Here is a 123,646-nt window from a genome sequence, read left to right as displayed (position 1 = left end):
CCATCCGGTGTAGATTATGAAAAAGCAAGTCTTACCAGATCTAAGCACTTAAAATCAGCTCCAGGAAGAAAATAATATCAGAGGAGAGAAATGTATTGTTTTACTAAAAGATTTCGTAGACTGCATGTCTACAAATACATTATCTTTACCCTTCAAAATTTAAACATGTACAAACAACTGTGCATTTCAGTCCCTCATGGTGACTTGGGTTAGAATAGATCCCTTGTCCCCTGTGCTGGTCCTAAAAGGCGAATTAATTCTATCGGAGAGTCAGCCTGTGTGTCTGGTAACATCGCATCGATCCGGCGGCCCCGGACGTTGGAGGTAATATCAACCACTGGTTTGATCAGACCCGATTATTTACAGACCGCCATGATAAAACCGGAATATTGTTGACTGCGGCGTAAAACAACAAGCACTTATAGTTGCATGCATCAGGTGTAAATATAACATAACGTGCGTGTGAAGTGATATGATATGTATGTTGGATGTACGCGAGTTTGAGATAGTCCTGTCCCATCATATGGTCTCCTCGGCAAGTATATACCACCCATTTTTTGTCCCCCGACGTGTAGAGGCCGGAATATTGCTTAAAGCTGCGTAAAACCTTAATCACCCAGTCACTCATATATACCAAGCATCGGCTTGTACATTGAGGTTGCTGATGTTGTTAGTAATGTATTGGGGTCCAAAACACTGGCTACATTTGTATCTGATTCTTATTCAATATCTAATGGGTTCGAATCCCGGTTCGCCCCGATTATGTTTCTAGGTTTGTCAGCACCATACCCGTGCTCGTGGGTTTCACCGAAGTGATAAACGTCTGAGACCTGCATCACTTCGGGCTTTCCTCCCACATCAAGCTGACACGCCGCGATATAACTGGAATACTGTTAAAAGCGGCGTTAAACCCAACTCACTCACTCACTCACTCAATATCTAAGGAAGAAAACGTCACAGGAAACATTCGCTGGTACATATATGGATGGTTTCCCATGTTTTCATTTATATAAATATATATATATATGACATCACATCACATCACATCACATCACATGAAGTTTTGAAACGTCCATTCCAATGATTTATACAATGTTATGGACGTCATTATGTTTGCATCGTTATGATAGTGCGGCACAGTCGGGAAGGCGGGACTGCTGGCTTCTGTGCAATAACTGAATAAATATGTATCTTTACACATATAGGTGGTTGGCTACCGGTTGTCGTTTAAGGCGCCGCAAGTCGCTATTGTGAGTTGCTTCCGTTCGGCGTCACAGAAACTTATGATCATGGGTTCGAATCCCGGTTCTCCCTGTATTTTATTTCAAGGTTTGTCATCACCATACCTGTGCTCGTTGGTTTCACCAAAGTGGTAAATTTCAAACATCTGCATCACTTCGGGCTCCCCCCCCCCCCAACACACACACACACACATAAAGCTGACACGCCGTGACATATACTGCTCAAGGATGCGTCAAACCTACCACACTCTCATATGAGTAAGACCGCCTCCGTTGTCTAGTGGTAGATCGTCCGCCCGGAGAGCGGAAGGTCAGGGGTTCGATCCCCGGCCGCGTCATACCAAAAGACGTTAAAAGGTGGTACTTGTTGTTACCCTGTCTGGCGCTCGGCGTTAAGGGGCTAAATCAAGGACTGGTCGGCTCGGAGTCAGTATACTGTGTCTGAGTTGGGTATTCATGTTTAACTGCGGCATGGTATCTCAGTGGGCTAGCACTATAAATCGGCATCAGTCCGGACTAGTACAAGCACACACACACACACACACACACACACACACGTGCATGCACGTCGCTATATAAGTGCAATAATCTTGAACGCGACGTAAACCCCATTTCACCTCACCTCATATGAGTGATAAGAATGATCACAATATCAGTTATCCTCCGTTTATTCCAGTTTCAAAATAAAGCCAGGGGAATAATAAATTGATTATACAGAAACACTCTGTTCAACCCAGACATTTTTTTGTTTTTTATTATGTATTTATGTTATTATCTCCACACATTGTGTTACTGTGTTACATGTGATTGATGCTTGTGTAATAACACAACACGTGTTTTGTTGAAGTTAAATGGCGTATTTGGTGCAGAGGATGCAGCGTGTGTGTTGAAGATGTGTACGTAAATGGGTTTCACGAATCGTTTGACGAGGTGTCTCTTTTATGAATTGCCCATTCTCCGCTCTTAGAATGTGCGTTGGGTAGATTAAGGGTGTGCGAAGGGTGGATATTTTCTGCTTATTTATTGTGTACATAAAAAAAACCATGTTTATATTGGACCTATTTTCTTCGCCATGACTTACACAGAGTTGAATAAAACCTATTCAGAATAAAAGTTTCTTTTGTTTTTTTGTTATTACCAGTCAAAGATTTTGAGTATATCCGAATATGCAACCCCGATTATGTTGCTTATGTTTGTCAGCACCATTGGGTTTCACCAAAGTGGTAAACCCGTAAGGATCCGGGTGAGATTTGCTCTTCAGCAACCCATGCTTGTCATAAGAGGCGGCTAACGGGATCGGGTGGCCAGGCTCGCTGACTTGGTTGATTGGTTGATGCATGTCATAGTATCCTTATTGCGTGGATCGATGCCCATGATGTCAATCACTGGATTGTCTGGTCAGGACTCGATTATTTACAGACCGCTGTCATATAGCTGGAATATTGCCGAGTGCGGCGTTAAACAACAAACCAACCAAATCAAACCTACACGTCTGAAACCTGCATCACTGCGGTCTTTCCTCCAGTATCAAGCTGACTAGATGAGGTGAGGTGAAATTGGGTTTAACGTCGCGTCCAAGATTATTACACTTATATAGCGACGTGCATGCATGTGTGTGTGTGTGTGTGTGTCGCTGCTTGTACTAGTCCGGACTGATGCCGATTTATAGTGCTAGCTCACTGAGATACCATGCCGCAGTTTAACATGAATACCCCACTCAGACACAGTATGCTGACTCCGAGCCGACCAGACCTTGTTTTAGCCCCTTATTGCCGAGCGCCAGACAGGGTAACAACAAGTACCATCTTTTAACGTCTTTTGGTATGACGAGGCCGGGGATCGAACCCCGGACCGATATAACTAGAATACTATTAAAAGCGTCGTTAAACCCAACTCACTCAGAATATGCAAGAATAGTGGTTGAGTGAGTATTATTTTACGCCGCTTTGAGCAATATTCCAGCAATAAATCCCCGCGGGGGACACCAGAAATGGGCTTCATACATTGTACTCATGTCGGGAATCGAACCCGTGTCTTCGGCATGACGAGCGAACGCTTGACCACAAGGCTACAAGATCGGCATTGCATTTAACGCTAACTGAACAGTAGTCCGGTTTTAGCAAGGCCTGTCAACTTAGTGTTGGAGGAAAGAGCTCAGTTACGATATTGGTTAAACCCATGTGCCTACTTACTTCGACTAAGCTTGTCCTAAGAAGCGACTAACGGGATCGGGTGGTCAGGAGCGCAACCCTAGAGACCATTCTTCCGAAAGTCATCTCCTTGCTTCTGTCCTGGCAAAGGGCTTGGCTATCAAACAAAGCCAACCTTCTTCTTCGAACCCACAATCATAAGTTTCTGGCGTGCCCAAGGGACGCACCTCTGCACAGCGAATCGCGGCGCCTTAGACGGCTTGGCCACACGTGCCTCCTCAATTTTGGATACGATGACATGCATCAACGACCCGTGAAGATCCGGGGTAGAATAGGTCTTCAGCAACCAATGCTTGCCGTAAAAGGCGACTATGCTTGTCGTAAGAGGCGACTAACGGGATCGGATGGTCAGGCTCGCTGACTTGGTTGATGCATGTCATCGATCCCAATTGCGTGGATCGATGCTCATGATGTCAATTACTGGATTGTCTGGTCCAGACTCGATTATTTACAGACCGCCGTCATATAGCTGGAATATTGCTGAGTCATTGTATATTCGGTCTGAAAATATTATCTATATGAAAATTTATAATTATTAGTCTTATAGGCAAATGACATGTTATGCAGAGTAAAATACCACTTTCATTTATAACTGCGTTACTTTCAACCGGACATACTCTTATAGTTTCCCAGCTCATTACATCAGTGGAAAAATGCGTAAATAACACAGAAGAACACGGTTATAAAACAAGGTTTACCTCATCTCGTTGACCTGATCCAGTTGGCACTTTCACTCGTCAGCCAATAACACAATCCACGTGTGATTTCACAAAATTAGCCAAGTATCCTCTAGGCCTAATATATTCGATGTTCTCACGTTGTATTTTTGCTGTTTCGCGCAGTTACATCCATTTTTAAACACATGCAATTCGAACATAATGGAACCTCACCTCACATAGTTAAATTTGTCTAAGCATTATTGTGACACCAGCAGTTTTGATGATGATGATGATGATGATGATGATGTTGGAGATTTAACGAGCGCTCCCGGTGTTGCCGGTTTCGCACTAGGCAGCTTTGTTTGTTTGTTTGTTTAGGAGATAAACATACTGTGTTTTCAATGTGGAGCTAGGTTACCTGTAGATTTAACACCGCTAAATTGAATTTGGAACCGAACGCGCAGCGTGAGGTTTCAAATGTTACAGGGGCGGTCGGGTAGCCTAGTGGTTAAAGCGTTCGCTCGTCACGCCGAAGACCCGGGTTCGATTCCCGACATGGGTACAATGTGTGAAGCCCATTTCTGGTGTCCCCCGCCGTGATATTGCTGGAATATTGCTAAAAGCGGCGTAAAACCGTATTCACTCACTCACTCAAATGTTACATTTAGCGCGGTTAAATCTACAGGTAACCAAGCTCTACACAGTATGTTTATCTCCATTCTATCATGACCAAATAAAACTTCACTCGAACATATGACAGGCTGCATTTACGTGGTCGGACTGTCACGACCGAACACAGTGCTGCCAACGTACCAGGACTACGAACGATATCCACCCAGACTGTACGGAGTCGGCTTCGCCAGGTTGGATTAAGAGCCAGGAGACCTTACTTTGGCTGCGTCCTACGACGTGATCATCACCTTCAACGCGTTCGTTGGTGTACACACGTTCATATCTGGAATCTGCGACATTGGAGGCGATTACGGTGATGAATCACGGTTTTTATTACAAAGGCGTGATGGCAATATCCTCCACACAACGTACGAGTCTTGTTGTCGTTATGTCTTGCAGGGTAATCTGACAACTTTACGTGACATATGTATCGTGAAATGCGTTCAATCTATAGAAGACTTTTAGATCCACCCAAACAGCACATCACAATGTCATAGTTCATTGTACCTAGAGCAAACAGTTTGGCTGAAGTGAATCCCTATTCCCTCCATAATCTGTTAAAGTATTTGGTCCGCCTTGGCTTCCCAAGACACCTTCAACCTAATAATATTCTTCGTTCAGTCCACTTTGTTAGAAGTACCTTAATTGGATGTGTGTACTAGCTGACACAGTAACGTGTAGTTGTAAGGAATCCATAGCTTCTATGTAAGCTTCATTTCCACTCTCTCCTAAGTAGGGGCTTTCGGGTAGCCTAGTGTTTAAATCGTTCGTTTGTCACGCCGAAGACCCGGGTTCGATTCCCGACATGCGTACAATGTGTGAAGTCCATTTCTGGTGTCCCCCGCCGTGATATTGCTGGAATATTGCTAAAAGCGGCGTAAAACCATACTCACTCACGTATGGCCTCTAACAGAAATACCCGAATTTTCTTGTTGGATTGTTCAAATTAATGAACGACAAATTAAGCAGTTCATCAAGATAGTCTATTATGATAAAGTTATTTACTTTACAGATGTAGTATTGGGTAAATACATAGCAAAATGTTAATTGTTCGTTATATATGTTGGCTGTGGGTCATGTTCACATGAAATAAACTAAAATATCATTGCTACATGGCCCCATATCTGAAAATATTGCCTAGTTTCGTGATTTTATCACGAAATGCACAATTGGTCAATGGCCAAACGGCTGCACTATAATGTGGAAGGAAAGCCCGGAGTGGTGCAGATCTCAGACGTTGACCACTTCAGTGAAACCCACGGGCATGGTGCTCATTGACCTTAAAACATAATCGGAGTGAACCTGAATTCGAACCCACGATCATAGATTTCTAGCGTGCCCAGGAGACGCAATTCTGCACAGCGAATGGACGACTGGACCACCCGTGTATATCACAGTATATCAAAGTGTGTATGTGGCTGTCTCGTTTGCCTCAATTCAATGTCATTCAGAGTGAGTGAGGTGAGTATGGTTTTACTCCGCTTTTGGCAATATTCCAGCAATATCACGACGGGGGACACCAGAAATGGGATTCACACATGTACATTATACCGATGTAGTGAATCGAACCCAGGACTTCGCGTGACGAGGGAACGCTTTCACCACAAGTCTATCCCACTGCCCTGTCAGTCAGGGCACCCGTGAAGATTCCGGGGTAGAACAGGTCTTCAGCAACCCATGCTTGTCGTAAAAGGCGACTAACGGGATCGGGTGGTCAGGCTCGCTGACTTGGTTGAAGCATGTCATCGATCCCAATTGCGTGGATCGATGCTCATGATATCAATCACTGCATTGTCTGGCCCAGACTCGATTATTTACAGACCGCCGCCATATAGCTGGAATATTGTTGAGTGCGGCGTTAAACAACAAACCAACCAACCAACCAATAGGGTTGCGGCGGGTACTCGAGTACCCGATAACGGGTCGGGTAGCTTAGGACTAGAGTCCAATTTTCAGGACTCGAGTACCCGTTCAGGGGAGATAACTCTAATCGCCTTTCGTAACTCGTAAGTCACTTCAAAATGGACGACAAAGCGGACAAACGTTCAAATGTTTTAGGTAAGCCATACAGGCATTTAATAAAAAACATAATACCTTAGAATAGATCAATAGATGTTTGATGACCTTTTATTCGCAAAAGCATTACAAACAAGTGGGACAACATTGAACTACGGGTACTCGAGTCCGGTTCGGGTATTGTCTGCCGGGTACTCGAGTTGTTTTCGTACCCGGTCGCAACCCTACCAACCAACCAATGTCAGTCAGGGTAGAATGATATCCCGGAAAGATGCAAAAAGAAATACCTTCAAAGCTACTGCTCGTAAAACCTCAAGTAAAATGTAAAATTTATAAGTAAGAACTTACAAGTTGTTTCCAATGCATCGATACCATATTCAGAAAAATAAGTTTCACGTTTCAACACATCATGTATTAGTATTAACCGCTGGCCCGACACGACTTTTGGACAATTCGCTGACTGATTGTGTGGGTTCGTGCCCTGATGGCGTGGATCGTTGCTTCTGTCAGCAACTAGTTTGCCTGGCCCTTTTTCGAATATTTACAGGTCGGCATGATGAAGCTGAAATATATCGAATGCGATAAAAAAAACCAGCATTATTCGCTCACTCAGTCAAATTAAACTAAGCGACTGCTGCATATCCTTGTAGAATCTTCATGCTTTTACGGCGCTTCAAATCATATACTCTCTGATCGGATAAACGAGGCTAAGCGGTTACAGGAAGTGGCTAAATGGCTCGTACGCATGAGTACCGGAAGCTAAACAAGCATGGCTACCAGCGCGGGAGACTGGTGTCTTATTGAAAGTGATCCAGGGGTTTTCACAGAATTAATACGAGGATTTGGTATATTGAGTTTTCTTTATCATATATTTATGCATTAGTTTTCGTAAATTTGGGACCCGTTCGAGTTAATATGTCGCACACGCTCACCCGTTTTTCTTCACATTTCTCAGTGACAAGTAATTTTTATGGCACATATTTTTCTATGGTTCTAGCCTTTTAACGCTTGTCAGTTTTCATCAGTGTCAATTGACGGCTAAATTTACGTTTACAATGTATTTGGTTGGTGTTGTGCACTTGACCTGAATCTGGAAACAATGCGTCAGCTCTATGGAAAAATCTAGGTTACAACTATTTCATTTTCTAATGATTTTACACACATTAGTCTGGGCACGGACGTACATACATACATTGTATATACGTCTTTGGTCTGGGCAATTACAAGCAGCCACACAGAAGCTTGCACGTTGTTATGTATGTGCAATAATCTTGAACAACGCAGAGCTACAGATAAGCTTTTGGTGTTGTGGGTATTTTAGCTATGCATTTTAAAATCATTGGGTATCAGTAATTCTATCTGGGTATTCAAATTTCTGTTACCCACTACGGCACGTTTTTTAACACATGTGGGTATTTAAGTTAAATATTTAAAAACACTATTCATCTAGTCCCTGCAAACTGGTGTCGTGTGGGTTCGAGAGCTTTGTCATGGTAGGACTCAAAAATACCACGATACTTCCACAAGAAAGTGTGATGGCAAATGATCGTGATGTAGCTGTCATCGTGGAGTTTGACAGAATGCCCGTTTATAATTTCAAAATAAGTTGCTGATTTGCTAATCGAATACGCAGGGTTACTTCACAATATTTTGATGATACACACAAGTTTTATTTTTGTAGCTTATCTGTAATGTTCGTTGAGTATTTGATTCACTTGGATTTTATTTTACTCTGTATTTCTGCATTTCTGATGCGTATTTTACGCAGATACGCAGCTTATCTGGAGCTCTGACAACATGCAGTAAATGTGGTGTCTCCTTGAAGTGACTTCGAAATATGCCTCTGCTCACCTCATGCACCTGGCAATGAATGGGTACTAGGAAGGATGAGCTGAGTTTTATACTCCCAAGGGTGATGAGAATGAATCTTGAGTGCACACTGATCCACTGAATCAGTAGTGCTTTGAGCATGCTTTGGGGTGTGGATTTGGGGCATTATTAATATGCACATAATTATGCAATTATAGACTTTTTCAGGTGGTCAATAACTGTTTCTGTAGACCCGAGATATAAAATATGCAGTGTTAGAAGTTGGCACTGGTTCTTTAGTCCTTGCCAAACTGCCCAATAGTTAAGGTATCCTAAGGACTAGTAGACATTTGCCATTTTAAGGGTTTTTTAAGGTGTTATCATTATAAGGACTAGCGGAGTAAAACTGTTATTTTCTACCGCTGATATGGACAGAGGACACCAATGTTTTTAGTTGTTAGGATCATCATGACTGAGCTGTGGTCTCCGCCAAAGGAGACATCTGATTGGCTGAAATCAAGGGATAACCTAGTCCTTGGGTTTTTCTGCTATTTTTAGTAACTCAAGTAAATATTGTTAATTATCGGACCTGGAATGGAGTCAGTATGCATTTCTATAGACAGTCATGTGATCACTTCTTGGTTTGGCCAGACCCCTGTAGATCTGGGGTAGAATAGGTCTTAAGCAACCCATGCTTGCCGTAAAAGGCCTCTAATGGGATCAGGTAGTCAGGCTCGCTGACTTAGTTAATGCATGTCATCGATCCCAATTGCGTGGTTCGATGCTCGTGATATCAATCACTGGATTGTCTGGTCCAGACTCGATTATTTACAGACCGCCGTCATATAGCTGGAATATTGCTTAGTGCGGCGTTCAACAAACAAACAACAATTTGTTCACCCTGCTAAATTTAAGGATTTTGATTTAACCTGCACCAGGTGCATGTTGACATGGAAAGCTTGTTGCTCCAGACTAAACCAGGTTGCACCCTAGTCCCATAAATTTATTCTGGCTTTGTTTATGTCCTCATATTAATTTGGGCTTGTGGGGACATAGGTAGTGAGAGTTGTCCCTTTGGCATGCCAGAAAACTATCATTGTGGGTTTGAATCCTAGTTTACCCTGATTATTTTTCTAGGTTTACTCAGTGCCATACCCATGCTTGTGGGTTTCACCAAAGTGGTTACTGTCTAAAGTCAACAATGAACCGAAATATATAAATATTAATGTAATTAGTGTTTTATTTAAGTTGATAGTTTATTGGATAAGCAAGAATATACTTATATAATCTATTAACATAAATTGCATCATTGTTTGAGTCACAAATAAGAAAACTCAAGTACAGTTTCCACCATTATACAATTCCAAGACTAGTGCTATAACTTGTACATATTATAATAGTTACTTGATAAAAGATAATTTCAAATGCTTTTGGCTACCTACAATATTGGCTTGACTTCTTGATTTTACCACTGGCTACCTGGAAAAAAAAAATAACGGTAGCCACATGGCTACTTGGTAAAAATTTAAACTTTGAGGCCTGGGTCTTTGAACACCCTTAATCATGCTAAACGAGCCTCCTGGTGGTAATGAAGGCCGGGAATCAACCAAGCGCTAACCATTGCTAACGGTGAAGTGACACCAATACACAGGATATTCAAAGTCCTTTTACACACGCTTCAGTGACTTTGCCCACGCACGCGAAAAACTGGGTCCTGCAGTAGGAATTGAAAATCCACATCCCAAAGAGGCCACCCTGACTGTTAATACATCTGAGCTTTATTTACAATACTACATCACTAATCACTGTGTTATGTGCAATTCACAGTCATAAGCAGGGAAAAACTAGACTTAAAAAAGTGGGGCTCCATTGTGCATACTGGACGCATATTTGTGAGACACATAAAACCCTCCATAAGAGATCTGAAGTTGTACTTGTTTCTACTAGTTAGTGCATCTGTTTCAACTTTGACAAAATTATTGGACATGATGCAACCTGATTTTGTCTGGTGCAACAAGCTTTACATGTCATCATGCACCTGGTGCAAGGTTAAGTTCCTTAGATCGAGCCCTGCCATGGGAGAACCGCCTCACTCAGCGTGTACGTCTGTTTCAGGTTGTAAGGGAGTGCAGGTGGAGGAGATATGGAGTCTGGACAGTGACAGCTTCAAGAACCTAAAGTAAGTTTAGTCCTGCAGCAGACCCTGTGTTTGTTCTTCATGCCGCCAATAATGTGTATGCATCACTCACTCTCTGCTTTACAGAGTTGCATCCCTTTGCCATGCCAGGAACTGATGATCCTTGGTTTCAGTTTCCCAGTCATGATCCAGAGTGGTCAATATAGCCTGCAACCTCGGGGTATCGCAGTACTTGTCATGTATGCTAAACGGAACAAAATGCACTCACTAACCTTTATGATTATTCATGTTCTCCATATCAGATATCATTAATTTTATCTAACAATGCATATTTTACTGACAAAAGTTCATTATTTACATTAGTAGCTCCAAGTAAAAGCCGGGCCTCGCGCTCAGTTTGACAAGGGAGAGAACTCCATCATATCGCGGTACAGAGAAAAGTTGTGTATGGAGGTCCGAATTGGACAAAAAGAGGACATAATTCTACCAACCACTTGGTATGATCATGCCAGACATCAGTGATTTGTCCAGACAAGTGCAAAGACAGCACAAGTAAAATTCTAAATGTGTTATCAGTAATAGGTATTCAATGCATATTTACCGAAAAGTAAGAGAAGAATATTTTAAAAATCAACAACAAAATATAAGAAATGATATTCTAAGATTGTTTTTAAAAAAAATTGGATGACAATAATTTATCACATAATGGAAAAATGTTGAAAGTCAACAATAAATATATAAAAAGCACTGCTAGTATGCCCAAAGTATGTATTTATCTTTTGGCTACTAGTGAAGAACGTATTTCTAAGTTTGGCATTATGGCCCTTATGATCTCCCAATAGATTCTCGGCACAGAGCGGGAAAAAATGTGCGGACTACGTAACTTCCGTTACCTTATTAGTCGCCATGAATATGCAGATGATCTAGTTCAGGTCGATAGAGAAAGTTTACTTGGGGAACTGCGGGTTATATCGTTGGCCATTAATAGATGGGGTTAAGGCAATATTGAAAAATATGCCAGAAGTAAGTATCAACGCATTAATAACTCCTTACTTACAGCAGACGGAATATTCCGAAGAAATTGAAACTGTTTACGGAGTGAGCATTTCCTGGTTACTGATTTGCATTAATAGACAGCCGCTAAGAGGCGTGTCCCGCATGAACTACCGGAAATCACAAATGCCGATACGATGAATGCCGCGGTACCACGGGGTCCGAGTATATATATATTAAACTGAACTGTTCAAAAAAGTGATAAGACAAACTCATTCCCAGTGCATGGGAAAGTGAGAGAGGAAAAATGCAATGTTTACCAGATGTTTCCATAGTCTTGTTTTTGATGGGACCAAAATTTAAAAATGTCTTCTTTGAAGCTGCGTATGTTTGGTGATACTTTGAGTCAAGCTAGTTAACATGGCCAGCAGAACCTTTGTCTACTAGACTAGAACTGAGAAAATCAAATGAAACTACACTTGATTCCACATATTATTTGGCTCATATTTTTATTGAACTGTTGTGAGGGGATTTCAAAAATATAATGCATATGGTTAAGGTAGAAGTCGCTACATACAGAACTAAAATTGTGAAATCGGTAAATAACAACTTGAGGTCAATGAATTATCAATAAAAGTTACATTGAAACTTTTGTTTTTGATATAGTCAATGGCTCGAACTTTTGTTGCCACTGACAATTGTTACAAACTTAACACATAACACTGTGTATTCTACTGTTTATATTCTGACTTGACATGTTTGAAGCATTCTTTTTAAATAGGAAAAGATTATTCATCAATGTTACTGTTTAAGTGATCTGGAAATTCACATAGTGTCCACAAAGTAAAGGCAACAAATGGCCAAGTCGTCTAAGGCACCTCAATTAGCTGTGCAGAGTTGCATCCCTTGAGTATGCCAGAATCCTATGATTGTTGGTTTGTCCTGATTAAGGTTCTAAGTTTGTCAGCACCATACTCGTGCTCGTGGGTTTCACCAAAGTGGTAAATGTCTGAGACCTGCTTCACTTGACAGCCTCTATGGTCTAATGGTAGAGCGTCCGCCCGGAGAGCGGAAGGTCTGGGGTTCGATCCCCAGCCGCGTCATACCAAAAGACGTTAAAAGATGGTACCCTGTCTGGCACTCGACATTAAGGGGCTAAAACAAGGACTGGTCGGCTCTGAGTCAGTATAGTGTGTCTGAGTTGGTTATTCATGTTTAACTGCGGCATGGTATCTCAGTGTGCTAGCACTATAAATCGGCATCAGTCCGGACTAGTACAAGCAGCCACACACATACACGTGCATGCACGTCGCTATATAAGTGCAATAATCTTGGACGCGACATTAAACCCCATTTCACCTCACCTCAACTGCTTCACTTAGGGCTTTCCTCCCACATTAAGCTGACACGCTGTGATATTACTGGAATACTGTTAAAAGCAGCGTAAAACCCAACTCACTCAATCCACAAAATATATTTTTCATTTTGGTAAAAGTTAACACAATCATAGAAAGTGCATTTTTATATACTCACTGTGACGGATCTGGGGGGGTTCACTTATTTGGACATGTCACAGTTCGCCTTTTCCAAATAATCACAGAACAGGATATCTTTGTTCAACAATAATACTGTAATTTATTTACATGAATCAAACACTCAAATTATATTAATAAAGATATATATATATATATATGTATACTTTATTACTTAATAAGTATACAATGTATTATCTCAAACAGTACCAAATATGAATTTGTGGCAGCGTGTTAATACATTCTTACAATATCATGCGACTGACTGCATTGACTCCTCATCTCAATCTAACTGATCTAACCGTAAAAGAAAGCAATGATGTCACAACCAGCCATGTTCCCGAGGCAAGTGTGTTAACTGACTATAAAAGTCCAGTTTCCACCCTTGCTGAACTAGGCTGGGATTATGGGGTTACATTTTGGCTGGACTAACGAGTCTATGCATAGTCCAAACAAAATTGCCAGCGAAATCCGGTTCGTAAAGTGTCATGCAGATTTCGGTTGACTGCAGGATTTGCAAAGCATGTGCACCGCTAACTTGTTGTCAACAGATATTTTCTAAATCTTTTCATGTTTTTAATCAAGGTGCTCAGATTATTTGATGCACTTCGTGATGTAAGACTCGTTTTATCACAATATAGATCTTGATTATCGATCATATCTTGACTGGGCGCCACCGTTTTGTTTGAAGCAAATGCAAGTGATACGAGAGGTTGAATCTGATTGGTCAATAGGAGAGGCATAGAAAGAACATAACTCGTAATAGCCACTGGTGGCGCTACGATCGAGCCCAGGAATTCCAGCCTAGTTCGGCAAGGATGGAAACTGGACTTTTAAAGTCAGTTAACACTCTTGCCTTGGGAAGATGCAACCAGCTGATTGACTCTTAACGGTAAACAAAACGTGACGTCACAGCTGGTCATTGAACGAATATAAACTTTGATATTATATTATAACAAAAAGTATACGACTAATATAAAATATTAAGAAACTGACTGAAGTAAAGGAAATTAAAATACGGCACTTTATGCAATAATTGTAATGTAACCGAGGGAACACAAATATCGATGACGTCATGATCACAAACTTGTGAGGACCAGTAGACTGGCATGACGCTCTGCACAGTCCGTCATCGAAATACAAACTTAAGGTAATTTACGGCAAATAAACATAATCCCTACGTCTATTAAGTTGTTACTCACGTAAACACAAATGTTATACACAAATTAACTTGGAATAGTGCCTATAACTGAAGATAAAAAAATGAATGAAAACAGGACAATGCTACGCGCAATATATGAGAACTCTTGCACCTAAGTTCACCATAGTAATTTTCCTAATATTTGCAGATAATTTTGTTTTGAAAAAGACAACTACATGTATATTAGGTATCATGTGTATATCAAAAGTTGTGTTTTAATTTTTTATGTTTCAGTTCAGTCATAAATGATTAAACTTTAACAGTGTGTTTAAGCATGTTAACATGGTTAACAGAGAGTCGCAATAACATCTAGACTTTTCGGACAAGCTAATTACTTGCAGGTTTCTGTTAATTGTCAACACTACTTGAAACATAAAGTATTGACTCCAATGGTCGCATCCCACTAGTCCACAGCTCATTTCTCACTAGTGGTTGATGGATATGGAGAAAACATCTGCTATTTAACCCTGGTAGACCTCCGGTGCTGAGTGTTGTATTTGTCTCCCCCAGACCGGTGCATGGCCTCATCTTCCTGTTCAAGTGGGGGCCAGACAAGGACCCTGAGGGCAGTGTTGTGCAGGACAGCAGGCTGGACAAGATCTTCTTTGCCAAACAGGTGCTTGTAGCTAGAAATATCAGCCTTGTATCCGAATTACACTCAGTGCCACTCTGTGCTTGCAGAATGTACATTGTCACAGAATAGGTCTTCAGCAACCCATGCTTGCCGTAAAAGGCGACTATGCTTGTCGTAAAAGGCAACTAACGGGATCGGGTGGTCAGGCTCGCTGACTTGGTTGATGCATGTCATCGATCCGAATTGCGTGGATCGATGCTCGTGATATCAATCACTGGATTGTCTGGTCCAGACTTGATTATTTACAGACCGCCATCATATAGCTGGAATATTGCTGAGTGCGGCGTTAAACAACAAACCAACCAACCAGCCACATGATTACAGTTCATCTTGGGGCGGGGCGGTCGGGTAGCCTAGTGGTTAAAGCCTTCACTCGTCATGCTGAAGACCCGACATGGGTACAATGTGTGAAGCCCATTTCTGGTGTACCCTGCCGTGATATTGCTGGAATATTGCTAAAAGCGGCGTAAAACCAAACTCACTCACTCACTCATCTTGGGGCGTTATCATTTGACAGTCTGCTCTTTAAGAGGGCTTAAATTTTTATAAATAGCCTTGAATTCAGCTAGACCTTGATTTGGGCTAGTCGACACTCTTGCCTCAGGAAAGTGAGAGGCATAGGACTTTCTGTTTCACAGTTTACTTGCATTGGGCATGTGTTTTTCCAAACCAGAAATGTGTGAAGTCAGTTGTCGCCTGAAGTGGTGAAGTTTCAGTGTGGTGAATAAGAGTTTAATCACAAATCGTGTTGGATCAAAACATGATAAATGTAGAGCATATCCCACATCACAAATTATGTTCACCTCGGGAGAATTGCACACCTTCGTGGCCAATAGTTTTGAAATGTTAACTGACATTTGCAGCAGACTTGGCCCTGATTATCGGTTTCTGAGTTGGTCTGGAGTATATGAAACCCCATTCACTCAATCACTGTATTGCTTCCTTAATGATAAGACCCGTGAAGATCCGGGGTAGAATAGGTCTTCAGCAACCCTTGCTGGTCGTAACAGGATCGGGTGGTCAAGCTTGCTGTCTTGGTTGATGCATGTTATCGTATCCCAATTGCATGGATTGATGCTCATGATGTCAATTACTGGATTCTCTGGTCCAGGCTATTTACAGACCGCCGCAATATGGCTGGAATATTGCTGTGTGTGGCGTTAAACAACAAACAAACAAATCCTTAATGATAATATGAAAGTCGTGCATGACATTGACACACTTTATTATATTGTTTCAGGTTATCAACAATGCATGTGCTACCCAAGCTATTCTGAGCATCCTACTCAACACCCATCACGCAGATGTCGAACTCGGGGACACCTTGGGATCATTTAAGGAATTTGCCCAGTCATTTGATCCTGCAGTGAGTGTCAGCTACTTCAGTATCGCCTGTTGTGTTTGGGAGCCAGAACAAGTCCCCAGCACTCCTTGCTGGTCAAAACAACTGACTAATTGGAATAGTTACAATGTTTGAAGATCCGGGTTAGAATTGGTCTTCAGCAACCCATGCTTGTCTTAAGAGGCGACTAACGTAAACAGGTCGGGTGGCTCACTGACTTCGTATCCCTATTGAGGTAGATCTGTCATTGGATTGTGTGGTCCAGACTTGATTATTAACAGACCACTGTCATATAACTGCAGTATTGCTGAGTGCAGTGCTAAACAACAAACAAACATGTGTTAACTGGCTGGTGGCACGTTTTCATACCCAAACAGTACATATTGATTGTATACCCAAACAGTACATATAGATTGTATACCCAAACAGTACATATAGATTGTATACCCAAACAGGGGCGGTTGGGTAGCCTAGTGGTTAAAGCGTTCGCTCGTCACGCCGAAGACCCGGGTTCGATTCCCGACATGGGTACAATGTGTGAAGCCCATTTCTGGTGTCCCCCGCCGTGATATTGCTGGAATATTGCTAAAAGCGGCGTAAAACCATACTCACTCACTATACCCAAACAGTACATATAGATTGTATACCCAAACAGTACATATTGATTGTATACCCAAACAGTACATATAGATTGTATACCCAAACAGTACATATAGATTGTATACCCAAACAGTACATATAGATTGTATACCCAAACAGTACATATAGATTGTTTGTACTATTAATTGCTCCTATTACAGAAAAAAAAAGTTGCTTGATTTAAAGAATAAACTCAAATGAAAATCCCATGTCTTTCCCCCCGCTAACATTATATGATTGGTTACTGATGTTCTGCTTATGACAGGGTTTTACGTGACACTTACTGTGTATTTCACACAATAATTTCCAGAAATACTCCCAAATGTTTTGATATGAGATGAGTCATAACTGACGCAATAAATTCACCAAGAAAATCTAAATTCAGACTGAGTATTTCCGATATTTTGTTTTAAATACTGACCACTACTCCGCTAGGTGTTTTAAGTGATACAAATTGACAAACTTGCAGAATCAAATTAGACTGATGTAACTTTCATAAAATAGAAACTGGGAATTTGATTCTCAGATTTAGAAAATGACACTCACCCACCCACAAAAAATATATATATATGTTTACAAGGCTATGTGAAACCCTGTTTTGATTGTCCCTTTTATATCAGTACATTATATGTGTACCATTTATTGCACAAATATTACCGATATAATTATGACTTCTTATTTCAATTGTTTCTTTTCCAGCTACGAGGTTTAAGTCTCAGTAACTCCGATGTTATACGAGCTGTACACAATAGTTTTGCAAGGTAAATACAAGATGGATAACTATGATAACAGGTGCTCAACTCAGCTGAGTCCCGAACTGAACCAGCAGCCTTGTGTAGCGTTCTTCAACAGTGAATGGAAAATGAAAGGATTTGAGATTTGTCGTATGTTGAAATAACAGTTCTGTGTATTTAACCAGAATTATAGCTAAAATGGATAGAATTATCATCAAACCGCCCGTACGTTATCAGAAATGAGCGGGCCACTGTAACTAGATAATGCCCTCATATTGCTTGACGACGGGCCATTATCAAGCCTGTTGTTAGGTGACATCATAGGGTAGAGAAAGTAACATGTATTATAGTGACGTCATCTGGTTTGTTCTATGATGTTTCCATATTTGTAAAAGTGGGTCAGTGACATTCGTGTTGACTGCAGTAAATGTTTCAAAACCGATATTGTTGTTTCTTTTTATTTGATAACAAATTCTATCCATTTTAGCTATAATAACGGTAACGCTCTTTTTCAGGGCATTATCATTTGCAGAAGCCCTTGGTCTATTCAACTGCCCTCCTTCGTTGGGCAGTTAATGGAAGACCTCGGGCTTCTGCAAATGATAATGCCCTGAAAAATAACTTTACCCTTATATCGTAAGTGCTAAGAGGCCAGCTCCTTGTTCATCCCTATGATTTTGGTCTGAAAAACTTGGCCTATACTTGGTAATATCTGGTAGCATCAAGTTAAGAACATTGTTGGTTTGTATTAATGGCTCACTTGTGAAGAACATTTTTGTTTTCTTCCAGACAACAGATGTTTGAATTTGACGAGAAGCAATCAAAGCACGACGATGATGTTTACCATTTTGTAGGTTATATGCCTGTTGATGGGCGTCTGTATGAACTGGATGGTTTGCGAGAGGGACCAGTAGACCTAGGTAGGTTGTTTGTAAAGATTTAGGGGGACCCTAAATTCAAACACTATAGGTGTAAAGAACAATTAACCCCAAACCCCCATTATCATTCCTCTGGCATATAATGCGGGGGATATATATTTGACGCCTTGTCTGTCTATCCGTCCGTAATCATTTCATTTCCGGAGTGTAACTCGAAAATCATTCAATATTTTTCAACAAATTGGCAGATATATCAAACAGATCCGCCAATTTGTTGAAAAATATTGAATGATTTTCGAGTAACACTCCGGAAATATCAAACAGATCCACCCTGTGAAGTTTCTGGGGTAGAATAGGTCTTCAGCAACCCATGCTTGCCGTGAAAAGGTGACTTTGCTTGTCGTAAAAGTCGACTAACGGGATCGGGTGGTCAGTCTCGCTGACTTGGTTGATGCATGTCATCGATCCAAATTGCGTGGATCAATGCTCATGATATTCATCACTGGATTGTCTGGTCCAGACTCGATTATTTTACAGTCCGCCGTCATATAGCTGGAAAATTGCTGAGTGCGGCGTTAAACAACAAACAAACCAACCAACCAATGAAACCGATGCTGAAGTGGTGCCTTTTGCCATTTACAGATTTTTGGCATTTTTATTGTTCTCGATAACCATGGAAACAATTTGTACTTTTGTACAATTTGTCTCAAAAGTGGGGAGTTGGGGTGTAGGTGTCAATCTTGAAAACTATGAAAGACTTTTTATCCAAACCTGGTACATGTATTAACCAAAGATGAAAGTGGTGCCATTTGCTATTTAGGATTTATTCAAAATGTGAATTTTCCTGGTTTACATGGAAACAAGTCAGACTTAGCTGAAACAGATGTTGGTGTTTCTGAAGTGGAACTAAAAAAAACATTCATCATTTTTCATCCAAGCTTGGTACATTAATCAAGGGCTGAAGTGGTGTGTTTTGCTATTTAGGAAACTCATATTTTCCTCTTGCCATGGCAACAAGTTTGACGTTGTTCAGTGTTCATTGAGCTTCCTTCTGCTCACTCCATCTGCTGCTGACCTTGTCTGTTGATCCATCCCACTGACTGTTCATCTTTCCCCCCCTACAGGTGCTGTACCAGCTGACTCCGACTGGCTGGACCTTGTGAGACCAGTCATAGAGAAGCGGATGCAGAAGTAGGTTGCTAGCACACTACTGTGGAGCACATGGTTGTAGATGGTTATCAACTCGCAATTTGTTAATAAACTTGTTGATTCCCATATGTAGAAGATTTCATGAGTCTAGATACTTTTGAATGGATTCCTGCTGTCCATGAAAATATTGACTGGGCAATGTAGTAATGATGTTAGCCTGCTGTTCCTGAAGCTTGGTGAGCGCTAAGATGATCATAACTCCCATACTTTAACCTAGGCTTACAATAGTCTCAGCGCTAAGATGATCATTACTCCCATACTTTAACCTAGGCTTACAATAGTCTCAGCGCTAAGATGATCATAACTCCCATACTTTAACCTAGGCTTACAATCAATCTCATTAAAATCAGATCTTAGTTCTCGCTACCACTCAACAAATATCTGAAGACACGTCAGACCGACCTTGCCCGAACTTTGACCGACCAATGGAATGACCAATCAGAAGGCAGCTTTCTCGTGCTTTACGGCACTAATTTCAAATTGGCGACTAGGCTTCAAAACATATTTTGACAAATTCTCGATTACAAATTTGAAACCTGAACAAAAGAACATTCTGGAATGGCTAATAGATGGGCTAGATTGTTTGGATTCAGTCGTTAAACCCGTAACTATCGTTCAGAATAAAGTTTCGAGGTTGCATGCTAAGAAATCTCATTCCGACTGTCACTTTCATAATCTGGTAAGCGACGCTCTGATTGGTTGGATGAAAGGTCGTTCTACTGTGACCCCTAATAGGATGTCTTCAGATCTTTGTTGAGTGGTAGCGAGAACTAAGGTCTGATTTTAATGAGATTGGGCTTACAATAGTCTCTGCGCTAAGATGATCATAATTCCCATACTTTAACATAGGCTTACAATAGTCTCTGCGCTAAGATGATCATAATTCCCATACTTTAACATAGGCTTACAATAGTCTCTGCGCTAAGATGATCATAATTCCCATACTTTAACATAGGCTTACAATAGTCTCTGCGCTAAGATGATCGTAACTCCCATACTTTAACATAGACTTACAATAGTCGTAGTGCTAGGATGATCACAATTCCCATACTTTAACATAGACTTACAATAGTCGTAGTGCTAGGATGATCATAATTCCCATACTTTAACATAGGCTTACAATAGTCGTAGTGCTAGGATGATCACAATTCCCATACTTTAACATAGGCTTACAATAGTCGTAGTGCTAGGATGATCACAATTCCCATACTTTAACATAGACTTACAATAGTCGTAGTGCTAGGATGATCATAATTCCCATACTTTAACATAGGCTTACACTAGATGGATTGACAAACACAGCAGGTTGTTTTGAAACATAGGCATCTGTCACACAGTCAGATATGCTGGTAGGAATTTTGTTTAAAGGCAAGACCAGTTTTGGTCTTTTGATTTTTTTAAGTTTGACTTTTCTTAAAAAATTAAGAGTGTTTAGCCTCAAATCAATCCTTACAACCTTGAATATTTAGCTCACCTGACCAAGTGTCCAGTCATATGCCTCTCTCTCTCTCTCTCTCTCTCTCTCTCTCTCTCTCTCTCTCTCTCTCTCTCTCTCTCTCTCTCTCTTCCTTAACTTTGTTGTATAAGTGCGTTGAATCCCATTCACCTCACTCACTCACTCACTCCAAAACAAGAAATTAAGTTAGTGGTGGCCTGATGTGCTTCTGGTACATTATTATCTCCACGAAGTGAAAGGGGGTGAATATAGGAATGGGTGCTGTCCGTCACATCTTGTTTCCAGAGCACAACTAAAAAACCAGGAGAGATATCTTAACCAAGCTTGGCACATAGATAGGTCTAGTGGTGAACTGGTGCCTTTTGATAGTTTAGGATTTTGACTTAGACTGAAAATTGCACTTCTGGAGCAGATCTTGAAAACTGTACAATATTTCTTGCCTTGCACACAGCCAGACAAGTAATTTTGGTGGGGGGTATGAGCATTTCATCCTTGTTAAATTATAGGTACAGGTGTGTGGTTTGATGTGTGTTTCTTTTATCAGATACAGCACAGATGAAATCCACTTCAACCTGATGGCAGTTGTGTCCGACAAGAAGATGATGTATGAGAAGAAGCTGAAGGAACTCTCAAATAAGATGGAGGTGATCATCTTGAAGTGTATAGAAGCAGAAATTTGTGCTGAATAGGTCCCCGGTATTTGTCTTTCACCCCAGTGACACTCAGTGTCTTCCCACACACATCTCATGTTGTTGAGTTGTCTCCCTTTGCATGGGTTCCTCAAAGCTCCTCACAGCGATAGTACGTTCCCGGAGCTCTCTATACTTAGTACTATGTGCTGCCACCAGTCAAAACTCCCCACTGTGAATAGGTGGCCACAACCATGCTTGGAGTTGAACTCGCAACCGAATGACTGTTATTTTTACAAACAAGTGACGACTGTCGTGACGCCGAATACACTTATCGCTGCTAAATTACTTTCTTCGTTTGTCAATTTGAATTTCTGTTTCATTAAAACTATTGTGTTATTGATATAGTAAGAATGTAAGGGAGAAGTTGGTTTATTTTCCGTTAGTCTGCAATCTCGAACCATTCTAATTATCAAAACAACAAAGTAAATTCATCTGGAAAACATGGTCAGTCGTAAACCTTTTCAAATTGAAATATGTTGGCATTCCCAAAGACATAAACAAAAGTATAAACGTTACTACATATGGGGTTGGAGGGCAAATTTCAAGATTCTTGAAATGGCCGCGCCCACACTGGTGGCAGCGATGTTACCGAGAGTGTAACGAAGGTGTCACACGCTGGGAAGGAGCTTGGGGTTCCTCCAAGCTCCTTCCCTTCGTTACTCTTGTTTACTCTTGGTTACTCTCGGTAACATCACTGTCACCATTACAAAAGCTTGTGATTTGCCCACTAACCCCAAATGTAGTAATGTTTATGCTTTTGTTTATGTCCTTGGGAAGGACATCATAGTGAATTTTGAAAAGGTTTATGACTGACCATCTAAAAGTAAACTAACTGGCGACAATATTTGTTTAAGATATGAATTGATAGTTGTAATTGCTAATCTCGTTCACAAAGTCGTATTTGTAAGGCCCATGTCATATACATAATTAATTATAAATGTTGCACATCATGACGTTTGTTTATTTACAGTTATATATTTTCATGAACATAAGTGATATTGTACCAAAAGGAAATATTAACATTATAACTTAGTGTAGCTGTCTATTACAATTGAATACCCATCCGTAGACTTCACACAATGAATCCCCTGTGAACATGTGTCCTACCTCACTTGAAACTTGGCCAAACATATGTCCTATCTCACATGAAACCTGGCCAAACACATGTCCTATCTCACATGAAACCTGGCCAAACACATGTCCTATCTCACATGAAACCTGGCCAAACACATGTCCTATCTCACATGAAACCTGGCCAAACACATGTCCTATCTCACATGAAACCTGGCCAAACACATGTCCTATCTCACATGAAACCTGGCCAAACACATGTCCTACCTCACATGAAACCTGGCCAAACACATGTCCTATCTCACATGAAACCTGGCCAAACACATGTCCTACCTCACATGAAACCTGGCCAAACACATGTCCTATCTCACATGAAACCTGGCCAAACACATGTCCTACCTCACATGAAACCTGGCCAAACACATGTCCTATCTCACATGAAACCTGGCCAAACACATGTCCTACCTCACATGAAACCTGGCCAAACACATGTCCTACCTCGCATGAAACCTGGCCAAACACATGTCCTACCTCACATGAAACCTGGCCAAACACATGTCCTACCTCACATGAAACCTGGCCAAACACATGTCCTACCTCGCATGAAACCTGGCCAAACACATGTCCTATCTCACATGAAACCTGGCCAAACACATGTCCTACCTCGCATGAAACCTGGCCAAACACATGTCCTATCTCACATGAAACCTGGCCAAACACATGTCCTACCTCACATGAAACCTGGCCAAACACATGTCCTATCTCACATGAAACCTGGCCAAACACATGTCCTACCTCACATGAAACCTGGCCAAACACATGTCCTACCTCGCATGAAACCTGGCCAAACACATGTCCTACCTCACATGAAACCTGGCCAAACACATGTCCTACCTCACATGAAACCTGGCCAAACACATGTCCTACCTCGCATGAAACCTGGCCAAACACATGTCCTACCTCGCATGAAACCTGGCCAAACACATGTCCTACCTCACATGAAACCTGGCCAAACACATGTCCTACCTCGCATGAAACCTGGCCAAACACATGTCCTACCTCGCATGAAACCTGGCCAAACACATGTTCTATCTCACATGAAACCTGGCCAAACACATGTCCTACCTCGCATGAAACCTGGCCAAACACATGTCCTACCTCACATGAAACCTGGCCAAACATGTCCTACCTAACATGAAACCTGGCCAAACACGTGTCCTATCTCACATGAAACCTGGCCAAACATGTCCTACCTAACATGAAACCTGGCCAAACATATGTTCTACCTCACATGAAACCTGGGTGAACATGTCCCATCTCAGACTCTCAGTCTGGCTCCTGGGAAGAAAAGGTTGGCTCCTAAAATAGTCATGTCAAAGTTGCTTGGCCCTCTAACTAAAAAAACAAACTTAAGAGTGCTGTGATAGGCGGCCACAACCATACTTGGTGTTGAACTCTCAGTCGACTGACTTTTACTTTTTCAAACAAGTCTTTGTCAATTTGAATTTCTCTTTCATTTTAACTATCATGTAATTGGTATCATAAGGGAAGGGGAAGTTGGGTACCTTTTCGTTGAACAAAAATATAAATTCATCAAGGAAATAGCAAGTTGGTCGTAAACCTTTCCAAATTCACTGACATACACACAAAAAATAAGTCACTACATTTGGAGTTAGAGGCAAATTTTGAGATTCTTGTAAGAGCCACCTGCACACATGGTAGCAGTGATGATACCAAGGTCCCGTTCCACAAAGTGATCTTGGCGCTACGATGATCGTAACCCTATGTTAAAGTATGGGAGTTATGATCACCTTAGCGCCAAGTTCGCTTTGTGGAACGGGGCCCAGAAGGGGCGCTGCGATTCGCTGTGCAGAGTTGCGTCCCTTGGGCACGCCAGAAACCTATAATTGTGGGTTCGAAATTCGGTTTGCCCCAATTATGTTTCAAGGTTTGTCAGCACCATACCCGTGCCCGTGCCCGTGGGTTTCACCGAAATGGTAAACGTCTGAGACCTGCGTCACTTTGGGCTTTCCTCCCACATTAAGCTGACACGCCGTGATATAACTGGAATACTGTTAAAAGCGGCGTTAAACACAACTCACTCACTCACATTCATGGACTTTACTTTGTATGAACCTTAGTAGCATGATCACCGAGCAGTAGGATGTAAAGCTGATACTATTAAGAGAGCTGTTAAACACCGCTGAAAAATATGTTGACATTTGGTGTAATCGGTTGTCATGAAATTATAGGATACGTTGGTGAGGTGCTGAAGCTTTATAACAGCTTTCCTTTGTTTTGTGTTTAATTTGAAAGTATCAGAAATGAGTAAGCAACTGCTAGAATGTTCATGTAACAATGTTGTAGAGTGGTGGCATGGTCACTGATGATATTCAGTCGGAGCTGACCAAGCTCACGGTCCTCATCCAGGAGGAAGAGATGAAGATGAAGAGATACAAGGTGGGTCACACGCGGGGCTTCAGTGAGGGTCAACAGGGCCCCGTTCCACAAAGCGATCTTAGCGCTACGATCATCGTAAACCTATGTTAAGATATGGGAGTTACGATCATCTTAACTCTAATGTTGCTGGAGTAAAATGTTCAGGCTGCCAAGATGCCGCTGTAAACTGTGGGACCTAATTCCTAGGCCTTGTTTCACAAAGCACCCTGATCTCAACCTGAACTTGGTGTACTAGCCTAGGCCTGGTTGCACTAGTAAGGCCATATGACAGTATTTGTGGATGGCACTATTTTAGGCTGATTTGCATAATCCTCTTCACTTTCACCACATTGTGACCTGGGGCCGTCGGGTAGCCTTGTGGTTAAAGCGTTCGCTTGTCATGCCGAAGACCCGGGTTCGTTTCCCAACATAGGTACAATGTGTGAAGCCCATTTCTGGTGTCCCCCGCCGTGATATTGCTAAAAGCGGCGTAAAACCAAACTCACTCACATTGTGACCTAACTTAATTCCATACCTCTGTGTCGTTGTTTGATTAAGAGCTGTATTTAAGTAAAAATATACAGCACCACACATTCTGGATAAACTACGTAGACAAGTACAGTAGAACACGGATATAACGAACTACAAGGGACCAGAGAAATCAGTTCGTATATCCGTTGTTCGTTATACACGTTTTTGCTCGGGAAATGTCCGCAATCTTGGATAAGACATATGACTCATCAGTTTATCTGTAGGACCATCATGCATTTCTTGAAAGTGGCGACTTTCTTTGTAGCAGACGAGGAGGTGATAATCCTAAAATATGCCGGCTGTAGTCCTGTACTTGTTAAAATCATATGTTGATAAAATTTCATTAACAATTTACTACCGGTATCAACACAACCCTCTCTTCCTTCGGTACACCCTTACTTTATACTTCAAGTCAATACTGTATCCAATTTGGAAGTGTTCATGTCATCCCCCTGAAACAAGGAATATCACAGGGACGTTCATAAATTATTATGTGTCTAGGTTTGTCAGCACCATACTCGTGCTTGTGGGTTTCACCAAAGTGGTATCGATGCTCATGATGTCAATCACTGGATTGTCTGGTCCAGACTTGATTATTTACAGACCACCGTCATATAGCTGGAATATTGCTGAGTGCAGCATTAAACACCAAACAAACAATGAAACAAACAACACCAAAGTTGTAAACGCTGTAATATAACTGGAATACTGTTCAAAGCAGCATTCAACAAAACTCACACACAAGTGCTTACCGGTACATCACTAAGGTTTCGCTTCCAATTGTGACTGTCGATTATACAACTCAATCATGTGTTTGTTTTTATTAAACTCTGACCTGAAAGGGCAGGGGTATATAGTTATACCAAGGAATTCCATCCTTCCAAAGGAAAAATTTTGTGTTACCTTTTTCATGTTTTAACTTAGAAATATTTTTGAGTCTAGGGTGGGGGTGTTAGTGAGCCCTGCTCACTTTTTGCCTTGTTTATTACATATATTTTTTGATTGAATTCCAATAGTTCATGAAACTGGTGTACATTAGAAATATATACTTGAAGTGTATTGTGAAAGAGGATGTCAACATTAAGGTTTCTTGAAACAGGGTCCTGGGTTAGACAGCACTAAATTGCTTGTTGTAAGAGGCAGCTGAATTGGATTGGGTGGTTAGTCTCCTAACATGTTTGCATGCTCATTATGTCAATCAGTGTGTTTTTTTGCCAACATAATGGCATTTGTCCACAGTGTGATCTCCACTTTTCAGGTTGAAAACATTCGAAGAAGGCATAACTACCTACCATTCATCATGGAATTGTTGAAAATTCTGGCAAAAGAAGAAAAACTTCTTCCTCTAGTAGAACAGGTTAGTTACAGGGTCTGTAGTGTAGTATATCATGCTAAAGGGTTCGATTCTCCACATAGGTGTTAATGCGTGAAGCCAGCCTTAGCTGAAAACATCGTCACTGTTCCTTCTAATCATGGAACCTTAATGTCTTTTGTCACAGGATCAGTCTGAACAAGAAAACAGTGTTATCACTATTCCTGCCATGAGGCACATTATAAGTTTGTTTGTCACTTGGGCCCCTCTATGTCATCAGAAGAAATGATTTCATGTGAAATTAATATACACTTAAGGTCCCTTCCTTGATAAGTATCTCTTAGATAGCTAACCTCAGTAGTATCTGAGAAAACTATGCACAGAGTAAAATAACATTGATTATAAAGGGCCGAAACTCTGTAAAACATTTTTACGGAATCAAGCTTGCCTATCCAAGGGATACTTGTCAAGACTAACTTTCATTCAAGTAACTTCAGTTGTTTTTGAAAAACAAGGGCCATAACTCATTTCAGATCATGACCAGTAATATCAGTATGTAAAGTTTCATTCTCTGACTTTAATAGTTTTTGAGAAAATTAGTCCCCTTTTAGAACCGAACTCCGGTCCAATATTAATCATACTTAGGATTAGGGGTCCTTCGAATAAAAGATTTGCCTCACTGTTTGGTCTCCTTAATTCAATTATGTTGTGTTTTCCAGGCGAAGGCAACTGCCGCCAAGAAACGTGAGGAGAAAGAGAAGAAATAATGTGAGTAGCTTCACTTCATGTCTGGTTGTCCATTATAAAGATGCTGCTATACCACATGTTCACATGACTCTGACCTGGTGATGATTTAGCTTCTCGTTTCAGGTGGTACCGTCGCCCTGGCCTACTAGTGATGTACTGTTATCGTCATGTCTGGTCATTATTGTTATTTATTGTACAGTCATTAAACTGCTTACATGTACATCGATGTCCTTTTTTGATATTTTTGCACCCCAACAGTTGAAATCACAGCAAATTAGACTGTACCCAGAGATGTGAACATTACGAGTTTTACCTTACCTGATGCTACAGTGCCAATAGGTGTAGCGTCAGGTAAGTATAAAAACATTGCATTTAATCTGAAAGAAATGCTAATTTTGTCACTTTTCTTTTAACAAATTATTTACTTGCATAAATATCCCTGAAAGTGAATTGTTGATGCAGGGTAATGCCTGATGAGAGCCATGAATTCACATTGTGTTTAAAACATCCTTTACTCCGTGATATGAGGTCTCTGCTTGTTATATTAAGACACACCCAAGTCAATTTTTGCAGGTGCTAACCGAGTAGAGTTTGCAGTACCAGTCCTTCCCTTGTTCATACACCGACACAATTAGAAATGGATAAGTAGTTTATTTTTGTGTGTATCTATGTACATATCATCGGCTGACTTGCCAGAAAGCCTGTTTACATAGCAGCCTTTGAAATTGATATGTGTTCTTTTTTTAATGAAACCCAGAAAGCAGTTACATCAATCAAATTGAAAGAAGTTTGTTTGCCCTATTTCATAGTTCAGAAGGAGATGCTTCTACCTCTTGCTGAATTGAGTAAAAGCTGATGCAAACCTTCTCCGGGCTGCTATAGCATCAGGACTGTTTTGGTCGTCTGAGCTACCACCATCACTTTCAGACTCTTTGAAAAATGACAGAAGACTTGCAAATTTCTGCCTAGATGTGTCAATCTCTGGAGATCTGCTATCCGACATATTGTCCGAGGCAAAAGATAGGTTGAGATTGTCCTGGTTTATACTGTTGTCCTGGCTACTGCTGGAGCTCTCCGAATCAGAACTGTCTTCCCCAACTAACCTTTTGCTGTCGGTATTGTCATCACTGCAGTCCTCAACTGTAATCTTAGGAATAGCTTTTGTTACGCTCCTTTTGGAGCTCAAATTGTTCCGAGAATTAGACAGTTTCACATTGTCTTCAGATCTGGACTGCCTCACATTAGTCTGAGATGAGGACTTTTTCACATTGCTCGGAGGACACACATTGACCTCTGCCTGCACCGTTTCATTGACGATCTCAACAGAGGTGTTCTTGCTTTTCCTTGCACGGCCTTCCTTGCTGGAGCTTCTGGAACGTCTTTCCTGGGGCTGAGCCAAGACGTTCTTGCTGCGTTTCCTATTTGGAACTAGTTTCTCGGCAGATTTTGTCCTACTTTCTTGAGATGATCTCAGAGTAACCTCTGGATCGTCTGATGATTCTTCCACTTCTATGTTTTGTTGCACTGTGTTTGTGTGCGATCTCCTTCCATGGGGCCGTTTCATCTTTGATTTAGTGACGAGCATCTTTAGCAGCCCGTTGGTCAGATCATCCTGTGCTAGTTGGGTCCCTTCATCGTCACCTGCTGGGTCATAGCCTTGATTGTACTTGGCTAGTTGGTGCTCCTGCCTGTGGACTGCATCCCTGTAGTAGCAAAAGGAACATTTATTCACTGTAGCTATAGATCTGAGCAGTCTTTGATAACACAGTAGGTGTGTTACTGCATTTGGATATGTTTCTGACAATGCAATATCCACATTTACGGTTCGAATAACTTTAAACCCATTTCAGTTTATACAGAGGCATATGTTGGAAAGGATTGATCTCCTTCTTATACCCTACTTTTGGCTCATTGCCATTGGATAACTAAAGTTCAGTTAAGAAAAAAGAATGCGGTTGAGTATTTTTTAAAATCCCAAATCATCAATAGGCATCAGTTTCACCACTACACTGATCTGTACAAGAAGTTTCATAAACAAAATATTCAATGGACCCTTATTTACTGCTCATAAAAAGTTAAGGACCACCCAATTCTTTCATATTAAAAATAGTTCATCTGTCATGACATACCATAGTAATATGAAAGAATTAGGTGGTCATTAACTTTTTTTTGAGTACTTAGCCACAAGCAGGAAGACAGATCTACCTGAGAAGTATTTCTTTGCTGGCCCTCTCCTTCACTGACTTCTTCCCATGCACTACTGCAACAGGGATTTTGTGTTGATCTGGTGATGGAGATGCAGTGATCACCTTTGGGGGATCGGCACCTCCTGACATCATCTTTGCCAACCGAGCTGCTGTCAGGACTGATGATACTGAAAGAGAGCAACACATGTGTTTGTGAAGTTGATAGATTGTCTAAGATGCATGCCCCTGTGGCAGGTTATTTATTTTGGAAGTCTGGACCTAGCATTTTGGTTTGGAAAATGATAAGCAGTTTATAAACTACTCCCATCAGATACAGCTTGTCAAGCTCTTTTCAAAATTGAATAAGAGAAATTATTTGATGTGGCATACCTGCATTAGTCATGTCTTTCTTCTTGGCCCTAGGTTTTGGGGCCACAGCTGGTCCTTTCCTCTGAATAACTCCGTCACCCTCAGTGTCATGTTTAGCTGGAACAAACATGCAAACCTGACTGATTTATCGCCACATGCTCAGTTGTAAGAAGAGGGTTGTGTGTGAGGATGCAAGCCATAATGAGGTTCAAGCTTCATAATAACCGTCTTCATTAGGTAAGATTATAATTGCTTACCAAAACATACATGTGTTTTCATTTTGATTGTTATACTTTATACCGCGTCTTACCGTCTGCCATAGCGTAGACTTTTCTTCTGCCGTCTGTCCTTTCCTGAAATAACATACATCATTTTGGAAACTGTTCACAACGGAAATTCAAGCGCTCAAATAGTATTAAATATATTGTCACGTCTGCAGTATTTTCAATATATTGTAGGGGGCATGGGTGGCCCAGTTGTGCAAAGTTGGTTCCCAGAAACATGATTGTGGGTTCCAATCCCGGTTGGTTGGTTGGTTTGTTGTTTAACGCCGCACTCAGCAATATTCCAGCTATATGACAGCGGTCTGTCAATAATCGAGTCTGGACCAGACAATCCAGGGATTAATATCATGAGCATCGATCCACGCAATTGAGAACGATGACATGCATCAACGACCACCCGATCCTGTTAGTCGCCTTTTACGACAAGCATAGTCACTTTTTACGGCAAGCATGGGTTGCTGGAGACCTATTCTACCCCGGAATCTTCACGGGTCTCGGTTCGCCCCGATTAAGTTTCTTGGTTTGTCAGCAACATACCCGTGCTCATGGGTTGCCACAAAGTGTTAAACGTCTGATACCTGCATCACTTCGTGCTTTCCTTCCATATTAAGCTGATGCGCCACGAATTAACTGGAAAACTGTAGGTGGCGTTAAAACCAACTCACTCACTCACTCAATTGTATCAGATCAATAATTTGCTGCCACTTCAACCATATTTGAGTTTACAGACCCAAATGTCTTGATTATTTGGAAATAAATATTTTGCATTAAACTGGTCCAAGATAAACATCTATGCCGTTGTTACTCACATATTCCAACTGATTGCGCAGGTCGTTATTGGACTCTCTTAGGGACCGTCCCACAGACACTAGGTAGTATATCGTCATCCTACAAAGGGGGATAACTATCACAACATATGGAATGTTTACTGCCTTGGCGACATGCATGGCATGTATAACAAATTATGGTCACATCAGCAATCCTGAACCCATATAACTAGAAATATGTTATCGGTCACCAACTAGCGTTTTCAACTAGAAGTGTCATAGACAAAAATATAAAAATATCACAATTAATTAACATATTTTTCGCATTAAAACAATTTATATTTTTCACATTTACACAACAAAAGTACCATGGCTTATGCCCCTTGCAATATGACGTCATTGGTGCCAATTGATAAACATTATGACGTCTTCATGCTTTGTTAGAGCCGCTTCACGTGGTGTAGGTCTAGGTGTGTGATTCTAGCGTCTCTGATGCCAGCCAGCATAGTCACCACTGCGCCGGAGTGTGTCGTAGGCCATGTTGTTTTACCGCAAACTGGTACTTGATATCTTTTGCGTTGAGAATAGACAGGGACCCAGTTGAATTGGCACCAATTACGTCATAATCTAAGGGTGATAACTCAGGCCTGTTTAGCTCGAAAAACGAAGGCCTCATAACGGCATATCATTTTCACACTATTGTGAGCTTCCTACTTTCACTGTGAAAAAAATTAGTGTATATTTTCAAACACAGATACTAATTAATTCTAAAATTGCGTTTTGTTTAGAAAAAGAAAGAAAGTGATTTTTGCGTGTACACTTCCCCTTTAAGTTCTGAAAAGCGAGGCCCTTCCACTTTCAAATAGCTGCTCAAGCCTGCTTATATTTTGAACCAAATTTGTGCTCAGATGATTGGGAATAATCCGGTTTTGTGGCATGGATACCCAAATGTGAAAGAGGTTTAACGCCTCTTTTCCCATTAATGGTGTCCAAATAAAAACCCATGTAATTTGGAGTGACGAGCTAATGCTATAACCATAGTTTATCACACCGCCCAGAGACGAAATAAACCCATCATTGTGGGAGGTCTATGTATTCAATATGATATGCTCATCCATTAATGAACGAGAGTAATGGGGCCTTAACACAGGATGGCGTTCTTTGTGCCTCCCGTGTGCGACCATAAAATTTGCAAGATCGTCGTTGGAGGCTCAAAGGAGGCAGAATGGTTGCCTCGGTCGTGCCAATGTGACACACAGGAAGTTCAGACATCGCCATGGACGCAATGAATTTTTGAACATGTTCAAAACAGTCGCACAAAGGTCGCCGAGGAGGTTGGTTGCTCAGAGGTGGCTCAAGGGAGGCACAAACATTGCCGTTGTTGCAGAATGAAGGCACAGTGATCGCCCAATGGTCGCCAGGTAATAGATGCGTTCTGCTGAAATATTTTCCCGTCATTCTGGGCGAAGCTTCTGCTTCCCTTGTGCCTCCTTTGGGCGACCGACAGCGTGCATTGAACGACTGTGGCGACCGCCGTGTCTCCATTCGGCGATCAGAGTAACCCTGAGACACCATGGCAATGCTTCTGCCTCTTTTCTGCATCCTTTCAGCTACCTGCAGTGCCTCCTCAGCCTGCCTATAAATAGAGGGCTAGTACCTGCAGTTCAGACTTGTTTGTTTTGATTGTTCAACGTCGCACTAAGCAGTATTCCAACGATATGACGGCGGAATGTAAATAATGGAGTCTGAACCAGACAATCCAGTGATTGACATCACGAGCATCGATCCACGCAATTGGGACACGATGACATGCATCAACCAAGTCCACGAGCCTGACCACCCGATCCCGTATGTCGCCTCTTACGACAAGCATGGATTATTGAAGACCAATTCTAAACGGGATCTCCACGGGTTCAAGCCACTTCTAAGGGTGAGTAACAATACTTATATAAACGGTTCTCACAGCAGCAGGAGGAAGACTGGGATGATGATTGCAGGGGAGGCGGCGTATTTCAGAATGGAGTTGACCCATGACGGTAGCCCGCTCTGCATCGCGTCTGTCAGGACCTCGTACATCGCTCCCATGCCACTGAAACAACATGCTAATATATGAACAAGGGCACATACAAGTTCAATTTTGAACCAATTTCATATTATGTGAAGACTGTATTATATATATAAAGTTTACAGTTTGTTTCTGCTTATTAATAATCGGCAATAAACATTTATCCAATCATCCCCGAGACAAATGACATCTTCGTTTACATCATCTATCCTGTTTTCATATATAAAAAAAAGGTTATATAATGTATGTGGTTGTGAGTATTAACTTGTTTTATATTTTTAATAAACTTAGCACCTTATCTGATCAGTGTGCATGGTCCTTTGTAAATGTTGTACGAGGGTTGTCAGTCAAGGATTATATGTAACAATGAATGCTAAATGTATTTTCGTAACCATGTTCTTCATACTTTTGTTTGATGAACTAGTACAGCCGACAACGCACACACGCGAAGGGAAATTACAAGTAATAAGATTGGAAAAGAAAAAACACTCCAAAACTTACTGAGTACTTGTATTTAACAAATACAGAATGGTCAATATATCACTGAATTAGTACATTCGACAGTTGTGTACCATTTACCACAAACGTAATTTGAGACAAAAGTATGAATTAGGCTAGCTAAATTAACAACTAGTCGACACAATAATTATTATGTGCAGCTTTTAAAAAGGTACTTCATTGACACTCTTGGGTCGCCACACACAATGATATTCTGATCAAATTTGGAAAACTCGGAACTTGACACAAAATTACAATTTGACGAGGCCAATTTAATCCCTATTGTAACATCGCCATAGTGAATCGGCGCATTGGCTTCCCATTGTTTGTTCGATGACCATACAAACGTATGTCAAACCCTAGTGAAACTCACCATTGCTGTTTTCATTAGATCTAATTCAAAGGAAAACAAATGATTTTATCATAATACCGAAATTGAAAAGAATAGGTATGACTTTTCAGAAAATTTCCTTCAAAATACGTATATTGGGTTCCAAATGTCTTCTAATTAAGTTAATTGTATTACAAAACAAAAGTCATGCGTCCTGCACCGCTGAGAGCTATTTCTTCCTTCATTTGGGGAATTTACATGTTTTGCATAAATTAAATAGTGACAAGAGTTTCCCGGTCCTACACGTAACAGTTATGTGAAGAAATTCTCACCTTGGCTGACTGAATTGCGCCTGATAGAGGTGTTTTTGTACATCCAGCTCTACCCATTCAGGAGAGAAGCCATCAATGTTACCACCTGTTACAATTTCCGCCAGGTTAAAAATAACCGATTCTCTAAACAGTGTTGCTGACGTCACTTACTATGACGTCATTCGCCATGATGACGTAAACATTCGAACGTCTTTGCTGGCGAGTGTACGTATCGGTTAACTTTGACCCTCGCACATTTCCGATATTTCAATATACAATTCGTGGAAAGAGAATTGATACGTATAGGTATATTTGTATTTAACCAAATGGGACAAGGTTATTTTAAGTCGGGGGGCACGGGTGGCCCAGTCGTCTAAGGCGCCGCGATTTGCTGTGCAGAGTTGCGTCCCTTGGGCACGCAAGAAACGTGTCCAAATCCCGGTTCGCCCTGATTATGTTTCTAGGTTTGTCTGCACCATACCCGTACTCGTGGGTTTCACCGAAGTGGTAAACGTCTGAGACCTGCATCACTTCGGACTTTCCTCCCAACATTAAGCGGACACGCCGTGATAAAATTGGAATACTGTTAAAGCGGAGTTATCCCCAACTCATTCCCTCACTCACTATTTTAAATCGGCCTAACAAGAGAGTGAGAAAATGTTATTTTACGCAACGGCAATATTCCAGCAAACGCATAGCGGCCTGCAAATTTTGAAATAATGAAGCCCCGGACAGCAATAAAGTGGTTTATCGCATGAATGAGCGAGTTGTATTTCACGCCGCTTTTTGAACAGAAGTCCAGTAAAATATGGCGTTTCAGATTAAATGAGTAAGGAAAGCCCGATGTGACGCAAGTCTCAGACGTTTACCACTGTGGTTACCCACGAGCACGAGCATGTACTGACAATTCAATTATAATATTCAGGGTAAATCTGGGATTTGAAACCACGAGCCTAGGATGTTGGAAGGCCTAAGGGAAGCAACTCTGTACAGACGGCTGGCCTATCCGTGACATCCGTTTGTAGCATGAACAAATCTTTTCAAGTTTTTAATGAAAGTGCATACGTGATTTGATGCACTTCGCGATGTAAGACCCGTTTTCTCACAATATAGACCCTGATTGTCGATCAGATCGTTTTGACTGGGCGCCGCCATTTTGTTTGAAGCAAATGCAAGCAAAACGAGAGGTGGAATGTGATTGGTCCATAGGAGAGGCATAGAAGGGACATATATAACTCGTAACAGCCACTGGTGGCGCTACGATCGAGCCCAGGAATTCCAGCAAAGTTCGACAAGGGTGGAAACTGGACTTTTAAAGTCAGTTAAATCTCTTGCCTCGGGAAGATGCTTACAACAAGCACGGGTTGCTGGGGATCTAGTCTAACCTGGAATCAGCACGGGTCCCACGGGGTTGTCTGAACGACATATGAAAAAATGAAAACGTCTTACCTGAACGGCCCACATCTAGGCGATGGTTCCACGCCCACGATAGCAAACAACGGCGGGAGCATACACAGAAACAACATGACGAGAAGTAGTGCGTAGTAAAAGTTGTTAGAACGCGAGGCTCGGAATATCCTTTCCTGGGGGACATTGCACACCATGACTGACCAACATCGGACATACACCAAGATCATCAGTTTGAACATATTGAGAACCGGAAGTCCGGGAGCAAAGAAAGTGCCAAGCCTGGAAAGAGCAAATTAAAAATAAAATGATATTCATACAAACTCTATACAAACAACTAAAAAGCAAGATTGTGCAAATACAACCCGACTTGTTATTTCAGAGTGTATATCACGATGTATGTATGTACTTGGTGAAAGTTATTGTTGTATGCCGATTCATCTGTTCATAAATGATTTTGAAAAATAATGCAATCATATTTACTCTCAAGCCCGGAAACCCAATAGGTTTTTTAAACAAAATAGTTACCAAGTGTAGTTTTAGGCATCTTGTGACAATAGTCAACGATGCCATTGCTGGGGACACGAGTGAGTGAGTGAGTATGGATTTACGCCGCTTTTAGCAATATGCCAGCAATATCACGGCGGGGGACACGCATTGCACCCATGTCGGGGAATCGAACCCGGGTCTTCGGCGTGACGAGTGAACGCTTTAACCACTAGGGCTGGGGACGCGAAGAATATGTACATCGCCTTTTACCCATTTTTTTTTATAGAATCTAACCCGAGTAACCAGCGAACTCTTCTTCGCTCATTGCGCCACAAGACAATAATTGTTGTAGACGTACCATATGACGCCCTGGTTGTTGATCAAATGGAGGAGATTCTCTGCGGTCTTAAAGTCCGGATATTCGGGCTGAAATAAAGACAACAACAATACAGTGTATAAGCCCCAGGTGTCTTTAGACATGTATGTTTGTTGTTTAACGCCGCACTCAGCAATTCCAGCTATATGACGGCGGTCTGTAAAATAATCATGTCTGGACCAGACAATCCAGTGATTGACCTAATGAGGATCCATGCAATTGGGATACGATGACAAGCATCAACCAAGTCACCGAGCCTGACCAATTGAAGACCAATTCTACCCCGTGTATTTATTATGTAACTTGTGTAACTTAATGCTTACATATGTTTTTAACTTGAACCTTCGAACAAGGATTTCAGAGCGGATGTTTGGAGTTAATCAATTATTTTGATTGTGCGATTTACCCCTTGATAATGATAAGTAAAAGAAATATAATGTCAGACCATCCTCGGTTATCCAGCGTATCAAAATAGAACGGAGATATAATACGCTGGATTTTCGAGGATGGTCTGACAGTACATCAAACAGAAAACTGCTAGATTAAATTAAAAGCCTTTCGTAAAATATGAAATAAATACCTCGTATTCATGTAAAATATATTTATATCAACAATGAGACTGAATCATTACAAGAAATGAGCGAGTGATAAATTGTAATGGCTTATGTACGCTCCTAGAAATCTAACAGTTCAGAAGGTCGACAAAACGCCCTCAACGGGACGATTCGTTTACATTCTCAAATCTACCAAGAGGTTTTTTAAATTTTTATTTTATTTTTAATGCGAAATGTTCGTTCTTTAAAGCAATAGAAAAGACGGCCCAACTTATTATTAAAAGAGCCTTTTTATACTTCCTAAAATAAGTTAACAAACACCCATGATATGACAGATTGACCATTGTAATATGAAAGAATTGGGTGTTCTTGAACTTCCTTAAATTAAGAACTTCCTTCCTGTAGTATATATCAACACTTACAAACTTCTTCTCCATGTCCCAGCAGCAGATGTTGTTGCAGTAGCGGATGAAGACGCCACGGATGAAGTCGATAATGACGATCTGCCCCATGGTGAAGATGAGATCCATGACAGTCAGCTTGAACACCTCCTGGGACACAGAATCACAACCCCACATGGGAAAACTACGATTACGCCAAAATCTAGGCCACAATAATTTGATATTGTTTTTCGTCGGATAATGTTTGGTCCTTTATGGGAAGTCGACATTTGAAAACATATACATTGATGACAAATACTCATCAAAATAAAAAGAAGAAGATTTTTTTACTTCAAGTTGGTGTATGTATGTTAAAAGTTAAGCCACAGAACATTGAAATACAAAACAATAACAAAACAAAACACCAAACACTTTGGGATAAAACATTTTTGCTATTTCTTCTTCAATTTAAATACATTTTGTAATGAGTCTTTTTTGTCAGAAAACAAAACATTTTCCATTCTATTCACCGCTTTTACCTCGCAATGCTCATATAGTTGTTTACGTTTTCCCCCTCGAAACCAGAGAAACCTAAAAATATTATTCTTATGGATGTTTGGCTGAATAATATTTTTAATATAGAAAATGAATTATATGTGCTGCTTGCTTGAAAAAAAGTACATCCCTTCCCATATCGATCTACATTGGAATGGTTTTGTCTGTTATTTTATTAATTAGGATTTGATAACTTTTTGGGCACAGATCCGTAAATCAGGTAAGTAGTAAACACAGGAATGATTTACGAGCGTCCCCTGACGGCGCTATGGTGAGATCGTTATTTACCTGGCCAATCATTGTTTCCCAGCAGAGGTGGGAGGTTTCTTCTAAGACAGTACAATTCTGGCGTCCCACTGGGGACTCGGAGACTGTAGGTACTGTTGTGCTGATGTCGGAACAAAGGATGGTGTCGTTCCCGAGGCTGGCAAGAAGTGCGACCCTCTCAGACTGGATCTCTTTTTTCTGTGAACCATTCAACGTTAGAGTATTAAGAACATTACATCCAGATATTGAAACGCATGTAGTCAACAAAGGACGCACGCGTCACTCTTATATAAGCAACATTAAAAAGTGAGGTGTTGGTTGGTTTGTTGTTTTACGCCGAAATCGGCAACATTCCAGCAATATTCCAGCAACATTCCAGATGTCTGTAAATAATCAAGTCTGGACCAAGCAATCCAGTGATTGACATGAGCACCGGTCTACTGGGATACGATGACATGCATCAACCAAGTCAGCGAGGCTGAAAATACGAATCCGTCAATCGCCTCTTTCAGCTAGTAAGTGAGGTAGTGAGTAGGTGAGGTGAGGTGAAATGGGGTTAACGTTGCGTCCAAGATTATTGCACATATATAGCGACGTGCATGCACTTTTTGTGTGAGGCTGCTTGTCCTAGTCCGGACTGATGTCGATTTATAGTGCTAGTCGACTGAGATACCATGCCGCAGTTTAACATAAAATACCCAACTCAGACACAGTATACTGACTCCGAGCCGACCAGTCCTTGTTTTAGCCCTTAAATGCCGAGCGCCAGACAGGGTAACAAGTACCACCTTTTTACGTATTTTGGTAAGACGCGGCCGGGGATCGAACCCTGGCCCTTTCACACTCCGGGCGGACGCTCTACTACTAGACCGTGGAGGCGGTCTCCGGTCATTTCATGAACACATCATTTGGCTTCACACATTGCACGTATTACGAACCCGGGTCTTCGACGAGCCACCGTTTTAACAACTAGACTACCCTACCGCCTCCTCAGTCACGGCGGAGAACATAAGAGACTGCAACCATGTGAGGATCGAACCCCGATATTCAGCTTGTAATTTTAAGCCAGCGTTTCAGTTATATCACAGCCTGTCATCTTCATGTGGGAGGAAAGCCAAAAGTGATGCAGATCCCAGACGTTTACCATCTTAGTGAAATCCACGAGCACGGGGATGGTGCCGACAAACCTGGACCCCGGGATTCGAACCCACAATCATAGGTTTCTCGCATGCCTAAGGGAAACAACTCTGCAAATATAGAGGCGACACCCCAGACGACTGGAGACTAGATCAGCCTCACTCAGCCTCGATCAGCCAGGTGAGGACCGATCACTTGGCAGTCGTCAATTATACGGTACAAGCATGGATAAAAGGTCCCACTTGAATATCCGCGATGAGACGGTTGTGTCAAGGGTGTAAAAGACAATAATTCTATCCCTGAAACACCACAAAGTTTAAAGGTTGTGGCTCATAGGCTTTTCCAAGGTGAAGGTCAGTGCTGCGGAGGTCATTCAGAAGTAAACGACCCCTGAAACAAACACGAGGTGAAGGTCGTTGCTTTAGAGGTAATTGTGAAGTATCCTCCCTGGACCGCGAGAGGTGAAGATCGTGGCTCTTTGGTACATGTAACTGAGACTATCCTGCCCTGAAACACTGTTGGGCAGCTGCTACCTACCAGGTCAGCCTGCTTGTTGTAGAGGGCGATGAAGAGGGTGTAAAGATTGAGGAGGTTGAGGGCGAAGATCCTGGCGAGCTGGAGTCGCAGGTTGATCCGGGGATGGTACTTTTCCATCATGGAAATCAGGTCGGAGATGTTGGGGAACAGGGTGGATATCAGGGTCATTATCACCGTCAGCTGGAAAAAACATACAGATAGCAGAGATGCTTGGGTGAGGTGAGGTGAAATGGAGTTTAACGTCGCGTCATAGATTATTGCACTTATATAGCGACGTGCATGTGTGTGTGTGTGTGTGTGTGTGCGTGTGCGTGTGCTAGTCCGGACTGATGCCGATTTATAGTGCTAACACACAGAGATAACATGCCGACCAGTCCTTGTTTTAGCCCCTTAATGCCGAGCGCCCAACAGGGTAACAACAAGTACCATCTTCTAACGGCCGGGCCGGGGATAGAACCCCGGACCTTCCGCTCTCCGGGTGGACGCTCTACCACTAGACCACGGAGGCGGTCGGATCTTTAGGATCTCCTTGTGTCACGAAATATAACTGATAGTGACTACCCGTTTGTTTGTTTAACGCCATACTCTGAAATATTCCAGCTATATGACGGCGGTCTGTAAACATTCGAATATGTACCAGACAGTCCAGTGATTGACATCATAAACATCGACCTACTCACTTTGGACACGATGATAAGCATGAACAAAGTCAGCGAGCCTGACCATCGATCCCGTTAGACGCCTCTTACACGGGTCGCTTTGCAAATAGTGGCGTAAAGTTCCCTGCACTTTCTTGTATTACCGGTCAGTCAGCAATATTCCAGCTCTGCGACGGTGGCCTGTGACTACTCTGGACAAATCCAACCAGTGGTTGACAGCATGATCAACGACCCACGGGTATGATGCCACACAATCAGTCAAGTCACTGATCGTGAGTGAGTGAGTAGGGTTTTACGCCGCTTTTAGCAATATTCCAACAATATCACGGCGGGGGACACCAGAAATGGGCTTCACACATTGTACCCATGTCGGGAATTGAACCCGGGTCTTCGGCGTGACGAGCGAATGCTTTAACCACTAGGCTACCCGACCGCCCCCACTGATCGTGAATAACTGTAGATCGGGGTACGATACAATCGAAGTATTATTAAACCTTATTCGGAATATAACTCATACACCACTCGGTATTTATCAAGTTACTAATTAGCGATATTTAATGCAATTAGTTGAGTTGTGTCATGCTCATTTGACCCTGTCATTGTTTAAAATCGCGATCGATTCGGTGAGGTGAAAACGGGTAAAACGTCGCTCTTATGATTATTGCACTTACATAGACAGTTTTATGGTGCTAGCCCACCGAGATGCCATGCAGCAGATTAACAAGGATACCCCACCCAGATGCAGTACACCCCGAGCCCACTAGTCCTTGTTTATATTTGTTTGTTTGTTGTTTATATGAGGGCGGTCTGTAAATAATCGAGTCTGGACCTGACAATCTAGTGATTGACATCATGAGCATCGATCCAATCAATTGGGATACGGTGACATGCATGAACCAAGTCAGCGAGTCTGAACACTCGATCCCGATGGTCGCCACTTACGAGAAGCATAGTCGCCTTTTACGACAAGCATAGGTTGCTGGAGATCCATTGTAACCCGGGTCTCAATGTATTATAAACTTATGTACATATGTAGAATATGCATGTAAACATTGATTCTCTGTCAATCCTCAAAAGTAATGTAAATCGGAAAATTGTAAGATCCCCTAATGCAGGGCGCCAGGCAGGGTAACAACATGTACCATATTTTGACGTCCAATAGGCCGTACGCCTATGTTTGTTTGTTGTTATATTCCAGATATATGTCTGTAAATAATAGAGTCTGGACTAGGCAATCAAGTGATTGACCTCACGACCATCGATCTTCGCTATTGGGATACGATGACATGCATCAACTTCGTCAGCGAGCATGACCACCCGATCTCGTTAGTCGTCTCCTACGACAAGCATATCGTGCGTCTAGGTGTGCCACGTAATTAGTATATATGTCGATTGACGTATTATACGCATGTCCCTGGTGTGGTTATCCCCGACCTGCTGACATCCTCATCCTAATTTATGTTGTTCGTACGACTAGTTGCATGGTTCGTACGGCTTGTTGGCGGTGCCTGCTTCCAAACTGAACTCAGTGGGTTGTTAACCTTACGAATATCATGCCATGCACTTTAAACTGAAGTGAGTGAGTATGGTTTTACGCCGCTTTGGTAATATTGCAGCAATATCACGACAGGGGACACCAGAAATGGATTTCACACACTGTACCAATGTTGAGAATCGAACCCAGGTTTTCGGCGTGACGAGCGAATGATTTAACCACTAGGTTGCCCCACCGCCCCCTTTAACAGGATGATAAGGAAATATTGGAAATGACACATTAACAAAATTGAAAACAAATATTTTTTTACTCTAATTTGCCCCAAATATTATTCATAACGTTTAAAATTCATTCCTAAATACTACTGGCAAAAACCTAGCATGTGTATATTGATGGTCAATGTATTATATTTGTTTGTTTGTTTGTTGTTTATATGACGGCGGTCTGTAAATAATCGAGTCTGGACCAGACAATCTAGTGATTGACATCATGAGCATCGATCCACACAATTGGGATACCATGACATGCATCAGCCAAGGCAGCGAGCCTGACCACCCAATCCCGTTAGGCGCTCTTACGATAAGCATAGTCGCCTTTTACGACAAGTACAGGTTGCTGATGTGCTATTGTACATGTAACCCGGATCTCAATGTACTTATGTAAATATGTAGAATATGCATGTAAACATTGATTCTCTGTCCATCCTCAAATATAATGAAAATCGCAAGAAATGTTATAAGCCATATTCCGACGAGGGGCTTATAATCCAAGTCAAATTTATAATTTAGGTTACCTCATTCTCTGCCCAGAAACCGGCCACGAAGTTCTTGTCCTGTCGCTTACTGAGCTCCATCCTCCGCGACCTGTCCACGAACAGCTGGATGATGTAGGCGCTGAGAGCCAAGGACATCAGCACCAGGACATTGGCCAGCACCCTCAGGAACAGCAGCAGGTGCCTGTAGCAGCCACGGGAGGGTTGGTTGGTTTGTTGGTTGTTTAACGCCGCACTCAGCAATATTCCAGCTATATGACGGCGGTCTGTAAATAATCGAGCCTGGACCAGACAATCCAGTGATTAATATCATGAGCATCGATCCACGCAATTAGGATCGATGACATGCATCAACCAAGTCAGCGAGCCTGACCACCCGATCCCGTTAGTCACCTTTTAACGACAAGCATAGTCACCTTTTACGGCAAGCATGCCACGGGAGGGTTACCAGTCAGGATATATACATACGATGTGCTACTGCGTTACTAAACAATCGTATTGACAGAAATATTGATTTATCATATAATGGGCAGGTTTCTCGGCAGGATAAAGCCAACGGATAAAAACGATATCCGTTGGGGTCATATGCGGATAGAGATGCAAATATCAAAGGTCAAGTAGGACTTCTTTCACTGTTTATAAACAAACATGGCGTCGTCCTCGTCATTCGGCGATCGAGTCAAAATTAACCATCGGGAATCTGGATAAACAACAGGAATAATTGCTATCATTATCAAAAGAACAGTCTAATATACTGAAAATCAGTGTCTAACTGTGACGTAGCTACGGCATTTTATAAGTTTTGGCTACTTTGGAGGTATAAATTTCGAAACAATTTTGCGAGGGCGCGAGGCCTAGCCAAGCGGGATCAGTAGCAATATCTGTGCTTGTAGACCTCTGCGACTTGAAACCTTCTCCACAAATTAAAATAGTTGGATTTGGCCGAAATATGTTTGAATTGTTACCTTGTTTGGTTTTGTCGCTGTGTGTACATCTGACTACACTTCTTAACGTTATGACAGGACAGACCGACTGTCAACAACGTCTGACCGTGCCCGTGACGTCTCATAGACTAGGGTTAGAGTAGCTTCCCTTTGACAAAGGGCAGTTACTCTAGCGGACAGACCGATGGATTGCCGCGAAAGGCAATTAAAAACAACTGTTGTTTTGCGTATATGTTGCTTCGCCACTGTATAAGAAACAGATTTCAGTTGAAACTATATTGGCTACTGTCACTGTCCGACTGACACATCACTTACCATGTGACGTAATAAATATTAATGCGCGCATTCCAGGAAAACTCGCAATGTTTCGGTAATGTTTGTGAGAGAGGGATAGCGATATTAAAGCACAGAATTAAAGCATGACATTATATGATAAAGAGGTTATCACGCTTGTGTGTTTGGGGATGGTAAATATCCTGTATTAGGAATAAACACTATGTATTTAGCTCTCCAAGGCTCGCTAAATAAATTTTTTTTAGTCCTAATGCAGGATATTTACCATCCCCAAACACACTCGCGTGATAACCTCTATATATGTCGCGTTTTATTGATATTTTGTTGCTCATTTCCTCAGCACTTTATTTCAAGAAATCAAAACTTGTATCGTTGATTTCAGGACGGGCATAACAGGAGATAGGGCTACCATACCAAAGTATTAAACCTCAATCGCCGTATATAACAACTAATTTGCAATATTTCAGGAAGGAATTTGGATTATCAGTGCAGTTTCTTTTACCGTCATTCATCGATAAAATCTTCGCTTTGAAACTGGTATATTTTCAAGAAAACTTTAACTTCAAAATACACACAAACACCTTCGAATGGACGTGCAACTGTACCAGTGAGTGAGTGAGTATGGTTTTACGCCGCCTTTAGCAATATTCCAGCAATATCACGGCGGGGGACACCAGAAATGGGCTTCACACAATGGCCCCCAGTGGGGAATCGAACCCGAGTCTTCGGCGTGACGAGCGAATGCTTTAACCACTAGGCTACCCGACCGCCCCGCAACTGTACCATTTGCCGTATCTCGGAAATCGTCTTTGGAACTGAAGGACGTGTATCACAATTTTCATGTTCTAATAACGGGAACAAATCCATTACATCATTTAACACAGTATTTCTCTAGCTCATCAGTATTTGATCGGATAACTAGTTTTAGCGGTGTCTTTCAATGGTTCAGTGAGTGAGTGAGTTGGGTTACGCCGCTTTTAACAGTATTCCAGTTATATCGCGGCGTGTCAGCTCAATGTGGGACTAAAGCCCTAAGTGATGTAGGTCTTAGACGCTTACCACTTTGGTGAAACCCACGAGCACGGGTATGGTGCTGACAAACCTAGAAACATAATCGGGATTCAAACCCACAATGGTTTTTGGCGTGCCCAAGGGACGCAACTCTGCACAGCGAATCGCGACGCCTGAGACGACTGGGCCACTCGTGCCCCCTTCAATGGTTCAGTAGGACGCTGTGGACACAACGGGAGTGAGTGAGTGAGTATGGGTTTACGCCGCTTTTAGCAATATTCCAACAATATCACGGCGGGGGACACCAGAAAAGGGCTTCACACATTGTACCCATATCGGGAATCGAACCCGGGTCTTCGGCGTGACGAGCGAACGCTTTAACCACTAGGCTACCCGACCACCCCTGGACACAACGGGTCCACGGTATTCACCCCAATAGAATGGGGATATTATGTCGTGGATACTCAAGGATGAAAGGAAATATAAACCTGTAATGACCGTCGCCTGGCTCCCTCTGTAGGCTGCGCAGCATACCTAGGGAACCAGGCTGTTATGACCCGAGATACCCAGGGAGTTAGCATTTGTTAGTGGGCGATTTCAACATACTTGTTTCCCTCTTTCGTCTTCTCCTCTTCCTCCAATATGGCTTCCTGTAATGAACAAGCATATTATGTTGTTGGGGTGGTTATGTTACGTAGTGTCACCATAGGTTAGGGCCCTGTCACACTACAACGTATAGCAGTAACGTATGGCGATGTATGAAAATGATTGCCAAAACGCCGGCAACGCCGAAACACGCTATGGCTAAGTTAGGTGTAAGTTGTATACGTTAAAAGTACGCTGGTATACGTTCTAGTACGCCGAGGCTTAAAAACATTTTTGTGCATGCTCAAAATATTCGGCGTATGGGAACGTATGAACCTTTTACATATCTGTACTGCTCTCGCTTTTCGTGGTACTTTGATAAATTGGTGTAAGTACTAGATTTACTACGGGCCCGTGTTAGGCACCTTTCCACTACGCTGAGCGCGCTAGTCATACGTTACTCATACGCTGGGCATACGCTCGCCATACGTTGAACACGCCAGACACACTCTGGCAATACGCTATTATACGCTGTCATAAGTTATGTGTAAGTAAGTGATACGCTACTAATACGTTAGACATGCGTTACTTATACGATGAACCCGTTATGTATACGTTATGTATACGCTATGAATACGCCAAAATCATGGTTTTTCGATGAAAGCTCGACGTATGTCAGCGTACTAACTGTCTTTTACACGCTAGGTGCAAGTTACTCTAAAACGTTGGAGTGTGACAGGGCCATTAACATGAATAACTCATTTCTTTATCACAACTTTAAGTAGGTCATTAGACCTGCTGGAAACATTCCGTCAAGACCTCTCTCACATTAAAAGCCATAACTGATATATTCCCTCCATCCTAAATACTGTTTGAATCATTGTCCCTTTCTGCATAGTGTGTCAACGACGGGGATACATAAGAATCAAAGGTCGTAGCTAGTAAACATGAACATGTGCAAAAGTAACCCCATATTTCACTTTATTATTACGAATACCACATATTTGCCTACTATCAATTTTAATCATGATACAAGCAGAAATGGCCGAGTCATGAGCAAAACGTCATTTTCAATATGGCTGCCGAGGCGGCCATGTATAAAATCGAATCTGATTTATCTGAGTATTATACAGACAGTGTATCTGGAATCATCCATGCACAATTTCAGCTTCTCAGATTATAGGGAAGGAACAATTAAATGTTAACAATGGACAAACAACCGGACGGACAAACGTACGACGAGCCACATTATCTCAGTCGACTTTTAGTCAGGTGAGCTAAAAACTGCCTATATTCTCCCCAGCATGCTAAACCTTTGACCCCACGATATTCACACTTTGTGAAATGATAACATGGTTACACTCGCACCTCAGCTATTCCTTGTAAGTGTACATCCAAACTGTCAAAGAATTCATCTATCATGTTGTACACACACGCTTCCGACGCCATGACGTGTTTATAGTCACGTGCACCTGCCCGGGTTAGGGTGTGTTTCCGAGACTGTCCTGTTCACATTTAAAAGGAAAGCATGCTGAATCATGCTTTTGTAGAAAATCTTGCTGGGAACGTTTTGTTTGTTGTTTAACGACGCATTCAGCAATATTCTAGCTTTATGACGGCGGTCTGTAAATAATCGAGTCTGGACCAGACAATCTACTGGTTGATATTATGAGCATCGATCCACGCAATTGGAAAACGATGACTGAGAGAGCCTGGTAACCCGATCTCGTTAGTCGCCTCTTACAACAAGCATAAAAGTGGACGTACTGTATGTAATTATTGAATTAAATTATCTCAGTTTGAACTTCTTTGATATCAAATTTAATCATGATACAAGCAGAAATGGCACGTCAGAACGCAGCATCTATCGTGAGCATGATTTCTACGTGCAGATGAGCACATTTTGGCATCCAGGTGAGCACATTTCAAACAATAGCTCGACAGGCGAATAACCCATGAAGTAATCAGCCACCAGATGGCGCTTTACAATGAACAAGATCCTTGCCATCTCGTTACAAATATATGTCAGTCGTTTCGAGTACACCTACCCTCATTGTGGTGACAAGAGATGCGTGTTTCGTATTGGCTGTCTCCTTGTTTCCGATCATGTAGTCCCACTCAGTAAACAGTTTCCACGAGAAGGTGAAATGTTCGTCTTTGGTCGACATTCGACTTTGGCGAGAGTTGGATGCCATCCTACAACACACATGATATACAACTCGTACAGTCAACGATGACTACAATTGGTTGTCAATATTGGCTCTTCCATCCTTGAAATTAGCCAGCGTAAACACTACATGTAGGTGCTGGTCAAGCTTTTATACAAGACTTAAAAATTTCTGAATCTACGCTAGATACATCATCTATTCTTTTGAAACCAGGGGGCAAGGTCGTCTAAGGCTTAGCAACTCGTTGTGCAGAGTTGGGCACGCCGGAAACCTATGATTGTTGGTTCGAATCCCGGTTCAACCCGATTACTGAGTGAGTGAGTGAGTTGGGTTTAACGCCGCTTTTAACAGTATTCCAGTTATATCACGGCGTGTCAGCTTAATGTGGGAGGAGAGCCCGAAGTGATGCGGGTCTCAGACGTTTACCACTTCGGTGAAACCCACGAGCATGGGTATGATGCTGACAAACCTAGAAACATAATCGGGGCGAACCGGGATTCGAACCCACAATCATAGATTTCTGGCGTGTCCACGGGACGCAACTCTGCACAGCGAATCGTGGCGCCTTAGACGACTGGGCCACCCGTGCCCCCTAATACACTTATGAACAATATGGTTACGATTATAAAAACTCACGTTTTGAGCACAAAGATGAAACTGAGGGCAAACGACATGAAACATGTCAGAAGATAAGCCAGCGGCAGACGATATCCGCTTCCAATTGCGCCGGTGTTACCATAGTAACCATAAAAGACTACTGAATACTTGAGTATACCCTGAAATAAACAAAACAGCATTGATAGAGGAAATAAATAGCACCCAACTCATTAAGGAAATTTTTTTACTTCAAAATAATTTAAAAAATGACAAGAGCTATCGTTTGCTATCGACTAGTTCCTGAGTATATATTGTATTACAACACAGTCAGTAACACTTCGGCAGTGTCGCTGCGGCATGGACACAATCGAGGCTGGGTCAGAAAACCGGTGGTTGATGGCATGAACATCGCTCCCCGCTGAGTAATACCCGATCCCCTATACTAGACTTTTACTCAGAGCTCCAGATAAGCTTTTGGTGTTGTGGGTATTTTACCCATCCATTTTAAAATCATTGGGTATCAGTAATTCTATCTGCGTATTCAAATTTCTGTTACCCACTAGTTTTTACACATGTGGGTATTTAAGTTAAATATTTAAAAACACTATTCATCTTGTCCCTACAAACTGGTGTCGTGTGGGTTCGAGAGCTTTATAGGACTAAAAAATACCACGATACTTCCACAAGAAAGTGTGATGGCAAATGATCATGATGTAACTGTCATCGTGGAGTTTGGCAAGGTTGACGGAACCCGTTATAATTTCAAAATAAGTTGCTGATTTGCTAATCGAATACGCAGGGTTACTTCACAATATTTTGATGAAACGCACAAGTTTGTTTTTGTAGCGTATCTGTAATGTTCGTTGCGTATTTGATACGCTTAGATTATATTTTACTGTGTATTTCTGCATTTCTGATGCGTATTTCACGCAGATACGCAGCTTATCTGGAGCTCTGTTTACTTCATATATGTTGTACTGGAGACCTATAACGCCCCGGAATATCCGCACGGGTATTATTATGAAATGTATTACATCTCCGTTCTGTTATAATAATAACTGCCCCGGACCCATTCGCCACCAAAGCTTCGTTTCCAAAATGACATCATTATTTACCTCGCTTTTCATTAACTAAGAGAATTTCTCTCGCGACATTAACAGCCAATCAAAGGGACTCTTCTGATCGAGCGTTCGGCATGGATCAACATTCCAATCTTCAGCTTCGTACAAAAGAGTTCTAGATATATTTAGTCGAATAAAAACTAAACTTGTATAAATGAACTTTTAGCTGGATAATATGTTTTCCTGAGTGTCAAGCAAGGAGGAGCAAGGTGGTATTGAAGCGTTGGGCGAGTAGAGCACCTGGTGATATCACCCGTGAAGAACCGGGGTAGAATAGGTCTTCAGCAACCCATGCTTCCTGTAAAAGGCGACTATGCTTGTCGTAAGAGGCGACTGACTGGATCGGGTGGTCAGACTCGCTGACTTGGTTGATGCTTGTCATCGATCCCAATTGCGTTCATCGATGCTCATGATGTCAATTACTGGATTGTCTGGTCCAGATTATGTACAGACCGCTGTCATAGAGCTGGAATATTGCTGAGCGCGGCGTTACTACAAACCTGGTGATATCACCGGTTGTTTCCATCATGTAAGATGATTGGACGGCAATAGCGTCGCGTTATTCGAACAGGGCTCAAAAAGAAGCTATGGTGACCCCGGGTTCAGGGAATTCATCAAATGGAATGGTGATAAAATACACTGGATAATCGAGTTTGCGTTACGATCACAAAATCACATCACAAATAAGGATCCGAAATCAACAATCGCCGAGGACAACTCTTCAGGGAATGTACATTCTCCCCAAGAAACTACCTTGCAAAAGTTAACTTACCTCGGCGTCCCAGATTGTTTTGAGATCGGCTGAATTGGCCTCCTCATCTGCCGGCACAGTCTTTCTCGTCATGTTGCCGTGGGGGGCGCCCACGATTAGCTGAGAACGTACAATGCACGAGGAAAATGAGTGAGGGAATTTAACGCCGCTTTGAATAATATTTAAGTTTTATTGTCTAATACTGGATAATACAGTTTCCAGTTAGACCAAACGGTAACAATAATCAATACATTTTTTTACGAAAAAGTCACAATTTGATAAGGGCTCTTCTTGGCTCACGAGATCTTTCCCAATTTAATATATTTAAGCAATAGTTTTCAGAATCATTAATGAAATTATCACATAATGAATAAGAACAAGTATTTGTCACAAAGTGACGAAATGTCCCCCGCCTGTATATACACCATAGTACCAAATATGAAGACAATCCAGCGATTAGTTCTGGAGATATCGCGGCAACACCGTTTTCCAACTCCAAAAGCAGATTTGCCTGCTGTGACCTTGAAAATGGGGTCAAGGTCACCAAAACCGACTGGTGTCTGCGGAGTCTGTATATACACCATAGTTCCAAATATGAAAACAATCCAGTGTTTAGTTCTTGAGATATCGCGGCAACACCGTTTTCCAACTCCAAAAGCAGATTTGCCTAAGGTGACCTTGAAAATGGGGTCAAGGTCTCCAAAGCCGACTGGTGTCTGCGGAGTCTGTATATACACCATAGTTCCAAATATGAAAACAATCCAGTGTTTAGTTTTTGAGATATCGCGGCAACACCGTTTTACAACTACAAAAGCAGATTTGCCTGCTGTGACCTTGAAAATGGGGTCAAAGTCACCAAAACCGACTGGTGTCTGCGGAGTCTGTATATACACCATAGTTCCAAATATGAAAACAATCCAGTATTTAATTCTTGAGATATCGCGGCAACACCGTTTTCCAACTCCAAAAGCAGATTTGCCTGCTGTGACCTTGAAAATGGGGTCAAGGTCACCAAAACCGACTGGTGTCTGCGGAGTCTGTATATACACCATAGTTCCAAATATGAAAACAATCCAGTGTTTAGTTTTTGAGATATCGCGGCAACACCGTTTTCCAACTCCAAAAGCAGATTTGCCTGTTGTGACCTTGAAAATGGGGTCAAGGTCACCAAAACCGACTGGTGTCTGCGGAGTCTGTATATACACCATAGTTCCAAATATGAATACAATCCAGTGTTTAGTCTTTGAGATATCGCGGCAACAAACAGGTGGGACGTACGGACGGTCGTGAATACTATATCCCCCGCTTCGTGCTTTCGCGCGGCGGGGGACAATTAGGCTTAAATAATCGAGTCTGGACCAGAAAACCCAGTGATTGACATCATGAGCATCGATCTGAGCAATTAGAATACGATGACATGCATCAACCAAGTCACTAAGCCTGACCACCCGATCCCGTTAGTCACCTCTTATGACAAGCATGGGGTTGCTCAAGGTCAATTCTAACTCAGATCTTCATGGGTTCCATGGTTTGACCTGTTACAACACGAAGTCTTAATTTTTAGGTAATGCTAAAATGTGTCCAAGTGGATGATTTGAGATATTTTCTAATTTTTTTAAATTTTGAATATAAGCAAATCATTTGACTTGGATCATATATAACTTTTCTCTCAAAAGAAGAAAGGTTGTCCATTTTCAGTAATTGTATCCATACCATCTTTGATCAGGCAGAAATAATGAAATTGCAAATGTAAGAAGGGAAAGGGGTTGCTGCCAGACCATTGCACATGTCTGATAGTTTTCATAGTTACTTAACAATAAAAGTGAACATTTTCAGTCTTTTTGTCGACGTCGCCTCAGACTTCATCGCGAGGTATAATATTCTTGAATACACTTGACCTATGTATATTGTGTTTTAATTTATAGTAACGCGATTATAGGGATCCTCTGTCTTCGTTGAAAACGCGTTGATGAGGTTGATCTCTCATAAAGAGCTTAATTAAGTAATTTTAGTAATTTAGTGGTTACACTATGTTAAACAGGATCACTTCTCATGTGCTGTGATATCACGAGGGGTTCGGAATGCAGGATTGTAATAAAAGATTATTACCGGACTCCCAGATACAATGCCTATGTTATGGTGCTATCTTGGCTTTACACAAAACTCCGACAGACGAGGGATCATAACGGATCAATTTCTGACGAGCTGCCAAGGGAAGCAATTCTGTACCGTTGGTTATGGCGCCTAATATCCCCCATAAAAAACATTGCGTGCACGATCATAATTGACCGTGTGTACCAACTACGTTAGAGAACACATAAAGTGATGACGTGTACCTCGGGAATGATGACGAAGCAGAGCGGCAAGAAGGTGAGCCATATATTGATCCAGATGAGCCACCGTAGGAAGACAAAGTAGGAGGCCACCACTGACCCGAAGTGACCTGGAACAAAGCACTCGTCGTTATGTCGTTACTTTACCCATCTCTGGATATGTCGTTAATCTACCCATCTCTGGATATGTCCTTACTTTACCCATCTCTGGATATGTCGTTAATCTACCCATCTCTGGATATGTCCCTACTTAACCCATATCTGGATATGTCGTTAATCTACCCATCTCTGGATATGTTCCTACTTTACCCATCTCTGGATATGTCCCTACTTTACCCATCTCTGGATATGTCGTTAATCTACCCATCTCTGGATATGTCCTTACTTTACCCATCTCTGGATATGTCGTTAATCTACCCATCTCTGGATATGTCCCTACTTAACCCATCTCTGGATATGTCCCTACTTAACCCATATCTGGATATGTCGTTAATCTATCCATCTCTGGATATGTCGTTAATCTACCCATCTCTGGATATGTCGTTAATCTATCCATCTCTGGATATGTCGTTAATCTACCCATCTCTGGATATGTCCTTACTTTACCCATCTATCCATCTCTGGATATGTCGTTAATCTACCCATCTCTTGAAATGTCGTTAATCTACCCATCTCTGGATATGTCGTTAATCTACCTATCTCAAGATATGTCGTTAATCTACCCATCTCCGGATATGTCGTGAATCTACCCATATCTGGATATATCGTTTATCTACCCATCTCTGGATATGTCCGTACTTGACCTATCTCTGGATATGTCGTTAATCTACCCATATCTGGATATATCGTTAATCTACCCATCTCTGGATATATCGTTAATCTACCCATCTCTGGATATGTCGTAAATCTACCTATCTCAAGATATGTCGTTAATCTACCCATCTCTGGATATGTCGTTTATCTACCCATCTCTGGATATGTCGTTTATCTACCCATCTCTGGATATGTCCCTACTTTACCTATCTCAAGATATGTCGTTAATCTACCCATCTCTTGATATGTCGTTAATCTACCCATCTCTGGATATGTCGTTAATCTACCTATCTCTGGATATGTCGTTAATCTACCCATCTCTGGATATGTCATTAATCTACCCATCTCTGGATATGCCGTTAATCTACCCATATCTGGATATGTCGTTAATCTATCCATATCTGGATATGTCGTTAATCTACCCATCTCTGGATATGTCGTTAATCTACCTATCTCTGGATATGTTGTTAATCTACCTATCTCTGGATATGTCGTTAATCTACCAATATCTGGATATATCGTTATTCTCCCCGTCTCGACACCTGTCAATGTTCTACACATACGTCTGTCATTATACTGCCCATCTCTAGATGTGACGTTAATCTACCTATCTCTAGAACTGTCTATATTCTACCCATCTCTAGACATGTCTTTATTCTACCCATCTCTGGATGTCGTTAATCTACCCATCTCTGGATATGTCGTTAATCTACCCATATCTGGATATATCGTTATTCTCCCCGTCTCGACACCTGTCAATGTTCTACACATACGTCTGTCATTATACTGCCCATCTCTAGATGTGACGTTAATCTACCTATCTCTAGAACTGTCTATATTCTACCCATCTCTAGACATGTCTTTATTCTACCCATCTCTGGATGTCGTTAATCTACCCATCTCTGGATATGTCGTTAATCTACCCATATCTGGAAATGTCGTTAATCTACACATCTCTACACCTGTCAATGTTCTACACATACGTCTGTCATTATTCTACCCATCTCTAGATGTGACGTTAATCTACCCATCTCTAGACATGTCTATATTCTACCCATCTCTGGATATGTCGTTAATCTACCCACTCTCTATCCGCTTGATCCGCATCTCCCAGGGCACCAACATAGCGACAAGGTTGTTCCAGTTTCTATTGAGCTGACGGAAAAACTGAAACAGAAAATATGTATGTTATAGGTAAGGTGAACTGAACGCCGCACACGAGTTAATCCAGTCATATCAATGCAGAGGTAGGATGACAACATCGTTTTCATCAAATCACTAATTAACATCGGCTTTGTAGGTTGGTTGGTTGTTTAACGCCGCACTCAGCAATATTCCAGCTATGTGACGGCGGTCTGTAAATAATCGAGTCCGGACCAGACAATCCAGTGATTAATATCAGGAGCATCGATCCACGCAATTGGGATCGATGACATGCATCAACCAAGTCAGCAAGCCTGACCACACGATCCCGTTAGTCGCTTTTTACGACAAGCATAGTCACCTTTTACGGCAAGCATGGGTTGCTGAAGACCTATTCTACCCCGGATCTTCACGGGTCTCGTCTTTGTTTATATATCCAATACGGTGTCTCTTGTGGGATAAACATTAAACGTGGTAAGAAACAAAAGCAAAAGCCCTTTATCTTGACAAATGTACACCGCTTTAGAATAAGCGAATGTGTTTTAATCCTGCACCACCCACCGTCCTCCACTTCTGTTGATAGCCCTGGCTCCTAGAGAGTTTCCCCTCAAACTTCTCCACGTAGGCTTGAGCAAGTCTGGAAATAGACATACATGTATATTAAAGGCAAACGTAAGTTCGCGACGACAGGCACCGGCGAGGAAGGAGAGGTTCACCTTTTAGCGAACACCTGGTATCATCACTATTTGATAGTGATTCATTAACACTTTTGATATGGCCGGGAATCCTAAATGGAAGATATTTCTTGCGATAATGGAAGGTTTTGTTACTTTAATGTTGATCATGTTCTTATTCACGATGCTGTGATCTATATTGAAGAAAAAACATTATTTTATTTGTGAAGATCACTGGTGTTTAGTTGGACTGACGATGGAACTCATAGGCTTTGAAATATTTTTTTGATCTTTTAAAAAATTCAAAGTTTCAAATTAAAATTCTCTCAAGCAATTTTGTATTCTTTACACAAATTCTCACAAGGGCGTTTTGTGCCGGTATTTTGAAGTGTATTATAAACATGACAATACGGTGTCTTTGAGGTTTTTAGATAAAACAGCTCTACATTCAAAGTCCCTAAAAGGTGGGCAAATCAACTCCAAAAGATGGATCTCAATATTCTGAGAGGTCTTTGAGATCGATACCTAGAACTTAGCATCATGACATGGCATATTAACTATAGTAATATGAAATATTCGAGTGGTCCTTGACATCTTTTGAGTAGTATATATACAGATGTAGTGAAAATGTATCCATTGCACATTAACCGAAAGGTTTTGCAATGTTGTTTATGGATTTACCAACTTGCTAACATATTTCTCTTCATAATTGTCCGATATTTTTACTCTATTGTACATACCCCAGCATTTTCATCTTCTTTGACATCCCCCATGGCTGTAACTTGACGTTATCTATTATGTCTTTTTGTGTCTGTAGGTTTTCTAATAACTCCTCCTCTGTCACAGCCTTCTTGCTGTCTGTGTACACCTGCATCAACTCCTCCTCATTCCTGGAACATCAAGGATCAACATGAGACACTGGATCTCCTTGTAGAGCAAGGATCAATGTGAGACACTGGGTCTCCTTGTCGTAGAGCAAGGATCAATGTGATACACTGGGTCTCCTTGTCGTAGAGCAAGGATCAACATGATACACTGGGTCTCCTTGTCGTGGAGCAAGGATCAACATGATACACTGGGTCTGCTTGTCGTAGAGCAAGGATCAACATGAGACACTGGGTCTCCTTGTAGAGCAAGGATCAATGTGAGACACTGGGATTCCTTGTCGTAGAGCAAGGATCAACATGAGACACTGGATCTCCTTGTCGTAGAGCAAGGATCAACATAAGACACTGGGTCTCCTTGTAGAGCAAGGATCAACATGAGACACCGGGTCTCCTTGTCGTAGAGCAAGGATCAACATGATACACTGGGTCTCCTTGTCGTGGAGCAAGGATCAACATGATACACTGGGTCTCCTTGTTGTAGAGCAAGGATCAACATGAGACACTGGGTCTCCTTGTAGAGCAAGGATCAATGTGAGACACTGGGATTCCTTGTCGTAGAGCAAGGATCAACGTGAGACACTGGGTCTCCTTGTCGTAGAGCAAGGATCAACATGAGACACCGGGTCTCCTTGTCGTAGAGCAAGGATCAACATAAGACACTGGGTCTCCTTGTCGTAGAGTAAGGATCAATGTGAGACACTGGGTCTCCTTGTCGTAGAGCAAGGATCAATGTGAGACACTGGGTCTCCTTGTCGTAGAGCAAGGATCAATGTGAGACACGTGGTCTCCTTGTCGTAGAGCAAGGTTCAATGTTACACAATGACACAATATTACATTAAACATATTACTGCAAGAATGATGAATAAGCTTCGGACATTTATACGGTCTACAGCAATAACATGGAATGTAAACCCGAGAACGGAAACACAAACAGGCTGCAAACACCAAATACCATGACATTATAACATGACAATTACTGCATCAGAGTAAGATCAAGGTCAACGAAGCAGTAACCTGTTGTTTGCTTGATTGTTTGTTAGTTTGTTTTGTTTTTTAACATCGACCACAAACATTACTCAAAGAAAACGAGCCTGGACCAGAGAACATGACCATTGATCCACCTGGGATAGGATGACATGCATCAACGAAGTCAGCGAGCCCGACCACCCGATCCTGTTAGTGGTGTCCGCCCTAGGTTGCTGGGGACCACTTTTAACCCAGGAACCCCAGGGGACCCTTGTGATCTACGACAATGTCGAACAGCAAAGTTGACAGTTGATGAGATTATAAAAGGCCAACGGCCAACGGCCAAAAGCGGATGTCAAGATAAACTGATCCCCCACGTCAACTCTAAGATCCCGATAATAGTACAATGAAGACCCATCAATTCCATCCGGCTTGTCAGGGCACCTCGCCTATCGGACCATTACAATTGTAACAATAATTGACGGGGCACCATGCAATTAATTTATTTTTGTATTTATTATTAATTGCAGATAAATATGTATATACAGAAAATAATACTGTGTGAGGTGAAGTGAAATCAGGTTTATCGTCGCGTTCAAGAATATTGCGTATATAAAGCGACGGGCATGCACGTCATGTGTGGCTGCTTGTACTCGTCCCGACTAATGCCGATTAATACCAGGCCGCAGTTAAACATGAATACCCTACTCAGACACAGTATACGGACTCCTTACCGACTAGTCCTTGTTTTATCCCCTTAGTGCCGAGCGCCAGATAGAAGGTTGTACTTGCTGATACCCTAACTTGTTTTGTTACGACGCAGCCGGGGATCGAACCACCGACTTTCCTCTCTCCGGGCAGACGCTCTGTCCTCCAGATCACGGAGGCGGTCGGAACAATGTAAGCATCATGTTACATGGATATAGTATTCTTCGACGCTAACGATACGCTGTATGTTACCATCCATCGGCCTTATGAAGCAGGAGTGAGCGACTTTGTACTACGATGCAACAGCAATATTGCAACCATATGGCAGTGGCCTGTAAATAACCGAATCTGGACCAGCCAGTACGACCTATGAACTACGATATAAGCAAAATAAACGAATCTGACCAAAGCATCCACTTACTCGCCTCTTACAACAAGCATAGACTACTGGGGACCTATTCTAATCCGGATGTCAGGCTCGCTAACTTGGTTGAAGCTTGTCCCAATTGCGCGGATCGATGCTCATGATGTCAATCACTGGATTGTCTGGTCCAGACTCGATTATTTACAGACTGCCGTCATATAGCTGGAATATTTCTGAGTGCGGCGTAAAACAACAACCAACCAACTAATCCGGATGTTATAAATGAATGAGTGAGTGAGTATGGTTTAACGCCGCTTATAGCAATATTCCAGCAATTTCACGGCAGGGGACACCATAAATGGACTTCACACATTGTACCAATAGGGGGAATTGAACCGGGTCTTCGGCGTTTCGAACGAACGCTTTACCCACAAGGCTATCCCACTGCCCCTATAGATATATGAAGGAAGATCTACTCTCATGTGGGGATTCCGGGTTAGAACTGGTCGCTACAGTAACCTATGCTTGTCGCCTAAGGCATTTTATTTCTTTTATTTGGTTGACTTTTTTCTCAAAAACATTGGGTCAGTGGTCGAAATGAAAATAGTCGGTTGGGTAAAAAATATATACATTACATGATCAATTTTAAGGCAAAACATTCTGGTGCCAAGATAGCCTGCTGTGCCAATCAGTAAACAACGGTAACACGTATAACACACTTACTCTCTTTTAAATTACATTACGGAGTTCAGTTTATTTGGTGATATTTGAATATCACGGCGGGGAACACCAGAAATGGGCTTCACACATTGTACCCATGTGGAAAATCGAACCTGTTAGCGTGACGAGAGAACGCTTAAACACCCGACTACCCGACCGCCCCCACATCATCAAGATCTAAGCGTACCAAGAAAAACACTCTAATTCTAATTGCTCAATGAACTTTGTTTAGATTCCGAATTTCCTGTCGTATTTGGGAAAATTGGTTGTTTCCTTTCTGTTCTTTTGATTTCCAAGACGGCTTCAGTCACTACCTAATCGTCACCTGACAGAAATCATCACCGTGACTCGTTTATTCCTTCGTACATGCTCCCCTAGTCATTAACTACTTTATAGAAACCAACCATGACGGCCCACAGATGCTAACAGTAAGACCATCTAAGACCCAAAACTGTCGATACTACATTATACAACTAACAACTATAACGATAGGGAGTGATACCTTTCCTGAATGCCATTCGTTCGGCTAGCCTTAAAAATCGAAATTATATTATCCGTGACAAAATAACAGGCACTGGACTCTCAAAGCTACAGTAAAGAGTAGATGGGTTAAAATCCAAACAGGTAAAGTCCCGTGTGCGCTAAGTGGCGGATATCGATTCCTGGGGATAATGTCAGCTAGTCACGATAGTGACGTCACACAAGGGAGAATGGTTTTGGCACCATCATGGAATGGTAAAGTGCATCTGTCATGTGTTGTTGTGTGAAGCTTGTGATTGGTGACAGGTTGTGTGAGGAACTGAACTTATTTCCATGTTAATGTTATATTCTGTATCTATGCAATTATATCTCGCGGAGTAAATAAAGTTAGAGTTCCCGATGCTATTTATGAGGTGACCGATGTTTGAACGTGTTTAATGAACGATTTAGTAGACATTAAACAGGTCCCCGGGTAGAGTATGGTAGAACCGCTGCCCGGGTATTTACTCTGTTCTGATACTGGGGTAGAATTATCACCTGTTTATTGCACATCGGAGAGGAATATTGAGTTATTGTTAGACTAACGATAGTTAAACTGAATTGGTGAATGCTGTTTTATACCGTGTTCATACTTTAAAGTAAACCAAAGTGCAAGGACTGGTATATCCACGCAAGGCAGACAGGAGTTATTGTTAGACTAACGATAGTTAAACTGAACTGGCGAATGCTGTTTTATACCGTGTTCATGCTTTGAAATAAACCTAAGTGCAAGGACTGGTATATCGACGCAAGGCAGACAGGAGCGATACCTCATGCTGTACCCCCGAGTACCGTTACATGAAGTGTAATGTAGAATCACTACCTTTTTATCATTATCTTTAGAATTTCACATTATTCGTCAAAACATATTTATCTCTACACCAGTATTATTGCACATGCATCCGAAACAAATTCAATAAAAACATACATGATCAGCTATCAACTCTTCAGAACAGTTTATCCCGCGTTCAATAATACGTCACAAGAATGGACTGCGCACAATGTACAATGGACAATGTTGAGAATCGACCCGTGTCTTCGGCGTGACGAGCAAACGCCTGAACTACTAGGCTACCCTCGTTGTGATACACTCTACCCCAGTACTTATTCCATATAGAGAGACCTTCGAATGACACCTGCCCGGTAATTATATATAAATAATGACGCACTCATTTCATGCGACCTTGGCCTCCAACCCACCTTTCACCAAGGGAAGGAACTCCATATGATGACCGCCTGCGGGAATTCCGACGCTTGCTCTTGCGTCGATTGGCTTGGCGCCGGTTTCCCCCGTGGCCCCGTCCTGATTCCTCCAGAAACTGACCCATTGGGATGTAAGTACTTCAGAACGGTCAATCCAGGAAATAATGGCCTGTCACAAAGTGGCCACTGAGATGCTGTCTTAATTTACACAGCAATCAAATTCTCATTTGAAGTCTCATTCTAAGAATGTCTTTTCCGAGTCAAGTATCCTTCCTGGAGAATTGTATGAAGGCTCAAATATTCACGTCTCGATATCCTTATTATAATATCTCCATATATCACAGAACATCAAGGTTTTTTTTTTATCTCGATTCGGTCATTGCTACAAGAAACATAATTTAAAGTTGTGATTCTATGTAATACATTATCAAAGACCTCACCAAGATAGCAAGAAAAACGATAACACGAACGTTAACCTCTAAAGATCGGTGTCAAGCCTCTTCGTTCCACAAGAGTACTGTTTCCAATTATTTCAGAAATGTAAAACCAATAAAGAGTTGCCTTTGCCTTTACATGTTTCATCAGCCGTCACAGCAAGACATGAACGCGGCTCGTCCATCAACCAGTGTTCCTTATGACAAAGTAAACCTTCCCCCACAAAGAAGCAACAAAGGTACTCGCTCCGTTCGTCATCATCAACCAGCACACGTCTTTGTTCGATGACCCAACTCTCGTGACCTACCCATACTTCAGTGTCGTTTATCATGCAAAATCGTCATTTCAATCCATAAATTTGGCATCAGCATTCAATACAGTCCTGGATGATGTGGGGAATCTTTCCCTCGAGGAATCTCAAACCAGGCGACAAGGGTACTTTTACGTTTCATCTAGAAAACTCAAACCAATTACAACACCACCTTCGAGAGTTTCTCAAAGTAAAGTACCTGTCAACCAATGACTGGACACTTTTCCCTAGGTTCTTGACACCTTGTGGATATTAATAGATTGTTGGTATGTTGAGGATGTACCTCGGAGAGCCTCTGTAATATATGAATCATAGTTTATCGTGCACCAAAGCCATGATTTGCGACATGGGTCCTGTCCGCCTCTTCCAACCTGGTTAAAATTGTCAAAACCCTTTGAAAATTTGTTCCAAGAACGAGTCAGTTCGGATAAATCTTTCAACTCAAAACCTCTTCAGTAAGGGTTCGCTTTCGAAGGCATTCTCTCGTAGACTTGTATGCGACTACATCGTATTGCGCTGTCCAGTTGCCTTTCTAACAGTAGGCGTATCCAATGAAGAGTTCCCCGGAACAAACCAACACCACACGCCAGTCCATAACAGGTTTCCTTGTCAATGTGTTTACTCTGTGAATACATATTACAACAGCGCAGGGTATTCAGATTAAATGAAAATGCATAAAGTCTATTAAGTATGATTCTAATGGTCGTACATAATTAAGGGAATCATAAAAGTGGGGATTCAACCCACGCAATATGATTGTGATGTTTGTAGAAAACTATATAAACACATTTGGTGTCAATACACTGTTATGCAACCAGTCCTTGTATTTGTGACAATACTCTCCTCTCAAAGCACTCGTGAAGGGGCATTATCCATTGTCCTTATCCTTCAACAGATCCAGTTAATGACATTCACGTTAATTTGTAGGATGGTCTTTCCCTGGGATACGTAGATGTATTGAATAACAAACAAGGTATTCACTGATGCACACTGACACTGTTCTTCAAGAACAAATCCTGACGAATCATATAAAATTAGTCATTCATCATCTGATTATGCTACTGACGATGTCAAGCATTTACCTTGAGATATGTCACTTTAGTGACGGGAACAGACAGAGGAACACCTTTAGTCTTATCGTCATCCACACCATTCTAAATCCACAGTCAATACCTCTAACGTTCAGATCCTGCGTCAAGCCAGTCGTCTACTCACAAATGCCATAACTCCCACACTCAAGAAGGCGTAATTAATCCGTTTCACAATTTTCACACCCGAGTCCAAAAATCCATGAATGTCCATATACTCCAAATATTACGTCTGTCGGGCGTTGAAATCGTTGATGAAAATCGCTTCTGGCACTAAATGAAATCGCTAATCTTTTAGACACCTTGTCAGAAGAACCCATACTATCAACTTGAACAGATGGCTCCGAGACACTGTGGACTGACTACCTGGCGTCTTCCAAGTAATTGCAGGTAAACGCAGGTGAATACAGAATACAGGTGGATGCAGGTACAGTTGCTTTGACCCGGGGCTCAGTAAGTGTCTGTTTGATCTTTAAAGCGTACAGTAATTGTGTTGATGTTTATTCGGTAGACGACACAGGCGCATACTCCCGATCAATGCAGTAATGGACGATGCTTGTCCACATTTGCATCTCGTGTGAAATTTCTAGAGCCGCCATTGTGAAAGTCAAGAAACCTTTTCAACCCAGGTTTCCTCAGCAGAGAGCCCCAGCTCGATATCTCGGATGACGGGTGGTTAACTCTTCTAACCGTGGATCATTTCAATGAGGGTGGGGAGATTTAATAGACTTTGGTGGGATATTTTTCATTAATGGAGAATTCATTGGCATCAATCAGTAGATGTGAGTGATTATTGATAGCGGGAATTATTAAACGTTCTCATTTTTGTATTTATCATTCTTTACCTCAAAGCCCTGTCTGTCGGTATGCCGGAAAGTACTTCATCGAGGACATTTCCCTGTTGGTAATAAACCCTGTGAGATTTCCATGAGTGAAATCTGTATTCATTTTTTGTGTGTATTTTTCAGAAATCTGCATTAATGGGATCACTATGGAGGTAAACCCCTATTTTAGCAAAATATATTTTATATATATACTGAACCAAATTAAAAACTTCACAATCCTAAAATTTTAACATTTTGACCAGTTAACATTGTGGGCCCTTATTGTGTATTTAAACAGTAATGGCCACGTATTGTCTTCAGATAACACCCGTTTTTGTGCAGGTGAATCGATCAAAATCATGTGCACAGCACTATAGTGGCAAAAGTGTTTTTTTCACGTGCAACTGGTCACGTGGCCATAATACCGCACGTGTTTTCAGCCATACTTGTTAGCAGTCATTAACAAAAAAAAGAAAAAGACAAGAAAACAAAAGTCTTTACGGCCATTTGTCATGCCACGCCTTTCAAATGTGCAACGTGAACGTGCCATCGGCATGTTGCAGACGGGAGCGTCCGTAGCTGAAGTCGCAAGGACGATGGGTTGTAGTCGACGGACTGTTTATGATTTACAGACGCGTCTACAGCATACGGGTACCACCGCTGATCGCCCTCGGCCAGGTCGACCACGTGTGACGTCACATGCAGAATATCGTCAGATTGTCTTACGTCACCTCCGTAACCGATTTTTGACGGCTACATCAACCAGGAATGAACTGTTTAGGGGTAGACTGAGTGCGCAAACTGTTCGAAACCGTCTGAGAACTGATGACCTTCAAGCGAGACGGCCATACTGCGGGCCGATTCTGACTCAATTGCACAGACGTCAACGTCAATTATGGGCACAGCGACACTTACGATGGACTCAGAGGAATTGGAATCAAGTCGTCTTCAGTGATGAATCCCGATTTAATCTTCGATTTGCTGATGGTAGGGCGAGGGTGTGGAGGCGCCGTCATGAACGTTACGCCCAGTGTTGTGTACAGGAAGTTGACAGATTTCGAGGCGGAAGTGTCATGGTGTGGGGTGCTTTCTGTGGCAATGCATGTTCCAGGCTTCTTGTCATCCGTGGCAACCTCAACGCTGCTGCTTACCGCGACCAGGTACTGGCACCAGAACTTCTGCCTTTTATGGCAGCACATGGACCCGCTTTGATCTTCCAACACGACAATGCCAGACCCCACACAACAATTTTGACAAGGAATTTCCTTCAGAATGCGGGAGTCAACGTCATGGACTGGCTCCCGACCTCAATCCCATCGAACACGTCTGGGATGATCTTGGCAGAAGTCTGCGCACTCTCCAGAACCAACCACAGAATTTGCAAGATCTTGGCACCATTTTGCAGCAACAATGGCGTCGTCTTCCCAATCATGTGTTCACAAGCATCACAAGGTCCATGCGGAGGCGTTGTGTGGCAGTTGTCAACGCACATGGTGGCCATACACGCTACTGAACTTGTGTGCCATCAGATTCTCGTGCTTGGGACTTATGATTTAAACTGTTGATGTTATTACCGAATACTGTAGGTGCTTGGAACAAATTATGGTTACCACCGTTAATTAAAATCCTTCTTTGGACATTAATGATTAAAAATTACCTTCCCTGATACATTTGTCCATTGTATATCATATATTGGATTACTTTTAAAAATGTGAAGTTTTTAATTTGAGTATATATTGTACAGAACTTGCGTTCCCTTTTCTTGGGATTTCATACACGACATTCCTCAGCGTGATAATGGCATATGGAGGGTTAATGGCCTCCATACAACACGTGATTGACAGTCATCATTCATTGACAGCGATATGTTTGTATTTATGATATCATCTTTTAGAGACAAAAACAACCTCCCACTAAAATAATCGGTGTTTTTAGTTCTGTCCACATTAAGATCAATTTTCTGCAGAAAACCATCAATATTGCTTTACGAAACGTAATATTTTACTGATAAGGTATTTTGCTTATGAAGTTTGGAATTTTGCTAGTTTCGGAGACACACATGTAACTATAAAACATGTGCAGGGTTTCGGAGTGTGTGGTGGTTTGGGGTGAGGATGGAGGTTTCAGATTGTGGGTTGTGATTTTTTGTTTTTGTTTTTGAAAGTACAAGTTCCATAATCATTGCTAAAAGCAGAGTGCATTGTAAAATTGACTACATGACGAGCATGTGGTTATGAATCACTATCAACTGGTACAAGTCAAAACAGCGAATACAATCAGACATCATTTCTGTCACTCGTGCGTCAAATTGGGAATTGTTCTCCACATGTCTACCTCAACACCTTTTGAAAGTTTTATCGAGGCCTTGAATGTTGCAACCCTCGTATGACTCGCTTTGAAATCTTCGTGGAAAGGGCGTGCTCGATTGTACCTCAACAGTTATTAAATGTAGACACCAAAGGCTTACGCTGCTGGAACATTGCTCGACATGACGGGAAAGTTGACTGTTGCAAAGTTCAAATCACCCATTCCAGTCTTGTGGATAGTCTTTGTCACTCTGAATCTTTATGCATAGATCCTGTACCCTAAACGTTATGAAATGTAGACACCAAAGGCTGGAGCTACTGGAACATAAAGGAATATTTGACTACAAGAAGTCACCATCATAGAAGAAAAAGAAGTTATCGTACAGTGTTGTGGATAGTCTATTGTCACTCTGAATGAATATTCATATACAAAGGAGGTTTCACGTGCCTCTTCTATGTTTTGTTCAAAAGGATAAATTTGTAAATGGGAATGGTCTATTTGACCATGACATCAGATCATCGATATACCTGGCGCTAAAGTTCAACTTCTTGGCCAAATTCCCTTGTTCTGATTTTGTCAATCCGAGCTGAAATTCCGACTCATATACTGAAGAAAACAGATCAGCAAGAAGGGGAGCACGATAGATGCCCATGGGGATGCCTACTTCTTACCTAAATGCCCTGTCCCCATATTCCACATTATACTGAGACACTTTGAAATCAGATATTCGAACTTTTGTAATATTTTGGCAAAAGGTCCACAAAACTCAAATTAAGTTGTTCTGTGTGTTTAGGCATGAGATAATCAAACGCAACAATGTCGTCGTTCGGGATCAAATCTCCTTTGATGTGTTTCGAGATGAACTTGAGCACTAAACACACCATGTCTGATGCTAGTAACTATTATTAAGCCTCTTCAATGTGTGTCACTATATGTACCCACACTGAAAGGCAAAAGAAACGTCATGTAGATGTATCATATAAATATCTTTATTTTCAAATGCTTATATATGTAAGTAAAGACATCGGAGAAAGTCAGTGTTTGGCCCACATGAAATTAACAGTCTGGGGATGTTTTTGCGAATTGTGAATTTGGGGAGGCTGTATTTTATCAGTATTTTCAGAAGTGACGTTTCTTTTGCCTGTCAGTGTATGATGAAGTTTAGCATCCATATTGTTTTCTCAGTAACCTTCATGTGGATAACATTTTGACAAATGTTTGAAGATTGACGCATATTTATGCGACGTTTTGTGACAAGTTTGTCGTGTCGGATAGAGGTGTATAGCTAGGACAATTCACATACTCTGACAGAATTGAACTTGGTTCTTTTCTGAGATTACAAAATTGCTTTTTTTTTTACTGATCCCACTTGTCTCAGATACGTTCTGTGAATACAAACATAGTCCTTCCTTGGCTGTCTGAAGGGTTATCGTTAATGTTAGGTATGTTGATTGGATGGTGCATGTGCTGAATCCTGCGATACAACTCGGATTGTCATGGTGATGCTCACATGTCATGGTTATGTTATTTGAGGCCAACTCTTATTCACTTGTTACTTATACCAAGTGCCAACATTTGCTATGTTCATCTCATACATTACATCTGAAAGGTATTGAAATTTACCTACTACAGTCGGACCACGGTATCTCAAACCTAGCGGGACCCTGTTGTAACTTCGAGTTATCAAGACATTCGAGATAGTGAGGCATGGACATCCGTACAGACCATGTAACAGTATTACAGATCCATAGCAATACGATAGCGGGATTCTCGAACCTAGCGGGACCCTGTTGTAACTTCGAGTTATCAAGACATTCGAGATAGCGAGGCATGGACATCCGTACAGACCAAGTAACAGTATTACAGATCCATAGCAATACGGTAGCGGGATTCTCGAACCTAGCGGGACCCTGTTGTAACTTCGAGTTATCAAGACATTCGAGATAGCGAGGCATGGACATCCGTACAGACCAAGTAACAGTATTACAGATCCATAGCAATACGATAGCGGGATTCTCGAACCTAGCGGGACCCTGTTGTAACTTCGAGTTATCAAGACATTCGAGATAGCGAGGAATGGACAGCCGTACAGACCAAGTAACAGTATTACAGATCCATAGCAATACGATTGAATATGTGAGAAACTAAGAGCACTATACGCGTATGCGATGACATGTTGACATTATTTCGCAGTCACTAATCAATAATAGCTGTGACAAATTAATTACAATGTACATGTGTTACATGTAGGACTAGCAAAACATCCAGTACTCAGTGTTGTAAACACTGAACCATACATCATTCCCCACCTCGTCAGGTGCAAATGAAATGTGGTGCTTAATATACAACGACACAAGAGGCATTCCAGAAACTCACTGTTTGAATACATGACCAAATTAGAGTGTGCGAACATGTATATACATCCACATTATCTGAATATTGATATTGGTGAAACAATTGCTTCAAATTGTACTATATATTACAGCGATGTTAGCTGTTTGTGTGAGGAAAGGTACAAGATGTTTCTACTACACCAAATCAGAACCAGTTTGGACAGTGCGGTGCAGATCGAGAGATATCTGCAGGCTGTGATTGGAGGATATTCTGTCAGATTTTTATGTCTTTCAAATGTACATCCATCCAGTTATTAAAACTGACCATGTTTTTCTATATTTAGTACTGTCTTTTTCAACATGATGACTTATTCTGAATGTGACCACAGCTATTTTCAAGTAGGTGATATTTGGTGCGAAACTGGGGGTGGTGTGTTTAGCTTCCTGTACTCGGAAAGGAGCTGGCTATTTCTTTATTGCTGCTCTAAGGCCAAACTGTGCACACACGTACAGGTAATAGCTGTTGAATGCTTAGTTATTTAAAAAAAAATTATAACGTTACTATAGAAGTCTATGGGAAAACATTTGGTTGTGAGTAACCTGGAGAATTGCTCACTGCTATGTGAAATGCGTAATCATTTACGCTTCTTAAAAACTGTTAATATTAAGAAGGGCGGCCGGGATATCGGTACATTCGAGATATCGGAATTCGAGATAACGGAGTTCGATTGTGGTTGAAGAAGCCGAATGTGTAATTTCCTATAAGATGCTTGCCACAGCAGGTAAATAATGGCGTTAGGTTTGGATTTTAGAAACGTGTAAGATATCCCCTTTGGCGAATACATATGGATAAGTGAGGTTCCACTGTAGAAAGATCAAGTTATAGAGCAGTACCAATATGCTAATATTGTTCATTAAGGCAAGAGAATTCAATACAGGAATCACCAACTGACAATCATCAATAGTTTGCCTTATTAAAACATGAAACAGATGTACAGCTGTTCTGGGCCGCAATTAATTTCGTACAAATGTGGAAACGTGGTCAAATTTGATGTATCGATTCAATTAAGAGACTACTAGCGATTGGACGAGAGGCAAACTTTAGTTGTTTATCAACTAGCCGTTTCTCTCGAACGCTGGTCATGGACGCGGGACGCCAGTCGCCATTTCCAGTCTCACAGACTTTTCATATGGGGCGACAAATTATCATATAAAGGTTATATAAGTGTCGACAACTGCAGAGGCTGCAAGTTCATGCTTTTGTAGCTGGGCGTGGAGTCATCCCACAGATGACATCCTTTCCTTGTCAGTGTAGCAGGGCGTGGAGTCATCCCACAGATGACATCCTTTCCTTGTCAGCTTACTGACCTGGTCAACCTCTTTGGTCATGTGGACAAGGCGTCCAACTTCGGATCAGAAGTCCGTGGTTGAATCCTTTCACGAGACTCGGAAGTTTTATGTCCTCTACATAGGCGGCTGAGCACGTTCTTAAAAATATACCTCAGTTCTTTAGTTACTATACGGCCTGGGACGTGCCTGTTGACGGTGGGTTATTTAGCAGGGCATGGAGTCATCCTTACCTAGTCAGCTTACTGACGGGGCTAACCTGTTAGTCATCTGGACAAGGCGTCCGACCTCTGAACAGAAGGTCCGTGGTTCGAATCCCATCTAAGGACTTTGGAAATTTGATGCCCCCTACATCTTGACTAAATTGGAATAGCCAAGATTCTTGCACTATTTGCAGCTTGGGAGACTGCATTAAGTCAATGGGCATTCGCATAATGTGTCATTATTGATAGCTGTAAAGAGGAAATCGTTGAATTACTGAAACCCACTGGGACAAAGTACAAAGTATGGTGCTGAGAGACCAAAGATCATGGGCGAAGCAAATCTGAGATTCGAACCCATGATCATATTATTTCTGGCGCGCCTAACAGACGCACTTCTGTACAGCTAATTGCGGTGCCTCAAACTATTGGACTATCCGTGCCCCTTTAGTCCCAAGTAAGGTATGGCTGTCGTACGAGGCGACTAAATGGTAGTCAGGTTCGGTGCCTTGGGTGATTGCGTTTCATTGTGACGGGCGGATTTGAACGGTGCTCTTAATATCAACCACTCGTTTGTCTGATCAGACTTGATTACTTACAGAGCACCGTGTTATAACTAGGATATTGCTGACTGAGGCATTAAACAACACCCACTTACTCATTGCAATGGTCATAATGCATCCTGAACAACAGCAGATCGCAATCGCCTCCGTGGTGTAGTGGACAGAGCATAGCCCCAAGAGCGGGTGGTTGGTGGTTCGATCCCTTGGCCGCGTCATGACAAAAGACACGAAAAATGGTACTTGTTGTTACCCTGCCTGGCGCTCGACATTGGGGGGAATAAAACAAGGACTGGTCCGCGCGGCATGCACGTCTCTAATAAGTGAAATAATATTGAAAGCGAAGTTAAACCCCATTTCACCGCAACATTTTACTCGACATTTATATGGAGGCTTAATTTTGACGTCGGATGTCAACACGTGTTCTGAATGTAATTACTAGACGGAACCTAGTTCTGTGGCTCCTGACTATTTATAATGGAACTGATATCCTTGTGCACCAAGCGCCTCCGCCTCTCTGGTGACATGCGAGTAAAGGGCATGAAAATGTCCCTCAAATATGTATGACGATCGATCTGGCTTAATTCAGTAATCAATACCAGACAATTGTTCAATTATATTAAGTCAGAAATCAATCGACAATTACAATACTATAACTGAGTGGCTTGTTTAGGTGATCGATCACCGGTATCGATCCATTGGTTATAGCCGGTTTAGATGACAGAATAGCGAAACGCTACTGCACTGTAAGAGTAAACACTGAAACAAGGTCACGACAGAGATTTGTGCGACGTACACTCCAGAACATTTTACCTTGATTACAACTAGAATCCAAATGTCAAATCCGCGGCCAAAGTGTGAAGTTCTTTAGTGATTCAGACACATAAGTTCAACAAAATATATGAATTTTCAAAATGTTATATCACCTCAACTTGGTTATACTCAAGCCAGTATTATTCTCCCAAATAGGGTCACTATTCGTGCATGTACATGTACCTAGATGTTAACGCTGATGTACATATGAGCAATACAGTGAATACAAGCAATAAAACCCTTTTCAAATTCATAGCAAATCTCTCAAAGTCAGACTCCATCGAACGCTTTTCGAATATATCATGAGCTTGTGTTTATGAACCACCATCAAATTCTATTGATACCAAGTGTTCGCCAAATAAAATCAGCGTAGCCTGCCACACCCGCTGCACCCGTCACAAACACATGCAAAGGCAAGTCAATCAATCAACTGACAAAAACACCAAGAACAAATGGTACAAGTCAAAATATGTAATTGTGTCTGACATAATGTTTGTCACTGATGCGTCCAGATGTTGTAACCTTGGTCAAACAGCTTCTGAGCAAGAGTCGCTCTTTTAAAACTTGGAAGAAAGAGCATGCGTGATTGTACCTAAGACGTTGTGAAAAGTGGACGCCAAAGAGCTGGAGCTTCTCGAATATTGCTCGACATGAAGGGAAAGTTGACTTTGGGAAAGTTGAAATCATTCCATCCAGTCTTGTGGACAGTGTTTCTCACTCTGAATCTTTATGCATAGATCTAAATATGGAATAGATCTAAATATGGAATAGATCTAAATATGGAACAGACGAGGCGGTCTCATTGATTGTGCTTTATTTCTAGTTTAGGTGGGTAAATCAGTGGACCGTTATTGAACGATATCAGATCATCGATATACCTGTAGCTTAAGTTAAACTTCTGGTCCAAATTGCTTTGTACTCCGGAGACCCCACCATCCTAATGAATTGTTTGTTTGTTTGAATGCTGTTTAAAGCCGCACTAACCAATATTCCACATACATGCACATGAATGCTGCTCGTACATAATAATGAGTGAGTGAGTGAGTTGGGTTTAACGCCGCTTTCAACAGTATTCCAGTCACATCGTGGCGTGGCGGCTTAATGTGGGAGGAAAGCCCGAGGTGATGCAGGTCTCAGACGTTTACCACTTCGGTGAAACCCACGAGCAGGGGTATGGTGCTGACAAACCTAGAAACATAATCGGGGCGAACTGGGATTCGAACCCACAATCATAGGTTTCTGGCGATGGGATGGGATGGCGAAAAATGTCGACAATATGATGATCGTTTGTTAAACAATTTTTTTTATCGGGTGTCCAAAACTGTAAGACAAACCATCAGGGTGGTCTGTCCAATTCATGTCGCTGTGCACATTTTGGTTTTGTTGCAATTATTAGATTCTGAGTTAGTGAGCAATTCATCGGTCTGAGATGGAATCAAACGGACTGTAACTGTGATCTACCCGTGTACCTATGGCTCCCCACACCATGACATTCCCTTCACCAAATCGGTCCACCAGTCGAACGCAGTTCGGCGCAAAAAGTTTATGTCGACGTCGGTATACACGTTGTCTTCCATCCCGTCGTTGAAGAAGAAAAAACGTGACTCATCGCTGAACCAAACGCGTCGCCAGTTCCTGAGATCCCATGCCTGTACTCTGTTGCACCACCGGACACGTCGTTGACGGTGTAGACGTTGCAAGACAGGTCCAACTTTTGGTCGTCTCGCTCGAATTCCCACTTCCCTCAGACGATTTCTGATGGTTTGGTCGGAAATTCTTCGCATACCAGGCACTTGTCCTGCAGTGTCCCTTGCTGTAGCAAATCGATTCCGAGGGTGATGCAACCGGATGTACCGATCCTGAGCAGGGGTGGTCACTCTGGGTCTTCCACTTCTGGGATGATCTTGAGTCGAATTAGTGCGGGTATATCGATCCCATATTCGAGATATGGTGCTTTGGTGAACGTTGAAGTGTCTTGCAACGGCAGACTGGGACTCCCCTGCTTCCAAACGTCCAATGGCGATAATTCGGGCAGCTGCAGTTAATCTTGGCATTTTTCGATCTCCGTTCACGTCAGAAAATTCGTAATGAACTGATGAATTTTGTACGGTCTTTTATAGTCAGCGTCTCTACTCTTGTTTCCAACACTTTGCACGTGCATTGTGCTAAAAACTTTTTCTGAAAGCAATTTCCGTGCATCCTCTGCATTTTTGCTGATAAACGTTTACAAAAAAAACATTTTGAGATGTGTTTGCGCGCAATGCACAACAAACATGACATGATTAACGGGAAACAAACATAAGAATTGTCTTTATGACGATTGCTGGGGGGAAAAATCTAATTGGAATTCTCAAAACACCTATGCATCTCTTTTTTTGAAGAGTGTATGTTAACGGAGTCTTACAACGTATCCGGGATTCGTTAGCTGATCCTGACGATTTAAAAAGGTGTCCCTGTACACGCCATTTCGCTGTCTAACTGCTGGGAAGAAAGTATACACTCATGTTTGATGGTGGCTTACAACGAAACAAACAAGAAATGGCTATTCTATGGCGATGTATTTTGTACGGGAAACAGTTGTTTTGGACCTTTCTTTTGCAGTGTTCTGGCAACTGTTTTCAACCTTTTAACATTTTGATAACGTTTGAAAAGAATTAATGAAATCCAATTTTCAAATGTATACTTTCTTTTCCCCGGCAGTTTAAGTGCGATACACTGAAAAAACCCAGCATTGGTTGAAAGCATGAACATTGACCCACCGTCTAAATACGCAGGCACTCCGAAGCAGGTAGTTAACAGTTAAGAGTTGTTTTCCGCAATCGTGACCAACCAATACCCAATGAGGGAGTAAGCCGGTTACGCCCCTTTCCGTATTCTTCCGCAATGTCCAATGGGTGACACAATATGTATAATAAATTATCCCATACGGCAAATTGAACGTGTGACGAGTCAAATCTTTGGCTGGACGACCCAAACACTTCAACCACAAGACTACCAAACCTCTTCCGCAGAGGGACCCTTCACCCTTGGGTATCCTCTCGCCCCTCTCAACAACGTACTGGGCCCTATGTCATCAAAGATAGACGAGAATCAATCGAATGGGCAAGAATTGAAAAAAAATGTCTACATTCACGAATGACACCCGGTGTTGGTGTAAATACCCGCCATAAGGTAGAACACGGTGTTCAGTTGACGTCAAAATCCAAGACATAGATTTTTCTCGAGTCAATCGTAGATGACAATACTCTTAAACAATTTGACACGTATCAATGGTATATTTTATGGAAAATGGAAACAAAAGTAGTTAAGAGCCTGACAATAAATATACGTCAACATTAGAGACTAACCAGTCTGGATAATCCGGTGATGTGAGGTGAAATGGGGTTTAACGTCGCGTCCTAGATTATCGTGTGTGTGTGTGGCTGCTTGTACTAATCCGGACTGATGCCGATTTATAGTGCTAGCTCACTGAGAGACCATGCCGCAGTTTAACATGAAAACCCAACTCAGACATAGTATACTGACTCCGAGCCGACCAGTCCTTGTTTTAGCCCCTTAATACCGAGCGCCAGGCAGGGTAACAACAAGTACCATCTTTTAACGTCTTTTGGTATGACGCGGTCGGGGATCGAACCCCGGACCTTTCGCTCTCCGGGCGGACGCTCTACCACTAGACCACGGAGGCGGTCTCTTGATAATCCGAGGAAACAGATACCACTGGACGTAAAAGGCAATCTTATATGAATAGATCACTGAAAATCAGTGATGACATCAGGCGTTCGCGAAAACAATAATCAAAACGATGTCTTTTACTCCTTCAGGAAGGTGCCAGTTACTGAGATAATTCTGTCCTACTGGGAGAATCTACAGGGGAGCTGCGAGATCCTGACGTGAGGAGCTCCAACTTGATAGATGAGATCAATGCATTTAATTACGAACACAAACTCAAAATAACATGCAGCTGAGTAGGGAAGCAAATAAAATAAACCCCACAATTACTTCAACATCTAAATTATTCTATCAGACATCAGCATGCAGCTCAAAATAAAGGTATAGACACTAAACATCACAATTACCAAATCAGTCTACCAGAAACCGTTTTCGATGACAACTGTATGACTGGCAGATCAATGGGAAACAAACAACCATTAATATCATATTGTTCCATAGATCGAACCATCACACAATCAATCTGCAGCTTAGCACTATGTACATGAGCACGGCTGGACTCAACTAGCAAGAGAGCGATTTCGGTTTAATTTGGCGTTGTCTGTGTGCATCCGTCCTTCATCAGATGAGAGTATTGAAAAATGAAGCCCTTTCACAATCGATGAAGCTATTTTTTTCGAACAATGCGTATGAATTATCTCAACGATCCATGAACAACATTGAACAACACCGGCCAGTAAAACTACTCTACGCAGACACACCGGTGTCCTTTGACGCCGTATTGTATCATAAGAAAGAGGTACTAATCCTTTTAATATTGTGAGATGTTGGTAAGCCGTGTATGGAATTACAATACATTTCATTACCTTTTTCAGACAAGTGCGTGAAGGAACAGCATTAACCTCTAAATAATTGCAGTTAAGCTTCAACCATGAATAAACACTGACATAAATTAGATTTGTAAATGCAAGAACTGCCATCAACAGTTGAGGGAGACGCAGTTCGCACATCCAGAACTTGTGACAATTATGAATATTTAATTGTAAACACATTCCTTGATTGAATTTCAATGTCGATTGTGTTTCCTTTTCTTCATCGTACAAATGTTTTTGAGAAGATTGAAAAGAAAGAAAATAGCATTGGTGTGAACGAATCATATGAATGACTTTCTGTGTAAATGTAAATCGTCAACGCCAGAAAATAACCAGGCTCGATTATAATTATCCGACGAAGTGTGAAAATCATCTATACCGTAAAACCGTACTCGTTTACAACATTCTAAAAGGACTTATGTGTTTTCAATTGTTACTGCCTCTTGGAAAAAGTGGGGCGGTCGGGTAGCCTATTGGTTAAAGTGTTCGCTCGGCTCGCCGAAGACTCTCGGTTCGATTCCCAACATGGGTACAATGTGTGAAGCCCATTTCTGGTGTCCCCCGCCGTGATATTGCTGGAATATTGCTAAAAGCGGCGTAAAACCATACTCAGTCACTTGGAATAAGCATATGTTATGAAACACTTCTCCCAATGCGTGCGTAAGACTTCCTTTCACCACCTCAGTGGAGTTTTGCCAAATGCGGTAATGTGGTTCTTAGTGTAATGACATTTCATCACAATGACAAGCATCCCTTGTTGCATACATGTATGTCTAGAAACCTTCAAGCGTATAGTGATTGAAGAGGTAGCTGGTTACAAGCATTTAAGACAGACGAAGTTTTGATAAAATGATAAAGTTTGTACAATTTATGCAGAGTTCAATGCATGTGTGCGTTGTCATAAATTTAATGCAAATTACACGAATACGCACGGAAATGTGCGATGGTGGATGACATATGTAGCCATTTATGAAAACAAACATTTTGGTTTATCTTGGCTGTGAGTTAATTATTACCCGTGCTCAATCCTGTCACATGACACTTGATATTATCTGGGGATTTTGCAAATGAATAAATTTATCGAACTGCTTATTTAATGCCATGCACATGTCTTCTTGCCTTGTAATGTTTTGGTCGTAAATGCAACCCATTTACAGAAGTAAACTCTTAAAAATCTAAATTCTGCCTTAAAGTATTCCGTGACATGTTTATACTAAAGTTTTATAAACTTACAGTTGAAACGCACTGCTCTTCCTTCGTCTTTTCCTTGCAATGGAGCGTCGTCTGGCGTTGCTACTTCTTTGATAATTTGATGTGCTGTCAAAGAAATCCTCCTCCTCATCGCCGATTTCATTGTCTTCATACACTGCTAAATGGCGAGACTTATTTTGATTTGTTTTCAAATTTTGATTATGCATATGAGTATTCACCTTTTCCGCAGTCCCTATAAATGAGGTAGGACTTAAACCATCTCCTTGCAGCTCCCCGTTTAACAGTTTGTTATTTTCAGCAATGTCGCGTTGTTGGGCCCGTTGGTGTAGAACCTGTCTCTTTAATGGTTTCAGCACACATTCTTTATAGCCACTAAAGATTGAGGACTTGTATTTGACACGTATCCCTGTCGTTTGGGGATGCTGATGCTGATGCTGTAACACCCTGTAGTCAGGGACGTCGCCGACAAAGAACGGATCCCTTCCTCGTCGAGGATGTTGTCTAGCACCATGTCCGAGGTACGGTTCAGGTTGAATGTTATTCATTTTAGCCTGGTGTCATGGCCTCTTGATACAGACACCAGAAGTATCAAGCATAACCTGAAAATAAATATTTTAATAACACACAAATCTACAATGAACATACCTGTATTTCTATTATTTGCTGCAGTTATTATTGTTCCAGAATTTCATTTCACCATAACTAAGTAATATATCTGCAATGCTATTTCTGTTCATATATGTACATTCACCGTTTCGAAGAAATATATATGAAATAATATCTGTGTATAATTAGAATGCAGGTTTCTAATCAGACAAATTGTACCAATACATTTAGGCAGACCCTAACACTCTAAATTACCTGTGATAGCTATGATTAACACTTGTCGAAGTAGGTAGCCAAATATACTGACTCTGTCATATAGTTTCAATAATTTACCCTCTCAAGATCCTCAGTCTGAGCCTATCTTGATAAACACTGATTTCGGAACAACCACAATCACATTGTTTGATAGGCATTATTTAGAAGTTGACGGATGACAAGGTAGACACAATTTTATGGATAACAACTTCTTTAATACTGTAAAAAGCAACGTTTCGGTATAGATCATCATAACGTCGCTTTTTACAGTATTAAAGAAGTCGTTATCCATACAATTGTATCTAATAAGCACAATCAACGTTTGTCTATTTCTACGTACCTTCCCAACAACACAACGCGTTTCTTACCGAGAGCCTTCCAGCAAGGTAGTGTGGATATATGCACATACACACATGGATATCCTTCTCATTCCCACACACGAACCAATCTGTTTTGACAACGCCGAACATCCGATGACATTATTTTTAAATGTTGTAAAAAATAACGAAAGTTAATTAATCCCCATCTATCTCCAACGAAGACTGTTCAAAACGTATTCGTTGTACTTAAGCCTTGATGTTCGCAAACCCTTCTATGTAAATAGCATGACCTGCATGTATACACGCATGTGAACAAAACAGTTAAAGAGCTCATTGTAGTCAGAGCGTGTTATCGAACACATGTCATTATACCAAATCACATGCCCAAGGACAACCTCAAAAGCATGATAAAAAACTTACCCCTGGAGTTTTTTTCCCTACGAAATGTTTGTGCGAGTAAAACACGTGTGCAACCGCAACAATGGAAGTGTCGTTGGTAGTGGAGTCTGTACACACAGTCCGCTGTCAAACGTCATGGGGATAATAACACAGCGGACTATCGTGAAATGTTTAATTATTACTCACACTAACAATGCTCTTTCCCTTGCGGACATGACGATACGATGCACATCAGTAACTCTAACAGAAATCGCTATGTGATTCATCGAACGTTTGAAAGCGACCCTGTACACCTTTAAGAGCCTCTGACGCACAATACGATCTTTGTATAATAATTATTCATATCAAATCACTGAACAAATACAGTTCAGCTTTTGTATTCTCGCAGCGTATTGTCGTTATGATGGGCCTGTATCATGTATGTCCCATACGACAAGACATACAGAGATACACACTCGGGATGATTGTATCTACACCTACTCTGAATCACGGACGTGTCTACAGAAACTAAATGCCAAAGATCCCGTGTGGTTTTCAGATATTTGGTTCATTCATGCAGAAATACAATCCGCATGCACTAAATCAACCGTGCTAGAGTATTGTCATTATACGAATATGAATAATGTATGTGATGGTTCGTATTAAGCTCTAAGTCTATTGGTCTAATTGTCGCACATTGTGTACATATCTCATCTGAAGTAGTAAGGGTGAGTGATAGTGGATAGGAGCATTATATCGACCACAGAGAGTATTAATGTAGATGCGTCAATAATTCCTTTTATCGGTTTGAAGATATGTCTTTAAAGGTTCCTAGGTTTGGTACATTTGAAGTTCTTGAGACTTGGATTCAAGTCCCTCTAAAAGACCTCAGTTATTCGACTGATACAATGTCTTGGTTCACACAGGTTACTTATTACATCTTCAGGTTTGTTTGGTATGTTTGTTGTTTAACGCCGCACTCAGCAATATTCCATCTGTATATATGACGGCGGCCTGCAAATAATCGAGTCTGGACCAGACAATCCAGTGATTGATATCCAAGCCGTCGGCGTTCGATGACACGCCATCAACCAGGTCATCGAGCCTCCACTACCAGAGCCTTTTAGTCGCCTCTTACGGTGAGTGAGTAAGTTGGGTTTAACGCCGCTTTTAACAGTATTCCAGTTATATCGCGGCGTGTCAGCTTAATGTGGGAGGAAAGCCCGAAGTGATGCAGGTGTCAGACGTTTACCACTTCGGTGAACCCCACGAGCACGGGTATGGTGCTGACAAACCTAGAAACATAATCGGGGCGAACCGGGATTCGAACCCACAATCATAGGTTTCTGGCGTGCCCAAGGGACGCAACTCTGCACAGCGAATCGCGGCGCCTTAGACGACTGGGCCACCCGTGCCCCCATCCCCCCGTGCCCCCCCCCCTATTCCAGCTACATCACGGCGGGCTGTAAATAAACGTGTCCGGGCCAGGCAGACTGGTGGTTGATAGCATGAGCAATGATTACTCATCGATCCCTATATGTCGTTCGGAACGACAAGTACGAGGCACTGACTCGCGTGTTCTATTCCAACAAAGGGACTTAACATAGTGATGTATGCAGTGCGGAAGGACATGTTTATTTGGTTGTTAAAGTAAAATTAATAATGGCTTACATATAGAGTTTGTGATTTTCGGGGGTAGGCTTTCGGTGGACTTTACCACTTCGATTCCAAAATAGGATTAACAGCCAAAGAAAACCGCCACAGAACAAAAATACGCCATGATGTCATGACGCTCAGAAACGACAAGATGTATAAAACACCCACAACAAAATACAGTAGCGCCACTCTGTTATTTTGCATTCGGAATTCCTCGAATAAACAGAAATTCGAGGCGCAAAAAATCGAATATGCTGTCTGAATACTTCGCTCACTCGTACCATGAATTCAAAAGCCTCGACGTTGATTGGCTGGACAGAAAGTTCACCTGATACGACCTCCTGTGAAGGAACTCGATGGAGGTGTTCTCAGCCCTTCACGCAACGAGGTATCGAGTCGGTGTAATATGTCTCATTTTAAATAGATTGATTTATTGCTCCCGTTGACTTCTCTATTACGGCCTCTACTGATTAACACCGTAGAAGACCCGTGAAGATCCGGGGTAGAATAGGTCTTCAGCAACCTATGCTTGCCGTGAAAGGCGACTATGCTTGTCGTAAGAGGAACGGGATCGTGAGTCATCTTATCCCAGTTGCGTGGACCGATGCTCATGATATCAATCACTGGATTGTCACGTCCAGACTCGATTATTTACAGACCGCCGTCATATAGCTGGAATATTGCGTTAGTGTGGCGGGAGTGTGGCGTTAGACAACCACTCAGACAAACAGTGTAGAACTTTTTCAATTATGTACGTTCTTCATTGATACAGCCCTTAAAGCTGCCCCGTTCCATTACCTTGCGACTCGTCGCGCTAGAGTCTGTAATGAATGTAACCTCGATCAGTTGTATCATTGTAATGATTAGTATTTGTAATTTAACACTGGATTTGTAGCTTGAGCCACTGACGCCATGTTCCTTTGAGATATTCGTTCTAAAACATTAAGTAACATTAGCCATTTCTACATTAAAATGTAATTGATGACCTGATAAGTATCATAAAACCAATTAACTTGTTTCCTGTTACTGTGTATGAATCTACTGTAGTTCTTCATATGTTTTTTAAATAACATTATTGTAGTTTGTAGTTTGTTGATCAGTATTGGTTATTGGGATTGTCCATTGCAATTATAAGTTTTAACCTTGTAAAAGTAAACCCGAAACAGTGCTGTGATGTTTATTAAAGGTAATCAAGCAAGCACCAAGTAAACCCGCATCACCCCGCATGGTACAAGCATAATGACGTAGTAGTTCAGGTGTACTTGCGTCACACATGGTTCTACACGCATGTATAGTGAAATGAATTGTAGTGAGTGAGTGAGTGAGTAGGCTGTAACACCGCTTTTATCAATATTCCAGCAGTATCACAGCGGGGGACACCAGAAATGGGCTTCACTCATTGTACCCATGTCGGGTATATATTGTGATAAAACGGGTCTTACATCACGATATGCATCAAATCACGTGAGCACCATGATTAAAAACATGAAAAGGTAAGGAAAATATTTGTTGACAACGAGTTGGCGGTGCAGATGCTTTGCAAATCCTGCAATCGACCGAAATCTGTATGACTGTTTCCGAACCGGATTTCGTTTTCGTTGCGCGATTTTGATTGGACTATGCATAGACTCGTTACTCCAGCCAAATTGTAACTCCATAATACCAGCCTAGTTCGGCAAGGGTGGAAACTGGACTTTTATAGTCAGTTAACACACTTGCCTCGGGAAGATGATATAAGAGTGGTTTAAATGGAATGTGAAAAGTCAAATATATAATTCAACATTCACGAATTATGATATTTCTATGACACCCAGTGTTTACGAACCGATTGGTCATGGCTTGTTTAATACGTAATCTATCAGGGTCACAATAATGCTTAGTCCCACTGTGGCAAAGTATCTCAGCTAAATTTACCAAAACAACTATCGCTCTTTGTTGAAGTTATTTGAAGTGATTGTATCTAGTGACACTGAGTGAGTGAGTGAGTGAGTGAGTGAGTGAGTTTGGTTTTACGCCGCTTTTAGCAATATTCCAGCAATATCACGGCGGGGGACACAAGAAATGGGCTTCACACATTGTACCATGTCGGGAATCGAACTCTAGTGACACTAGTGGAGCAGGGGGCGGTCGGGTAGCCTAGTGGTTAAAGCGTTCGCTCGTCAAGCCGAAGACCCGGGTTCGATTCCCGACATGGGTACAATGTGTGAAGCCCATTTCTGGTGTCCCCCGCCGTGATATTGCTGGAATATTGCTAAAAGCGGCGTAAAACCAAACTCACTCACTCACTAGTGGAGCAGAGGACGCTCACCTTTTTGCGAACACTTGGTGTCATCACTTTTTTGTTGTGATTCATAAACACACGCTTATATAGTCGAAATGGTACAATGGACTCTGCTTTTAAAAGACATAGTTAATATATATATAATAAAATAATAAAGTCCACGTTAGTCCATCATCTTCTTTATATCAGTTTCAGACATAGTACTTTCGCTGTATTACATGTACACCGAGTGACCATTTAACTCACATACATACATACATACATACATACATACATACATACATACATACATACATACATACATACATACATACATACACACACACACACACACACACACACACACACACACACACACACACACACACACACACACACACACACACACACACACACACACACACACACACACACACATACACACACACATACATACACACACACACACATACATACACACACACACACACACACACACACATACATACACACACACACATACATACATACACACACACACACATACACACATACAATACATACAATACATACATACATACATACATACATACATACATACATACATACATACATACAATCATGGAAAGAGTGACGTGCCTTATAGTGTGTATTGTCACCCAGAACTCATTGGAGATTTGATTTCAATCATTATGTATTGTCCGATACAACTGACCATTCAACTGTGCGTTAACAATTAACCTGTCAATATGTCCCAAGGCAAACAAATACCATCTTTGACCAGACTGTGTGACCATTGACCCAGTTCAGACTGACGGGTGACGCTTGCTACAGACAATGGTATGTTTTCTTTGTAGAGGTTTTTGTTCGACACATTGTTATTTGCTTTGAATATTTTCGGAGAAGCTTAACTAGTTAAATTTTGAATAAAACCTTCAATGAATCCACCTTCAGCGTCAATACAAGATAGATACAAAACCATCCAAAATATAAATATTGCAAAAATAGCATAAAACTGCGTAACATGTACCAATTGTTAATTACATGTTGACCGAAACTGGCTGAGTAATAGCTGATGTGGCGGCCATATTGAAAACAGGATTCGAACCTCTTCGAACTCATTTAGGTGTCATCGTTGGTGAGAACAAGAATGTGAAGTATACCGAGACGTCAGTTATATCTCCAGTCATTACATATCCTTCAGATTGGATGAGTGAGTGAGTTTGATTTTTACGCCGCTTTTAGCAATATTCCAGCAACATCACGGCGGTGAACACCAGAAATGGGCTTTACACATTGTAGCCATGGCGGGAATCGAACCCGGGTCTATGGCGTGACGAGCGGACGTTTTAACCACTAGGCTACAGTGGCAAGTTATTTCTGTGTGGACAGCCTCCGTGGTCTAGTGGATAGAGCGTCTGCGCACGCGCGCACGCACGCACGCACGCACGCACGCACACGCACACACACACACACACACACACACACACACGTTAAACAACTAATCTGTACAAAACACGGTTAAGCACGTTTGTACTCAAGAGTCATTTCATTGTCATTTACATAATCGATCTATCATCTTACAAGCGTTGTTTTCATCACAAAAGCCATATTTGAACGTGAATACATTTCCTTAACATATGTTTATTTGTGGCAGTACCGCTATACCTCTGAGAAATCACACCCCGGCCCGGGATGGGAGTTAAAAGGATTTGCACCGCGCATTACTCCGTCCCTGACATATCATGTTTATGTTGATGTGGTTTTTATGCAAAACGGGAAAAATGTTTAAATTAATAATCAGTACCTTCGATGACTCTTTGGACATTCACCAGCATAACGTCCTGCATTTGGTGCAGCAGATTATTGCCTTTGTTGCAGATACGCACTGAATCCCACTGCATCTCCATATTATAACTATCAGCGTGATACACTGCCTCGTATCTAACGTCGCTGAGACCATGCCGGGGGAGTGTGAGGACGTCCCTGAAGTGGACGTGAGCAACAGCTCCACCTCAGTGTTGTTGTTTAACGCCGCACTCAGCAATATTCCAGCTACATGACGGTGGTCTGTAAATAATCGAGTGTTAACAAGACAATCCAGTGATTGACATCGTGAGCATCGATCTACGAAGTTGGGATATTAAGTTGACGACACAATTGCCTAAGGCACCGCAATTTGATGTGTGTCTCTTGGCCGTACCAGAAACCTAGGATCATGCTGGACAATGTGTCTAGATTTGTCAGCACCATACCCGTGCTCGTGGTTTCACCAAAATGGTATATGCCTGAGACTTGCATCACTTCGGGCTTTCCTCCCACATAACGCTGACACGCCGTGATATATCCCCGTGTTATTGATTTTCGGAAGCATAAGAAACATTCGTGGGTTTTCTCTCTATTCACATGGACAACTGTAAACCCATCTCATTCACTTATAAAAGACGACCTTCTTTTAAAAAGAAGCCAGCATCGAAATATTTACAATGTCTGTGTGATGCTACACTCCCCGTTATAGCGCGAATACTTCCGAAAATGTGTGATGTCCGAAAGCCTATGAAAGGGAGATAACTGGAATACTGTTCAAGGCGGCGTAAAACCAAACTCACTCTTTCCAAATGTAGATGACCAATAACTACGCAATAGTACCAGGTGGATACCAGTTCAGTATCAGTCGACCATAATTCTCCAAGTGCATGTATCCCCGTAGAATTACACCAGTTCACAGTTAACGCATTAGCACAACGTCTTGAAGATTTTATTCCTTCTCACCAACTGTACCCCCGTCGATACAATCAGTGTTCAAGCTGTCGTGGCGCGTTTTATAAGGTAAGAATTGCTCACAATGGGCCACGATAAGTGCAAGCTGTGGACTACGATCAATGGAGCTGCATTCGTAGCCCACGATGAAACGCCATGGTCACGTCTCCCAACTGACTTTCCAGTCGGACCCCACACGCCAGACACACAGTTGACCACAACATCAGGTGAGACGGGTAGCTGGTTTGTAGTGATATATGTTACCAAACATTTGATGGGGTTATTTGGACATGGAACTGACGCATGTTAAGCTTCGTGTCAAGTAATGATAACAAAGGTAAACATAAGAATGAGAATATATGGATGTTAACAATGTGCTCTCTGCCGCATGGCATTCATTCACCTGATGAAGGAGTAAGCATATACTCCGAAACGTTGAGGTGAAATGGGGTTTAACGTCGCGTCCAAGATTATTGCACTTATATAGCGTGACTGCTTGTACTAGCGCTGACTGATGCCGATTTATAGTGCTAGCCCACTGAGATACCATGCCGCAGTTTAACATGAATACCCCACTCAGACACAGTTTACTGATTCCGAACCGACCAGTCCTTGTTTTAGCCCTTTAATGCCGAGCGCCAGACAGGATAACAACAAGTACCATCTTTTAACGTCTTTTGGTATGACGCGGTCGGGGATCGAACCCCGGACCTTCCGCTCTCCGGGCTCTACCACTAGACCACGAAGGCAGTCTCTTCATAATAAGAAGTTGACATCCATATATTCTCTTCCTTATGTGAATCACTTCTAAATGCCTTTGAAAGACCTGAAAAGTAAACACGTGAGCGTGCGTGGGAAGTTTTACAGGATTTCCGTAATATCGGAATATGTATTGCATAGTTACCAGCGGGTGTTTGTGTTGTGACACTGAATGGGAAGAAGTTAAGCCCCTATCTCACATACACGATTTAAGAAACTGCGAACACGATCTAAGAAAAGTTGAAAAATCGAGTTGATTCGTGCTCGACCTTGTGGTTTATGCAAATTTCTTAACCAAACACGACCCTCATACGACCCTCATACGACCTTCATACGACTGAACACGACTGTCATACGACCTTCATACGACTGAACACGACTTTTCAGCTCGGCTTAAATCGTGTTATAAAGTTTTGCTAAGCAAAGCAAAAATTTATAACACGATTTAAGCCGAGCTGCGACGTCCATACGACCGCCAACGACTTAACACGAATGAACACGAATGAGTGCGCGACCCTCATACGTTCTAACAAGATTTAAGGAAACACGTTAATCGTGTTCATTCGTGTTCAGATTCGTGAATGTGAGATGGGGGCTTTACTCGTTGTTAAATCCAAGTGTCACTTCTCTCACAAAACAACAAATTGAGTCCTGATTCTGAACAACACTACGCAAGTCCTGAGCAGGGAACTGTGCTAGCTCGCACGCTTTCGAAAGTCGGGAGATAACAACGTACAAGAATGTTTACTTTTGGTTTTTATGAAATCAAGTTTAACATGTATCAGGTGCAGCCCAAATCGCATCCTACAGGTACGACATCTCAAACCAACCAGTCAGATGTATCTCCCACCTGGACACTCAGAGTAGCCCCAGCCAATGTTGAGTAGTATAGAATATCCTAGCGTTAGTGTATGGTGTTGTCATTGCCAGCGTGGTATTCATATACCTATATCTTATACAGGTAAGACTGGCAAGACGTGACACATTCGCACACTAACTGCCATACGATTGGTGACATCTGGGTGAAATTAGCCCGGCACTCCTTCGTACGACAGTTTATTACTTAGAAAACTGACATGATGACGAGTTAAACTACATCTCTTCTGTCAATACTTCTCCCTTGACGTGTGTCCTTGTACCCCGACGACGTGTGTCCTTGTACCTCGAAGGCGTGTATCATTGTACCCCAATGACGTATGTCCTTGTTCCTCGCAGACGTGTGCCCTTGTACCTCGATCACGTGTGCCCTTGTACCCCGATCACGTGTGTCCTTGTACCCCGATCACGTGTGTCCTTGTACCCCGATGAATTCTGTCCTTTTACCCCGATGGCGTGTGTCCTGGTATGTCGATGAAATGTGTCCTTGTACCCCCAAGACGTGTGTCCTGGTATATCGATGAAGTGTTTCCTTGTACCCCCATGACGTGTGTCCTTTTACCCCGATGACGTGTGTCCTGGTATATCGATGAGTGAGTGAGTGAGTTTGGTTTAACGCCGCTTTTAACAGTATTCCAGTTATATCACGGCGTGTCAGCATGATGTGGGGGGAAAGCCCGAAGTGATGCAGGTCTCAGACATTTACCACTTCGGTGAAACCCACGAGCACGGGTATGGTGCTGACAAACCTAGAAACATAATTGGGGCGAACCGGGATTCGAACCCACAATCATAGGTTTCTGGCGTGCCCAAAAGACGCAACTCTGCACAGCGAATCGCGGCGCCTTAAACGACTGGGCCACCCGTGCCCCCGGTATATCGATGACATGTTTTATTGTACCCCGATGACGTGTGTCCTTTTACCCCGATGACGTGTGTCCTTTTACCCCGATGACGTGTTTCCTGGTATATCGATGACGTGTGTCCTGGTATATCGATGACATGTGTAATTGTACCCCGATTACGTGTGTCCTTGTTCCACGCAGACGTGTGTCCTTGTACCCCCATGACGTGTATACTTGTACCCCAATGACGTGTGTCCTTGTACCCAAATGACGTGTGTCCTTTTACCCCGATGACGTGTTTCCTGGTATATCGATGACATGTGTAATTGTACCCCGATTATGTGTGTCCTTGTACCCCGATTATGTGTGTCCTTGTACCCCGATGACGTGTATACTTGTACCTCGACGTGTGTCCTTGTACCCCGATGACGTGTGCCCTTGTACCCCGATGACGTGTGTCCTTGTACCCCGAAGACGTGTATACTTGTACCTCGACGTGTGTCCTTGTACTCTCGTGACTTGTGTCATTGTACACCGACAACCGTGCTTTTGTACCCCGACGAGGTGTATTCTTCTTGTATCAGTTAGACAACGTATTCCTGTCACATATATCAAGGAGTGTTGCATCGGTTGCCGTGTGGACAACGTATTCCTGTCACATATATCAAGAGTTGTTGTATCAGTTGCAGTGTGTGGGGCAACGTATTCCCGTCACATAAATCAAGGAGTGTTGTATTTGTTACAGAATGTGGAACAGCATATTCCTGTTGGTCGCAATCTCGCAGGGACTGACTGCAACAGAGCATCATGCAAACCCTGGAAGCGTAGACAGGAAATCCTTATCCGCAGAGAATGCATTTCAAATCCTGGAGGACGCCCACAGATTGAACCAGACCGAATCTCACAATGAAGCTCTGCAGGTGATCCTTCTCAATGGAGATGTCAGTCTCGCTTCCTCTGGTGCAAGGGACATTTGTTACGAAAGTTGGTTCGAAGTGGTCAGCTCGGAGTATCTAGCGGCCACACCTGAGCAGGTGTTTAACGCGGCACTCACCTGGGCCGCGGCGGAATGCGGGCGAAGGTCCATGGAAGCATCTCCTGCTAACATGCGTGCTGTTCTGAGTAAATCTTTATATGAAATCAGATTTGCCAAAATGAACCAGTCATTTCTTCTCAAAAGTGTGTTTCCTTCAGAGGTTTTGACTCATGTGGAACAGATGGCTGTACACGATATGGTTAGTTGTGAAAGTAGTATCTTCCCCTTCCAAGATAGACGTGACCCACTGATGGACGTTTTCCTCCACAAATCTCACAAAGACCCTGGGTTTTATCTCTGCCCGTCTTCTGATGGGATTGATGGGGAGACATGGGAGAGTACGGAGTTCAATACGGATGACAGGACATTGGAGTGTAGTAAGGATGTGTGGATGTATGGAATATACACATGGGGAGCTTTCGAGGAGGGGAGACAACCCCGGGAATACGTCGTGTGGATACGCAAGAGTGGAGGAGAAACCCTTATCTGGGAAACCCTCCTGCCAACAAACACTTCAAGAAATCCTTACTCTGACACCACATCCGAACTGTACTTTGATAATCCAATCAGATTACAAAAGCACGTGTCATATGATATTGATATTACGTTGATAAGCGGGGAGTTACCAGAATTTTGTGGCGAGGGCCTTATCTACGAAGCAAAGATGAAACAGTTTGAATTTAAGCTATCGTTCCAAGCGAAAGCCAGGGGTTGTTGTCAAACAGCAGGGTATATATTGGGTAGAAAGAGGAGTTCTGGTTTCGGTTGTAACTGACAGTGTAAATGTGTATGTTTAGTTTCACACTGAGTTTCTTAGCCAGTGATTAAAACATTTAAAACTTCGAATAAAGTGTTATTTTAAGCCATCATGATTCAGAGAAGTAAACAAATGAAATGTTCTTCCTTAGATATCCTGACGACCGGGGTAGAATAGATCTTCAGCAACCCATGCTTGCTGTCAAAAGCGATTATGCTTGTAGCCAAGTTACTCGGAATAAATGGAACACGTCCCGGTTGTGTGCACGGATTGACAATTAACATTAGATTCCCCGATCACCAGATCCGAACATTTTGAAAGCATCAGTGCCCTAATAATAATAATGAATCAGCTGGTATTAATGACATCCTCAGTGAATACTAGTATCTCAAACATTCGTCTGCTGTTATAATACTGTATATAGAAATCATATTTAACAACATTTATTCAAATGGTGTTTTCCTGGAATGCTGGTCTACTGGGATAATCATCCCTTTGCGTAAGAAAGGAGAAGCATCTGTTCCAGTAAAGGACCATAAGCCTCCTGAGTATCATCTGTGAAGTTTTCACATCAATTTAAACAAAAGTGAGTGAGTGAGTATGGTTAGCAATATTCCAGCAATATCACGGCGGGGGACACCAGAAATGGGCTTCACACATTGTACCCATGTCGGGAATCGAACCCGGGTCTTCGGCGTGACGAGCGAACGCTTTAACCACTAGGCTACCCGACCGCCCCTTTAAACAAAAGACTATTTAGGGATGCAATGCTTGAAAGCGTTTTTTAATGTAAAGTTATCGACTTCAAATAATGGGGTGTTAGGCGTGTGTGGTAGATATTCTATTCAGTTGCCTGCGGGTTTGAAATGTGTCAAATATTGGCTGTCTCTTATTAATATGCAGGAATTTTGTTTACCTTATAGGTTACATTTGTACGATGAAGGAGGCAACGTAAATTGGGTAGCGAAACTGGAAACTGTTTTTTTTAGATTAGGATTTGATGATTTGACATGGTAATCAAACCGTATGTATATACATGTTACGACAGCGGTTAAAAGACAACCTTTTACATGTAACTTACCTGTCAATTCCCAAATGGCTTATTAATTTACAGTTTAAAGCATCCATTTCATGTGATTGGTATTACTGTAAATATATGAAGGGCCATATTGACTCGTTTTCGACTTTGCTCTCACAATTATTAATCTGAACGTGGTCGAAATTTTAAGATTCCTCGTGAATTTAGAAAAGTTAACTTAAACCATATCGAAGATAAATATTACCTTTTGTTAATTTATCCAGCTTATGGCCATCTTAGGCAAAGTTACATAAAACCTAAATTTTACATCAAGTTTAATACACTGTCATCGTAAGCGTCTGTTATAAACATCAATACAGCAAAGTACTTGCTTCATGCTGTTACAGCACAAATAAAAGAAACCATAATATATGTTGTATTCAATATTGTATTCTCAACATCATTTGTAAAGCGTCATGGTACTGGGAATATAAAACTAACATTTCAGCTTGAAAGCTTTGTCATACATACATGATACAGGAGGTGCCAGCTCAATAGCTCTGTAGGCAATGATCGATCAACAGATCGACCGCTCACACTTAAATGAACCAGTAACATCTAGAGTGAGTGAGTGAGTATGGTTTTACGCCGCTTTTAGCAATATTCCAGCAATATCACGGCGGGGGACATCAGAAATGGGCTTCACACATTGTACCCATGTCGGGAATCGACCCCGGGTCTTCGGCGTGACGAGCGAACGCTTTAACCACTAGGCTACCCGACCACCCCAGTAACATCTAGAGACATCAATAGAAATGCATAGTTCTTCTTGGTGTTTAGCAAACCAAGGGATTCAAATTTAAAATTGCAGTGAGTAATATTTGGAAGATAATGTAGATGTAATACCGTATTCGACGTAATAAGCGCCCCGCTCTAATATGCGCCCACGGCGATATTTGCTTATATATTGGCAAGTGAACAATCCCAATTAGCATCCCTTCCCATTGATCAATGTACACAAGACTTATTTCTTCGTGTATAATACGCACTCGTGTGTTATATGCACCCTCAATTATGGGCAATTAAATTCTGGAAAAATATATCTGTCGTATATAAACAGTTCAGACCGTCAGCATAAACCACGAAATTTATCTTTCAACTGTTTTTTTCCACCAAAATAATATTCTAATAAGAACCCCCTATTTTTAATTTTGAGCGCGCCCTGGGCGCTTATTACGTCGAATACGGTAATACCCAGGTGTAGAGTATGTCTTAGGATATATTGCCATAAATGTTTTCGAGGAAACATACACAGAACCAAGCTGAAGAATTATGTCCATGTTTACATTATATGAAGCCAAAACCCGTGACCCTTATCTTCCAGGGACAGTTCAGTGTGTTTGTCCCTGTAGGCATTGTGATAGTTTTAAACCCTTACCCTGGGACATGGGTTAGAACATGTCCCCAGCTCCGCGTGTCCTAAGAGACGACTATAAATCGATCGGGTGCACATGCTGGTGACGTGGTTATTGTGTTTACTAGGTAAATAATAAAGACGGACCCAGATAGACGTGCGTTTGATATTATGATATCATGTACCGACAAGTACGATGACACGCAATCAATAATAATAATAATAATAATAATAATAATAATAATAATAATAATAATTAAAAAAAAACAAAAACCGATTCTGCTTGTCGAATCCTTTTCTAATGATATCGGCATGTCCTTTGGACTTGACAAATGCAACATTCTTCATCTGAAATGTGGCAAGGTAGAAGAGAGTGGGTAAGTCAGTATATTTGGAGGAGGTGTTATTGACCATCTCATGGAAGGTCAGGCCTATACGTACTTAGGAATGCAGGTTAGGGACAAACTCCAGAATGCCCCTATCAAAGAGAAGACTTCGGGCAGAGTACAAATGCAGACTTAAGAAAATATGGAGTTCAGAGCTGGACGCTAGCAATAAAGTCAAATCAACAAATACTTATGCTGTACCCGTCCTTTTGTATTCTTTTGGTGTTGTTAATTGGACGAAACAAGATATTCAGGGTATTGACACCCTCACATGTGCGAAGAATCATGTCAGACAATAGATCCCACCATACTCGCTCTTCCCTCAATCGCTTATATTTACCAATCATAATTAAGCATGTCAAGACTCATGATGAAAAAAGGCATTCCACAGTTTTCTAAACCGAGCCAAGAATGTGGGACATAATTTCAATGTCAGTGTTGATTTTGTTGATGGTTCTGTACTGCTGGACGGTACAGAAATGAGTCGGCTGTGTCAATCAAGCGAAGTGCCATATCAAATCGGCCCAGACTCAGTTTTTCAAGGAGCGGCTATCTGAATGACAACTGCATCGAGTTTATGTGCAGTGTGCTGAGAAGGTAAGCAATCCTGCAGAGTCCTTCGCTTGGATGAGGTCGGCTGGTCTGAAAAGTGAAACAGAAGGCTTTCTATTTGCTGCTCAGGGCCAGTCACTTCCCACTCGAAACCGTCAATGTGTGATTTTGTTGGGTTTAACGCCGCTTTTAACACTATTCCAGTTATATCGCGACGTGTCAGCTTAATGTGGGAGGAAAGCCCGAAGTGATGCAGGTCTCAGACGTTTACCACTTCGGTGAAACCCACGAGCACGGGTATGGTGCTGACAAACCTAGAAACATAATCGGGGCAAACCGGGATCATAGGTTTCTGGCGTACCCAAGGGACGCAACTCTGCACAACGAATCGCGGCGCCTTCGACGACTGGGCCACCCGTGCCCCCAGGTCCTCTACAAAATATCGTAGTTTGTTCTTTGTGGAAAATTCTAGATTTAATTAAATCCAGCCACCAACCCGTTTCCCAGAACTAACGGTCTACATAAATTAGATGTGGCCTTATCTGTTTTGACGAAAATGCTCTGTGATTATTTTTTATAACTGTAATTGAATGCCCTAATACATTTTTCACGGGATTTCAGAGAAACTTTCATTTTTAAAAAAAATACTTAATATTCAGGGCTTCGTATGAAACTTCCATGAAGGAATTCTAATGTGGTACATAGGTTTCGCCCTATTTGAGGCATTGCGCCAGGAATCACGTTTAAAAGGTCAGCAATGTTCTAGCTATATCACGGCCACCCGTAATGACCAAGTCGGTGCAAGTGGTTACCGTCGTATCATGTTTGTCTGTTTGTTGTTTATCGCCGTATCAAGTATGCCGGCAGAAAGAGTCACATCAACAGCCGTCGATATCGTTCTACGATGACGCGCACTCAACCAAGTCCCTAATCCCGATCCACTATGGTCGCCTCTCAGGCAAACATATGTTGTTTGGGATCAGTTAACACCCAACATCCCATGGGTATCATTTTCATGGGAGAACATTAATCTTTCAAATGATTGAACACTATAAATATCGATTTGTCTGTTTAGTAGTTTCCAAGAAAGGTTTTGAATTGCTCTTTGCAAGAACACGTACATTAACAGAATACATATGTCATATATGCACTATTAGGTTCCAATTTTCTTTGTATGTACGTCAGTTAACATACAGACACACACTGAATGCATGATAGGTGCAACATATTCCTTTGGGGGAATCATCTTTCGGATAACGAATAAGAGGGCTCAGCATGCAGTTTTATAGACTGCAGGTGAGAGGTACATTTGAATAACTTCGGGACACAGCATAATGTTCTAGTCACTAATATCTGACTATATTTTGACTACACCCTGATAAAAAGAACTCTATCGGTCCCATTTGTAACCGTTGATAAATACTGTTACCAAAGAAACATAATTATATTGTTCACAGCGTATGGTTTAACATTAATCGCTTTGCTTCTACGTAGATATTGTAACAGAAATTCCTGTTCTGGCAAGGTTAACAGGTACTTCAAAGATCACACTTCCAGCCTTTTATGACAGTGGAACAACTCCCAGCCTTCACACTATTTTCAACTATTGTACCAGCATCATGTTGTATGTTATAAGGATGACATACCTTTAAGCAGCGTTTTTCCAAGTTACAGAATCAAGTATAACAGTAAATTCCAACTTGAGTCACGTCAGTCATGTTCACAGTCGCCGTCTTGGATTTTCTGACGTCACGGTTGCGTATCATGTCACCTTAAGTCACCTATAAAGAGTCCTGTCAAGGTTAACTTCGGAGCGGCAAGTTTGACTTTGACAAGCAAGGTAGGGTTCAAGGGTTACGTCACAGCTAAATTATGTTTTTCGCATTCTAAGAGATTTTTAATGTATTGCTTTTAATTTAAATGGCCAATATTAATACTTGGTCTGCTCCCTAAGTATTAGATCGCGGATAAGTGATCATCTACCTTTGTGGACATCCGGATAAAGTCTTGTTGACGTACGGATGACGTCTGACAGTTCCGAGATTCAGACAACCATTCCGGATTCATTCCAAGATCGTAATTATTCAAGCATACAAGTTACAGTTACAGTTGTCGCAAGTCGCAGGTGATTTGTCGTCCGTATAAAATATTACAGTTTACATTCAATATTTAGATGTTTTGACAGTCGTCGATTGTCATAGCGATCAGGGGGGTCCGAGGTCATTCCGACCGGATTGTTTACATTATCAAGTTGCGTGATGATGCCATCACAGTCAATGGTCTATATCAACCGATGTTTAAAGGGATCTTTCTAGAATCGATCCCCAATATAATTCCAAGCTTTAATTAGGATTTGACGTCATGCCGGCTTTAATCGCATTTTGACAGTTCTCGGAGGTGTGGCCTCATTGCTATTCATTCTGGGTCACATGACTTCCGGAATGTATCGTTTACATTACATGGATCCAGTTCCGGTTGCAGCCAAGTTGGTACACTTTCAAGTTTCAAAGGTTATTGTACAGTTTAATTGTTTTAACAGTTCAGATATATCAATCGTGGGAGGGATACAGACAAGTACCGGATTCTAGAGCCACGATGTGACAGACAGTGCCGAGCGACTTACGTTTCCAGTACAGCTGACAGCCAGTATCCCCCCCAAAAGGGACGCAACTCTGCACAGCGAATCGCGGCGCCTCAGACGACTGGGCCACCCGTGCCCCCTATTGAAAAATTGAATAAACTATTTTATACAATCATTTGGAATAACAAACCAGACAAAATTAAAAGATCTACTTTGATAAGGAAATATGAAGAAGGTGGTCTGAGAATGATCGATACCCGCAATTTTATTGATTCATTGCAATTATCATTTTTAAGGACAAGTTTACCCAAACCGACTTTGTCAACATTAAAGAACTTTCAAGTAAAACATATATTCCTTTTGTGTGTAAATATTGATAAGTTTATAACTTTGAAAAAAAATTATTTTTTTTTTGGGGGGGGGGGGTTGTCAGCACCAAATCAACAATAATTTATTTTTTTTGAAGAATTATAAGACACATTTCAAATTAAAGGAACTTTACTTGACTACAACAGAGTAATGCTAAATATCCCTAAATCATGGAATAAGGCAATTAGTGGCAGCTAATTTATACATAAATAACATTTGAGAGACTTGTTGATAAGAACAAAGGGCTCCAGAATATTTTATGATAAACACATAGGTACAACTAACTTTACTCTGATGTGTGATAAATTGGAAAATGAACTTCATCAAAGCATTTTATGGAATAATGTTTTCACTAATTGTAGAATGTGTACCAATGAACAAAAGATTTCGAGTACAGATTCACACATAGAGCTCTATATACCAAAAAGGAATGATTGAAAAAGAAGTTAATGGATGATGATATATGCTCTTTTTGTGTCTCTGAATCTGAAAACTTATACCATATATGTGTAGAATGCGTTTTTGAAAAGGAATTTTGGTTAGAAATTGAAGTGTACCTAAACTCGAGATTTGCATATGATATTCATATTACCAGTCTAGACTATCTTTTCAACCATATGATTCTTCTTGCAAAAAATACATTCACCAGGCAAGCATTAGGAAAACCCCGTTATGCTTTTCTATCGTTATAAAATATTGAAAGATGTATGTTAAATAGAACAAGATTATCGCAATGAAAAATACTAGTATTTATAAATTCGAGAGAAAATGGAAGGAATTATCAACCTACTTATTTTAATTTATCAGTCAATCAATATATTTACATACCCATATCTGATCATGTTTTAAGGTTCCATGAATTGCTACACTTATATACCTCATGTCCCAATGTTACATTAATGTCTATTGAATTGAAATGAAAATTTAAAAAAACCCAAAAAAGCAAAAAACACGAGTACATTTTGATAGAGATCCTAAATCCGATTCCTGGTTAACATTTGCTATCATTTACTTGCGTTTAGCATCTAACTACTTACATATTGTTTCTAGACAATACGCCCAATTGAATTTAAGTCATTATAGCACATATTTTTGTCCATTTGGGTTTACGTAGTATAGTTCAAAATAATGTCATGTTGGTGTACATGTATAAGCTGTAATGATGATGGATTATCGTTTCCTGTAATGAGTATCTGTGTAACGAACTGTTTGTTTGAGATGAGGTGAAATGGGGTTTAACGTCGCGTCCAAGATTATTGCACTTATAGAGTGTGTGGCTGCTTGTACTAGTTCTGACTGATGCCGATTCATAGTGCTAGCCGACAGAGATACCATGCCACAGTTTAACATGAACACCCATCTCAGACACAGTACACCGACCAGTCCTTGTTTTAGCCCCTAAATGCGGAGCGCCAGACAGGGTAACAAGTACCACCTTTTAACGTCTTTTGGTATGACGCGGCCGGGGATCGAACACCAGACCTTCCGCTCTGCGAGCGGACGCTTTACCACTAGACCACGGTGGCGGTCTATGTTTGTTTGAAGCACTAACACCTATATCAAGTCCAGAGCACATGGTCTCCGTGTAATATCAAGTCAGGGGCAGGGTGGCCCAACAACAGGGGGTGTCTTCGTTCAGAGTTGCGTCATAGTGGTCCCAGCATCCACTGAACGTGGGTTCGAATCCCTGATTCCTCCCGTTCATTACCCTTGGTTTGTCAGCAGATATCTGTCCGTACATGTGGTAAATATCTACGAGCTGTGATAACGCGCCGTGATACAACTGAAACACTGTTCGTAGCAGAAGTATATCCGATTCACCCACTCATCCAATATCACGTCATATATTGTACTTGAATGTGTGCCATTTTGAAGATACATTTTGACCTTTTCATCTTCCCTTTCAACTCGAGTCTTCCCATCGCTTTTTCCTTACACATTCCCGTTTCATGTTATTGGTCAGTAGTATGATAGTGTGTTAAATCCCTGTGATGCATTATATCCTATTGGTTTTAATATCCTAGAACACGAATTTTAGGTACTTTTTCTCAAATTCCTGATTAGAGCATGTGAAACTTATTCAGGGTTTTATATTGACAAAACATCTTCAGTCAAGTAATATTCTCACCATAATACTTACAGATTTAGGCAAAATGAGATTCACCTTCTGTAACAAGTTTACATACAGGACGTGCTAAGTGATAACACTAAACTTAAGGGGCGGTCGGGTAGCCTAGTGGTTAAAGCGTATGCTCGTCACGCCGAAGACCCGGGTTCGATTCTCGACATGGGTACAATGTGTGAAGCCCATTTCCGTGATATTGCTGGAATATTGCTAAAAGCGGCGTAAATCCGTACCCAGTCACTCAACGTATGCGGGTACCTTCAATTTTAACAAACTAGTAAGCATGTTATACTATTGTCTTTTGTCTGAGATTACAGATACTTCTCAGGCTTAAATAAAGTTTTGAACTCTCTATACAATCTGCACCATGAACTATTGTTCAAACTGCTATTCCAAAACTGAAAACACATGTTTATCAGAACATATTTTAATATCTTAAGAAACGCTACTTTATCACCAACTGACGGAGATAACCACACACAACCAAATCCATTAGATAAGAAAGATCGAATTTGAAACACGAATATTATATGCAAACTTATTATAGTATAAATAAGCTTAGTGTAAGCTTTTTTCGGTATCCTATACCACCATGCACCTCTATTAATTTCAACCAATACGTTACAGTTCTACATACAGACATACAAAGAGTAACGACCACATTCACCATGTGCAATGACGACATTATCATTGTTCACAAGTGCTTTGAACGTTATTCAGACGCAAGAGCGCACAAGGTTTCTTGCGACTTTTGACAATGGCCAAACCAGTATCAAGCTTCACTATGGGATGAATATTGAAGAAGTGTCTCTGATCTGAATCAAAGGATATCTGGTTCCAACAAGGGAAACTCCAAGTGTTTTCCGACAGCTTTTGATCCTCTTCCAAGGCGTCCCTGAGTTGAGGGGTCAAATAATATTGTTATGTGTATTGGAAGAAACCATTCCGAGTAACGATCAACATTCTCCCACATACCATTCTCACATTGGTTGACAAACTGACAAAACACAAATCAAATGTGATCAGTACATATGGAACAGGCAGAATGTTAACTTTAGAGTATGAATAATGCCAGTTTAAAATTCAAATACAGTAATCAAAATAATGTTTCGAAGCTAAACACCATCACTAGTTTTCCTTACAGTTGAATAACACCGTACGAAACCATTGTGGAGTCTCATGTAGCTGCAATGATTCCTCCACCATAGGAACTGCCGAGTACGTCGCTCCCCGGGGACACATTCGCCTAGGGTAACACATCTGATGGTAACATGAATGATTGCTATCAATATCCGCGCACTCATCAATAAGTGATTTCAATGAAGTCAGTCAGTAGTATGATTGTGTGTTAAATCCCTGTGATGCATTATATCCTATTGGTGTTAATATCATAGCATACTTATGAAGTGGGCTCTAATGCCTGTTCTAAACACTTACTTCTATATGTACATTGTACATGTACACGTTTGTCCTTCAAATAGTTTTAAGCGTGTTTTACATGTGGGTTAAATTAAACAATATTATTTCTATTTCTTATATAGAATATCATAGTTTGTTCTTTAGGGAATACAAACGCTTGCGGACAAGATTCTAATCTAGATTTAATTAATTCCAACCACAAACCCGTTTCCCAGAACAAACAGACTATTAGATATTCAACAAAAGATGTCATATTTGCGCATGCATAACGACACAGCAAATATTACCTCCTCCCTGCACTTAACGACGTCAAGGGTATATAACGACTGTGTTGTCAGGGTAAACGACTTCGTCATCGCTTTAATGCATCTGAGTGTCAATATCGGTCTTGGTAAAAAAAAGCTCTCCGGTTACTTTCCGAGATTGTACTTGAATGCCTTAATACATTATTCATGAGATTTCAGTGAAACTTCCTTTTATTAAAGTAATTTATAATCCGTGCTTCGCATGAAGCTTCAAAGAAGTACTGCTTATGTGCTAGACATGCGTAGGGATTTGATACAACTAGAGGCATTGCGTCAGGAATCAAGTTTTATATTTTTCACTGCCGTGTTTCATTGGCCTGCAGCAAATTGTCTGTACATTGATTTTATTCCAACCTTTTATGACGAGCAATTTCAGAAGCGACCCAATAACACTTTCCTTTTTCATGAAACGGAGCCGATACAGCTTTTCGGAAAAGAGTGGTGCATTTTCTAATGTTTAACGTTTTTATTCGTACTTGAATTATGCTTGGAAGAGAGTTGATTAGTAAAGTACAGGTGACAATAACCAAATATATATATCTATGAACGTGTGTTTATGGTTTTACGCCTCCGTCAGCAATAAAGTAGGTAGGTATATTACGGCGGCTCAGTGAATGATCGAGTCTGTGCAAGTGGATAACGTTAATATTATTAGAGTCGTGTCGTGTTTGTTGTTAAACACCACACCCAGTCCGACGGCGAAGGGAGTAACATCAACCGCCGTCGAGATCGTTGTACGATGACGTGCAAACACCATCCACTTTGGTCGCCTCTCAGAACAAGCACAGATAGCTTTGGATTAATTAATACCCTGCAACCCAACGGTATCATCTTCATGGGAGTACTTCTTAAACTGTACCACAATAAAATATGGATATGTCTGTCTTGTAGTTACCAATATATGTATTCAGTAGATCTTTCTGAGGACATGGCCATCTGTGTCAACTTGCATTGTTAAAAATTCATCGATCTTTCTTTGCATAGGCCCGAGTTTACAGGTATCAGAAGAATATGCAATTCGTGGCATAGTGCCAGTTCGAGTCATCACCATATTTCAACATCGCAAGAAATATCCACTGGATAAGAGGTAAGCGGTTGTCACAGCCAACACTGACGGATACTGCACAAGTTTAGATTACAATCACACTTTAGTCACCTGTGATACTGGTGAAATAAAACCCAAAGGTCAATTTTGTTTATGTGCTCGGATACTGATACTCGGACCACGGCTGCACCACACAATCCACAGAACGCAAGTGTCAAGACAAATTTTTCACGAAAGTACTTACCGATACTTTAAAAGGTTATAATCCAGTGATGATCTGAATCAGTATATACAGTCTGTTTTAACCAGTTCTGTGTGAATATCGTCTGTTTTGTTGATGAAACAACAGACGCACTCATAACACTGCACATGCTTCGACATCTTTCATCCGCTGACGTGATGCTAACGATCCAGCTGAAAGTTGTTTTCAACCTGTGTGACATTGAATTCGGACCCCTCCAACAGCAGTTAATTTATTTTTCATGTCCTACATCGCACATGTCCTGACCACCTCAAACACACCAGCAAACCGCGGCGCAGGTGACAGGTGAGCACGTGCCTCACGAGATGGACGTGCAAGACAAATGACGAGTTGTTAAAGCGGCCTTGCCCTTTAGCCAAATGAAAAAGACAAATCTTTCAGTGACAGAAGTACGAATGGTTTGTTTTTTTTGTTCGAGCCAGAACATTTTTTTTCAGTAGTACTTAAAACAAAATTTCAAAAAATGTGTGAAAGGATACCAAACATCCCCCATCCCCAACTGCCAGAACACCGTACGCGTATGGTATGAACATAAGGAGATATTGTGGAGAACGATATTGTATGTAGGTCAAACCTATTTCACAGGGATATAATATATAAACCTTCAATGAAATTCCAATAATGACTCAACGCTTCCTTAAAAAAAGGGGGGCGGTCGGGTAGCCAAGTGGTTAAATCGTTCGCTCGTCAAGCCGAAGACCCGGGTTCGATTCCCGTCATGGGTACAATGTGTGAAGCCCATTTCTGGTGTTCCCCGCCATGATATTGCTGGAATATTGCTAAAAGCGGCGTAAAACCATACTCACTCCCTTTAAAAAACGCTGTGAGCGTAGGGTAATTTAAACAGAATTTCAGTTGATTGGCCCTTATATATAAAATGTATTTACAACTAAGGAATGAGACTAATACCCTTTTTTCTGAAGAATGAAGAATATGCATGTTCTCAATTAAGTATTAAATAACAGCAAGATAAATGATATGTTCTGATCCAGATTTGGCTAAATATCAAGTATGCATAAAGTAAATTAATTACACATAAACATGGTTTTCAATGTTTTATTATCATTCACTGGGTGCGTCTGTTTACTAACTACTATATAGTAGTAGTATTCGTTCTGACAAACGTTCAAAACCAAGTAACAGTGTCGTGAACTTCAACGCACGTTTGTTATGAACATATATACAGTGTTGCAGCATCTACCACACGTCATAACAAATGCAAAATGAGCAAATCAAGATTGTTAAAATATATTCATCGAATTCCAGTGATAGAGATAAACCTGACTCACGAATTATGGCACTGTTATTAACCTACTTAAATAACTCAAGACGATTGATATCGACTGCTAAAGATTATTTTCTAGTATTTAAAGGGCTTCAACTCTACACCGAAAACGGATCACATCACCCCGACGACTTTCACAGTCACTTGGAATTCCTGCATCAATTTTCGATAAATAGTTGCCCTTCCCACCCCCTACCACTTTTTATGTGTTTTATTGCAGAAACGTTCTAGAGATGATATCGAAGGTATTAAATGATAAAATAATGCCAGTGCTTCGCGTTTCTCTGCAACTGCCTATTGGTCCTCTTCGTCACCCTCTTCCTCTTCTTCCACCTCCATCTCTCCAACTTCCTCTTCCTCGGCATCTAACTCCTTCTCCCGCATTGCCGAGCGCACTGCCGCTTCTGTTTCCGGTTTCGGGTCTTCCACTTCAATTACTTCCTTTCCGGTCGGGAACTCTGGCAATGGTGGGTCGGGGATGGCAGGTTCGAAACAGCTGCCAAGGTTTTTATGTCCCCAGCCAATATATACGTTCTCAAAAAACCTGTGAAATAATTACAGTTGTATGATGGAAAATGCAAGGTAAGGCTTCAAAAAAGGATTAGTTGAATAACTAGCTGTGTATTTAATGGTAAATGCCATATAAAACAAAAAAAATGAAGATGACAAGTTCTTCTTGGATGGTTTATGCACCTTACCCGAGCTGACATTGTCTGCATTTCAATGTGCGAAGAGATTTAGGTTCCAAAGATATTTTGACTGTTTTGGAAGGGCTTTTTTCCCCCGGGTCGTAACTTTGTAGTCATACATTCCTATTTTTTCAGTTGGTCTGATCTCATGTTTCATCAGCACACTGATTTGCTTTAAACCTATATATCAGTGCCCTAATATATGAATGTATATTGCTATTACTGTTGAAGTCGTCGACATGGTTGGCATTGCAACACTGAGTGGTATGACAACCCCTTCAACGTATGCAGGGGCGGTGGGGTAGTGGTTAAAGCGTTCGCTCGTCACACCGAAGACCCGGGTTCGATTCCCGACATGGGTACAATGTGTGAAGCCCATTTCCAGTGTGCCCCGCCGTGATATTGCTGGAATATTGCTAAAAGCGGCCTAAAACCATGCTCACTCACTCAACGTATGCGGGTAAATACAGTTTTAGGGCATACAATCAGGCAACAGGCAAGACCTGAGAGTAGTGTCAAAATCACTCGAAAGTTTAATGACAGGTGACAAGTCTTAACAATACTTTACTTCAATCCGATTCGCCAACTTACGACACCCCATGTTGTAGCGAGCATATGTTTCGCCTGATAAAGCATTCCCTCCATTTGATCTAATTTAATGTTAAGATCATCTATTGTGGCATTGACACTGCAATTGGCTGTGCCGAGCTGAGTCCCTTAGCCTGGCCAAGAACCACTGGTCGTGGGTACGATTTTCCAGATTCACCCTGATAATGATCCTTGTGTGGCACCATTCTCATGCACACGGGTTTCACCAAAGCGGTAAACAACGACGCCATGAGTCAACTTGGGTTTTACTCCCACATAAGCTGACACGCCCTTATGTAACTGAACTGCTTTTGTCAAAGTGGCTTTAACCCTGACTCCCTCACTCACCACTGATCGCCTATTAGTACTCACCTTCCTTTATCGGAAGCAAAGGCATACGCTCCTGGCCATGTGTTCGAGTGGAGAATAGCTACTGAATATTCTGGGACAAACTGCGATGACGCCTTGGCAATCCAAGCCGGACTCTTCCCAACCTCTTCAAATAAAACCAAGATTATAGTATGCTGTTTGTTTGTGTTTAAACATCACACTTCGCAATATTCTAGCTACATGACGACGGCTTGTAAGTAATCGAGCCTGGACAAGACATTCCAGTGATCGATTTTGTGAGCAACGATCCACGCCATTCTGGTTCAGTGACACTCAATCAACAAAGTCACCGGGCCTGACCACCCGATCCATTTGGTCGCCTCTAACGACAAGCATAAGTTGCTGGGAACCTATTCTAACCCTGAATCTCTACGGGGTTATAGTATACATAATCTGACGAATATGTATCAGTATCATGTTTATTAATATTGAATCATACACCTAAGGTATACTACAATATATCTATTAACTTAAAACTGATACATATTCGTGAGATATTCTCTGAAAACAGTTACTATTGATGAATCAGAAACCATACATCTGCATATTGGTACATCTTGTCGCATAAAATGGCTACGGATGAAAAAGGATCCCCACTCACGGGCATCCTCTGACAGTGGAGTCAATAATGGCGGACCATGTTCCGGTTCCGGTTCATCGGGCTCGTTCCTTTCCTCCTCTTCCTCGTTCTCTTCCTCCCCCTCGTGCCCCTGCAGAGGGTTGTACCACGTAATCCGACCCTGTTGTCACAAGCACCAGTGTCTTAGAAAGTGAAAAGCAACAAACAACAAGGCACAAAGTGAGCAAGGCTCGCTGATACCCCCTACCTCGACTCCCAACATATTTCTAAGTTCAAAACATGTAAAAATTCGTATTTTCTCAGAAAAAGCCACATATCTATATCAAGACTTTGCACTGCACCTCCTTTATTAGTATGGCAACTGTTCCCTAAATTTGAAAAGAATCAGCAGCACAAATGTATAAGTTCAAACATTCTTAATCAAAAAATGAAAAAAAGCTTTATTATCCAAATATTGAAATCAAACTTCGCACTGCATCTCTTCTATTGGTATAGAAAGTGTTCCCCAAGTTTGAAAAGAAATCTATGTAGTAGTTTTCAAGTTTTATGTCGCAAAAAGAAACCATTCCTTGGTATAACTCCATAGCCCGCCCTTTTAGGTCGGAAGTATACGATATTACACACACACACACACACACACACACACACACACACACACACACACACACACACATGAACATATGAAAGAAAACAAAAGGAAGACCTTCTACCTGTGGTAAGACAAAGGGTGTGTGATGAACCCAAGTAGCCATTCCTGGATCAGTTAGGTCTCGCATGCTCAGTCCCTCAAAGTCCTGATCTTCCACGAACCCTTCCCTGCCTGAAGAAAAAGAAAACACTGGCGCACTGTTATTTCCTGTTAACATAGACGCTATGTGAAGACAAAACACATCGAAGCAAATCAGCAAAGATATGCTGTTTTTGTTATTCTACTTTTCTCGAAAATGTAGAAATACAGGTAGAATTTCGTTGTTCGTATTCATACGGAAGAGGAAATGAAATGGCATCAACTTTGTTGTAATATCAATTACATATATCCCCCAAGTATATTTTTTTCATTTAAGATAAGATAATTTGAACAAGAAAAATCGTTTTCATTACACCCCGCCATGGGGCAAATTAGAATTGTGTTTGTTCATATAGTAGTGAATACAAACCATAAAAAAAGAGTCCTATAAGGCCAAAGAAAAGGAAGGCACTTGGGCAGCTTTATGTCATTAGAAATGATTAAATGTGAATTTAATACATACTTAAGGTCCCTTCTCCGGAAAAACATAAATCAGTTTTGATAAGTATCTTTAATTGGTTGGTTTGTTGTTTAACGCCGCACTCAGCAATACTCCATCTATATGACGGCGGTCTGTAAATAATCGAGTCTGGACCAGACAATCCAATGATCCAATTGGGATCGATGACATGCATCAAGCCATCAACCAAGTCAGCGAGCCTGACCACCCGATCCCGTTAGTCGTCTCTTACGACAAGCATAGTCGCCTATTACGGCAAGCATGGGTTGCGGAAGACCAATTCTACCCCGGATCTTCACGGGTAAGTGTCTCTTCAGTAGTTTCTCAGAAAACTTGTCCACATAGCAGACACTATGCACCAAGTAAAATAACATGGATCAAGGGATGTAACTCTCTAAAAAGTAACTTGCAGGACCAATTGTCGAACTCAACTTGACAAGTATCTCTTAGATAAGCATGAGACCATTTATTCTTGCTATTTCAGTAGTTTCTGAGAACACTTGTCCCCATTGCACACGCAATGCACCAATTAAAATAACAAAGGACGAAACTCTTGTGAAAAATAATTTACGGGACCAATTTTCGAACTCAGTCTTGACAAGTATCTCTTAGAGAAGCATGCAAACTTTCATTCATGTAACTTCAGTTACTGTAGTTTCTGAGAAGTACTTGCCCCGATTTTACGCAGTATGCACTAAGATGAAAAGCACGGAACAAGGGCCATAACTCTGTAAAACAATCATTTACGACACCAACTGTCGAACGCAATCCTGACATGTATCTCTCAGATATGCATGCAAACTTTCATTCATGTTACGTTAGTAGTTTCAGAGAAAACTTGTCCCCATTTCACGCAGTATGCACAAGTTGAAAAGCATGGAGCAAGGGCCATAAAAAAAATATGAATTTACGACACAAATTTTCGAACCCATTGGAGATCATGACCAGTAACATCCGTGTGTAAAATTTCATCCTCTGACTTTATGGTTTTGGAGAAAAAGGACGGGAGGACGGACGGGCGAACTCCGTTCCTATATCAAGATGTAGGGCGGGGGATGATAATAACTCCACAGGTCTGTATCAAATATTGAAAGATGTATTCTTACTACCCTCCGCCGGCTCCCCCTCTTCTTCCTCCTCCCCCTCCTCGTCAAACTTAAAGAATCCAATAGGGGAGACATGCGTTGTGGCGCTGATCCGGGCAATCTGCGCGCGAAGGTAGTTCTTTTCAAGGCCTGGAAATGGTGGATACGTCACCATCTTAAAAGTAAATATGTTACGTCTTACTCGTAAGCGTAAATTATAGGTTTGTCATTCCACATCGACAATCCTACTTTTTCAATTCAAAACAGGCAGTGATTTCCTTATCTGGAACAGTTGACATACTGTAAGCAATTTAATATATTAAGTAAAGTAATATTAAATATAATATAAAAAATAAAGACTAAGTAAAAATATGATCACCATGTGCAGATATATCAGAATATGAAAGACCTGGGCGCAATAGCTATCCATTAGGTTAACAGATAGATGGAACAGTCAACGAATTTGTTTCATGTTGCACTTTGAACTGTCACGTCAGTGCAAGCGCAACTGGCCCACCATACGGCTAGTAATGACGCTGGTACACATACAAGATTGTTTGTTGTTTAACGTCGCAGGTAGCAGTATTTCAGCTATATGACGGTGGACTGTGGACGGTGATCGAGTCTCGACCAAACAATCCTAAGATGGCATCATGAGCATCGATCGCAATTGGGATACGATGACATGCATCAACCAAGTCACCACGTCTTACTACACAATCTACTTCGTATCCTCTTACGATAATACAGTGGAATGCTAACTTACCTGATGGTTTGGATATCCAGTGAAGTACTTCCGAAGTTTTCTGGCGGCTACAATTTGTTCAGGTGTGACATGGGGTAAACGATACCACGGCTGACAGGCTGAGTCAAAATATAAAAAAATATATCCGTGAATGATTTAGGAATTGGACCCACTGCATTAAAAGAAGCGTTTTAGCACTCTAAACATCACAAAGGTGTCTATTTATCAATAAATCATCCATGTTGTTTACAAAGGGGCTGTCTAAAACCGAAAACAACGTTAGTATTACATCAATAAGATACAAGCTCAACACATTATTTAGTTATTCGAGATAATGATCATGGCTATTGCTATCGCATCCCATTTTATTATATTCAAAATTAGCAGAATTTGTTTATGTGAAGACAGAGTTGACTTACGTATTTCAACTCCTTTAGTCTTTCAATGCGACGTTTTGGTACAGATGCCAGAGCAAATATAACACGTGTAACACTTGCTTTATAAAAGATACTGGCATCTGTACACAAACATCACATTAAAAGAAAAAAGAAGATGAAATTCGTATATCAACTCTGTCTTCTGCAACTTCAAGATATAAAACTTGTATTTGAGACCTCCACTCACGTTCTGAGCACACGAAGTACACCTTTTTGTTCAAGCCTGTCCCTGCTGTCTCACAGGGGATTTTCCGTGGGGGCTTGAAGAGCGGCTTCATGGACAATATGGTTGTGGTTTCTGCATAAAAGACATAAGGTATATGGTAAATGAAATGACAAGTGTCTTTTGCTGCTCTTAACATATCAGAGTATAAGTAAATAACCTAATTCCTTTTATATATACAAGTATGATTCATATTTAAATTCATGCTTCAATGCGTATATCCTGAACAGTTAAGTAATTGGAACTACTTATATTTCGAAAATATGTAAATACTTACCGTCAAAAAGGCTATCCTCCTGAAACACAGAAACACAAACTGATCCTACATGTACACTTTGTTACCATGAAACGGCATTAGGTATTAATGTGTCCAGCCTCATTAGTTGGTAAACTACTTAATCATAAAATACCACATTACCGCCTCCTTGGTCAAGTGGAAAGAACGTCTGCCTGGAGAGATGAAGGTCGTGGGTTCGATCCCAAGCCGCGTAATACCAAAATACGTAAAAAGAGGGTACTTGTTGTTACCCTGTCAGGTGCTCAGCATTAAGATCTAAAACAAGGACTGGTCGGCTCGGAGTCAGTACAATGTGTCTGAGTGGGGTATTCATGTTAAACTTTGGCATGGTATCTCAGTGGGCCAGTACTATAACATCGGTATGAGTCCGTGCACACACGTGCAATTTTGAACGTGACGTTAAACCCCACTTCAAAACTTGGTGAAGTCGCATATTGAAGGACAAACTCGCTCCTTTACATTGGTATTTCTTTCCTCAATTCTCGCAGAATTTGAAGTTTATTGTGACTCTTTATGTCCACGATTCACCTACCCTCTCCTCTGCCGGATCGTCGTCTTCCTCTTCCTCCTCATCACTGATGTCGGTTTCATACTCCCCCTCCGGGAATTCCGCCTCCGCCACATAGTAGTTTTGCTTCAGTCCCAGAACCTTGCCCCAGAATCGGACGGTCTGTATCGGCCAGACCTTCACCAGCTCCCTCAGAGACAGAGCTATACGCGTGTACTCCTCCATCGACAGGCCAACACCGGCCATCTAGGGAAGCAATGAACGCAAGACACAACTTTGAGAACACTTCAGCAATATCACAGGTGAAGAGATAGAAATGGACTTCACGGATTTTCTCCATGAGGAAAATCGGCGTGACGTGCGTTGGCTTTAGCTGCTCCAATCCATCAACTAAATACGAAAGGGTTACTGAGGATATAAGTCGGGTCGAGTCATAACTCAATCAGTAAAAACGGTATTCGATAGCTCTGGAAGATCTCTTTTCCTTGATACATTTTATGAAACTAAAAACAAAATTACTCTTACAACGAATGTGAGGAATAGGCATACTGCAAATCGTATTTATATACAAATGTTGGTCGTGAACGCAAAGGTACCTAAAAGACACATGCCAAGAGTGCTCAAGAATGACATTGCAGAAGAACAAAGTTGTGTGACAAGGTTATTTACACGGCAGTTTGTGAAAAGCATAAGGATATTTGAGTAATAAAATTCATCATTGATTCATCCGAAGTAACAAACCTCCCAGTAAGAATGTGTTTAAAAATATCTGGACTGGTCTATGAACATTTTAAACAATTTTCCTACAAAGTGATTAATAGATGAATGCATGACAATTTTTTTTGAAACAAACGTCTTTTATTCTTTATCACGACCTTTCAGGACTACTTCTTGCTCCTTCACGAGGTGCAAGAAGTGCTCCGAAAGGTCGTGACAAAGTATAAAAGAAGTTGTATTCCATAAAAAAATGTAATGTATTCATGTTCTTACAACTTCCCAATGCCTAGCAAAGACTTGATTAACAAATAAACAGTGCAAACAAATGACAAACGAGAGGCATTCACAGTTCCTGAATTCTGATAAAGCAGAGAGATGTAAAAGATCTGACTTTAATGAGAATGCTGATACTGGCACTCGCAACTTTTAGACACACAGATAAACTATGAAAACAGAATAGTGGCAAACGTACAGCTGGAGATCAATGTAGCCTCAAAGCAAGCATCTATAAATAAACGGAAACTTCGGGTACATCAGAGAATATGAATGAATATCCAACTTAGGCCACCGACCTGGAAGCAGTGAGCCTGTTTCATGAGGTTCGGAATCGCGGTGTATCTCTCATCTTCCTGAAGGCTCTCCTCCGGAAAATCATGGAGTCGGTTCATCTCCTCATTGCTGATTTTCTGCAAGGCATGCATGCATTTCAAGCCATATCTTCGCAATCAAATTGCCCAAACATCCATGATAATATATGTCACTGTATCTAAACTACGCATCAACAAAATATTTTCAGCACTGCATACAACTGTACATAGCACTATAACCGCTTTGCCAAAATGGCAAACATCTACGCCATGCTTTCTTTGTTTGTTTATTGTTTAACGCCGCACTTAGCAATATTCCAGCTATATGACGGCGGTCTGTAAATAATAAAGTCTGGACCAGACAATCCTGTGACTGACGTCATGAGCATCGATCAACGCAATTGGGCTGATACGCCGTGACTTAATCGCAACCAGCTCTATTATGGCCTTGTTCTTTAAGACCGTTGTACCTTTATCTTCCTGAATGGTCCTGCTAAAATAGATGCAGATAAAATGATGCATGAGATGCCAAATTCATGCCAGTAGTAAACAAGCAGTCAATATATCTACATCTGAATCAAGAAATATGAACGACACAGAATTATTGAAGTTTACTTACGTGGAACTGCCTCTGCTCAACCTTGGCAAGGTGGTAGCTTGGCGAAGGGGTTGGAATAGACCTTACTGTACTCTGTGTGACCTTCACTTTGTCCCTCTTCAACTGCAGACTAAGCTTCTCAAGGTGGTCGACGAAGTTCTTCGGTTGATGCTCCAAGGCACCCGACAGTAACACTGCCAGGTGATCGTACCTTGATGTTATCAATAATGCGAATCAATACAGGTGGACACTGTTTATCCGAAATATCTTCCTGAAACCTGACTAGTCACACTGACTACTCCTATCGGTCAAGCTATCGGCTGTATATTTGAAATATCACAGCTTCAATGTGCATGTACCGATGTCTTTCATTTGCCTTGATGCTCCCTTGGTTGTAAAACAATGCTAAGATGTTTGTTGAATGAGAAAGGAATCATTGTTATTGAAAAACGGGTGTATTGTTGCCTACAAAGATTGTGTTGTAAGTGAGACTAAATTATATTTTATTTTGTTTCAGATCCACCAATAGGAGTCGAATTATCTCAGCCGAGTTTGGCAGCGATCTACAGTGTCCTGGGCAGGACGACGAACTGCATGATCGCACATCGTAAACATCCTATACCAACTGTGTCCTTTAGACGGGCTTCTAATAGACGCCGGCCTCTAATAGAAGCCGGGTCAATTGTTCAGTGCAAAAAATAGAAGCCGGAGTCGATCAATTGATACGATTAATGATCCCTGGGTATGGGGGTATGGGGGTATGGGGGTATTAATAGAAGCCGGGCCTCCAATAGACGCCGGGCCTCTAATTGACGCCGGGTCAAAGGCTTGTCCGAAATAAATAGAAGCCCGGGCGTCTAATAGAGGAAATACGGTATATCACTATGCCTGACCATTCCTGAAATATACAGGCCTTTTGATTTCGGGGGTCACTCGTGGCAACATAAATATTTCCAGGGAAAGAAGTATTTGATGCGGAAGTAAAATCCAGTCCAATAACACGATAAACAAGCGACGTTACTCTGCTGTCTCTACTGCAGTTACCCTTCAAATAACATGCAGACTCCGTCAAGCATCTTTTTCCAACAGATGTGGCACCCGCGTAGCGGATTCGTACAAAAGTTTGACTGAAAATACCAGTTTTGTGATGTTTCCTGTCCGAATAAAAATATTTGCTCCATAGTATCAAATAATTTGGTGACCGTCGACATGACCCTGTAGTGGCGGTAACAACAGATGATTTTAACGTATCACAACAATAATGCGTGCGAAACATGCTTGAATGAGCCTAGGTCACTTTAATATCTAGCCTGGTAATGTCTCAAAGACATGTCAAAATACTAAAGTGAGTTTTGAATTGAAGTATGATTTATATATTTTATATTAGTATATGAAAACGTAACATTATACAAGAACGGTTGACTTAAACACCTTCCGAGAAGTACATCAGATGTGCAGGCGTCGGAATATCCTTGTTTAATGTATGTCATCGTAGTATTTAAAATCAATAACGATAGGTGGACTGACATCGCCCAATAACCACACGAGAGTTCTAGACAAAACCGATACTGTTGGTACAACCAGAGGTGAAGGATGGCCAAGGTTCATGCATGCAGGAAGCATGTTTGACACGCCGTTGTGAGAAGTTAAATCGTCAGTTCTTACGAAAAGATTATTATTCTATCTCACGACTGGTGTAAGTGTGTGAGTGAGAATGGTTTTACCCCGCGTTCAGCAATAGCACAGCCGGGGACACCAGAAATGGGCTTCACACATGTACATTGTACCCATGTGGAGAATCGAACCCGGGTCTTCGGCGTGACGCCCGAACCATTTAACCACTAGGCTACCCCACCTCCCTTCTGGTATAAGTTAGGTCAATGATTATTATTCGACAAAAAACAATTTTCGTTGCGTGATTGTGTGTTTCATGGGCAATAATTGTGAAAAGCCGTGTGCCAAAATGATGGTTGAGGGAATATAACCCATCGACTATGCCAACACCAACTGATGGTATATAAACTAATTGTATGAATACAATTTACCTGATTTCACAATTTCACACCCAATCTCCTTCAGGTAACTTTGGGTAAACATAGAAACATGCAATATGTTTATAACATATATGTGTTGGTTTCCGAAACGGTTACGACCATACAAATGCGTGTATCGCGGGTAACAGCTTTTGTGAAATAGCTATCAAGCGAGTCGGGCGTTGCTATGATTTCGCCTATTACGTTTAAGGTTTATGACGCACGAAGTCCCTGGATGGGGCAAAAGGAAATCCGTTTAAAGACATAAAGCAAAGAAAACTTATGAAGGAAAGACATGCAACAGTAACGAAAATATATAGGCTTAAAATGATCATTTCTAAAGAATGTACAGTAAATGATATTTAAAGTGTTTCCTAGTAGGTTCTAGGATTTATCCTCGTTAAATCGTTCACTGCACATGCTTGGATTGTTTGAAAAATATGTAATTATGTAGACAAAAATGTATATGTAAATGTTGTATTTTGGGATAACACTTTCCCAGTTAAGTAAAACTTCTAGTACTTTCTTGTAGCATATTCGTGCACAAAGTACGTGATCTAGACGACCTGTTGTCTGACTTTCATTATTGTGGAATCTAAGAGTGTGGGTTCGAATCGCGGACGGGACCACACTCCCCCCCGCGACCCCCCCCCCCCCCCCCCCCCCCCCCACCACCACCACCAAAAAAATATACTATAATTTGTACTTTACAAAGAAAGTGTAATCCCAAATACATTTATTACATTTGACCTCTTTCTAAAAGGTATTGGGTATCCAAAAATGTATATTTTGTGGCGCATACTGTCTCAAACAAAATAGATAAGTTTTATATAGCCTTCCTGCTGAAAACAGCAAAAGGAGATTTCGAACAAAATAGTATTTGATGGCAGGAAACCTTTGGCATGTTAACGATTGTTTAGATTTTGCCTGCTTATTCTCATTTATTACCTGTAACAATCTAGCAATTAAAGACAATGTCTCAGCTTCAAAAAGAGGAGACCGTTATTCTATTTCGAGTGGCAATAGGAACCAGTTTCTAGAGCATATACCCTCAGTACGTCCACAGGTGTGGGATATTTCTGTCAAATTCACGTTTCTGAAATTTATGGGAGAATGCGGATCCTGAATTCCACAATATATAAGAGTTCTTAATTCGGGATTACTGAGAGACATTTATTGAAAATATTCCCGCCCTATAAGAATAATGCTTTCTTTGTTAGTTTCAGAATGTATACAATACTACGTCTGCTGTTATAACTAGCCTTGTGTTACATTGCACACAATAACGCAGTCTAATCTTCCACTTCTGAAAATATCTCAGCATGAGATGGAGGTGTACTGTAAAATGTGGCATATCATTACAAAGAAGCAATAAAGAGTCTTAAGTTATATTTTGCATTAATAAATCCGGCACAGATACATGTATATGTAAATACATAAATGTAGCATATTCTATTTTAACAACAACTGTTTTGCTATCATAAGGGGCGGTCGGGTAGCCTTGTGGTTAAAGCGTTCGCTCGTCACGCCGAAGACCCGGGTTCGATTCCCGACATGGGTACAATGTGTGAAGCCCATTTCTGGTGTCCCCCGACGTGATATTGCTGAAAGCGGCGTAAAACCATACTCACTCACTCATTGTTATCAAAAGTAATAAAAAAGAACTAATTACTTAACCAATTTCCATTGCCTTTGTTAACTTTCATAACTCATGGCATTACAGTTGTTGTATGGTATGGACAATTGGTGGTGTTCTAAGGTAAATATATAAGATAATTTTTCTGTCTGTTTCTACTAAGGATCCACGTGTAAATTCCTGAGTAGAATAGACTTTTGTTGATCGGGTGCCCTGTTCAGACTCAGTTATATATGCAGGCGGTCGTGATAAAGCTAGAATATTTCTCAAATGGACAGGAAATAATCAAGTTTGGTCCAGACAAACTTGTAGCTTATGTAAAAAAGTAAAACAAATGTAATTAAAGACAAGGCATCTACTACTATGTGCTGCTAAGGAGATTCCAACAAACAAGATTGATAATCAAAATTTGCTGTGACCTCGGCTTACTTACTTACAAGCATACCCGTGAAGATCCGGGTTAGAATAGGCTTTCAGCAACCCATGATTTGCCGTAAGAGGCGACTAACGGGATCGGTTAATCAGGCTCGCTGACTTGGTTGATGTATGTCATCGCATCCCAATTGCATAGATCGATGCCCATGATGTATATAAATGGATTGTCTGGCCCAGACACGATTAATTACCGACCACAGTCATATAGCTGGAATATTGTTGAGTGCGGCGTTAAACAACAAACAACAACAACTTACAGGGACGTGCCTTCGTCTGTGGTTTGTGTCAGGAGGTGCATCTTGGCATTCAGGCAGTTTCTCTCCTCCTCTGTCATGGCCGGAAGAGATTCCTCTTCATTCTCATCTTCTGATGGACGTTTGGGAACATCTCTCATTCCCTTGATGACTTTCTTCTCGCTCCCTCCAGCCATACTGACTCACGATATAATCTAATTGTTATAATAACGATGTTTACGTCATAAAGTTACTTGTTCAAATGAAAACTAGTCTGGCGTATCAAGATAGAGTGTTGTGATGGCAACGCGATATACCTAGAGGTACTTCGTCAATAGCAACTCACAGTTCCGTATTTCAGTTCAGAATTTCCTATCCTAGGTAACAAGAGTTTACCAATGATACATTGGGATAATTTGAAAGTAAACCAAGGTAAGTAAATGCTAGACACAACACATACTGACGCACAAATCAAGGCACTGTATCCACACAGTCCCGTTTTGTCCACGGCTCCTAGTAACCAACGCTCTCTCGTATCTTAATCAAATTAGGACTTGCACTGTACTACGAACGTAGAACTCTCATAAAGAATTTACACGAAAACAATTAGATATCAGGGATTTTAATCTCAACTGGCTCGCAACACGAACGCTACCGGCTCGATTAATGTTTGAATTATTTAAGGGTCGTTAAGCAATAGTGAGTTGGCCCTACACTGCCATTGTGTGGATAAAGATAGCATCTCAGATAATGTTAATAAATAGGTGTGTGCTTGACGTGGGCTAGGTATATCATATGTAGTTACCTTACAATCGAAACCGTGCTCAGTAGTCGTTGAGGATATATCAGAATACAAGGTATTTCTATGGGGGGGATGACTGTTCAACAGGATATAACATTTTCAAAACCACATTCACACAATATCGAAATACCTCTTTCTTATGTTTTTAACAATTCCTAAGCCTTCATTAAGGTTGTCCAGTTAAAAGGATGACAAACTCTACCACAAAACATCTATCAATTTAATAGGAAGAATTGATAAATACAACCTTCATGAGATTTTCCTGAGGAGGTGTATGTAATGTCCTTTGTAGGTAATTCTAAGAAATGCAATTATTTTATGTCACTTGTCCATTTCACAATACTCCTTTTGACAGCTAACACAAAATAGGGATAGGGCTTGCAGCACATATGAACGTCAGGATATATCCAACATAATAAACTGTCAGGCAAAAGAAAATATACACTTGAAAATTAGATTTTACCAAAATGTTACAAACGTAATTCAAACGTTACTAGGCTGCAAACAGTCGCCGAAACTGCGACGGTAAGGTTCAAAACACAACTATTATAAGCGTTTCAAATACATCAGCATCAAATAACCATTTCTTGTTTGTGTCGTGTGTAGCAACCATCAATCACCGGTGTTGAATCCTGTTTATTTATATTTTTTTATAAAAATGAGCTTGTACCTACTGTGTAGATAGAATGATGAAATGTAGATGACGTAACATTGTTTTATGACACTGTAATGGGCCTTCAAAGAAAACTTAATGTGTTAAAAGGTTTTTGTAACAAATAGGGCCTAGAAGTTAACTTGGAGAAGTCATGTATTGTTGTTTTCAGAAATGGCGGAGTCCTAAGAAAAACTTAAAAATATGAGTGAGTGAGTTGGGTTGAACGCCGCTTTTAACAGTATTCCAGTGTCACATTAATGTGGGAGGAAAGCCCGAAGTGATGCAGGTGACAGACGTTTACCACTGCGGTGAAACCCACGAGCACGGGTATGGTGCTGACATACCTAGAAACATAATCGGGGCGAACCGGGATTCGAACCCACAATCATAGGTTTCTGGCGTGTCCAAGGGACGCAACTCTGCACAGCGAATCGCGGCGCCTTAGACGACTGGGCCACCAATGCCCCCTGAAAAATATGAAAGAAGTATCCCACTATAAATATCTAGGTATTGTCTTCACACCCAGCACTACATTAGCACTACAAACCAGAAAGGCTTTGTTTCCTATTATTGCTTTATTAAAGGATTATCCAAACATTTCTCTAAAGGTAGCATCTATAATAGTTGACAGTAAAATAGCTTCCATATTGTTATATGGTTTGGAAATTTGGGGTTACACTCCTCGTGCAAAAGTTTATCTCATGTATTGAACTCTTGGCCATGCTGCCTTTTGATGCCGAATACATTTCTTCTTCTTCTTGTATAAATTTCTTTTGCCAAGCAATTTACATTACATTCTAAATTATTTGGTCACATTGAAGCCGCTGCGACCATGTTTGAAATTTTGGTAGGAATATAGTAACTAAATAAAAGGAGTTTTTGCAGCTTAATTACCGAAATTCAGGGGATATGAGGGTCATTAGGGTTTAAAGATGAAAATGAGCATAAAATGTGCCATATCTTTCAACAGAGACATATACACTTGACACCATTACATATTCATTAATAAATAGTTGAATCATTTAACAATGACTACCTTTGGAGTCCAAACTACACATCAAATGCCTGGACATAACTATTTATAAGCTAGATAATTGGAAATACGTTAGGGACAAATGAGAAATTGCAGGGTACAATTCCTCTGAATAACTCAGTCTGCGAAATAAGCCTGAGTCTGAGTCTAGTAAAATTAGTTAGATCAGCTTATAGATACTATAGTGCATAACGAAGACTAATATCGACTGAAGATAATACCAAAATACAAGGTCCAGTTCGCAGATTCGGAAGTTTTGGGTGATGCCTCCTATGGTCACTGCACATACTACATTCTTACTGGATATCACACTTTACATCAAAACTTGCAGACGAATAACAGACGATGACATAAGCTCATGTGAATCTGAATCATGTAAGCTAAACTGTTGTCAAATGTGCAAATAGAGAGTCATTAGGCGTCAACAATAATACTCTTCAGTTTGGCTGAATCTATTGCAAAAAACCTGTAAATTTCGATAAGAATGTATTTTCAACCTTGAAACACCACATTAAAATGTTTATAGAGTTTTCAGAGCGTATCCTATAGTTTCGTCCGTGGGCCTCCATCTAGCTCCATGAAACCTATTTGGGTGTCCCCAACATCAAACTGAATCGGCTCTGTTCAGCTAACAGTGGCGTGTTGTTTGGGCGGAACACAAAATCTCCTAGAACATAAAAGAAAATACCTTCATAAAGCGAGGTTACAAATATCAAATAATGTTCTTCGAAAAAGCTTGTCTTCGTCGATTTTAACATCTCACCGCCAATTATCTTTGAGTCATTTATCAAGGGTGTTAGTAATATGTTTTAGTCGTTCAACCCAACATTACTTGCAAGGGATCGTGGACAATAATAGGCATGATACATTGACTATCATATTGTAACCATGAGGGAATCGAACCAGGCTTTTATGCTTACTAACACACTGGCATCACCTCGCTCCATAAGTAGAAGTTATTCTAAAACTGTACGTTGTCTCTTGCTGAAAAATGTTTTTTGTTTACTGAATAATAGAAACTCACTTTCGGGGGGTGACGGTGCCCTGGAGCCTTGATTCGAGATATTCTGTCCACGCAAAACATCTGAAGAAGAAAGCGAAAACGGTTTCTAGTAGAATTTTAGCATTTGATATATTTCATGGTACTCGGGCACGGCCGTAACTGCGATTGCACAAAATACGTAAAACTCCAAAAACTCCAAATGCTTCTTAGACACACTACTTGGCTAATAGTTAAAAACTGAGAGCCAAAAGAAACTTTACCAACATTAACTGATTTGCCACTTTGAAACAAAGATGCCAATCTGTTCAAAAACAGTAAAGAACACATCTCACGAATACAGCCTTCATGTTCTCTGTCGTTCTTACGGTGACGTCATCAGCTGCCAACAGCTTAGGACATCCGTTCAGTGACAGTGACCAGACGACTACGACATTATGGTCTCCGTGCTTATCGCCCTTTCAATGGCATGACCTTGACCCGTCAACATCGACGTGCCAGATTGACGTGGTGCAGGCAAACTCAGCGATGGCAACAAAGGGAATGGCGGCGAGTGCTGTTTAGTGACGAGAGCAGGTTCCAACTCTTCAAACCTGACGGGCGGACGCGAGTTTATCGACGACGTGGTGAACGTACGGCTCCTTGTTGTGTCCAGGAGGTGGAACCTTACGGGGGCGGACGTGTGATGGTCTGGGGCGGCATTTGCGGGGACGAGAAGACGGAACTTGTCAGCATCGAAGGCAATCTGACAGCACAACGCTACACTGACAATATCTTACGGCCAGTGGTTCTTCCTTTCATCCAGCGACAACAACGGACGGTGTTCCAACAAGATAACGCCACACCCCATAAAGCCCGTATTACTGGAGACTTCCTCAACGCCAACAACGTGACCGTCCTGCCGTGGCCAGCTCGATCACCAGATCTGTCACCCATAGAACATCTCTGGGACCAGCTGGGTCGTCGTCTTCGGAAACGTCAACATCCTCCCTTCACGAGACAAGCGTTGATCGTTGCCCTCCGTGAGGAATGGAATCGGATACCTGCAGTCGTTGTGAGGACGCTTGTCTACTCAGTTCGACGCCGCATTCGAAGATGCATTGCCGCTCATGGAGGTCATATCCCGTATTGAACGGTCTGGGCCGCCGTCACCTTAAAGTTGCAACCAATGTTGTTGATCGAATACTGGACGAATGACCCCTTGTCAAGAAATGTCCCTGTTGGAGGTCAAGGACTTTGTTGTTGAATTAGTAAATTCGCATTTTACTGTTCTGAATGATGAATTTCTACAATACAATTGTTATTGCTGCTTCAAATTGTGTTGGTCATATTTTATCCTAGAAATATCGTCGGTAACGTTTCCTTTGGCCGTCAGTTTACTTGGGTCTGTGAGACCTTATTTGATGGGGCTGATGACAATTGGTACACACACGACGGTGAATAACAGCATGATCACCCCTGGGTGTGTGTGTGTGTGTGTGTGTGTGGGGGGGGGGGGGGGGGGGGGGGGGGTCTGAGCCCGTGGGGAGGCATTTGCTATGATATCAGCTCCTACATCATAAAACAATCTGTTCTGTCAGCTCAGACACATCCAAAGTGAAACTGCATTCAAGAGAAATGTAAGCCTACCTGTTTGACCACCTTAAAGAATATTAGAACTTTTTTGTTCAAGCGCCACTCAGCGACTAAAGTGCTGTCAGAAATGCTAGGAAAATGCTTTTCTAACTTCATTTAATAAATACGAATCATAGGGTTATGTAAATAGCACATATCAAAATAACGCAAATGTACCTAATCGAGCCTATTCTAACTAGGATTAGCCTTAAAAGGTACTTTTACAGGTAAAATGATATTCTTAGAAAATATCCGTGTGTTGTCATGCATGTATGAAACAGCCTATAGCCTGAGGTAAGTACAGAGCATTGTCCCCAGGCCCGTGCATTCTCGCCGGTGCAAATGTCACCTGAGTTGGGGGTCTCAAAATATTGCTGTCATTATTGGCTTGAAAAATGATGGAATAGTTAAAACTATGAAACGGAATGAACGTATTGGAAGGTTGGAGTATATGAATCAAGATGTATTACTTTTCTACAAATGAGTTCTTTACCCAGCGTCTGACTCAACTGATGACGTGTCTGAATCTTTACTATCACCCAAAGGTATGATAACTGATGTAATAAGGCAGATATCTACGCGTCACGTTTGGCGGTACTGATGTTCTATTTCAAGAACGTGATCTTTTACCATACCTCTGGTGTGATTCTAGCAAAGGATACGTTGATCAACCCCATGACATGTGTGAGTTGAATGTTTTGTTACGTCTTGCCACGAAGCCTTTACAGTTAGCTCAGATAAGCTCAATAGGTTTGAGCTCACAATGGCTCACAGGCGTACATAAGAAACGCGACCGTATTGTGCCTCCATTAGTTGAACTTTCGTTTCAGATGGTCTGAAATCGACATTGCAAGATTTCAGATATTCCTGCATGGTCGCCTTCAGTTGGTTGGCTGGTTGGTTTGTTGGTTTACGCTGCACTCAGCAATATTCCAGCTATATGACGGCGGTCTGTAAATAATCGAGTCTGGACCAGACAATCCTGTTTGATATCATGAGCATCGATCCACGCAATTGGGATCGATGACATGCATCAACCAAGTCAGCCAGCCTGACCACCCGATCCCGTTAGTCGCCTTTTACGACAAGCAGAGTCGCCTTTTATGGCAAGTATGGGTTGCTGAAGACCGGATCTTCACTGGTGTGTTTAGATTAGATTGGGCAGTAGCTGGTGTTCCAACAAGTCTATAAACACACACACATTTCCTTATGATAATCATAAGTTGTCCTTTTCGACGTGAAAACTAGCTCGCATCCATCAATAAGCCCTAGATCATGGGTAAAATACAATAATCTGAATCTTTCTCCTGTAATATTGTCGATTGGACTCCTTGTGACGAAAATACTTCAAACCGCAGGTAGGTAGATCGGTAGTTACTTCAGCCTGTGAAACATTCTATTTTGTTTTAACGGGCAAAAATATTTTTTCTAGCATTTCCGACAGTAATATTTGGGTTTTTTTAACAGATGGGACTTGGTTTTCACTAGCTGATTATAACTGTATGTCTTCACCACGTACACGTACCCGGATTAACCATTATTTACCATGATTAGGCTCATCTTCCCGAGGCAAGAGCGTCCACTAGCCTCTTTATCAAAGTCTTGTTTCCACAACCAGGCTTTGATATAGGCTAGTGGACACGCTTGCGTCAGGAAGATTGATTAGGCTGTAAATGTGAAAAAAAACGTTCGCTAGCCAACCTTTCAAATGTGACACCATGTATGTGATGAATAACGACCTACCTCCAGTGGTAAGGTTCATGGTGAAGTTTTGTAATCTGTTGGCTGTCTGATCAATCATGGACGCATCCCCGCAACCGTTGAAGGTAGCAGGTGTGATGCACCGTCGCCGGAGTGATTCGTACAACGACTGAATACACAAGATACTGACTATATTGACATGTATACACATACATGTCTAAACCTTATCCTAATACTACAAATTTCTAACTCAAATGATCCATGTCAAATACATTTATATATCATGTCATCTGGAATTATACATGCACAATTTCATTATTACTAATCTTGCTGGTGAAATGACCTTGTAAAGACTGAATGAGGGAGGCCTGCCCTTTTCTACATTCATGGAAACATATCCGCAAGGGATCATTACTTCGAGATTTACTTATTTGCACCTTGGATGTTTTGCTTATAAGGGAACCTGTCGATGAAATACAACCTGCAGTTTCTGGTACTGTCTGCTTCTCTCAGATAATCTCTCCGCCAACTCACTGTGCTTCTTCTTCATACTGTCCAGGTCCTTCTTGGCCACTGGAACACGTTTCAATGGACTCCAGTGTCATATTAATTATCTATATTTCGTTACAAAGCGTATAGTCATTATTCAAGTTTACTAGCTATAGATAAGTGTTTGAATGATCAATACCTAAATTAGATTTGATTTCTACCTGCTATTGTCATGCAAGGACAGACTAACATGAGATTTGACAACTCAAGACGACAGTACAACCCACAAAAATTCTAAAATTTAAACTGATTGTTCATCATGCGACATCCAAGGCAAATGACGGTACATCTTGATATCCCATATATGATCGTTTCATTTGATTCATTGTTATGTTGTGATTATCAAGCAAATGTTTTCAGTTTGTCAACATTATTATTTCTAATTATACACTTGTAAGAGAGAATGTAATACACTGTACTCAAACCTTTTAAATGGGATTTCAAGGCAGGGGGTAGTCAAGAAAAATAACGCACACACAGTATCTGAAACGAATGCATTCTATCCACATTCTATACATACAATTATGTTTATGTTAACATCATTGAGAAAGCCTTATGGTTACGACACTTAGTGAACGTAACCTGTCTGACAACTTCGCGTCATGTGCATATTATTAGACATCTATGATG

At 41.4% G+C, this 123,646-nt stretch overlaps 5 protein-coding genes across 6 annotated transcripts in view; 2 read left to right on the top strand and 3 right to left on the bottom strand.

Annotated features, from left to right (window-relative positions):
- Positions 1-7,516: 7,516 nt before the first annotated feature.
- LOC124140497 (ubiquitin carboxyl-terminal hydrolase isozyme L5-like) lies at positions 7,517-28,374 on the top strand. The gene is made up of 12 exons (XM_046508069.2): positions 7,517-7,643; positions 10,723-10,786; positions 14,981-15,086; positions 16,345-16,470; positions 17,785-17,846; positions 18,609-18,739; positions 19,822-19,888; positions 21,907-22,006; positions 25,493-25,585; positions 27,354-27,452; positions 28,127-28,175; positions 28,278-28,374. The coding sequence occupies exons 1-11, from the start codon at positions 7,568-7,570 to the stop codon at positions 28,172-28,174; spliced, it is 972 nt and encodes a 323-aa protein (XP_046364025.1). The 5' UTR covers positions 7,517-7,567; the 3' UTR covers position 28,175; positions 28,278-28,374.
- Positions 28,375-28,788: 414 nt separating this feature from the next.
- Positions 28,789-77,924, bottom strand: LOC124140495 (transmembrane channel-like protein 3). Of its 2 annotated transcripts, none has more exons than XM_046508066.2 (21): positions 77,386-77,924; positions 56,768-56,917; positions 55,915-55,990; positions 55,296-55,377; positions 53,401-53,507; positions 51,086-51,184; positions 49,232-49,371; positions 48,476-48,623; positions 46,449-46,492; positions 43,615-43,777; positions 40,668-40,847; positions 39,015-39,191; positions 38,214-38,342; positions 37,220-37,287; positions 36,415-36,654; positions 33,724-33,849; positions 31,803-31,881; positions 31,020-31,062; positions 30,731-30,826; positions 30,360-30,528; positions 28,789-29,857 (listed from the first exon to the last, which is right to left on the bottom strand). In XM_046508066.2, the coding sequence occupies exons 1-21, from the start codon at positions 77,907-77,909 to the stop codon at positions 28,981-28,983; spliced, it is 3,717 nt and encodes a 1,238-aa protein (XP_046364022.2). In that variant the 5' UTR covers positions 77,910-77,924; the 3' UTR covers positions 28,789-28,980. The 2 variants fall into 2 exon arrangements, with proteins under 2 accessions (XP_046364022.2, XP_046364023.2); XM_046508067.2 differs by lacking the exon at positions 77,386-77,924 and adding an exon at positions 61,392-61,534.
- Positions 77,925-85,421: 7,497 nt separating this feature from the next.
- On the top strand, positions 85,422-90,188 carry LOC124140496 (BTB/POZ domain-containing protein 6-B-like). Its single transcript, XM_046508068.2, has 2 exons — positions 85,422-85,826; positions 88,825-90,188. Exon 2 carries the CDS (start codon positions 88,826-88,828, stop codon positions 89,888-89,890), a length of 1,065 nt encoding a protein of 354 aa, XP_046364024.2. The 5' UTR covers positions 85,422-85,826; position 88,825; the 3' UTR covers positions 89,891-90,188.
- A 12,201-nt stretch (positions 90,189-102,389) lies between these two features.
- LOC124140494 (radial spoke head protein 6 homolog A-like) lies at positions 102,390-117,438 on the bottom strand. Its single transcript, XM_046508065.2, has 12 exons — positions 115,687-117,438; positions 111,347-111,536; positions 110,713-110,826; positions 109,448-109,669; positions 108,895-108,913; positions 108,582-108,692; positions 107,979-108,076; positions 107,234-107,387; positions 105,591-105,700; positions 104,902-105,040; positions 104,283-104,406; positions 102,390-103,177 (listed from the first exon to the last, which is right to left on the bottom strand). The coding sequence occupies exons 1-12, from the start codon at positions 115,857-115,859 to the stop codon at positions 102,928-102,930; spliced, it is 1,704 nt and encodes a 567-aa protein (XP_046364021.2). The 5' UTR covers positions 115,860-117,438; the 3' UTR covers positions 102,390-102,927.
- Positions 117,439-117,684: 246 nt separating this feature from the next.
- Positions 117,685-123,646, bottom strand: part of LOC124140493 (E3 ubiquitin-protein ligase CCNB1IP1-like) — a 17,031-nt gene continuing 11,069 nt past the window's right edge. The window contains exons 8-12 of the mRNA XM_046508064.2: positions 123,442-123,462; positions 122,949-123,040; positions 122,510-122,636; positions 119,177-119,236; positions 117,685-118,819 (exon numbers count right to left, since the gene is read on the bottom strand). Coding sequence (XP_046364020.1) covers positions 118,737-118,819; positions 119,177-119,236; positions 122,510-122,636; positions 122,949-123,040; positions 123,442-123,462 — 383 coding nt within the window. The 3' untranslated portion in view covers positions 117,685-118,736. The remainder of the gene's footprint in view (positions 118,820-119,176; positions 119,237-122,509; positions 122,637-122,948; positions 123,041-123,441; positions 123,463-123,646) is intronic.

This window comes from Haliotis rufescens, unplaced genomic scaffold, assembly GCF_023055435.1.
Source record: "Haliotis rufescens isolate VD_foot unplaced genomic scaffold, xgHalRufe1.0.p SCAF_4, whole genome shotgun sequence".
Classification (NCBI taxonomy): Eukaryota; Metazoa; Mollusca; class Gastropoda; order Lepetellida; family Haliotidae; genus Haliotis; species Haliotis rufescens.
The sequence above is the reverse complement of the archived record's forward strand: the minus strand, read 5'-3'. Positions and strand labels throughout refer to the sequence as shown.

What these genes read in the sequence shown, in the direction of transcription:
- LOC124140495 (XM_046508066.2), bottom strand. Translation starts at nt 77,909, where the DNA reads ATGAATAACATTCAACCTGAACCGTACCTCGGACATGGTGCTAGACAA. An exon ending in GGGACATGGAGAAGAAGTTT is followed by an intron (nt 37,288 to 38,213) that starts GTAAGTGTTGAT and finishes TCTTTATTTCAG; the next exon opens with CCCGAATATCCGGACTTTAA. An exon ending in AACAACCAGGGCGTCATATG is followed by an intron (nt 36,655 to 37,219) that starts GTACGTCTACAA and finishes TGCTCTTTCCAG; the next exon opens with GCTTGGCACTTTCTTTGCTC.
- LOC124140497 (XM_046508069.2), top strand. Translation starts at nt 7,568, where the DNA reads ATGGCTACCAGCGCGGGAGACTGGTGTCTTATTGAAAGTGATCCAGGG. An exon ending in CCCAGTCATTTGATCCTGCA is followed by an intron (nt 16,471 to 17,784) that starts GTGAGTGTCAGC and finishes TTTCTTTTCCAG; the next exon opens with CTACGAGGTTTAAGTCTCAG. An exon ending in AGAGGGACCAGTAGACCTAG is followed by an intron (nt 18,740 to 19,821) that starts GTAGGTTGTTTG and finishes CCCCCCCTACAG; the next exon opens with GTGCTGTACCAGCTGACTCC.
- LOC124140494 (XM_046508065.2), bottom strand. Translation starts at nt 115,859, where the DNA reads ATGGCTGGAGGGAGCGAGAAGAAAGTCATCAAGGGAATGAGAGATGTT. An exon ending in TTGAGCAGAGGCAGTTCCAC is followed by an intron (nt 110,827 to 111,346) that starts GTAAGTAAACTT and finishes CATGCCTTGCAG; the next exon opens with AAAATCAGCAATGAGGAGAT. An exon ending in GGGGGAGCCGGCGGAGGGTA is followed by an intron (nt 105,701 to 107,233) that starts GTAAGAATACAT and finishes CTTTTTCTTCAG; the next exon opens with GCAGGGAAGGGTTCGTGGAA.
- LOC124140496 (XM_046508068.2), top strand. Translation starts at nt 88,826, where the DNA reads ATGTGGAACAGCATATTCCTGTTGGTCGCAATCTCGCAGGGACTGACT.